Source organism: Pelobates fuscus, chromosome 1 (assembly GCF_036172605.1).
Source record: "Pelobates fuscus isolate aPelFus1 chromosome 1, aPelFus1.pri, whole genome shotgun sequence".
NCBI classification, from domain to species: domain Eukaryota; kingdom Metazoa; phylum Chordata; class Amphibia; order Anura; family Pelobatidae; genus Pelobates; species Pelobates fuscus.
The window spans coordinates 450,416,031-450,560,209 of record NC_086317.1 but is presented as its reverse complement, the minus strand read 5'-3'; the positions used below and the strand labels follow the sequence as shown (position 1 = coordinate 450,560,209).

Here is a 144,179-nt window from a genome sequence, read left to right as displayed (position 1 = left end):
TTATGTGTATTTTATACGGTCTACCTATAAATGGTACATCTCTATAAACCTTAGCTCCATTACCTGTTTATAGTTATTATTTCAACTATAAAATCATGTCTATTACTCTGCTTTTTATTTCACTGACGGCTGATAAATCTCTTAATATGGTTGTTGGATTGATTCTCTCTTTCTTAATTTCCTTAACATTACTATTATAATAATCAATGTTATCAGATTCATACTGAAATGGGATCCCATTATTTGAATAAATTGAATTTAGACAGTGCAAGATAAGGGTTGTGAATTCTACAAATTACCCGTGGGGCATGGACAAGGAGCACAGATATCCCTGTCATGTGCCAGATACAGATTTGTATATACAATGCCATATCTGGCTGTCCTGAATCTAGAGGTGATCAGCGACATAGAAAATAGGGATTCCTAACGCTATAGTGTCCCTCTGCAAATTCAATCTCAGGATTGCCCAGACACCACCGCCAAAATAAGTAGTCAAGCTGTTTTAAGCCCTGGTAAGAAATTAAACCAGTAAAACAGTTTGACTACGTACAATGGAGGAACATCAGAGCACTCATCATATCAAGCTGTAGTGATTATGGTGCCTGGGTTGTTCCTTTTAAAGGCAAAATATAGTGCCAGGAAAAACAACCTTGTTTTCCTTGCACTATAGCGTCCCCCTCTGTCATGGCCCCCCGACCCCGTAGTGCAAAAGGGGTTTTGGGTGACGCTGGACGTCCCCATGCATCAAAAGTTTTGCCGAACAGCCTTGAAGTCCCTCTAGAGGCTGTCTGGTAGACAGCCACTAGACGAGGAGTTAATCCTAGCAGGTAATTATTGCAGTTTATCAAAAACTGCAATAAATACCTGCTCAGGGTTAAGGGTGATGGGACATTGGACCCAGAACACTTCAATGAGCTGAAGTGGTCTGGGTGCCTACAGTGTCCCTTTAAGCACTTGTGTTCTGTTATAACTGAATATTTCATTGTGCAAATTTGCACTTGTGAAAGGATATATAGCAAATATAAAGACACAGTAGACATGTGCAGCATTACCCTAACTGAAGTCGATGATCTCTACCATATCAATACGTGAAATATCTTCACTTCACTGAGTTTCTGTTGATTTAGAGAGACGAGACCCATACATTAGAGTACTAGCAATGGTGTTGTCTTTCATTACTAACTAACCCAAGTATAGTTTAATTATATGCCAATATCCTCTGCCTGAACTTTAACATAATTTTTTTATGGGACAGACTCACAAAGACAGAATCAATAAGGATCTTCTAAAATACCGGAATATATATCACACTGCTTCAGGTTATTTTTAAGCAAAGCTGTAATTATACCCACTCTTTTTGATGTAAGATTTCTTTGAAAGTTTTTTGTTTTTTTTCTGAGATGAGGGAGCCTTTCTGTTATTTAGACATTGTTTGAACTTGCCTTCACACTCTGCCCTTCCTATACTGTATTGTAGAGGCAGGTGATCAACAGATTTGCATGGTTTGAATTGTGTTCTTTCTTATCTCACTTAGGTATGTAGATAAAACAAAAGGGATTCCTGTGTGTTGGTGGAATATCCAGATCAGGAAAAAAAAACATTGAAATGGATTAAAGATTAGAAGCAGTCAATACCCCCAGAAAACTAATTATCTGCTTCTTATTTTATTTTTATTTTTTTAAATATGTGTTCTTATTTATTTAGTAATGTACCTTTACAGTGTAGGGGCTTGTCAATCCATAAAGGGGACTGTTAAGTATGGGGTTTTGGTACAAGCTGAGTGCTAACTAATAGTTAGCTATGGGTTATGCTGGTATTTTTAAACAGATTCAAACAGATTTTATTTTATTTGCATTATACGCCTGTCTGCCTGTCTTGGCACAGCCAGAGTAAACCTAGTAAATTGTATTTTCTTCTTTGTTTAGAAGAAATTTTGCCAAATAGGACAGAAAAGCACATAACAATCACCATGAGATATTTAATAACGTCTCCTGATATTTCAAATGGACGAAGAGTTTCAAATGGACTTTAATTTAGGGGTGTGGGCAGGGATGGGGCTGCTAGGACATTCACAACATACTGGTATGTGAACAAAATGTAATTTGTCACAAGAACAATGCATCTTATCTGAACACATTTATTGGTGTTTAAAAAAACATTACTGTGAGTATCATTGCTGTGGAGATCTGTTATACATTCAGACACACTAACAGTATTTAACTCCTAGATAAAAAGGAACATAATAGAAAAGAGTGGCAGAAGGATTGTGCCTCCTAAATTGGGACACTTGGGAAGTATGTAATAAGACATGTAGTATCGTTAAACCCCATGATTCAGTATGAGGGGGCATGTTAATATATGGAACTTTTGTGAAGAAGGTTTAAGATTCTATGGTTATTGCCCATCAGATATGGGATAATGCATCATGGGTAGTGATGTCGCGAACATAAAATTTTCCGTTCGCAAACGGCGAACGCGAACTTCCGCAAATGTTCGCAAACGGGCGAACCCGGCGAACCGCCATAGACTTCAATAGGCAGGCGAATTTTAAAACCCACAGGGACTCTTTCTGGCCACAATAGTGATGGAAAAGTTGTTTCAAGGGGACTAACACCTGCACTGTGGCATGCCGGAGGGGGATCCATGGCAAAACTCCCATGGAAAATTACATAGTTGATGCAGAGTCTGGTTTTAATCCATAAAGGGCATAAATCACCTAACATTCCTAAATTGTTTGGAATAACGTACTTTAAAACATCAGGTATGATGTTGTATCGATCAGGTAGTGTAAGGGTTACGCCTGCTTCACAGTGACAGACCAAACTCCCCGTTTTACGCACTGCAAACAACCGCAAACAGTCCATTTGCACAACCGCAAACTCCCCATTTGCACAAGGTTGGATACCCAGCTAGCCATGTCCCATTCCTTGTCCTCACTGATGTCATTGATGGTCTCTTCCTCCACCCAGCCACGTACAACACCAAGGGTCCCCGAAAGGTGACAACAAGCCCCCTGTATTTTTTTTTTTAAATGTACACTACTGTTACACCAGATATGAGTTGCACTGGTGTGACACTGTGCCCTGGCAGGCCCTGAAACGCACACGTGTGAAGGAAACTGACTGCTATTATTTCACAGTCAAATTTCTAGTTTTTTTTTAATGTACACTACTGTTACACCAGATATGAGTTGCACTGGTGTGACACTGTGCCCTGGCAGGCCCTGAAACGCACACGTGTGAAGGAAACTGACTGCTATTATATTACAGTCAAAAAAGTTTTTTGTTTTTTTTTAAATGCAAGCTATTGTGACACCAGATATGAGTGGTGGCACTGGGCAAGTGGGCACAGTATACGCTGTGAGCCTGACACACACGCTGGCAGGCAGGCAACTGCAATTACACAGGAAAAAAAAATAAAGCAGACTGATGTTCTAGCCCTAAAAAGGGCTTTTTGGGGTGCTGTCCTTACAGCAGAGATCAGATGTGTCCTTCAGGACTGTAGTGGACACTAGCCTAGCTATCGATTTCCTTATTAAATCAGCAGTAGCTACACTGTCCCTCCTCTCACTAAGAATGCAGCTTCCAGGGGCCTAGCTGTCATGGAGGAAAGACGCACTTCGTGTGAGCTCCCTCAATATCTCACTTTAAGCAGCTATCAACAAGCGAATTTCACCCCAGAAGGGGATGACCCAGCAATGTTGCTCCTACCTGACCGACCTGACATGCTTAATAGTGGTCAGGTAGATGGTAATCAGTCAAAGGGGCAAACAAGACAGGAAAGGGTTAAAGATAAATTCAGAGTCAAGAACAAAGCCATGGTCAATACCAAAATAAACAAAATAGATCAAGGAACGCACTAAAGGGTACTGACACAGAAACCACGATAGGACAAAGTGGATAGGGCTAGGGAAGTTTAAATATCCTTTAACATTTGATTGGCCCACGTCATGCCTACGCCCCCAAAACGTTCGTGTGGGCCAATGGGAGCCTGAATCAACTTTTGGCTCCCACTGCCCCTTTAAGAGCAAGCTTGTGACTCGAGCCGTGCTCCTAGTGCCAGGCGGGCCACGTGACCGATCACTGCGGTCAGTGCACGCGGCTAAGTCAGAAGAGGAGATCAAGCCGCATGCGGCTCATGTGGAGGCAGGAGTGATCCAGCCACGCGCGGCTCAAGCTTAGGAGCCAGGTCGGTCCCAACATAAGGTAAATACAACCACAACCACTTATCCCAATCACACACCTTTCCTAACGTCCTATCCCATTAAAAGCATATTACTGCGTATTTAATGTGTAATAAACACAGGTTACTGGCTATGGGGGGGGGGGATAATGTATAATAAACACAGGTTACTGGCTATGGGGGGGATAATGTATAATAAACACAGGTTACTGGCTATGGGGGGGATAATGTATAATAAACACAGGTTGCTGGCTATGGGAGGGATAATATGTAATAAACACAGGTTACTGGCTATGGGGGATAATGTATAATAAACACAGGTTACTGGCTATGGGGGGATAATGTATAATAAACACAGGTTGCTGGCTATGGGAGGGATAATATGTAATAAACACAGGTTACTGGCTATGGGGGGGGATAATGTATAATAAGCACAGGTTACTGGCTATGGGGGATAATGTATAATAAACACAGGTTACTGGCTATGGGGGGATAATGTATAATAAACACAGGTTACTGGCTATGGAGGTGTAACGGACCGTTTCAGCATAAAAGGGAAAAAATGCGTTTAGGCGATAATCCCCTTTTCCATAGACAGGCACAGCTACTGCAGAACATCAGAACTCACGAGCTGGATACGAAATAACACTCCGAACTGGAACAGCTGAACAAGAAAAGCATACAATCGGCTTACACTCTTGGCAGTCAGCTTACAATCCAATCCCCCCCAAGAACGAGACGACACTTCATTTTGAGGGTTAAGCAGGAACTCAAGACTGGGACACCCAGTCTGGCTTTTATTACCAACAAGTACATACAGGACACTCCCAGGGGGAGGATGAAATTAACCAATCACATGGATGTACTTCCCACACATTTCCTCCCCTTAGATTAACACTTAACACAATTAACAGGGACACATTTTTACCCAAGTTTTGGATGTACCCTAAATACTTGGGGTACATCCACAAATCCAATATCTCCAGATAGCCCTAGTCTGGAGGGACAACATATGTTAAAATCAGCCCATTCGGATAAACGGTTCGGGAGTTATGGGACTTTAAAGTATTGACCGACCGCATGGGTAAAGTATCCGAAAACAGTTCCATGCATTTTGGCCCTGCGGTCGGTCACAAACAAGGGAACGCAAACAGACGAATTACTTGGGTTATAGAGACTAAGGGGAATTCGCATGAATCCCCTAGTTCGTATGTTTCTTTCTACCGAACGACGGGTCATTCGGTAGTTTCTATACGAAATCCTGGAAGTCTGGAGGTCTCAGCGGTGTTTGCCTAGTCGAGTGTCCGATTTCAGTTCCAGACACTCGACGGCAAAACACCGCTGTTCGGTAGTTAAAGATGGCCGCCGCCACGTGTTGGTTTCCTGAATGGCGGCCACCCAGAGGACACAGAACACATTACATGGATTGCCAATTACCTGTTTGCAACATTGTTGCAAACGGTAATTGGAGGCACACTTAGTCCTGGGTGGTCTGGTTGTTCGGTAGTTTCATCCATACATTTAATGGAGTGATTCTACCGAACCATCAGATGAATGCTGACACATATATAACCCAGGTTAACTGCATACAAAAATACATACATGACATGAAAGTATTAAAGGCAGGATTACTGTACTACGCTCCACAGTCTTAAAGGTACAGTAGTCCCAAAAGTTCAAATATGTCCATCGCTGCTTTTAAAGGGCCAGCAGCAGCAATACAAATTGTTACATGCCCAAATATAGTTTTTAAAGTGCAGCATGTCCAGGGGCCATAGTCAGCGGGCAGGAGGCTAGCCGCCAGGCCTCTCCAGTTCACAGTGGCGAAGCTGGTTTCGCCACATTTCTCCCCTTTGCCAATTAGACTAACAGGGTACCTGACTTTCTGCCGGTCAGTGCCCTGGTTAGTCCAGCAACCCACCCACGAAACAGAAATAACAGAGCAGCCCACCCCCACTAACCGGTTACTACATCTGGGTGAGGAAGGATTTTGTCCAAGTTCTGGTGTTTCACCACTGCTGGGTGGGAGACGGGTAGGCTGCCTTGGTGGGTTGCTGAGGGGGCAGAGACCAGCGGTACTCTGTCCTGTTGCCAGCACTACTACGGGAGTAGTCTGGTGGGCGCCTGGTTGCTGGAGACTGGCTGTCTCCCCTTTAGGTGCACAGCTCGACTGCCGGAGGGGGAGACCGACCGTCTCCCCTTTGGATCCATCACACTGAGGCTGGGGAACAGGACCGACCGTCCCTATCCCTTGTGCGGTAAGTGCAGAGACTACGGTCCCATCTGCACAGTGGTGGGGCTTAACGTCTCCCCTTGGTGAGTTAGGCTGCCGCTGGAGAGAGGGTGTAACAAGCTCCTCTCTCTGGACGGTAAACTGCCGCTGGGGAGGGGGGTTAGCAGGCTCCTCTCCCTGCCACTCTCTCTGCTGGTGGAAAGGGGGACCAGCTGTCTCCCCTTTCATTCTCTTGTCCGGCTGCTGGGGTGCGAGACTGATTGTCTCTGCTCCCTGCAGGACACACTGCCGCTGGGGAGGATGGACGACACCATCAGCTCCCTGGGGCACACACTGCCGCTGGGGAGGGAGGACGCTGCTCTCCTCTCCCTTCGCTTCACACTGCCGTCCTGGCATCTCACTTTGCTGCTGGGGGGCAGGAACAACAACTTCTGCCCCCTGTAACTCAGCCTGCCGCTGGGGAGGAAGGACTGCACCTTCGGCTCCCTTGGACACACACGGCTGCTGGGGAGGATGGACGACACCATCAGCTCCCTGGGGCACACATTGCCGCTGGGGAGGGAGGACGCTGCTCTCCTCTCCCTTCCCTTCACACTGCCTTCTTGGCATATCATTTTGCTGCTGGGGGGCAGGAACAACAACCTCTGCCCCCTGTAACTCAGCCTGCCGCTGGGGAGGAAGGACTGCACCTTCGGCTCCTTGGGACACACACGGCTGCTGGGGAGGATGGACGACACCATCAGCTCCCTGGGGCACACATTGCCGCTGGGGAGGGAGGACGCTGCTCTCCTCTCCCTTCACTTCACACTGCCTTCTTGGCACATCACTTTGCTGCTGGGGGGCAGGAACAACAACCTCTGCCCCCTGTAACACAGCCTGCCGCTGGGGAGGAAGGACTGCACCTTCGGCTCCCTGGGTTACACACTGCCGCTGGGGAGGAAGGACGACACCTTCATCTCCCTGGGGTTGCTCACAGGACCAGTCTAGGAACTCTGCTACCTCGGGTACTGCTGGTTGCTGTTGGGCGTGAGGACCGGTGGTCTCTTCCCAGGCCTCATTGATGAGTCGCCGGTAATCCCCCTCCAGGTTCCATTCCTGGGTAACTAAATATCGTAGGTCTGCCTCGAGGTCAATAGCGCCAAAGAGACCCAGCATGTTCTCTCGGATGCCGTACAGGTCCCAAAAACGATAGTCGGTATCTTCCCCAAAGTCCTCGTCACCACTATTATTCCAAAATAGACCGGGGCCAGTGTAATCTCCGCCTTCTGGGAACTCATACTCTGCCATCCTGGGGACACACTGAGCCGCGTACCACTGTAGCGCCTGGTATGCGTCGTCGAGCACCAGTTCTGCGTATACTAGAATCTCGAGTCTAGTCACCCACTTTTCTGTGGTCTGTTTTCTCAGGAGGGGCATCCGCTCTGCCATTCTAGCCAGAATTCGCTGCCTTCTGCTGCGGCGTTGATCCCCTCGTGAATACTGTACTTCCTCTAGGGCTTCGTCCCACAATTCGGCTCTGACAGTCTCTCTGTACATCAACAGGTCCTTTTCTGACATTGCTCTAGACTCCCAGAATATGGAACCGTACAATCTAGCCCGCAACTTCTCCTCCATTTTCTGAGTTCCTTTGTATATAGGGTCGCTGTACGGATACTAGCGTTGCCCTCAATTTGTAATCCAGAAATGGTGTTGTCTGTAGCTGTCCCTCTGGTTGTAGGAACGATCCCGCCGCTTGCCACCAATTGTAACGGACCGTTTCAGCATAAAAGGGAAAAAATGCGTTTAGGCGATAATCCCCTTTTCCATAGACAGGCACAGCTACTGCAGAACATCAGAACTCACGAGCTGGATACGAAATAACACTCCGAACTGGAACAGCTGAACAAGAAAAGCATACAATCGGCTTACACTCTTGGCAGTCAGCTTACAATCCAATCCCCCCCAAGAACGAGACGACACTTCATTTTGAGGGTTAAGCAGGAACTCAAGACTGGGACACCCAGTCTGGCTTTTATTACCAACAAGTACATACAGGACACTCCCAGGGGGAGGATGAAATTAACCAATCTCATGGATGTACTTCCCACACATTTCCTCCCCTTAGATTAACACTTAACACAATTAACAGGGACACATTTTTACCCAAGTTTTGGATGTACCCTAAATACTTGGGGTACATCCACAAATCCAATATCTCCAGATAGCCCTAGTCTGGAGGGACAACATATGTTAAAATCAGCCCATTCGGATAAACGGTTCGGGAGTTATGGGACTTTAAAGTATTGACCGACCGCATGGGTAAAGTATCCGAAAACAGTTCCATGCATTTTGGCCCTGCGGTCGGTCACAAACAAGGGAACGCAAACAGACGAATTACTTGGGTTATAGAGACTAAGGGGAATTCGCATGAATCCCCTAGTTCGTATGTTTCTTTCTACCGAACGACGGGTCATTCGGTAGTTTCTATACGAAATCCTGGAAGTCTGGAGGTCTCAGCGGTGTTTGCCTAGTCGAGTGTCCGATTTCAGTTCCAGACACTCGACGGCAAAACACCGCTGTTCGGTAGTTAAAGATGGCCGCCGCCACGTGTTGGTTTCCTGAATGGCGGCCACCCAGAGGACACAGAACACATTACATGGATTGCCAATTACCTGTTTGCAACATTGTTGCAAACGGTAATTGGAGGCACACTTAGTCCTGGGTGGTCTGGTTGTTCGGTAGTTTCCTCCATACAATTAATGGAGTGATTCTACCGAACCATCAGATGAATGCTGACACATATATAACCCAGGTTAACTGCATACAAAAATACATACATGACATGAAAGTATTAAAGGCAGGATTACTGTACTACGCTCCACAGTCTTAAAGGTACAGTAGTCCCAAAAGTTCAAATATGTCCATCGCTGCTTTTAAAGGGCCAGCAGCAGCAATACAAATTGTTACATGCCCAAATATAGTTTTTAAAGTGCAGCATGTCCAGGGGCCATAGTCAGCGGGCAGGAGGCTAGCCGCCAGGCCTCTCCAGTTCACAGTGGCGAAGCTGGTTTCGCCACAGGAGGGATAATGTATAATAAACACAGGATACTGGCTATGGGGGGATAATGTATAATAAACACAGGTTACTGGCTATGGGAGGATAATGTATAATAAACACAGGTTACTGGCTATGGGGGGTGTAACGGACCGTTTCAGCATAAAAGGGGAAAAATCCGTTTAGGCGATAATCCCCTTTCCTAGAGACAGGCACAGCTACTGCAGAACACCAAACTCCCGATCTGGATACAAGATAACACTCCGAACTGGAACAGCTGAACAAGAAAAGCATACAATCCGCTTACACTCCTGGCAGTCAGCTTACAATCCAATTCCCCCCAAGAACGAGACGACACTTCATTTTGAGGGTTAAGCAGGAACTCAAGACTGGGACACCCAGTCTGGCTTTTATTACCAACAAGTACATACAGGACACTCCCAGGGGGAGGATGAAATTAACCAATCACATGGATGCACCTCCCACACATTTCCTCCCCTTAGATTAACACTTAACACAATTATACTGTACACCTTTTTCCCCAATTCCTGGATGTACCCCAAATACATATGCTACACCTCCAAAACAGGTATCCCCTGATAGCCCTTATTCAGGGGGACAACATATGCAAGAATCAGCCCATTCGGATAAATGGTTCAGGAGTTATGGAACTTTAAAGTATTGACCGACCGCATGGGTAAAGTATCCGAAAACAGTTCCATGCATTTTGGCCCTGCGGTCAGTCACAAACAAGGGAATGAAAACAGACGAATTGCCTGTGTTATAGAGCCTGGAGAGGGTTTGAATGAATTCCCTTGTTTGTGGGGTTCTTTCTACCGAACGGGGGGTCATTCGGTAGTTTCCATACGAATTTCTGGAAGTATGGAGGTCTCAGCGGTGTTTGCCTAGTCAAGTGTCCGATTTCAGTTCCAGACACTCGACGGCAAAACACCGCTGTTCGGTAGTTAAAGATGGCCGCCGCCACGTGTTGGTTCCCTGAATGGCGGCCACCCAGAGGACAAAGACCACACTGCACTGATTGCCAATTACCCGTTTGCAACATTGTTGCAAACGGTAATTGGAGGCACACTTAGTCCTGGGTGGTCTGGTTGTTCGGTAGTTTCCTCAATACAAGGAATGGAGGGATTCTACCGAACAATCAGATGAAGGCTGCATATATATATAACCCAGGTTAACTGCATACATAAATACATATACAATATACAGGCAGTACAATAGGATAGGCTTCACAGTCTTAAAGGGACAGTAGTCCCAAAATGTCCATTGCTGATTTTAAAGGGCCAGTAGCAGCAATATAAATTAGTACATGCCCAAATATAGTCTTTAGAGTGCAATATGTCCAGGGGCCATAGTCAGCGGGCAGGAGGCTAGCAGCCAGGCCTCTCCAGTTCACAGTGGCGAAGCTGGTTTCGCCACAGGGGGATAATGTATAATAAACACAGGTTACTGGCTATGGGAGGATAATGTATAATAAACACAGGTTACTGGCTATGGGGAGGATAATGTATAATACACACAGGTTACTGGCTATGGGAGGATAATGTATAATAAACACAGGTTACTGGCTATGGGGGGATAATGTATAATAAACACAGGTTACTGGCTATGGGAGGATAATGTATAATAAACACAGGTTACTGGCTATGGGAGGATAATGTATAATAAACACAGGTTACTGGCTATGGGGGGATAATGTATAATAAACACAGGTTACTGGCTATGGGGGCGATAATGTATAGTAAGCACAGGTTACTGGCTATGGGGGGGATAATGTATAATAAACACAGGCTACTGGCTATGGGGAGGATAATGTATAATAAACACAGGTTACTGGCTATGGGAGGATAATGTATAATAAACACAGGTTACTGGCTATGGGGGGGGGGGATAATGTATAATAAACACAGGTTACTGGCTATGGGGGGGATAATGTATAATAAACACAGGTTACTGGCTATGGGGGGGTAATGTATAATAAACACAGGTTACTGGCTATGGGGGATAATGTATAATAAACACAGGTTACTGGCTATGGGGGGAATGTATAATAAACACAGGTTACTGGCTATGGGGGATAATGTATAATAAACACAGGTTACTGGCTATGGGGGGATAATGTATAATAAACACAGGTTAGTGGCTATGGGGGATAATGTATAATAAACACAGGTTACTGGCTATGGGGGGATAATGTATAATAAACACAGGTTACTGGCTATGGGGGATAATGTATAATAAACACAGGTTACTGGCTATGGGAGGATAATGTATAATAAACACAGGTTACTGGCTATGGGGGATAATGTATAATAAACAAAGGTTACTGTCTATGGAGGATAATGTATAATAAACACAAACACACCAAAAAAAAATAATAATACAAAAAAAAAAAAAATGAATGCAGCTTCAGAATTAATCTAAATTGTATGCTGTCTAGGAGGTGGGAGGGTCTGGGAGGGAGGGTCTGCTGCTGATTGGATGGAATGTGTCTGCTGACTGTGAGGTACAGGGTCAAAGTTTACTCAATGATGACGAATAGGGGGCGCACCGAACATCGCATATGTTCACCGTCCGCGGTGAACGCGAACAAGCGATGTTCGCCAGGAACTATTCTCCGGCGAACCGTTCGGGACATCACTAAATCATGGGGTGATGATACACGGACATTGAATTGCTGCAGAGGTCGGTGTGTTTCAGAATTCTTTCCGCTACACTATGTACCCAAGAAAATGCTGCAGTAGAGTTTACTAAGATGAGGTTACATGGAGTACCACTTCCAGGGAAGTGCTTCGAAATTTCACCTACTACAGGATGCCCTAGTTCTTTCAATTATCACCTATTACAGATTATTTTTCAGTGTTAGATAAAGTATGTAAGTTAAAGGAAAACGCTAAGCATCATACCCAATGCAGCGCGATATAGGTGTCATGAGTTCTTCGGTGCCTTCTCACTGTACAATTTGACTTCAGACCTGGGACTCACCCAGGGGAGGTATGGCAAATTTGGCCTAAGGGGCCAGTGGATAATGTATAATAAACACAGGTTACTGGCTATTGGGGGATAATGTATAATAAACACAGGCTACTGGCTATGAGGGGATAATGTATAATAAACACAGGTTACTGGCTATGGGGGATAATGTATAATAAACAAAGGTTACTGGCTATGGAGGATAATGTATAATAAACACAAACACACCAAAAAAAAATAATAATAAAAAAAAAAAATGAATGCAGCTTCAGAATTAATCTAAATTGTATGCTGTCTAGGAGGTGGGAGGGTCTGGGAGGGAGGGTCTGCTGCTGATTGGCTGGAATGTGTCTGCTGACTGTGAGGTACAGGGTCAAAGTTTACTCAATGATGACGAATAGGGGGCGCACCGAACATCGCATATGTTCACCGTCCGTGGTGAACGCGAACAAGCGATATCGCAGCGCGATATAGGTGTCATGAGTTCTTCGGTGCCTTCTCACTGTACAATTTGACTTCAGACCTGGGACTCACCCAGGGGAGGTATGGCAAATTTGGCCTAAGGGGCCAGTACAAATGAATGGCCTCTTTTTTTTTTTGCACTCAAAAGATCTCAGTGTGGATAGTCATACTAACTGGAGCATTCAGTACATATAGATTGAGTTCAACAATCATCATATATCCCTGCAACATAGAAACATAGAATGTGACGGCAGATAAGAACCATTCGGCACATCTAGTCTGCCCAATTTTCGAAATACTTTCATTAGTCCCTGTCCTTATCTTATAGCTAGGATAGCCTTATGCCTATCCCACGCATGCTTAAACTCCTTTACTGTGTTAACCTCTACCACTTCAGCTGGAAGGCTATTCCATGCATCCACTACCCTCTCAGTAAAGTAATACTTCCTGATATTATTTTTAAACCTTTGTCCCTCTAATTTAAGACTATGTCCTCTTGTTGTGGTAGTTTTTCTTCTCTTAAATATGGTCTCGTCCTTTAGTGGAACGAGACACATAGAAATAGTAAGTACAGTACTGCCTTTAGTGGAACTAGACATATATAAATAGTGAGCACTGCTTATACAGGAAAGAGACACATGTAAGTTTAATTGATGTGCAAGTTTTTTTTATAATGTGTAAAGAAATGCTGACACCATTCAGAAACCGTTACTCCGGGAATTCTTGGAGTGCAGTTAAAATATTTTGCTGTTACACTTAGGCATAAATATATAATGCAAAATGATTCTTAGGATACTTTAGAGAGAGTTCATGTTAAGATCCTTTAGAGTACATGTTAAGATCCTTTAACCTTTCCTGGTACGTTTTATCCTGTAATCCATGAACCAGTTTAGTAGCCCTTCATTTTGCATTATAGCTTGGAGGAAAGACAAGACGGGGGGGATATGATAGAAACATTTAAATACATAAAGGGAAAGCCAGTACTCACTATTTATATGTGTCTCGTTCCACTAAAGGCAGTACTCACTATTTTCCCTATTTTCACTTTATCCCAGAATAACCTCGATGACACTACAGATAGTGGCTGAAGTGACAGAGCTGTGAAAACAATGAGATCGAAGACTCAGAGAAAGCTAGTGAGCGCTGCTTTTAGTATACGTGTAATGTATGTGCATGTTTTTATAAGAAGACAGAACATTCCAAACCCACGCAATAGAGATTGCTGATCTGATTCCTCTAGATTTCTTAACATCTACGAGTATTTTCCTCATTTCTACTTTTCTATTTCTGTATCTCACATCACACAAGAACATTTGTATAGAAGCAATCCTGGCGGCAGAAAACAAAGTGGCATTGCTGGAGTAAAAATGGGAAGAAAATGAGATTGAAGAGACTCTGATAAAGAAATTGTATAATAGACACATAAAGCATCCAAAGTGAATCAATGTACAGTACTACATTATATATACACAGTGTAACTCCATATCACATCATATGAGGAGAGCGTTCCGTTAGATTGGACTTTAGTTTCCACTTTAGTGGAACAAGCCACATTTATCATCCAATGTGAGTCAACGTAATGTATTATAGATAAACAGTGTAGCTCTATGTCATATCGTATACCGTAAACATCACTGCCGTGGATAGTGCTCTGTGTGTGTCAATGTAATACAATGTAGACACAGACACTCCATATTACCTTGTGTAGGGGGCAGGTCTTCCTAGTCGTCACTGATGATACCCCCACGATTGACAGGCCCACCCAGTAGATGGATCTGCCAACTGTAGGAGCCTTGTGATCCTGTTGTCAAACATGAGAGCCAAGTGGCCAGCCCCCTACATTGAGGGCCATGGAGAGAGATTGCACAGACTGTCATTTTACTGTGTGAGTGTATCGGTATATTGCCCTGTTTTTCACTGTCTGGCATTGTGCTTTACATCCTATTTATGTAACGTTATAGAGATTGTAATATACATTTAAGTTCAGATGTTTTAGTGTTGATTTATAGTAATGTGTAATGGGCTCGTTAAAGGGACACTAAAACAACTTTAGCTTAATGAAGCAGTTTTGGTGTATAGATCATGCCCCTGCAGTCTCACTGCTCAATTCTCTGCCATTTAAGAGTGAAATCACTTTGTTTATGAACCCGAGTCACACCTCCCTGAATGTGACTTGCACAGCCTTCCATAAACAGTTCCTGTAAAGAGTCATCTACAGTTTATCCTTCCTTTACTGCAAGTTCTGTTTAATTTAGATTTCTTTTCCCCTACTATGTTAATAGTTTGCTAGACCCTGCAAGAGCCTCCTGTATGTGATTAAAGTTCAATTTACAGAGAAATAGATACAATTGTTTAAGGTAAATTACATCTGATTGTAAGTGAAACCAGTTTTTTTTTTCATGCAGGCTCTGTCAATCATAGCCAGGGGAGGTGTGGCTAGGACTGCATAAACAGAAACAAAGTGATTTAACTCCTAAATGGCAGTGAATTGAGCAGTGAAATTGCAGGGGAATGATCTATACACTAAAACTGCTTTATTAAGCTATTTGAAGTATGCTTGGACTATTTGGACAATTATTAATCTATTTATTTTTGTAATATTTTTGCACTCTTATTTTCATAATAGTTTTGCACTTTTACTATAATTACTTGCCGTATGATATTAATTTATCCAATTGTTGTTTCTTTTAAACATCACTCCTGGTTTGTCACTAGGGATAACCTAGAGATTGTTTTTCTTTATTGGTTATTATAAGTACATTTAATTCTATAGCGACAACATATTCCGCAGAAAACAACTAAAACATTTAATTCTAACAATTCACATATGACATACAGAAACAGTATGAGAGCAGGGCCCTGCCCAAAAAAACGCACAATCTAAATAGTGATGATTCTCTGTGATGTATCCTTGCCAGTTGTAATGACATGTGAAATACGTGCATTTGTGCTCGCACACTTGTGCAACCATACTTCTAATTGCACCACGGTGGCACTTTGCATGCACAAACAGTGAAAGGAGACGTAATTGCGAGAGTTGAGTCAACAGGACTTGGCAGGAGAGAAGACCGGTAGTACATTGAAAAAGAACAGGGAAATTTGATTTTGACTGATACTGTAATGCTAAATTGCAATTTCAGCTATTTAAATAAAGTTACAATTTTATCAATGTTAGAAAAAAGAATCAGAGACCATCTGCTGACAGTATGCATTGTGCAGTGATGACAAACGTAAATAAACACTGCACATGCAGACTCCTACCACCATGACCACTTCATAAATCAGTGAGTAATTGTTGTGGACAGAAGAATTAAACCAAAATAGCTATTTACTAATGTCTATTTATTCTGTGTTCACTATGTTAAAACTGGCTGCTAGAGTAAATATTCCCTTCCCCCTTTATGGTTCAGTCATTATTTCCTCTGCAAGTTTCTTGTTACACATTCTTGTGTTAATAGGTAGCCTCCTTTGCTAACTCCTCCCCCACTTCCTTTGTGCCAATTCCACGTGCAACAAAATGGAGAATCACTGTTAAAGTAACAAAGAAACTACTCACTTCCCCTTTCTTCATGTATCCAAGCCAGAGCTGGAATATGGGGGGAAGAGCTCTGTAATGATGACATCACATCCTGTAGGGTGGGACCCTTTTTGAATGTTAACCAATTGTTGAATTGATATTGTATGTTTAAACTGTGACGTATTTTTGCTTTAAGAAGGAGACCCCCCTCTGGGGAATAAAGCATTCCTTAGTATTTCACTGATCAGAAACTTTGTCTCCGGTGTGAATTACTTCTAGGGAAAGCGTGCACGCATTCATCAATCAATTTGGAAGGTGTAGATAGACAAATAATCAAAGTTTTCTTTGATCCAAAACAATTTGGCGCCCGAACAGGGACATTAAGGGTAGTTAATTCACTTCAAAGCCGTATATACATTACAAGACGGGAGAACAAAAGGACTACCAGAGATTGGAAAAGGAGACTGATCAACTCTGGCTATGGTAAATGAGTTAATTACCTACCTATATTTTCCTTTCTTTGGATTTCGTTTATTCTCCGTGGCTTCACTACGGCTTCGTGTGAATGACGTCTTCAGACAGGTATATATATACCCATATGTCCCCTTATAGAACTGTATAAACCCTGTCACTTGTCTATCTACAGCCTAACTAAATCCTGAGTGTGAGTTTTTATGTATGAAAGTGTCTGTTTGAGAATCTGTTTTGCTTTCTTTTGATTATTTGAGGTCGGGGTGTTGAAACCTGGCGGTTGTGGCCGGATTATATTAATTGTAAATCATGGCGTTGTTTTTATTTTGAGATCAGGGGGTTCATAAGACAGCCCTGGCGTTTGTGGCCGGATTATATTAATTGTAAATCATGGCGTTGTTTTTATTTTGAGATCAGGGGGTTCATAAGACGACCCTGGCGGTTTTTGGCCGGATTATATTAATATTTTAATATTAAATCCTGGCGTTTCTCTATTGTTTTTATTTTAAGTTCGGTTTTGGGAAATACCAAACTGGCGTAATTGGTTTTAGTTTGTTGAAATAATAAAAACAACAAACAAAGAGTTAAGTTGTTGTATGTGTGCTTGAGTGTGAGTTTCTATGTGTGTATGTACTGAGTTTATTTTAAGGAGTCTATTTTCAGCTGGCATTAATTTTAAAGAATTTGTGTGCTTTGGCATATATATATTGTGCTTTTGCATGTATACTGTTTTTTTGTTTGGTTTTTTTTGGGGGTATATGTTACTTGTTATATATTCTGTGTCCTGTAGTTCTCCTATTCTATCTTTTGTCTTCAGGAGAGCTGTGCTTAGGCACTCACATGGTTAAAAACTTTGTGCTTGCAACTAACTTGTCCCCCCCCTTCCACCCCTCCCTCTTTCCTTTGACTCGCTCCTTCCTCTGAGTGAGGTTTGTCCAGTTGGAATTCCTTTGTTAGTGATATGATTGCAAGTGTATGTGTAGCTTGATGTATCCTTGATTTATGTTTGTGTCCTTACTTATTTATGTAATGTAACTCCTTGTGTTTTTGTTTGCAATGAATGTAGAGTTATTTCCTGTTCTTTTGTATTCTTTATGTTTCTGTACAGCACTCATATAGTTGAATGGGTGATATGCTTGTGAGCCTCAGTGAGGAATGTGTGTGCTGGACAAATATTCTAGTTAAGAACTTTATGTAATCACAGGGACTGATTCTAATTTCCCTGAAGCTCAGTTAAGTAATGAATTGTAATTGCTAGAAAAAAAAAAGAAAAAAAAAAAGTACTTTGATGGAAGTTGGTTTTATTCTTAGATATCCAGAAATGAAGGGGTTACACTAACTTGTAAAGAGGCAGAGAGAGGAGTGCAGATTCGACCCCCTCCTTTTTTTATTTTTTATTTTTTTATTTTTTCCTTTAGGACTATAACTACTTAACTATTACAGTTATTTGTGTTTGGTGCAATAACCAACATTATTTAAGATCTTGCAGATATTTGATTCCAGAGTTAAAAACCAGCACAAGAATAGTGATCTATGTGTGTTTGTTTGTTTGACTACGTTGTTAGTCTGTACTGTTTTTTTTTTTTTTGTTTTTTTCCCCATTGTTTTTATGTATGTTATTTTGGTGTATGCAATTATACAGTAAACTCCATTCCTTTTTACGGAAGGAAAACCTTGTTACTTCTGGGGTTGAATTAAAATCTTTGATTTAATTCATGAGAATGAGATTTTAATATCATGACCAAAATGGATTACTGTATATTGTATACTGGACATACACGTGTTTTGGATATACAGAAGACAAAGGAATAGTATATGAGAATGGATGAGGCAGATTTACTACTATCCACAGCCACGCCTACTCCTAACTTAACATTACTTCAACTCTTACTATGCCCTTTTACTGTAGAATTGCCCGAATCCTAATGACCCATTCCACTTCATGGAGTGACTTGTTTAAGCCTAAGATAAATTGGCTGATTAGGCTACCTGTATTACCAATGTCCTCCACGATGAGTTAGCATCTGTGGAAAGTATCACTTCAGGTTGTCCCAAATTTTCCTCTGACTTAGATTTCAGTACATTATAAGGCCCGTACCCATCGGCTATATGTGGCCTTGTATAGCAGGCCACATGGAATCTATTTGTAGCATGCAAGGCCTGCCTGACTCCTCATTCCTGTCTAATATTGTTCTCTCCTGCATACATGTAGCTGGCTCTCCTTGGAGTAGCCTGTTAACTAAGTCTTGCTTTGTAGTTACCTCTACCTGTCCAATCAATCTGCTAGGTGCAGATGTCCTTCCCCCATTTGCAGGCCTCTAACACCTTTCTGCCTGATGGCCAAATTCATATGTCTGAACCAATCTCTGCTGCTGACAAAACAGCCCTCTGCTTATTATTTCTTTTGCTCCACATAGTGAAACCTGACCAGGAGGCAAGGGTCCTAGCTAGTTGCCCCAATACCCTTACCTGAATTAGACAGGCCCTGAAGATTTGCACACCTCAATGTTTTCCCCACTCCAAGTTCCTGTGAAGTTGCTCCCAGGGGCCAGCCTGTCCCTTAAGCCATACTACCCCCTCTCTATCCTCCGCCCCGAAGCCTGTCCAAGCTCTTGCTATTCCCTAACAGGTTAAGGCTCTGGTGTCAAACGGTGCCTTGGTTCCCTGAGACTCTCCCTGCAATATCCCACTTCTCCCTGTAATAGGCTAATCCTGTGCTGGACACTGTCACCATGCAGAGATGACACTCTATTACCTGGCCACTCTTCTACCACTTCCCAGGGGGGGAAATGAGATGACACTGACTCTATTATTTTCAGCCTTCTTCCTCATTACATCTTGTGGTTCAGAAGACCTGTTCCTGTTGGAGATGAAACTCACCATAACAGATCTGTTCCAGATTTACTGTCACTACAGTGGACCAAGTATCTCACCTCAACAATGTCTGCACAAGAAGCTGAGCTATAGGCTCTCACCACAGCATGCAAGACCTCTGAAGGAACTAAGAAGATTTCTTACAGCAACTGGCACACCAGTTAAGTACAGCACGGCTAAAAAGAGCTGATGGATGCCCTACACCTTCCTGAAGAAGTGGCCGTACTGAAGATAAAGGCTCACGGAAGATTGAACTCAGAGGAAGCATGTGGCAACTATTTGGCTGGCCAAGCTGTCCAATAAGTTGTAAGTGCACTAAGGGAAGTGGACAGAAGAGTGTCTGCTGAAGAAACTCCCATATTCACCATGTAAGATCCTACCCACAGACCTCAAGCTCCTGAAGGAAACACAAGCAGCTACTGACCCTGAAGAAACACAAGCTGGAAACAGAAAAGGGCAACCCTTGCAGACGGACTGTACCCCAACAATTTAAAGTTCTGCTTACCCAAGAACATATACTCAGCAGTGGTCCAGTGGGCCTACGGAGCATCATATCTGTCCAGAACCTTCATGAACTCTTTTGATCAGCAAATACTCTGAAATACTAGGAATTGCCTCTCTGACCAACGCTTACTGTAGATCTTGTGCCATTTGTGCCAAGGGCAACTCAGGAAGAATGGAGGAAAGCCCCAAGCATCTAGCCAAACTTCAGTATCTCTTCCAGAGGAGTCAAGTTGACTACACCCAGAATGCCAAAGAGTGGCTGGTTCAAATATGCATTAGTTATAGTAGACATGTTTTCAGGATGGCTAGAGGCCTACCCAGCCACCAAAGTGATAACCAAGACAACATGCTGAGTAGTGCACCTTGAAAGATACAGGGATCACCACCCCGTGGATTCATCATTCCAGAATAAAGCCTGCCTCTGCTTCATGGGAAGTAGAATTTGTTGATCTTGACAATTTTTGAAACTCCATTCTTAAAGAGCAAAGATACTTGCTGAAGAAAATATCAACAAGTGGGTGTTTTGATGGCCATAATAATGCCTGACCACCTGTCATCGATGGAAAGCCGAAAACCCTAAAAGGGGACCTCGTGAAACTAAAGAGAAACAGACGTACTCCTTACTCTGCAGCCCTCACGCCTGAGGTGCCTACGCACAGTCGAAGCTTCTTCAGAATGATCTGCTTATCTTGAGTTTGTGGTGATATTAATATTGAATTTTTAAATGATCTGAGTCTGCTAGTATTAGGGTAGCATGAGACAAGATTTATAAGATTAAGAATAAGTAAATGTGCCCTAGCCAATATTATGTCCATACACATAATACATGACAATCACCAAGGTACTCTTGACACACCACATTCATGCTCCAGGACAAAAAGGAACACTCCTATAAAGGGTGGTGTTACCCACACATATATATTAATGCCATAGGGGTGTTAAGGGGGGTACCAACTGATTTTAAGGTAATAAACTAAGTTTGAATCTATTCTCCCAAGCATTACAGCTAATAAAATCTGAATTGGAAGGGAGGAGGTTCATACAATAAACAGGAGACCTTTTACTTATGGGACATGAAGGACTCACCTGAATGGGTAAGTGCCACGTACATGACTGTTAATCCCCTCAAGCCATACATTAGGACTTTAAAAGACATGGTAGTCATCCCATATTTGAGGATACTATGACTGTAGAGACAGATTTCTCCGACACTAACTTGTGACTTGAATGGATGAAATACAATGCTACTACACATAACAAGTCTACTGCTATGTCTGCGGAGGAGCGAGGCCTCACCCAGGTACTGTATCCCTGAACCTTCCTCCGGATATGAGGTATGCTTTTTAATTCTCTACACTATATGTAAACCTAAGCGGTCAGCATGCGAGTCATGGAAAATGAATACCCAATCATTACTAAAAATATTAACCCAGACGAAGGTATCACCATATATCCAGGGAACTACACTTGTTATGGTATATATGATGGGGTAGGCCAATTCTTTGGTAATTTCACTGGTAAGTACTGTGCCACATATAGCCCAATTCCAGTTGCCTTTATCCAACAACACATAAGATCCCTTGGAGATATATATTGGATTTGTGGGGATATGCAGATTAGAACCAGATTGGAAGGCGTATGGTGGGGAGAATGTGCTCTAGCTAAGGTAATTATGCCTATACACATAATCTCTGACGGACACCAAGATACCCCAGGTACGTTACACCAATACTCTAGAATAAAGAGAGATACTCCTGTAAAAGGCAGTTTTGATCCCCATATTTATATAGATACCATAGGAGTGCCAAGGGGGGTGCCAAATGAATTTAAAGCAAGAGATGAAGTGTCCGCAGGGTTTGAATCTATTTTTCCAATCATCACGGCCAATAAAAATTTAAATTGGATTAATTACATCTATTATAACCAACAACGTTTTGTAAATTATACAAGAGATGCCCTCCAGGGTTTGGCGGAACAATTACAAGCTACTTCCCAGATGACCTTCCAGAATAGACTGGCCTTAGACATGATTCTGGCAGAAAAAGGGGGAGTATGTAAAATACTCCCAGACACCATGACATGCTGTACCTATATCCCAGATAATACAGGCCCTAATGGTAAGGTAACGTTGGCAATAGAAAAGTTAAAAAGTTTATCCAACGAACTGAAAAGGAATTCTGGGGCCACAGATCCATGGGAAAGATGGTTTGGATGGATTTCTGGATGGCAAGGTGCTCTGGCCCAAATAGGTGTTGCCATTTTAATAACGATAATCATCCTCGCTCTTCTTGTTTGTTGTGTATTACCTTGTCTTAAGAAATGCCTACAAAAGACAGTTGATCAGACAGTCGACCAGACCACCCCGACCTTCCTTCACCAAGAGATTGATGACATAGACCGTGATACACCATATACACCCTTACAGTCCCACCGCACTAAATCAATAGCTACTTCTTCTTAAGGACATTCAGGGATAGCGTCTGTCTCTACGGGCAGAAGTCTGGCGCGGAAGAAGTAGTGGACAAGCTGCTATGGGTAACCCGCACAGTGAAGCGTTCGAGGCCTGTTCAGACAGATGTGCAAGATAGCCTTTTGTTATTTTTCTATAGGGACAGTATTAGAGTTAGAGATAGTAGTTATTAGTAAAATAGCCATTTTAAGGGGGGACTGTTGTGGACAGAAGAATTAAACCAAAATAGCTATTTACTAATGTCTATTTATTCTGTGTTCACTATGTTAAAACTGGCTGCTAGAGTAAATATTCCCTTCCCCCTTTATGGTTCAGTCATTATTTCCTCTGCAAGTTTCTTGTTACACATTCTTGTGTTAATAGGTAGCCTCCTTTGCTAACTCCTCCCCCACTTCCTTTGTGCCAATTCCACGTGCAACAAAATGGAGAATCACTGTTAAAGTAACAAAGAAACTACTCACTTCCCCTTTCTTCATGTATCCAAGCCAGAGCTGGAATATGGGGGGAAGAGCTCTGTAATGATGACATCACATCCTGTAGGGTGGGACCCTTTTTGAATGTTAACCAATTGTTGAATTGATATTGTATGTTTAAACTGTGACGTATTTTTGCTTTAAGAAGGAGACCCCCCTCTGGGGAATAAAGCATTCCTTAGTATTTCACTGATCAGAAACTTTGTCTCCGGTGTGAATTACTTCTAGGGAAAGCGTGCACGCATTCATCAATCAATTTGGAAGGTGTAGATAGACAAATAATCAAAGTTTTCTTTGATCCAAAACATAATCATTTAAGATTTAAGAGGGGATAGCATTAGAGTTAAATTAAAAAGGGCATTTAGTATTTGCGTTCAGGGAGTGTTTAGGAATTTTCATTTTGGTGTTATTGTTTAGTTAAATGTGGAATTTTTGTACATGGGTATTGGTATTTAAAATGTGTTAAACCTATTATGAAAGTAAATGTTAAGGGGGTGTTAAATTTGGGACTAAAGAATGGGTTGGTATAGGTTTTTTTTTTTTTTTTTTTTTAAATTCTTTATTTTTGGAGCGCTTGTAAGGTACAGGTTTTCTCGCATTTGCCACAACAGTTAAAGTAAAACAAGTTTTGACCATAGATATAACATTGGTGGCATATAGTGGAAACTGCGCACATTTTTGTTTCATTAGGTATCAAGAAAGGTACATGTAGACGACGACTTAGATGCATTGTAACATAGGAACACAAAAAATTCAAATAGGAAACAGTAAACTCTGACATTTGTTGATTATCTAGGCAGGATTAAGCTGTGTACTTTCGCTGGAACACAGGATGATGTCATTATTAACGCTTAACCTAAAGTCAGTAACCTATACTAGGAAACTACGCTAACCACAACAGCACTGTTAGTCTTAGCTTTGTATGGTTGAAAGGTCTGCATCATATTTACTAACAGCAGGTCGATTTAGAAAAGAAAACCCATTGTTTATCGCTGTGTTTTTGTGGTTTAAGCCTGCCTGAGTGTCATGTGAGTGGTGTTGCCGCATAACTGCTCATCCGAGGTGCGGTTCAGGTGGTATGTATATCCGCGGCTGATGTGTGTGCCCCTCCCTCTGGAATAGATATTGTGATCAGTGCGGCATGTAGAGGTGGGGAAGGCGTGGGGGAGAGAGATAATCTAAAGTGCTGCCATTGAGTGCCTGGATGGTTTTAGTATGTAATCTAATCTATGCCGTGTGTATATGGGTGAAAAGCATGATACTGTTGAGTATGTCCTATTCTGAGCGGCAGTGTCATTGATCCGCTCTGTACTCCCTCTGGCTAAAGGCAGGTACAATAGATGGAAGCACGGCAAAAGTGAACTAGTAAGAGCATAACAGTAAAATTATATAACAATAGAAAAGTGTAACTTGAACTTATGATCATGTGGTCATCAGAATTGGTAGGGTGAAACGACTCGGACAGTTCCTGACTGTGTAGAGGATCTTGAGTAAGAGCCCAGCAGTCACTGAAACCCGGCATCTTCTCAGTCAAGTCCCATATCCTGTGGATGGTGCGGGCCTTGCCGCCCGAGGTACGAACTCCCAGAGCGCAGTTAAGTCCACTTGTGAAAGGTTCCTGCCTTAAGGGGTGGCATGAAGGGGGAGTCCCAGCGATCGCAAGTGGTCCTCCAGTTCCTGATATGTTTCCGTGCGGAGAGTAGTGTCTTGGGCTGTTATTAGGACCGTGCGGGAAGGGCCCCATCGATATGGCACCTCTTTAATGCGTAGGTGCTGAAGTAGCGGTCGTAGGGATTGGCGCCACAGGAGTGTGTTCCTGGATAGACCCGGGAAAAGGAGCAGTGAGGCGCCCTCGAAGGTAATGGGCGTTTTTCCCCTCACCGCGGCTTGTAAGAGGGCCTTGTCCTGTAGGGAGTTGAAGCAGAGGATGAGGTCTGGAGGAGTGGAGGGTGGTGCATTGGTCGGTTTGGGGAGACGGAACATACCGTCGAGCCTCATAGTCTTGGCCTGTTTCGGAGTCAGGTGGGCTGCAAAGAATCTCCGGACGAAGTGAGGTAAGTCTGACAGTCCCACATTTTCCGGCACTCCCCTGAGTTTTAAGTTGTACCTTCGCCTCTGATCCTCCATTGTGTCAAGTCTGCGGTCGATCTTTAGCCGGTGTTGGTCTAGAGTAGCCAGACCCTTCTCCACCACAGTAAGCCGGTTATCATGCATGCCCTGGGCAGTTTCGAGTTGGGCCAGTTTGGCAGTCGTGTGTTCAACTGCCTTTTTGAGGGGGGCTAGGTCGTCCGCCAAGTTCGTGCGGAGTTCCGCCAACATTGCCTTAAGTTGCGCTGCGGTGACCGGGTCACGGCCTGTGGCGGCCTCCAGTGGGACATGGCCCTGCTTTGTAGCCAGAGTGGTCCTCCGAGGAATAAGAAGAGCAGTCGTCCGCCAGCGCCATTTTGTCCCATGCGGCCCTCTGTGAGCTCCGGAATAGGTCCCTGATATCACGGCCCGGGGGGCTCTTGTCTGGTTTTGATTTTTTGTTTTTACGGCCCATTCTTGTTCCTGCAGTCAAGGTGCCGTTTTCTGCGAAGTTAGCAGGTCTTTTTCTTTGCAAATTCAGCCGTTTTTGGGTAGTTTTGAGCGGAGCACAGAGAGCTTGCTACCATCCAGGTTCGCTGCTAGGCCGGTATAGGTTTTTATATTGGCTAAATTCAGGGTTGGGGAAAAGGGATAATTATGTTTAGGGTACAGAAGTGACATTTGGAGGTGAGTTTTCTTTTTTGTAATGTACTTGCCGTCATTTGATTGATAGTAAAGTTACAGTAGATGGAATACAGTGTGCATCACTCAGTGCTGTCCCTGGTCCACTTGCAAGGCATTTCCTGTTTGAGAGGCTGTTATTGTGCAGACAGGAAGTGATCCCTTCCACTTCCTGCCCAGCCTCACACAGACATCGGAGGAGCTGCACTTTAAAACTGTCCCTGCAATTCTGCTATAAAGCTTAGGAGGCTGACTGGACTACAGAGCACAGTGGCCAAAGGTCCTGGTACTTATCTTTCCCCAGAATCCACTGATAGGACATCTGTCACCTTTAACACTATTTTTGTCTTTATATAATGATCCTTTAATCATGTTTGGAAAGTAAAGAGATTGAAGTATATGTTAAAAATGTTTTAAAAAATAATAATGAAAAAATCTCGCCCCAATCTTTAGTATATGCCAGGATCCTTTGGCCATTTGTATGGACCTCAGGTCAGACAGTGTTTGAAAACATTTATATAGTCTCTATGGTCTTCCCTGCTTCACTCTTTGCACAGTGCAGTGACTTATATAAGACTAACATACTGTCATATTCAATCACTGTCTGACCCATAGTGTATGTATATGGCTGAAGGAGCCTATCATTTACTAAAGGTTGGGATGAGTTCTCTCTCTTTTTTTTATATATACTTAATTTAATAAAGAATCTATTTCAATTCAAAACTTGGTGAATGGATCATTATATTAAAAGATAGTATTGAAGTGACAGTTCTCCTTTAACCCCTTAAGGACACAGCTTCTGAAATAAAAGGGAATCATTAAATAAAAGGGAATCATCATCATGGGTCAGTAGGGAGATGCATACTTTGTCCAATGGCTAATCCAGCTCTGATAATCATATAATGTAATGATGTATCTATTAAGCATTTCTCATACAGCTACCTTACATGTCAATTGAGCAGTTTGCAGGGACAAAAAATTGAAAGTTTGAACAACATTAAAATAATATGGGCTGGGGGGCGGAGCTAACTGGCAAGCAGACCAGACGTACTGTGAATCAGCTCCTGCACAAAGCGACTAAATTGGGGATAAATACCCCAAAAACGACCACATTCTGAGCCGGAGGGCATACGATGAGTCAGGGGACCCAAGAGGAATTACCTTGCCCGGGAACCCGACCAAAGCACATGGGGCCTACGTGCAATCGAGCCAGGGAGAGACAGCCGCTCTCCTGGATGGTAAAACCGAATTTGGATCCCTCTGCACAATCATCTCTCCCCCCCCCCCCCCGGACCGGTGGGGGTCATCCCGGTCCTTACTCGACTCACATAGCAAACAGCACAAGCTTGATCCTGAACTGCAGGGCTGCAGACCCTTACAGGGAGCACCTAAAATGGCAGCCGGCAACAAGGCCCACATGGTGAACACGCAATCAACACAACCGCCAAGAAAAGCACCCCTACAGAGTCTAGAGGCGATACTGAACCACTTCTGGGACAAACTCAGGAAGCGGCAACAAGCAGCCCGACCCAGGACGCCTGCACCACCGACGCTGGGGGAGCGGACCCGCGGTCGGCAGAAAGTGGAGGGTATACCCTCGGGCATAACGTCGCCTCAACTACTCACCCACACGCAACTGAGCCCACCCGGGCGGCAGGCCAAAGGGCAGAGAGCCCAAAAGCATCGACCACACTGGTAGAGGAACAAACCACGCAAGCGACAGAAAAAGACCAGCTCCCCGTCACTCCCACATGTTGAGGAAATCCGGACCCTAGCGGTAGCCGAGTTTGTGGCAAGAAGATGCAGGCCACCAAGCCAGCCTGGGGCTGGAGGGACACCCCCACGGACACCCGCACAGCAGCGGGAAGCAGAAGTCCAGCGCCAGACGCACACCGCTTAAACAAAAAAGGCGTCGGGTGAGGGAGACCCTGCTGGGGGTCTGGCAAACTCGCCACAACGGGACATTGTCCTAATGCTAGCCCCTACATGCCATAACACAGAGACCGCTCAGGGACTCACTGAGCGACTGGACACTCTTGTGGACACTGAACAAACCTCTATGCATGCCTAATATCCTGCACCGCAAGTACCATGTTTCTTAGTGTAACGAGTTAATTGAAATACCTTTGATGTTTATTGATATATGTTTATAATTTTGTTTGTGTACACTTATCTGGTACCCTGGAGGCACAGCGTATTCACATGCCGCACTGTATACATGCGACTCTATAACATAGTGTCACGTCCTGCTCTGTTCTGTGAAGATGTCTGGCAATGGCTTCTGGTATCCAGTACTCTTGTTACAATTCTTGTTTAGTTTTTCTTGGTTTTTAGTTTTCTATTCAATGTCTGGTTATCTTTATGCTGGGATTTCTGCGTTCATTCCTGTAATCCATCCCCGTCTCCAGGTGTCATTTAAATTTTTGTTTTATGTTGCCACACCTGTTTGTTTTACATCATTCATTCTGTTTCAGTGTTCCTGCAGGCAGCTCCTCAAGGCTTCTGCCCTTTCTTGCAGGTAAGTGCTATATATGTCTTTTGGTTGTTTTAGCATACATTAGGCAGTGTAGTACCTGCCAGATATGGGGTACATTGGCGTTGTTGGCAGGCTTATGCAATGTATGATCATATAGTGTGACTAAATACCCATGATTTTCATATGTAGTACTTAGTTATTTCTCCTCTTGTTCTGCCTGTTATCTTGTCTTGTTTTAGTTTGTATACCCAGTCCATGTATAGTCCTGTCCAGTCATGCCCATGTTATGTTCATGTTTTCCTCATGTCTTGTGTATATGATCTGGGTTTAGCTTACTATCCTTCTCTGGTTCTGGGTTCTACTAGTTCTGTCTTGTTTTCATGTTTGGTGCCTATCTCTAGTCTTGCCTTGTTTCTAGTACTGGATACAATCTTGCTGCAGAGCCTCCCTATTCAGCTCCTGGGAGGTCTGCTAAATTCCATGCTCCTAGTTCCTGGTATCCGCTTAAGCTGATTCAGGGTCTTGGTATGTGGCTGCACAAACGCTGGTGCTCAACACCAGGGGGCGTGCGGTTACCCTGCACCAGACCCTGCTAATCCACCTCCACGCTGAAGACTCCCACTTAACATCAGGCATATTGGGTCCCGGTCTATGCGCCGCCGCCTGGACACTGTGTCTGGGTTCCGGGCACCTGACCGCCACCCTGACACATAGCATGCCGTGCCTCAGACACTATAGTGCAGACTATACAAGACGTAACACCATGAGAAAGAAAGCTTCCCGCCAGAAGGCTCAAACCGTAGAGTATTTACAGCATTTTAGCACTAGACATACTGGTAGGCCTGCTAGATTTGACTCTGTTAGGTCTTCACATATCAGCCTGGCCTGTAATGCTTAACAGGTGGGCCCCTACATAACCATATATACTGCCATGCAGTTCCTTCACTTAACCTGCTACAACAAGTTTATGTTAAGCGACTCATATTGCATATTGCATATCGCTCAAACTGTTTACGAAATGCATCGTTAAATCATAACTATATCAAAAAACAAAAAGAGACACAAATGTACTGGAAATGATTGCTACCATTGTTTTTGCACCCTATACTGTACTCGGAATGCACATTTCCCTCTCTCTATTCTGTATCCCATCAATTGTGCCTCAATAAAAATACAAAATTTAAAATAATATGGGCTACTATACCTTCCGAGGAAGTATGAAGAATGAGCATGTAACTAAAACAAATGGCAGTGCTCTAGATACATTGGAATTTCAAATATGACAAACACTGTGGAATGAGGGCACATGAAAACATAGATTATTCAAATACCAAAATAAAAGATGGTAGCCTCAAATAGTAGATGAGCTTGAAACTACAGAGCCCCAGTGCAAGATCTGATGAAGCACACTGTGTGGGAGTGGGAGTGGGTTGGCAAAGTGTAATGTGTGTGCATGGCTGGCTGAGTGAAATATGTAGGTGGGGCTGGCTGAGTGTGATATTTGTATTTGGAACTGTAGAATATTGCATATTTCATTATGGGTGTCTGGATTGAGAATAAGTAGCGAATGGTACCAATACATTACATGGCTTTCTTTGTCTGAAAATTCTTCTGGAATGGGATTCTTAACCAATAGGAATCATGAATGTTCTTGTTTGACTCCTGTAACTACACAAAGTAAGTTTTCGTCACATCCAGTGTTGGGGGTAGTCTGACAACTCAGATTTTAAGGAAAAAGATCTCTCCCTTCCTGAGTCCAGCAATTACCATCTGCTGTTTAATATCCACCATCCTGTAACACCCTTTGTTGTTTTATTACATATTAGTAATTGTAAGCAGAATAAACCTAACGAAAACATAAGTCTAATGCTTATTACTGCTTGTAACTAACAGACAGAAAATTACAATATATACGTATATTAACATCACGGCAAGCCATCCAAGAAAAAGAAGAAGATAAATAAATATATTATAAGAAGTACGTTTTCTACAGGAACTGGCTAAGTGGGATGTTTATTGGGGTAGCAAAGTGTGATGTGTCTATGGAGGTAGCTGAGTGTAATAATATATTTGTGTGGGGTATGGCTAAGCTAAATAGCCCGAAATATAATCTTAATTAAAGTTCTTAGAATTTTAGATGATTGGCTGAGTGTGAAGTGTGTGGGGTTAAGTGTGGGGTATGTGTTTTTGGGAGGTTGTGGCAGGATTTGTGGGATGCATTTAACATATATTTCTAATAATTTAATAAAATAAATATAACTTTTTTTTACCCCCATCCTGCTTAACTTTTTCCTGAAAGGAGGGATGGGGTATAATTAATGAATTCCTAATGGTCCAGCATGGGCTCTCATTGTATTTAATTGCTTGCTTGAAGCAGTTACCTGAAGATCCAAAAAAGGTGCTTGTGGCAAGCTTCACTTCTCACTTGAGTTTGCCAGGAGCTCCTGGAGGAGCCTGCTTGCCAGCCTTCTGCCCACAAACTATGGACCCTGTAATATGTAATGTAACGTCTCTGTTCATGTATTTAGACTATATGGTTCGGAAACTAAACAGCCACACGAACCGGAGACCACCCAGGAGCTTGTTAAGCCTAAGTGCTACTTTATAGAAATTTCCACTGCAGTGTTCTAAGTGTTCATCTGGGTGGCTGCATTTCCTATGGACGAACCACGATCGCGTTCATGGAACTATTTTCAAACACTGAAACTCCCGAACACTGCTGGACTTCCATGATCGACTGTGTTTGGTTTTATAACACTTAGGAAGACACTGTTCGGTGGAAACGTTCCCACGAACAAGGGGCGTAAGCTCCATGGTAAGAATATTGACTATGTTTGGTAGTTTGTTCAGTTTTAAACTACCGAACTAGACCGACCGCTAGCCCTGATCTTATGGAACTGTTTTGGGCAGGAGCCTCGCGTACGGTCGGTCAAATTAAGACTTCCAGGAAATTCCCGAACCCCTGATCCGATATGGGTGATTTTTGGATATGTTGGTCACCCAGATCGGGGCTATCAGGGGATGTAACTAGGGGGTTTTATGTATTTTAAGGTATTTTTGGGGTGTTTGTGATAATTAAGTTTTGTACAGTTCCTGACTCAATTATCTCCCAGGCACAGGGGAGGGATTATGCTGGTTTTTGTGGAAGTGTCATGGGCGTGCTCAACTGTATTTGAAAATGTATAAAAGCAGGCCATCTGGCCAGATTAAAGGTATTCTAGCTTGTACTCTCAGAACTATGTGTCGTCTGCTTACTGTTGTAACGGGGAAAGTCCTTGTAAGGACTAGAGCTCACTCAGTGTCGTCCAGTGCCTGGGGGTGTCTAGAGCAAATTCCCCATTCGAAATTATAGGTATTTCCCAATTATGCACCAGTGCACCTTGTGGACCTGGTTTGCAACCATAGTTCAAAATGCATCTAATTATACCATACATCTCAACTGTCACTATTTTGGACCCAAATCCCTCTGCCCCTCTTTTCTATCCTAACGTCTTTCTTTTCTCCATATTGTTTGTGTTTTACCGTGTATAACAGCAATAAAACTCACAGTAATGTGTCTGTGAGCTATACTAGATGTGTTTAAAAATCAGTCTGTGTAAATAAGATACATTGTTCCTTTTTAAATTATATTTTTGCTGCATTCATTATTATTAGTAAGTCACTTAAATTTCTCAGAACATCACGGCCCTGGCCACACCCTGACTCACACCTCTAAAATTAAAGTCTTCCTCTTTGTCCATTTTATATAATTCTTTATTTTTGAGTGCAGAGTTGAGTATACATTTCGGTAATATTACATGGCGTTACAGAGAGATTGACAATGTTTTGTTTAGCATAGTCATGGTGTGCTGCACTTTTTTTTTCATAACAAGAGTAATATTGAAAGATATACAACAGGCTTGTCAACATTTTTGTATGTATGATAACAAGGGATAGATTTTTGTGAGTGCTTCCGAAGAGGAGTTTTGAGTGTGTGGTGTCTCTAGGAGATGGGCTCTCAGGTGTGCCCTTGTGATGTGAGGGAGTGTCAGTTGAGGTTCTGCGTGGAGGGTTGCAGGGGCATCTCTTGTGTATGCCTGTGGTGTTCTGTAGGAAATCCCCGGTGTATGGGGTGTCGTTTGCCCAGTGGCTGAGATGTTGGAGTGTGTGGCTGGGTGTCGTTTGGTGCTCTGGCAGGACGTCTGGGGGGAGATTTGTGCCCTCCCTGTGATGTGTTGTGTTGCCCCTAACCAGGGGGGGTAACGGGGATGGGGGGGGGTTGATATGTCGGTGTGTCCTTGTCTCTGTGGGTTATAGCGCTCTAATGGTGCGGTGGTCTGGAGTGTGTGTAAAAGAGAGCGAGAGAAAGAGAAATCAGGAAATAAACAAATATACATTTGCAACTGAAATAAAAACAGGTATAACGACTCGTGCTGAGTTTTAGTCCATATGTGTTTGTTCAGGTGCCATGCCCATGGGTGTTGGCCCAGTCCCCATTAGTTGTCAGTTATCAGTTGCTTGTGAGCCTACGGCTCTCGGGACGAAGGTGGCGATGCGGGCAGGGTCCCATGTGCTCCTGGGGGTGGTCGGCTGTGGGTCCTGATGACTGTCTGTTAGTCCCAGTGCTTGGAGGAAGGGCGGTGCCCCCTCTATTGACGTAAGTGTGTGAGTGGTTCCATTGCGGGTTACCACAAGGGTCCTTGGGGTTCCCCAGCGGTAGGGCATGGCTGCAGATCTTAGTTGAGAGGTAACTGTGTTCAGTGATTTCCTCCAGAGTAGGGTATTTTTGGTGAGGTCTTGATAAAATGTTAACGTGGAGCCTTCAAAGGTCAGAGGTGTTTTATTCCTCAGTGCCATCATGATCTGGTTCCTATCTTGTGAGGTTACGCAGTGGAGAATGACGTCTCGTGCCACTCCAGTTGGTGTTTTAGGTGTGCCCGTGACACGAAACACTCCGTCCACAACCATCTTTTTGGCTGATGTGTGGGGCAGTATGGATGCAATTAGTCTGAGTGCATAGTGAGGGAGTTCCTCTGCGGTCACTGCAGCAGGGATGCCACGGATTTTTATGTGGTTCCTGCGCTGTTTGTCCTCCAGGGCTGAGATTTGGTATGTCAATGTGACTTGGGTGTTTTGCAAGTGTTGCACTGTCTCTTTAAGGGCTTAGATATCAGTTTTGGCAGCTAATATGTCCTTTTCAGAGGTTTGCACTCTGTCATTTATGGCCTGTATGTCAGTTCTCAGTGCCCTAAAGTTGGCTGTCCAGACTTGCTGGATGTCATTAAGCAGGAGTTTTAAATCCTGCTTTGTTGTGGGAGAAGTCCCATCTGGGTTGTCAATTGGGTGCATGAGACTTGCCTGGGTGGGTGTTGTAGCTCCCAGTCCGTCTTGCGCCCGGTTTTCCTCATTCCGGTCCGCAGCAGGAGTCAGCTTAGTCTGTGCTGGCTGTCTCAGCATGTCCCCTATGTCTCTGCTGTCAACCACAGCATTAGGTTTTTGGGAGCGTCGCCCCATTGCGTTCCGGTTGCGGCAGGGGGGGTTATTGGCTCCGGTCCCAGCGGGGGGAGTACGGTGCTGCCGCGGAGGAGTGCTTCCAGTCCCAGGCTTAGGCGTGTGCTGTAGGCCGCAGTTTTTCGCCACGGCTTGGAGTACTTCGGGTGTAGAAAAAAAGGCATCCAACGATGCGGTTTGACTCTGGGGACCCAGTTATATTAGTGATGGGTTCGGATGGGTTATGGTTGGATGGATATTTGGGTAGACTCGATCTGGTGTGTGGGAGCTCATGGAAATGGCGTCCGCTCTTCAGGCTTGCAGGCTCCGCCCCCTCTTTGTCCATTTTAAATGTGGGGAGGTACACTGATCAGTTACAACATCAAAACCACCTGGCACCAAGACATTAGCAACAGATCCTTCAAGTCGTGCAAGTTGTGAGGTGAGGCCTCCATGCATCGAATTTGTTACACCAGCACATCCAACAGATGTTCAATCAGATTGAGATCTGGGGAATTTGGAGGCTAAGGCAACACCTTGAACTCTTTGTCATATTCCTCAAAGAATTCCGGAACAATTTTTGCAGTGTGGTAGGGTGTATTATCCTGCTGAACAAGGCCACTGTCATCAGGAAACACCATTGCCATGAACGGGTGTACGTGGTCTGCAACAACCTCTAAGTAGGTTGTATGTGTCAACATAACATCCATATGAATGCCAGGATCCAATGTTTCCCAGCAGAACATTGCCCAGAGCACAACACTACCTCCGCCGGCATGCGTTCTTCCCGTTGTGCACCCTGCTGCCATCTGTTCCCCAGGTAAATGATCGTGCACCCGGCCATCCACCTGATCTAAAAGAAAGATGAAGGTGCTTTCAGCGGGGGACAGTGGTCATCATGGGTACTCTGGTCATTTTTCTGCTTCAAGCACCTGAAATTCCAGGGCTGGCTGGTCACTTGTTGCCTAATATATAATCAACCCTTGACAGGTGGCATTGTAATGGTATAATCAATGTTATTCACTTCACCTGTCAGTGGTTTTAATGTTGTGGCTGTTTACTAGATAGTTGTCACATATCATTTACTATGTGAGTACAAAGTATTTGGTTTTACTGTCTCATTTGAATAATCTGATATTTATAAAATTAATGTGCAGGATGTGCTCTGCTGTTAGGTATTGCAACATCTCATTCTATATTTTACAGAACAATTATTTCTTAGCTTAGCATCGGATATTCTTGTTATAATGCTGCCCTCTAGTGTCTAAATTGAAAGTTTGTCTTCATCCAATTCATAGATTGTAAGCTTGTCTCTTGTCTCTTGTTATATTCTGTATGTAAATTACCAGTTGTCAAATATTCCCATTAAATAATTGTAAAGGCGTAATGTAGCCACTATGTAAATGCTAATATTAATAATCATTTATTTTCCACATGTTTATGCACATAATAAACATTTAGAGCAAATAATGAACACAGTGGCGGAACTACCGCCTGGCAGCTGGTTCGGCTGCACTGGGGTCCATGTACTAAGGGCCACCTGGTAGGCATGTGTCAGCAGGGGCCCAGTTGGGTGCTGCGAGGGCCTATTTCTTCCTCTCAAAGAGACAAAAGCCGTGTGGGACAGAAGAGGAGAAGGCAGAGAAGAGTGGGGCTGGGCAGGAGAGCCAGCCCCTAACTCCCAACAGCCTCAGCCAGTTACTGGACCTCCAGCAAAATGTAGGACACTGGAGAGTAGCTATGAAAGTGTAATTTGTGACCAGCATGTATGTCTTTCAGTCAGTGTGTGTCTGTGTATCTGTATGTCTGTCAATATGTGCATCTGTGTATCAGTGTGTGTGTGTGTGTATATTTGTATGTCAGTTTGTGTGTCTGTATATCTGCATGTGACAATGTGTGTATATCTGTGTAAGTAAGTTGCTCATTTAGCAGACATTTGGCTGTTAGAGTAGGACCTGCCAAAGATGGGGTACATTGACGTTGTGGCAGGTTTATGCAATGTATGATCATATAATATAACTAAACTCCCATTATTTTTTTGCCTAGATTAGGTGTTTTTAAAAAACTAACAAAATCTGTCAGCACCAAAGTTGCAGTTTGGTACATAAGGGAGTGCGCTGGATTTTCATTTTTATTGTGTAAATCTGTGTGTCTGCATGTGTTTCATTGTGTGTGTGTCTGTGTTTCTGCATGTGTGTCATTGTGTGTATCTGTGTATGGCAGTGTATTTGTATATGTGCATACATTTCAGCATTCGAATGTCAACACTTCACGCAAACACACCCCTGCATTCAACACTACATACAAACACCCCAGCATTGAAACGTCAGCACTACCTACAAACACACCTTTTTTTAAGAAAACTAAATTATATCTAAACACACCTCTACATTAAACAAAAAACACACTACACACAAATGCACGCTTGCATTCAAATGGCAACACTAAATGCACACAAACATACTCCATGCAAAAACATGCTTACATTTTAACTAGTGATGTCGCGAACATAACATTTTCGCGAACCGTGCAAACCGCCATAGCCTTCAACAGGCAGGCGAATTTTAAAACCCACAATAGTGGTTGAAGGGGGGGGGGAGGAGACCTACTCTCCTTCCCCCCCGGCCCCCACCCCTGGGTTTGGGTGGGGGCCATAATGATAATGAGGGGGGGGGACCTACTGTCCTCCGCCCCCCGGCCCCCACCCCTGTGCGGCGGGTGGGGGCCATAATGATAATGAGGGAGGGGCTACTGTCTCCCCCCCCGGCCCCCACCCCTAGGCGGCGGGTGGGGGCCATAAAGATAATGAGGGGGGGACCTACTGTCCTCCCCCTCTCCGGCCCCCACCCCTGGGCGGCGGGTGGGGGCCATAATGATAATGGGGGGGCTACTGCCCCCCCCCCGGCCCCCACCCCTGAGCGGTGGGTGGGGGCCCTAAAATTAACAATAAGGGGGGGACCTATTGTCCCCCCCGGCCCCCACCCCTGAGCGGTGGGTGGGGGCCCTAAAAATAACAATAAGGGGGGACATATTGTCCCCCCCGGCCCCCACCCCTGAGCGGTGGGTGGGGGCCCTAAAAATAACAATAAGGGGGGACCTATTGTCCCCCCTCGGCCCCCACCCCTGAGCGGTGGGTGGGGGCCCTAAAATTAACAATAAGGGGGGGGACATGTTGTCCCCCCCGGCCCCCACCCCTGAGCGGTGGGTGGGGGCCCTAAAAATAACAATAAGGGGGAACCTATTGTCCCCCCCGGCCCCCACCCCTGAGCGGTGGGTGGGGGCCCTAAAATTAACAATAAGGGGGGACCTATTGTCCCCCCCCGGCCCCCACCCCTGAGCGGTGGGTGGGGGCCCTAAAATTAACAATAAGGGGGGGACCTATTGCCCCCCCTGGCCCCCACCCCTGAGCGGTGGGTGGGGGCCCTAAAATTAACAATAAGGGGGACCTATTGTCCCCCCCCCCGGCCCCCACCCCTGAGCGGTGGGTGGGGGCCCTAAAATTAACAATAAGGGGGGGGACCTATTGTCCCCCCCGGCCCCCACCCCTGAGCGGTGGGTGGGGGCCCTAAAATTAACAATAAGGGGGGGACCTATTGTCCCCCCCGGCCCCCACCCCTGAGCGGTGGGTGGGGGCCCTAAAATTAACAATAAGGGGGGGACCTATTGTCCCCCCCCCCGGCCCCCACCCCTGAGCGGTGGGTGGGGGCCCTAAATACAAGGGAGGGGGGGTGCCCTTGTTAACCCTTCCCCCCCCCAAAAAAAAATGATCTACCTACCTACCCCCCTCACCCTAAAAATAATGAGGGGGGAGACCTTTAACTAAAACCCTGTAAAAAAAAAATAGATAAAAACAACTTACCATTTGATGTTTTCTTTCTTCTACAATCTTCTTTTTTCAGCCCCAAAAAAGGGCAAAAAAAAAACCATAATAACCGACGCAATTAAAAAAAAAAAAAAAAAAAAAAAAAGACCGCACAAAAAAATAATCCATCTTCACCCATGGAGGGCTCCGCGCAGACTGAGCTCTGCAGGGCGGGGGAAGGCTTATAAAGCCTTGACACGTCCTGCAATTATGCTAAGAACACTCTGATTGGCTGGTTTAAGCCAATCAGAGTGCTCTTTGTCATTTTACACAGTGTGGAAAAATTCCAAAGAACTTTCCCACGCGTGTAAAATGACACAGAGCACTGTTATTGGATGGCTTGAAATCCATCCAATCACAGTGCTCTGTGTCATTTTACACAGCGTGGGAAAATTGATCTTTCCCACGCTGTGTAAAATGACACAGAGCACTGTGATTGGATGGCTTGAAATCCATCCAATCACAGTGCTCTGTGTCATTTTACACGCGTGGGAAAGTTCTTTGGAGTTTTCCCACGCTGTGTAAAATGACAAAGAGCACTCTGATTGGCTTAAACCAGCCAATCAGAGTGTTCTTAGCCTAATTGCAGGGCGTGGCAAGGCTTTATAAGCCTTGCCCCGCCCTGCAGAGCTTAGTCTGCGCGGAGCCCTCCATGGGTGAAGATGGATTATTTTTTTGTGCGGTCGGTTTTTGTTATTTTTTTTTTTTTTTAATTGCGTCGGTTATTATGGTTTTTGTATTTGGCCTTTTTTGGGGCTGAAAAAAGAAGATTGTAGAAGAAAGAAAACATCAAATGGTAAGTTGTTTTTATCTATTTTTTTTTTTTACAGGGTTTTAGTTAAAGGTCCCCCCCTCATTATTTTTAGGGTGAGGGGGGTAGGTAGGTAGATCATTTTTTTGCGGGGGGGGGGAAGGGTTAACAAGGGCACCCCCCCTTTGTATTTAGGGCCCCCACCCGCCGCTCAGGGGTGGGGGCCGGGGGGGGACAATAGGTCCCCCCCTTATTGTTCATTTTAGGGCCCCCACCCGCCGCTCAGGGGTGGGGGCCGGGGGGGGACAATAGGTCCCCCTCTTATTGTGATTTTTAGGTCCCCCACCCCTTTTTTTTTTTTTTTTAACAGTGAGCAGCCACAGCCAACATCGCATATGTTCGCCCGCCGTGGCGAACGCGAACACGCTAAGTTCGCCGGGAACTATTCGCCGGCGAACAGTTCGGTACATCACTAATTTTAACACACAAACACTACTGAATGCTGAATGCAACCCTGCAAGCATGGGAAAATGGTAGAACCCCAGCTGGCAAAGTATTGTAGGAGTGGTACGACAGATGGGGATCTACCTTTGGGCCATCCTTGTGATAGGGTCGCCCACAAAAAATCTTGCACTAGAGCCCGCTCTACGTTAGTTCCGACACTGAATCAACACTTAGAGATTTTTATATAAATAGTAAGTATGGTCCAAAGTTGCAAATGTGGACCAACCACTGTTAATATTGCATTCGATTCCATGGTGTTTGCTTCCCTTTGGAATGTGTCTTCATTTACATTTTCTTTTCACGGAAAGCACTTCCTTACACATGTATCAAACGCTTGTTGGTCTTGAAACAATCACGTCATTTTAATTTTTTTTTACGTGTATATCTTTCTCTTTTACAGCCTTTCGTGCATCTTCCTTCTGTTTACAATACAAATGTTACCAAACAGATTCTAGTTAATGAAAAGCCAATCCGGAATTTTAAAGCTTAGGGATTTGTGTATTAATGCCGAGACCTGGCCAACATTCTAAATCACTGGGAATACTCCAGGGCTTTTTAAAAAAAAAACATTTACCTGTCAGACTTTTATTAGCCAAAAAGGGAACATTATACAAATATATCTACAGTGTGCTTTGTGATTTTTTTTTTGTAAATCTTCTACAGGCAGTGCAGAATTATTAGGCGAGTTGTATTTTTGAGGATTAATTTTATTATTGAACAACAACCATGTTCTCAAGGAACCCAAAAAACTCATTAATATCAAAGCTGAATATTTTTGGAAGTAGTTTTTAGTTTGTTTTTAGTTTTAGCTATTTTAGGGGGATATCTGTGTGTGCAGGTGACTATTACTGTGCATAATTATTAGGCAACTTAACAAAAAACAAATATATACCCATTTCAATTTTTTATTTTTACCAGTGAAACCAATATAACATCTCAACATTCACAAATATACATTTCTGACATTCAAAAACATAACAAAAACAAATCAGTGACCAATATAGCCACCTTTCTTTGCAAGGACACTCAAAAGCCTGCCATCCATGGATTCTGTCAGTGTTTTGATCTGTTCACCATCAACATTGCGTGCAGCAGCAACCACAGCCTCCCAGACACTGTTCAGAGAGGTGTACTGTTTTCCCTCCTTGTAAATCTCACATTTGATGATGGACCACAGGTTCTCAATGGGGTTCAGATCAGGTGAACAAGGAGGCCATGTCATTAGATTTTCTTCTTTTATACCCTTTCTTGCCAGCCACGCTGTGGAGTACTTGGACGCGTGTGATGGAGCATTGTCCTGCATGAAAATCATGTTTTTCTTGAAGGATGCAGACTTCTTCCTGTACCACTGCTTGAAGAAGGTGTCTTCCAGAAACTGGCAGTAGGACTGGGAGTTGAGCTTGACTCCATCCTCAACCCGAAAAGGCCCCACAAGCTCATCTTTGATGATACCAGCCCAAACCAGTACTCCACCTCCACCTTGCTGGCGTCTGAGTCGGACTGGAGCTCTCTGCCCTTTACCAATTCATCCATCTGGCCCATCAAGACTCACTCTTATTTCATCAGTCCATAAAACCTTAGAAAAATCAGTCTTGAGATATTTCTTGGCCCAGTCTTGACGTTTCAGCTTGTGTGTCTTGTTCAGTGGTGGTCGTCTTTCAGCCTTTCTTACCTTGGCCATGTCTCTGAGTATTGCACACCTTGTGCTTTTGGGCACTCCAGTGATGTTGCAGCTCTGAAATATGGCCAAACTGGTGGCAAGTGGCATCTTGGCAGCTGCACACTTGACTTTTCTCAGTTCATGGACAGTTATTTTGCACCTTGGTTTCTCCACACGCTTCTTGCGACCCTGTTGACTATTTTGAATGAAACGCTTGATTGTTCGATGATCACGCTTCAGAAGCTTTGCAATTTTAAGAGTGCTGCATCCCTCTGCAAGATATCTCACTATTTTTGACTTTTCTGAGCCTGTCAAGTCCTTCTTTTGACCCATTTTGCCAAAGGAAAGGAAGTTGCCTAATAATTATGCACACCTGATATAGGGTGTTGATGTCATTAGACCACACCCCTTCTCATTACAGAGATGCACATCACCTAATATGCTTAATTGGTAGTAGGCTTTCGAGCCTATACAGCTTGGAGTAAGACAACATGCATAAAGAGGATGATGTGGTCAAAATACTCATTTGCCTAATAATTCTGCACTCCCTGTATACCAGCAGGATCAGCTTGACCATATAGGCTCAACTGCAGATGTTATCAATGATATGGTATTAGGGATGTAGCGTAGATGAATTGCGTGGATTTGGGGATATGTAATATCAACCCGGATCCCTCGAAAAATCTGGAGAAATTTATATTTGGAAAATAGGTCAAATCTGGCTCCCTCACTAGCTACGGGACACCTATAGCCACATGAAAATTTTATTTCTTTAAGGGTTACTTACTAAAGGGAGAATTCAAAATTAAGAGTAGCCGAACTAAAAGTATAGCTGACTTTTTACAAATTTTTACAATCCAGCTATTTTGACATTAAATTTGAAATGAATTTTGAATTCACCTAGAATTTTGAATTCACCTATTAGCATAGCCGTGTAAACACAAATAACCATGATCCATGAATAATGTATGGTGTGTATATACATGTGTTCACCTCTTTTTATAGCATAAAGTCACTGTTGATCAATTAGTTCAGGATATATTTTACATTTTAATATATGTTTATACACTTAATGAGTTATATGATGATAGATTGCACATTTAATGTTTAATAACAGGAAACAAATAATAAAAAAAAATATGCAAATTTCTTTAAGAGCAGTTTAGCCATGAGTAATTAGGAAAAGTTCGAAGCACCCGTTGTCTTCTGTTATTATATTCCAGCTGATTAGGTCCATTGGCGAAGTAAAGGTAATCTACGGAATACAATGAAAAGTCATTTATCACACCATCAGCAAAATAAGATCCACGAGTATTGACCATGTGTGTTAGTTTTCCATGCTGCTCATAAAACTTAAGTCCATTATGGGTTAGCTGTAAGTCTCTATAGGCTTGTTTTATAAACGATTTTGAGGGAAATTGGAATTTTTAGAAGTATCTTCTCTTGGCTGTCACTCATCTTGGCTCTCAATGAGAAGGCCGGTGGGTGTGCAGCCTCACTTGTTTTGAACTATAATTCAAAGCGGAAGTGAATGTGTCTCATAGATAATGCATTGTTTTGTTGGATGTGCATGCTCTGTACGCCTACAATTTATAACTATGAGTAGCATTACACAAGACAGAAATTATCAGGATTGATGCTGTTGTCGTGAGATAAATAGGCTTAATTTGGAGAATTAGGCTGCAATGAATAATCTGAGTGCCGAATTACAGGTAAATTGATCTTTTGCTCCCCTTTTTTTGTTTTGCAAAAAGGGGAGCTATGAATATAATCTAAAAGAATTGCAAATCTCAGTTAAAAATATATATGCATTATTCCCATTGGAGCGTTCCTTCAAAGAATATGTATACCTTTCTGTAACGGAAACAACAGGTTACAAAATAAATACTTTAAATAGAAGTATTTGTTTGTAAACGGAATTCCATTTAGTTTAGGATTACTAAATACAGCATTTTAAAATACATATAGATTTTTAAAAAAATCCAAGTCTGATTCAAGGTACACCAAATGAGGCTTATTACACTGAAAAAAATTATAACCGCAACACTTTTGTTTTTGCCCCTATTTTTCATGAGATGAACTCAAAGATCTAAGACTTTTTCTACGTACACAAAAGGCCTATTCCTCTCAAATATTGTTCACAAATCTGTCTCAATCTGTGTTAGTGAGCACTTCTCCTTTGCCGAGATAATCCATCCACCTCACAGGTGTGGCATATCAAGATGCTGATTAGACAGCATGATTATTGCATAGGTGTGCCTTGGGCTGGCCACAGTAAAAGGCCACTCTAAAATGTGCAGGATATAGTCTAAATGATAATAGGTCCATTCAGACCTAAAACACACACCCAACTCTCATAATGCAACCATATAGCAAAATATATTGAAAACACACAAGTAGGGTGATATATTTTTTCAAAACCTCGATCTAAATGACACTTTTGCAAAACTTACCATAATTTTTGAAAGCAGATCCCACTTTTTTATTAATTCCAGGAAATTTGTCTTTTATCTTTTTGGGCGACTTGGGATCCATTCTGAATTTTGAACGATCATAACTAAATGAGAAATATGCGTTAATGCTTGCAGATACAGTTAACTGGCACTTAAATGTTTACACTGATTTGATGAATAAGGAATTAATTTAATATCAGTAGACTCTCTTAATGAGAGAAGTGATTCTGACAAACCGACAGATCACGACAAGCGCATTCACACTGGGACCTGTGTGCATGCAACATCACACAATCATATCTCAAGATAATTGAAGGGATTTCACATAGAGACACAACTAACCTCCAATACTTATCCCCTACAAAGAAAATGGCTTTCTTCTCATCATTAATGTACATTGCAGCATCTATTTTTGTAACAGAGCTTGGGAATCCAAATTCTGAGATATCACGAGGGTACCCCCAAAGCATCCTGCCACCACTGACGGCCCAATGTTGTCTACCTGTATGAAAAATAAACAATTTAACGTTCCATCAAAGTTTCTAAAATGTTCAAATGTAATAAAGAGGATTGGGTTTAGGTATCCTTTCTTGCATTTTTGCTATTATTATTTTTTTGTAAGCAATCATTCATCATAAGTTCATTTTTTAATATAGCACCGGAGTCATTTTGAAGAGTCGAAGTTCTTGGATCGTAGAACAGATCCTAATTATAGGATCTTTTACTATGATGTGCATGTTATTCTGTAAGAAACTGAAATATGGAACAATTTGTGCATTAGCCTGCCCTACTTTAACCAGATAACTGCTGGTCATTCAGAGCTAGCGAAAGGTCTCATCCTTCCAAAACAAAAGTAAAGGTCAGATGACGAACCCCAAGTCAGCTCTGACAAAGTGTCAACATATAACACAAAATGTGTCAGTCTCCATTTCCACACTCTGTGCTCTCCTTGTTGACTCCTCTGCCTATATATTAATCAGTAAAGGTAATTTTTGCATTTACATTCCGGGTTGAGGCTTGCCTGTTTTTTCTGTGCTAGGGTTTCCACTGACCTTTACTTTTTCATTTAAACTGTTAATAAAAAAACTCATCAAAGTTTATACTCCTTACTGGTTTGTCAATTAAGACAGTTAGGTATTAAAGGGACACTATATTTACCAGACGTACTACAGCTTATTGTATTTGTTCTGTTGAGTATAATCATTGCCTTCAGGCTTTTTGCAGTAAACACTGTCTTTTCAGAGAAAATGCTGTATTTACATTGCCCCCAGGGACACCTCCACTGGCCACTCCTCAGATGGCTACTAGAGGTGCTTCCTGGGACAGTGCTGCCATTCAATGTCTCTACCCTCTGCATGAAAATACTGAATTTTCCTTATAGAGATGCATTGATTCAATGCATCTCTATGAGGAGATGCTGATTGGCCAGCACTGTGTTTGGCTTGTGCTGACTCTACCCCTGATCTGCCTCTTTTACAGTCTCGGCCAATCCAATGCTTTTCTATCGGAAAGCATTGTGATTGGCTTTTTATCAAGACTTCTTATGATGTCAGCCAAGCAGGCAGATCAAGTACAGAGCCAGCAGAAGCAGATTGGAATAAAGGTAAGATGTTACTATATTTAGGGAGGGCAAAGAGGGAGCAGGGGGGTAGATAGTGTTTTTAACACTATATGGTCAGAAAAACATGTTTGTGTTCCTGACCCTATAGTGTCCCTTTAAGCATCAAATCGGTCTCTCAGTCACAGTGAGGCCTGGTGTTCAACACCTGCCAAAGCTCTCTCTACATGTGGTTGTTTCGCTGGGACTGAAGGAAATCTGTCTGCTGGTGGCACATATCTCTCTTCTGTGCTGGTACACAAAAATCCCCCCACCTTTTATAAATACTAATCCCAAATGATAAAGCAGAGAGCAAGAGGGTGGTCCATCTCCCTGTTCATAGTGGTACTCAACTATCATATAGTTATTGCGCCGGGAGCACACCCAGTTTCTCTAGCATATAGTGTCCACTCTCTCTGACATAATAATAGTGTTCGTAAACCCTCCAAAGTCCAGTGCTTGAGGTCCCCAGACTACTCTAAATTAAAACCTTTGCTTCTATCTCCGGTATGTATTTAGGGATGTTCTCACTGATATTTTCCTCTTAAAAAGTAGCCAATGTATAAAACATTTTTATACATTGCTTATCATTTTTGCCATGATTGTCTGATCCACACATACCTTTAGCCCACTAAAATATCCACATACAACAAAGAATGATGAGCACTTACTAAAGTGGAATGCAGTATAGACCTAAGGTATCGTCACCCGAGTCATAAATTCCAAATAGAAAAAGAATTGTGGAGCGCTCTCCAAAAATAATGTACTATTGTTTAATTTGGTACATAGGAGGACCATGCAATCAGAAAAGTTTCCAATCACACATTTTTGCTCACAGAAGAGCCCACTGGAATAGGCTTGACCATTCCTATTTGTTTCAAAATGTATTTTATTGTAGTTTTATTTATATCATATTTATAATTGTCCAGTTTGATTATGTTATGGAATTTGTAACGTCATATACCTTTGAATAAGTAAACAATGTCTCTCTCTGGAACTTCATAAGCTGCGTCGACTCTGTCCAAGTTTGGCCAAACAGAATTGATGGCGATAGCTTCAACATCGCGCAAACGAGAACTCTTTCTCCAAATAATCCTTAGTAATAATACAAACAATTTTAATTCACAAGAATTGTAGCTTTTTTTTTTTTCTTAAAAAGGATGGTGCTTAATGGGATAATTCTAGTTAAATGCTTTAAAATAACACACAAAATCCATGATTAAAATGTGCAGAGGAAAAAGCAGCAAGATGGGTTGCAATGACATTATACATCAGTGGTAAAAAAAAAAAAAATTAAAGAAACAAATAAATAAATATATAGAAAACTTATTTAAGGTTTTACAAAAACGACTCTACCTAGAAAAAGGATATAGGCGAGAGGCTAATTAGCCTTCAGTGGTCCCAGCCTATAATTTCTACTCAATGTTGACCTTCTTCACACTTGATAATGGGGAAGTATAATTACGGCAATGTCAACATAGCTCCAGAAGGGGCAGGCTATGGGAGCGCAGGAGATGCCCGGCTCTGAGTTAATATTACTTTTGTGCCAGCAGTTTCAAAATAAATAAATTAACATATTACTGTTGTTTGAGAAGTTTGTTGCAAGTGAACAAGAAAAATAAATGTGCATCATTGTGTAGATTACTTAATTACAACATAAATATCCACCCTCCTGTATTTGGTGTTTTGTACTGCACTGTACATAAATATCTAAAACTATTTAAAAATCTCAATACATGAATATACAAACACAAAAAATATGAATAACTAAATGGATCATTTAAGTGTTAGAAATAGCACCAGTATTTGTACATATTCCCCAACGCCACCAAATCAAAATGTCCCTGTGTGATGTGTCTGTGTGTGAGCTTAATGCTGATTAGTTGAAATTTTTATTATTTTTAGATAGCACCAACAAATTCCACAGCGCTTTACAGTGGGTGGACTAACAAACATGTATTTGTAAACAGATGAGTTGTACGCACAGGAACAGAGTGGTTGAGGGCCCTGCTCAATGAGCTTACATGCTAGAGGGAGTTAAGGGAAGTATTAGGGAAGTAGATTGGTAGAATAGTATTTACTGAAGATTTAGTGTGTTGTTTTTTTTTTTGTAATGATAATTGCAGGAGAGGAACCAGTTGGGAGATCAGAAACATACAGTGTTACTCACTAAAGTGAGATTTCAAGTGTGTATGTACAGAGAAGTGTGTATATGACTGATTTGTCTACGTATGTTTGTATGAATGTGTGCATTGTGTAGACATATATGAATGTTATTTTTTTACGAGCTTGATTGACATTACCCATCTTTGAAGAAAAGTAAATCTCCTCTCATGCTGGTAACAGCATCAAATTCCAAAGTTCGGTCACATTTTCTTGGCACCACTGGGTTCAGAGGGGCCTTTGTTGGTTTTTTAGGAGGGAGAGTTGGTTTTGGTTGAGGCTTCAGTGGTGGTTTTGTTGGGTTTGGCTTAGGTTTTGACACATTGGGATCTCTTGCTCCTTGATTTAAGAAGATTAGAAAGACATGGTTGGCCAATCCTTTAATTTGTAAAATGGCTTTCACTCATTCACTTTAAACATAGTACTGTTATAGCAACAACGGGAGAGGTCAACTCAATATTAATACCCATGGTTTTGGAATAGGATGCACAAAGAGCCCATACAGGTGTGATGATCAAGTGTTCATATACGTTTGGCCATATAGTGTATTTTAACACATATTTTTATGCGTTATATGATAAATGTGAGAAACGTGAATAAAAGGTAAATCCTTCTTTAGGGAAATCTGACGGCCATAGTTTAAAAGTCAAAAGGTAAAGTATTTAAAATGCCTTCTATAACATGTTTAGATACATTATTGTACTTGTATTCCATACCATAGAGAGCCTGGATTCCTGCAATATCGTCCGCAGATAGTCTAAACGTTGTGGGATCTATAGGTCTATCAAGACTGGTTGTTGGATACATTAAGGCTGTTGCATCTTTTGAATGTTCAAGTCCCAGTGAATGTCCAAATTCGTGGGCAGCAACAAGGAATATATTGGCACCTACAAGAAAAATGGAAAAAAAATATTCTGATATATAAAGTAATATATAACTGCAGGGTATTTAGAAAACATGGTGTCCTCCGAAGAAGAGATACTGGTTTTCAATATATGTTTAAGTAGCCACTAATGGCTATATGTTATATATCATTGAGCTCAACATACAAAAACAATAACCAAATACCTGTGATAATATTTACCTGCTAATTTCATATGTCCTCCTGTAGATCGGGTCTTTTTGAGATAAGACAAAAGGTTACACGTCAACTTATACAAAGTCACTCTTACCTTTAGGTCCCAGTGTCCACGTTTCATCCTCATCAAAATGTGCATCTCCCCCAATACCTTCACTTGGTGCAAAGGCATGTGCTAACACACCATATGGTCCATCGAATGCAAAAAAATCACCATGAACTGCAAGCAAAACAAACATTATTTAGTATCAAACTTTGGCTCATTGCATCAAATATGTAGTGATGGCTCCTCCACGTACCTTTAGAACCAAATGAAATCATAATATCTGCATCCCCGGAGTAGATCTGTAGAAAGTTCAAGGGTGTGACATCACTCCACAGCTTAAGAGCACGGGATATGGCATAGCTCACTTCAGCTTGAGTTATATCGGGAGTATAATTTATAATTCTGGAATGGAATAGTAATGCGTTATTAAAAATGCAATGCAAAAAATGAACAATTAGTTAGGACGAGGATGAGGATCTGTCATCTAATATTTTTATTTTAAACATTCAAATTTTGCATTTGCAGTTTGCACTGTCATGCGTACTACTCAAACAGGTTCAGAATTCTAAAAAAAATTCAAAATTACAGAAAAGTCCAAGGTTATTTTTGAAATAGTTTTTTTTTTATGTAAGACGCATAAACTAAACACAAATGGAAAAGCAATCAAAATACCCTCTCTCGTTTACTGTTACAAAATAAATATGTTAAATCAAATCTATATTAAACAAAAAAGTTTACAAAAATACATCTTTTTGAACAGACTCCTCGGACCCTTTTGATTAAGATTTGAATGTACCATGGTATGTCTGCTTAAAATGCTACAGACAAATGTTCTCAAATAGTAAATTTAAATGATTTTAAAATGATTAAAAATTTGATTTTGTTTGATTAAAAGTAGATACATTTTGACAATATTGTAATTTTTAAATTACGTTATTCATTTTAAATACTTATGTTAACTGTACATTTGTTACCTGTAAGTTATAGTATTTTTCTGCCACTTTGGCTTTGATGCAAAGAGACTAAATCTTTGTACATCTGGAACACCACATCTTGGTTGTTGGATAACTTTTATGGTCTCATTGTCTATTTTGCCTGTAACATTTAGACCGAAGAATTCCTGCATGGCCCTTATTTTTCCTTCCATTGGATTTCCCATTCGTTTAAAGCTGCGAGCTTCACCATAAAAGTGGTTAAAGTATTCCTGTTAAAGGAAAACCAAATACTCTCTTTGTAGTTTGTTGGTAATAATGTATCTTGCATAAAAATATAGGCAGACGACATACATCAACCAGTTATTTCCATTCCCAGCCTAAAAGTTATACCATTATTAGTCATTGTAGCTCAAGGCAGTGATATGGTTTCGAACAAAGTCAGACATTTTAAGTCTTTCACAGATCTTGGTCTTTTTTTTTTTTTACAACGTACAGTAAAATGGCCTCAATTTAATAAGCTTCCCAAATTATTCAGTACTGTTTTTTTTAAAAAAAAAGCTTCTAAATGATTTATCTGCAGAAGTCAACATTAAAATCTATGGAAATGTTTTTGGAAAAATTATCAAATTTGAAAGCTTATTAAATCAAGTCATGTTACTAAATCAATAGAAGGTAAATATCCCCTTCATACTTTTTCAAGTTGGTTGTAAGGCAAATAACTCTTTTGTTTTCTGCTGTAGGTTATATTTACTTCCCTTAGATTCCTTCGTTGATAATTTGTCCTTTTTATGACCCTGATAATGAACTGGTCATTGGAGAATTATTTGGATAGTTTGCATTTGTAAAATTATCATATTCCTTTAAATTGTTTATAATAAAAGCAAATGCATGTGGGATGTTATCTAATATGTACATTGTACATTTTAACCACATGGGGGCCTCATGTTATGCACACAATCTTTCTTTTCACCTTGTTTACGTTGTCCTTTTATCTACAGCGACCTATATGCCAACAGCAGTTTATTTTAGAAACTACTGTGTTCTTAGTATTGTGTTAGCAATGTGTTTTTTCTTTAAAATATATGTTTGCACTACTTTCTATGCATCCAAAAGCTTTATCGCCAGGTTTTAGGATTCAGGTCCGAAGAGCTACTGGAATGTTGTCATCATGAACTTACTGCACGGCATTGATCTAAAATCCAATCACACTAATTATTAGGACTTATCTGTTTCTCAGTTCTGTCCCCAGGGGGATATTAAGCAACACCTGGGTCATTGGAGGTTTATTTTTACTGGTTTATAGATCATTAGCTTAGTAAAAAAGAACCCTAGATATCCTGTGAGGAAATAATGCCAAGCCCCAGAAACTATTCAGGGAAATATATCTAATTTTATCCAAATGAAGAAATGGTAAATATTTATTATTTAGCATTTCCCATGCTTAGTCCATTTATGTATATCAGATCTATAATGTTTTATGTCTAAATATAACTTATGCATGTTTAATGATTTAAGCTATGTATTATTCCATATACCAAACATAAAATTGGATTTTTTTTTATACTTCAGAATAACTTGAACATGGAAACATAGAGGAAAGTTCTGTTATTAGATTGCATACTATGACATGATAGTATACTGCATACCCTATAGTTGAATTACCTAGAATTGGAACAATTGTGTTTGTTTTTCATTATCAGAATCACAAAATGAATAACATTTTTACAAATGTTCTTCCATAAAGAGGATATAAACGGTGTGTATATTCCTTAATTTAGGGTCTCCATACGGTCAATAAAAACACTAGCCAAATACAAATGGTGGTAATAACTTGGACCACTATAGTGCCAGGAAAACAAACTCAGGGTCCCACTCCCGCCGGGCTCTAGGGGGTGGAAGGGGTTAAATCTTACCTGTTTTCCCCCGCCGGGCTCCCTCGGTGCAGGGAACTCTCCTCCTCCTTTTCGCCGTCATCGGCTGAATGCGCATGTGCAGCAAGAGCCGCGCACGCATTCAGTCAGTCCATAGAAAAGCATTCTCAATGCTTTCCTATGGAGGCTGGCATCTTCTCACTGTGAAAATCACAGATAAAGAAGCAGATAAATAGAGCTGAGAGTGGCGATCTGTGCCATGTGGTCCACAATATCTGGAGTATGTTACAGCAAAACTACATTACCCATAATGCCCAGAAGGCCACTAATTTAACAAAGGGCTTATAAACCAAACAACTGCACTTCTCTTTTATATAAATAATCCAGAGCAGGATTACCTAAAAAATGACCCAAGGCCAGTGCCTAGGGATAAGGCAGGCGCCCCAGAACCCTGGACTTGCTTGGCCCCATTAACTATCCCTATGTGACGGATGAACAAGCATACAACCTTTATATATGTAAATATAATTGTTTTCTAACCAAGAAAATAAATAAATAAATAAATAAATAAAAAATATATATATACTTTAAAAACGTATGTTAGCCAAACAGGAAAAAAAGATAGAAGTTTTGCGCAACTTGAATTTGCAGTGCACCCCCTGGTGCTACACCTTTAATTTCAGAAGGACAAAGTAAAACAAACGTTTCGGGCAATAGTCCTTTATCAATGCTAATGTCCTGTGTGAGATATAAATAAACAGTGTATTATAAATGCTGAGTGGCCTCTTATTTTAAGTGTTTTCATTTATATGATTTGTTGTCTATATATTTGGAATTTTTCAATTTTACAATATTGATTTCTAGAAAAGGTTAGGACATAACTTTTTATGTAACCAGCCATTCTGGTGTAAAATAATTATGTTGGATTTTTTTTTTAGCATCATGTTAAATTAAAATAGGATGTTACTAGATTATTTTTCCATTTCTTGATGACGTCAGGCAGGAAAAACTCCCAAAAGTAATTTATTCCTGAATGAATAACTCTTTGAAGTCTAGAAACATTAAAGCATGACCCATGTGTTATATTTCAATTAAATTAAGATTATTAGAAGCGAGTTAATCTGCAGGTAAGAAATGGCTTTGTGAAAAGACAATTTCCACTTTTTTCTTTGTGCTATGCTAGTGACGTGAATATGGACAGTACAGGTGCATGAAGAATCGTTTGTGCACAGAATAAAATATAAAACACAATATGCGTTTTTTGCTCTACAATATAGTCAACTCTGCAGAATGTGTGTGTGCTTTATAAATAAGATATAATAATGAAAATATTTGCCTGGGTTTGCATATTGAAGCTAAAAAATGTAAAAACACCTTTTTGTTTAAATATGTACACACATTCAAAATATTCTTTATATATTTATAAGTAGAGAAATAAAGCTACATTTTTAGCAGTTTTTTTTTTTTTTTTTGGTTTCTCTTTTACCCAGACATACAATGTGCTAGTTATCCAGTTTAAAAAAAACAACCACCGAGATATGTCAAATACTCCTAATTATTAAACCCGTGTAACATCGAAGGTGAGACATTGGGGCAGATTTATTAAAGTGTTCTGTTCTGAAATGTGGTACAAAAATGTAAAAGCAGAGGTGTCACTAATGGAATTTGCCTGTTGGTTTACTGGTTTCCATAGTAATTGCCCCGTGTAGTGCATTAGAACACTTTTTAGAACACAACACTTTAATAATTCTCCCCAATGTGTGAAGAAGCATCAGACCTTTATCCGCTGAGATAAATTTACCTGGGCTTTTATCAAGACTTCATTTTGTATCTCTGTTGAAACATCAGATGATTCTGATATTATTGATGGCACCAACTCTGGAACACCCTGTTTACCTTCCGTTAATGGCAAAAGGTCCACAAAATCCACTTTCAGCAAGAGACTCTGAATAAAAATCCAGAATAGAAGCATCTTGCAATGTTGCCAAAGTCTGTCTGGACTCTGTTCCAGTGTTAACCACTGCCTTTTCTAGTTCTAAGCTAATTTTTGAGATAGCATCTCGCATGTCAGTGCTTATTTCTCAATTCGAACACATCCATTCGTGACTTTTGTTTACAGGTTTTGGATTAAACGTCTTTGTGTCTAAATTGCAAACAGCCCCAGGTCGACATTCTTCTACAATTTTCTTTTTCTTTACAGTAGACGCCTGGGGGTCTACATTCTTCTTCGTATACATAAAACACAATTAAAAACACATGCTATTTGTTAATAGTGTGAGACAGAAAAGATAAAGTGATATCAAATGTAAAGAAAGCAAACAAAAAAGGCATGAGGCTTCTTGTGCAATACTCATGATTGAGTATACAGGCGATAAAGGATAAAATGACTAGAAAATGCATTCTCACTGAAACTTTTTTCTCCTGATCATATCTATTACTTTTCTGCTAATTTACTCATATAATGTAGAAAAAAGCCAACCTTTACTTTAAAACGGTAAATTTGTATATGTTTTATTAGCTCTGGAGACTAGTACAAGATGCATAAGTTAACTATAATTCTGGCTTCAGTGAGTAACCCCAAACTAAAAGCTAAATATATAGTTATCAGCTCTCGTTGATATGTGGTGTTTGTCTATCACTTACGGTAATTTGGGGGAAAAAAGGTAACTGTCAGTATTATTCACTCTATTGTGAATTATTGGGAATTCAAAGGATATACAAGAATTTTAAATATTAGGCTTATATATCGTTAGGAATTATACAGAAGATATACAACATGAATTTCAAATTTTAGTCCAATGTATCCTCCCGAGACCCAGTCCATTAACTTGTGTCCTCTGTACTGGACATTTCGTTCTCATGCATCTCCTTTTATTCTTTTGAGCTACTCTATCTAACCCTGTTGTATTGTAAATAGGGCATCCTTGACTTTGCAGTGATATGTTATGTGATAGACTGGGATGCTTGGAAATTCCTCTTCCTTTTCATCAAAAGTGCATGGCAAATTGGAAGACAAATTTTTTTACGGGTCCCAGGAGGATATTCAGAGCCAACTGAGATAGGTTTTTTTCAACATTGCTGTATTGATCTAAAATATTAAAAGACCGTTCAATGAACCTTGAGTTCCCAACAATTTGCACATTTTGTACACAGACATACTCAGATAGAAATAGTTTTTGTTTAGTCAGTAAACACAGTGCTGTTGTTAATAGTGGTATGCAGCCAGGTAGACATAACAATGCTCACTTGGAGAGTTATCCAATAGAGGCCTAGCAAGGTTGGTGATGACTAAGTAAATCAATCTGCACAAGGTTTAATTTCCATGCATCTTTTATTTATTTATACTGATTGCAACATTTTTTCAAAAATTGCATTTCTCTTTTTATTCTTTAAATCCATTTATTTTCATTTTATATGGAACATTTTAACATGCAACAGAGCTCGGTACCTCTGGATCACTCATTAGCAAGCAAAATACATTTAGCTACAAATCAACAGAAGCTCTTCCAATGCCAAGGTGATATTGCAATGAAATGAGAAGTGTTAGCATTAAAATTAAGCAGTAAAAATGTAATAGCACTGGAGCAACTCCTAACACTGGCTATACTGAAGTGGCTTTGTCATTCAGATTCATGTTGTAATAAGAAAACCATGTTGTAATTCAAGAGAATGCTCACTTATGTTGATCATAAAAAAAAAACCTGAAAAAAAAGATTAAAAAATCTACAGCAGATTCAAGTGCTAATTATAGTTAAATTTGATATATAGCCCAGTCATTTTGCATTTATAGAACTCATTTGGAATTCTGTATGTTTTAATTAAACGTTGTTTTGGTTGACTGGTGTCGCTTTACAATAATACACTAACTTTTTATCTCTGACTTTGAGACTAGTTTCATCCACAGTCTGTATGTTTGGATGCTTGTCTTATGTACAACATATAAAGGATTAAACTAAACAAAAGAAAATGTGTGTAAACAGTAATTGAGCAAGTTGAATTTATTTTAGTTACATAACCACTGACCCACCAAATGTAGCAATAAAATTAGTTATATTAATTATCATCTCAGCGTCTCCTGCCATACAATGTTTGTATCCCGTTGATGTCGTCCTGACTCAGGCGGAAGTTATTTGGGTTTACAAAGCTGTATGTAGGAAACATTAAAGCTGCTCGATCAGTGGAGTGACCTAGCCCCATCGAATGGCCAAATTCATGTGCAGCAACCAGAAACAAGTTAATACCTACAATAAAACAGAAATTGATTATTAGGGAAGAGGTCAACTCATTCAAAGCCTTGAGAGTCCTTCTACATATTTATTATTTATTGCAGCGGCTCCCAAACAGGAGGGTGGCTGCAGATAGAAAAAAATCTCACATGTATGTGTTTATGTGTATGTCAGATTCTGTGTGTGTATCTATGTGTCAGTGTGTGTGTGTGTGCATCTGTTTGGCAAGGTGTATCTGTGTGTGTGTATATGTCAGTTTGTGTATCTTTGTGTCAGTGTGTCTGACTGTGTGTACGCGCACACCTGTGTGTCAGGACGTGCATCTGTGTATGTTCACCCGTGTGCATCTAAAAGAGAACATTACACCCAAGCACACTCCTGCAATCAAACACACCCCTGCATTAAAACACTAAACTTATACACCAACACTTTATATTATACTAAAGCACCAGTATATGGCTCAGCGGTATACAGATATACAACCTAGAACTTTGTTTTGACTAAGGGCACCTTGGAAATATATTAAAATATTAAGTGCGCCTTGAACCAAAAGGTTTGGGAACCACTGATTTAACATACTGTTGTTTTACATTTGCAGTTATATTTTTTAATTGAAAGTTTGGTGCCAGCTATCAGTTTTGCAGCTGTTAAAAAGGGGGGGAAATTAGACATATGAAGGGCTGGGGGGGAGGGGGGGATGAGACACATGGAGGGCATGGAGGGCCTGGGGAGTGGAATTAGATACACAGAGAGCATGGAGACACATGGGAGGCTGAGGGAGGAGAATGAAATACATTGGAGGTGTCCCAGGGCAATTATCACACCATGGCTTCTAGTTAGGCCTCTGGTTACACTGCAACGACACAAATGGTAATTTAGGGCTTATATAAAAAAAAAAGTTAACATTCATAAAATTTACCTAAATTAGAACTTGACCAACGTTCTCCTTCATCAAAGTGAGCATCTCCTCCAATACCATTTCCAGGGGCATATGCATGAGCCAATACATTGCTTGGACCATCAAATGGATTTGAATCACCATGAGCTAAAAAACAATAAAATTAGTTATTGGACACTCACACATTCATTTAAAGTTGTACATGTTTGTACCTAGAGGAAAAGACCTTTAGAGAGTGTCTAAAACTGGGTAATGCATTCATAAAACAAGCAAACGATAACCGATGTTAGGATTAAAGCAACATACAATTGGAGTGACATTTTGTTCACAATGGGTACAATAACCCGAATATTGTAGGTAGACCACAAATACTCAATGTAGTAAATGGAAGGCCTTACAGTATTCAGGTACACCTCAAGCACCAAATAACATCCTATAAGCTTTGGACACCATTCCAAAGTTGATACATGATACGTGGTTTATGACTTGACCAACTCGAACCTCTTGGAGAATACAAAATATCACAAATGAGGAAATAATGTGATCAGTGGAAGGTGCTGATGGAAAAGGTGTAATGTGGTGCTCGGGTTTTTACCTGACTCAACTCGATTATTAATTATTGACATAATTAGAAATATTGTTTTGCACTGGAGGAAGGGGTGTTTAAAACATTCATAATATATTCATATTATACTCACTGCCTTGTGAAAATTGAATGAAAATATCTGCTCGTCCTGTTGTAATCATCCTGAAAGTCAGTGGTGTCACCTCACTCCACACCTTAAAAGCTCTTGCAATTGCATCATTAACCGCTGGGACAGGGAGATCAGGGGTATAATTCAGGATTCTAAAAATAATATTGAATTTCATTAGATGCATTTTTGCAATCTTTTGTTTTCTCGTTATTCATTATTACAAAACTGAAAAGATGAAAAGCCTGGATAGAAACAAACTTTAATTTACACAATACATTAAGATGACCTAAAAATAAATAAAAAAAATAATTTATAAAAACGAAAAAAGATTAAAAATAACAACTTTAAAGGTGCACTCTAAAGTTAGAATTTTAAATATGTATTTCTAACATTAGAGTATTCTCCTTACTGTATAGATAAATAAGTTCCCTGTAAATCGTGAAAAAAAGCATTACTGATGATCTCAGCCAATCCAATGCTTCCTCATGGAGAAACATTTGAGGGTCTATTGTGCATGTGTGACAATTGTCATGCTGTGCCTATCATCGTTCCTCATAGAGAAGCATCATAGCAATGCATATCTATTTGTATAGTTCTTCATCCTGATGCAGTGAGAAGACACCAGACATTTGTCCTGTAAAGATAGTAGGACCATAATAGGAAGCACCTCTAGTGGCTGGTTGAGTGACAGGGACTGGAGGTGTTCTTGAGAATAAACGTAAACACTGTTTTTACAGAAAAGACAGTGTTTATAGATGGGAGACTGTAGGAGCAAGCTCTCTATACCAAAGCCACTACATTAAACTGTAGAATTTCTGGTTTTGCTGTTGTTGCTAATCAATAGGAAAGCACCCCCCTGCCCTCCCAGAACAGAAAGAAAGCTACACCAACCTGATTGTTTTTATTTTTCTTATTGTATGATTTAACCTTGCCCAGTATACACACTTCAACCCTAAGGAGAAGTTCCACTCAAGTCTGATGAGTAGAACAAAACACATATTCATATATCGCCAATAATTTAAGCAGCCCTAGATACGATATTGAGCCAAATAACACTTTATTATAACATTTAATATTCATACCTGTATGTGAGGGAGGTGGTTTGCCACCTCGGTCTCCCAGTGAACAGGGTAAATTCTGCCACGTCTGGCATGCCACATCTTGGCCTCTTCATCATGTCCATGGTGTCTTTGGTCAATCTTCCTGTAACTTTCATTCCAAAGAATTTCTGCATTTCTTTGATTCTTTCATCGAATGATTGTGCTGCAGAGCTTGATGGATAGAATTTGCCTAAATAATCCTGCACAAAGAAAACAGTGATGTAGAGGATCAGAAATAAGGCACGAAACCAGGATTAATCACTGCCAGAGACCATTGACAAGTTAGGAATTGACCATGACAGTTTGTGATGCCTCAAGTTCAAAGACTGTAATTTCTTGATTTCCCTTTCGTGTTCCTTTAAGTGAGAATATTACCATAGAGAGATTGGGAGGATAGTGTTTTTCATGGAGGCCTCCCGAAGATCTCAGCGACATATGTACAGATATCTGCATAGCACTGTTTTTTATTGATATCTATTCCACAGAACTGTTTCTATTTTCTCTTTTATTGTCAATGCTAATTGTTGATGTGTTTATATTGATGGTGTTTTTAGCATTATACTGTTTAAATCAAATATGCTGAATTGTATTTAAGTCTTCTGTTGCTTAATAAAACTTTATACAAAAATAACTAATCCTTGAAACTGTAACTTTCAGTATAGATTATATTTTTATTTTCAAAAACTGACCCATACACGCTTTCAGTGATACCCACATACTTTATGACAATGCGGCTGCTATGGCCCAAAATGTACAATTTCTAGTTCAGCATATAACAAGCAATAGCAATTATTACATAGTGAATGCTTTAATTGCTGTGATCATTATTCATCTAAATGCATTTATATGTGTTATTTGGAAATTGGCATTCTGTTATGAAAATCAAAATTATTATTATATATGACAATCTGTGCATTTACAAACACAAATATTTAACTGTTGAGAGCAATCAATATATATATATATATATAGTGTAGATTGGATTATTTGTATTAGTCCAGTAGACAAGATGCCAAAATACCAGAGTATTGCAGTATGCTATGATACCTTTTTTATTGGACTAACATAATATTACAAAGACAAGCTTTCGAGAATTTTCCTCTCTTTTTCATGTCTGAAGCAATATTGATCAATCTGATAGAGTTAACATCCAAAGCAACTGATGTAAGAGAAGGGGATGGAGGGGGGTGAGTGGAGTGTCATAAATACAGAAGATGTGCCTGAAAGTGAAAGGTTAAACAGAGAAAGGATAGGGGGCACTCCCGAGACCTGAATTTTGCATGAAAGGTGCTGCCGCTGTGACCAAAATTTCATGAATGCGAAAATAGTGCAGCGCACTCAGACTACAAAAAAATACAAAGTGAAAGGTTGGCTGAGAATAGACAGAAAAAGTAAATAAACAGAGGAGAGTCAATAAGCTAGTTAAAAAAAACAACAACAAACAACAACAAACAAGAAAACAGCAGAGCAGGGCATGCAAGTATATAGCTGCATACATGTATGTATATAATATAAATATGCGACTCATTTAAGGTACCAATCAAATAACCTACCTCTGCAAATTCCTCATCGGAAAGACTGTTGCCTTGATTAATTGGTCGTCTTGGAAATGCAAGGCTGCAGGACATTGACACGAGAATACAGACCACGAACAACATTGTGACGGTACTGGATTCTGTTTACAATTCTGCAACTGCATGTGGAATTTGCATCAGGAATATTTATATAGAGGTCTTAATGTTGCAATACTAATGTTCTTCTTAGGATTTCACATATTTCACACAGTTCCGTCTTTGGCCAAACATTCTGTAAACAAAATACCACAATTTCATTGGGTAATAACCGCCAGAGCATTGAATTATAAGATTGCGATTTTCATTTTACTGGTGAGCCCTGAGCAGAGCTTTTAGTAGTGAGCCCCTTTTCCATATGTCCTGTGACAATTAAGGGCATCTGTGCATTCTGGGAAATAATCCATGACATTCCCTCCAGCTCTGAGCTGTTTCGAGATCAAGTTTGGCTTTACTCAACTTTTGCGTGCTTTGCTGTAGGGAACGTTTTAATGCTTTTGTGAGCAATCCACATAGTGTGCATGACAAATTGTTGGAAAGTACATGGAAGGTCCCACTTTTTGTGGATATTCCACTGCAAGGAAAAACAGGTCTAAAAACTGCTTGTTGTGCAAAAAGCACATTCTCAACATTTACCCACTCCATGTGCAATAAGTGCATTTTCTACTAACTTTGAAGGAACACTATAGGGTCAGGAACACAAACATGTATTCCTAACACTATCTAGCCCCCTGCACCCTTTGCCCCCTAACTATAGCAAAATCTTACCTTTATTCCAGTTTGCTGGTGCTGGCTATGCCCCTGATATGCCACCTTGGCTGACACCATCAGAAGTGATGATCTCAGCCAATCACAATGCTTTCTCATGGAAAAACATTGAATTGAATGAGATTGTCAGTTCTGATTATCTCAGCCAAGGAGACAGACTGGGGGTGGAACCAACGCTGCTCTGGCCAATTAGCATCTCCTCATAGAGATGCATTGAATTAAAGGGCAGAGACACACTGTGTAGCACTGCCGCAGGAAGCACCTCTAGTAGCCATGTGAGGAGTGGCCAGTGGAGGTATCACTAGGCTGTAATATAAGCACTGCCATTTTTTTATTTTTTTTAAATACAGTGTTTACTGCAAAAAGCCTGAAGAGACTGACCATACTCACCAGAACAAATACAATAAGCTGTAGTTTTTCTGGTGACTATAGTGTCCCTTTAAATTTGGGTTATGGGTAATTATAAAGCTGATATCAATGTAATAGTATAACTCATTGCAAGTTGCATATTCTTTGACGGAAACAGTCAGTAAACTAGAAATTAACCCATGCCAGCTACTTGCTGAGTTATTTTCATTTGAAGCATATATACCAGTTATAGCCCAGTGACCTTTTGAGATCCATTGTCTAATGATTATAGCTGCAAAGGAAGTGCCATTTTAGGGATGTTGCTTGTGTTTACATACCTATATTATAAATGTAAAAAAAATCAATAAACTAGATAGATCTCTTTACAGAAATGCAAAGGGCATGCTTCACCATATCCAATGTAATTCTTAAAAACGTCACTGAATGATAAAACAGACTGGGAATAAGAAAGACTAAATTGACTAGTCAACACAAGTGTTTTGGATCACAAAAATGTGGATGTTCCTGGTGGTGTGGCAGGTAAGCATGAATTAGGTGATTTCAGAGACACATTATAAATATAAAGGCATTGAATTCTTGTTATGGTCAAAGAGTTGTATTGTTGTATTCTTGTTCCCTGTTGTTTTTTTCGCCTTGTTTTGTGCATTTAGATTTAGATAACCTATGATTCCTTAGCTGATATCTTATTATGAAAGGTCATGCTGTGCTATTAAGTGTCCATTGTTGTTTTATACTCTTTTCTTTAATTTTAAGAGAACACATGTAAAAAAAATGACTATAGAAATACCTATGAGCCCTATACAAAACTAAATTTTTATGTTTAATTACTGAAAATGTAATGTTTTCCAAAATAATTTTCAAAAGTCTGCATACCCTTAGTTCATAATACTGTATTGCCCCCTTTAGCATCAATGACAGCGTGCAGTCTTTTGTAGTACTTGTCTATGAGGCCCCTAATTCTTGCAGGTGGTATAGCTGCCCGTTCATCTTGGCAAAATGCCTCCATGTCATGCAAAATCTTTGGTCGTCTTGCACGAACCGCATGTTTAAGATCTCTCTAGAGTGGCTTGATGATATTAAGGTCAGGAGACTGTGATGGTCACTCCAGAACTTTCATCTTTTTCTGCTGTAACCACTGGAGGGTCAAGTTGGCCTTGTGCTTAGGGTCATGTCATGCTGGAAAGTCCAAGGCCATCCTATGCTCAGCCTTTGTGCAGAAGAATGCAAATTGTCTGCCAGTATTTTCTGATAACATGCTGCATTCATCTTGCCATCAATTTAAAATTTTGCCATAGATTCTCTGTGCCTTTAGAGCTCACACCCCACCAAAACATCAGTGAGCCACCACCATGCTTCACAGTGGGGATGGTATTCTTTTCACTATAGGCCTTGTTGACTCTTCTCAAAACATAGCACTTATGGTTGTGACCATAAATCTCTATTTTTGTCTTGTCACTCCAAGTTACAGTGTGCCAGAAGCTGTGAGGCATGTCAAGGGGTTGCCGGGCATATTGTAGCTGGGCTTTTTTTGTGGCATTGGCACAGTAAAGGCTTCTTTCTGGCAACTTGACCATGCAGCTCATTTTTGTTCAAGTATTGTCGTATTGTGCTCCTTGAACCAGATTCAACCAGAGCAGCCCGTATTTCTCCTGAGGTTACCTGTGGGTTTTTATTTGTATCCCGAATGTCATGCTCCCTCACATTTCTGGCCGTGTTCCTGCTTCCAGTCCTCACTCCAGCAGTTCCAACGCCGGCCGCTGTAGCTCCGCCCTCTTTTATGATGCGGCACGCACACGTGCCGATGTCATGACCCTAATGACGTCACGGGCCGCCAAAACGTTCAAACTTGGACATTTTGGGGGCTTCGCTTCAAATTTAAATATCCAGCCCATAAAATTCAATCATAGTTCTTTGCCCTGTTGAGGTTCTTCTCACAGTTCCCAACAGTGCTTTGCTTTTCAGTGTGTTCTTGTGTTTTGACCTCGCTTTCTGACTATTCTCATTTCTGCATTCCTGACCCGGCTTTGGTATCTCGCTACTGTGTTTTCTGGTTCCCTTGACTCAGCTTGTATTCCTCTATTCCGTAACTTCTCCCCGACCATTCTTTATCTTTCTAACGTTAAGTCCGGTCATTCTAAGGCTAGGTATACATTTTTCGATTACATCCTGTGTATTGGGTCTCTAAGGAATCCTGACACCGAACAATTGTCCTGACAGTTGTGGCTGAAATCTTTCTTGGTCTACCTGACTTTGGCTTGGCATCAAGAGAGCCCCGAATTTTCCACTTCGTTATAAAGGATTGAACAGTACTGACTGGCGTTGTCATTGCTTTGGATATCTTTTTATATCCCTTTCTATCTTTATTAAGTTCCATTACATTGTTACGCAGGTCTTTTGACAGTTCTTTTCTCCTCCCCTTGGCTCCGTATCCAGCCTGCTCAATGCATCCACGTGAGAGCTAAAAAAACTCATTGACTATTTATACACTAAGGCACTAATTGGCCACTAATTGCAATTTAAAAAGCCACAGGTGTGGGAAATTAACCTTTAATTGCCATTTTAACCTGTGTGTGTTACCGTGTGTGTTTGTAACAAGGCTAAACATTTAAGGGTATGTAAACCTTTGCTCGGGGCGATTTGGGTGATTTCTGTTATCATTTTGATTTAAAAAAGGAGCCAAACAACTCTGTGATAATAAATGGCTTCATGTGATCGCTTCAATAACATACATTTTGTTGCATGATCGGTCATATTTTCAAAATCAATGGCAAAATGTCACAATTTTTGCCAGGGCATGCAGGGTTTTGAGCACAACTGTATATGCTGTATATGTAGTTAAGGGCAGGATATGGTCACAAATACAAAACACCATTTGTACAGAAATTTGCAAACGTTTTATTTTTATGTTTTGTGTTAATTTGGTTAATTGGTAGATTTATTCATTCTCTGAATAACTAATCTGTGTATTTGGAGGTTACATATCAATATTATTGCAGCAGCAGCAGCAGCAGCAAATAAACTGTATAACAACACCATATCCCTTGAATTGTGCATGAAGTCTGGCATTTGGCTAGGATAACGCATTGCTCAAACTAAACTATGGTAGGCAGGGCCGGCCTTAGGCCTTCAGACGCCCTGTGTGAAAAATCTTAACAGAGCAGGAATAGATGGGAGAGAGCAGGGGCATTATAAAGGTAGATGGGGAGCAGTGGCACTATAGGGGTAGATGGGGAGCAATATAGGGGTAGATGGGGAGCATGGGCACTATAGGGGTAGATGGGGAGCAATATAGGGGTAGATGGGGAGCAATATAGGGGTAGATGGGGAGCATGGGCACTATAGGGGTAGATGGGGAGCATGGGCACTATAGGGTTAGATGGGTCATGGGGAGCACTATAGAGGTAGATGTGGGAGCAATGTAGGGGTAGATAGGGGAGCTGGGGCATTATATGGGTAGATGGGGGAACAGGGCCACTATATGGGTATATGGGATGAGCAGGGGCACTATAGGGATAGATGGGGGGCACTATAAGGGTAGATGGGGAAGCAGGGGCATTATAGGGGTTGATGTGGGAGCAATGTAGGGGTAGATAGGGGAGCTGGGGCATTATATGGGTAGATGGGGGATCATGGGCACTATAGGGGTAGATGAAAAGCAGGGGCACCATAGGGGTAGATGGGGAGCAGGTTCACTATAGGGGTAGAAAGGGAGCACTATATGGGTAGATGGTGGAGCAGGTTCACTATAGGGGTAGATGGGGAGCACTATATGGGTAGATGGTGGAGCAGGTTCACTATAGGGGTAGATGGAGGGCACTATAGGGGTAGATGGGGGACCGTGGACTCACTTACCAGGCAGCAGATTCGGGCCTCGGTTAGCCCCGCCCCTGCCTAGCTCTGACCCCACTGGCCGCTTAGCCCTGCCCCCTACAGTCTCTGCTAAGCCCGGGTATAGGATAGGGGGGGCAGGGAGTGTGCAAACTGTGTCGGCCACATGGCGCCCCCTGCTGCCATGGTGCCCTGAGCAACCGCACAGCTCCTACACCCCAAAGGCCGGCCCTGATGGTAGGCATTACTGTATCATCATTAGACGAAAGGCATTTTTTTAAACAGGCACTTCAATCCCCTATTCTTCTTTAGTCAAATTTATGTTATAAAAGACTGCACACGCAATTAACTACATAACATAATTTGTCATGCAGAAAAGTATTGTTTATATATAAGGGGTGTGTGAAAATTAGGGATGTGTGTCAATGCAAATAGTTGAATGCAATTTTGTATTTAAGTGTTACAAATGTGTAAGTATATCTAAAGTACATCTGTTTCTATTAAGCTTACTGGCCTCCCTCCCGGTTCCTGTATTTATTTCCATCACCCCTCCTTTATATTTCACCTATTTGTATCTCTCCTCACCCTACCGCCATAAAACAGAATAGTTGCAAATATTAATTTAATGAGCAATAAATATAACATTGTAGATTTAATTCTCACTTAGAAGAGGTAGCGGGGCTCTCACCTTATCCTCCCGCTCATGGAACCTGTCCGCAACATGCCCCCCCGTTCTGTCTATGCCAAGGAAGCATCAGAGCTTGGAAAAAAAGCTGATGGAGGGGGGCGGAGCCTGACAAGCAAGCGAGCAAGACGTGCTCTGCTGGAGCTCCCGCTGAACGGTACACTCACGGCCAAAAATCTGAGGGTGACACGCAACAGGACCCACATACTGCATCTATGTAGCCTGGGGAAACCAGCACGTACCTGCAGACACCCGACTTGCCACTCAAAATGCCGGGGAACCGAGATGGCGGCCTGGGGCCTACGAGGTTAGGCAGGCTGGGAAGGCGGCCGCTTCCAGCTCCCAACTCCGGACCACAGACAAGCACCAAACCCACCCCCCCACCTATGGACCGGGGGGGACATCCCGGTCCCCGCCACATGGAGCTGGCCCTGCTGCACGCCTGCAGTCGGAGCCGACAGCCGAAGCCAACAGGCCGGAGGTGAGGGCCTCCAAAATGGCGGACACTAGCGACAGCCAAACTCGTGGCAATCAGCAGCAGCCTGCAAAACCCATTCCCATCTCTAAAGCAAACAAGATGGAGGTGAAACAAAGCGGGGCGACAAATCCACACAGCCTGTCAACAATGGCCACACAGCCTATGCCTGAAATGCAGAGCACCAGCCTCAGGACACACAGGTCCTCACTGGAAACCTTCGATTGGCTCTGCACGGGCCTCAGGGAGGCTTTACACAACCGGGGAGTGACTCATCGCCAAGCTACATTAATAGTGGCCTCATGGATACGTCCTGCAGCGAGGCACAGCTACTATGTGCAGATACCCCGTGCCTCCAAGATGGCTGTCCGGCACCACAGATTCCGCCGGGCCTTGAGGCGGGATGTGGCACCAAACCCTCCGTGCGCACGAACCCAACAGCACACAAGGCACAAGGGGGCACCGAACCAAACGATGCCCACGCATGCCCAACCTGACCGAAACGCTGTCGACAAGCGCAACGCGACAAGCACCTCCCTATACCAGACAACACCGCAAGCGAACACGCGACTGCACCACACGGGGGACACTGCCGAAACAGAACTCCGAAGCGGAGACATCGGGCCCTGTGGAAGCAAAGACGAGTCCAGCGGACACAGAGCACAGGACTTACCAACCCTGAGTATAGGTTGAAAGGCCTATAACACTGCCCCACAGGGGTATTCATAGCCTGGACTGCTTTGAACTCTCATACCAGCGAAGTACCCAGACGCAGAAATTTAACGCAGGCCACATGTGGGCAATACCCCTTTGATAACGCAGGACACACTGCACAATGGTCTTGAAGGTTTTTTTTATTTTCACCCAGTTGATTAATGGCAGAGCAAAGTTTTCTGCTTTATGTTTTATGTTTAGTCACTCATGATTAGGATAGCTAGGTTAGCCGGTATATATATTCCGACTAGCTAAACGACTCCATGCACTGCCACTCTGCACCTATGCAGATATAGCTAATCTAGTAATGTCTAATGTTGACTTTGTTATATATTATTTTGTTTTACTTTGATCTCATAATCTCACTGTCTAGCCAAGCCTGTTATCATTACCTAAAACGTGTAATCTCTTACGCCATTATCTAACCTTAAAAGAGCTGTAGTGGTGTCTATTTACAACCAAAACATAGCATAGCCTGGATAGCCTGGTTGTGGACCAACTGGTTAACTCCTAATATCGCATCAAGCATGCCATATAACCGTCTCACATATAATTCATTAAGCCTGTATATATGCTAGAGGGAACAGACTGGATCCTTCCTAAATGTTAACTCTTGTTCGTACTATTATGAAACTGTGCTTGACAAACCTTGACAAACCTTGTTTTATTCTCATTCATAGGAACTACACAGTTTTCTTCATTGTATTTCCATGTTACCTTTAAAAACAAAAAGTGCTGAACTGATGACATTTTACAACGATCGTGCTCCCAACGTCAATGTATATTTTCGTTTAAAAATGTCAATGTTAGCTTGTTAACTAAACTATGCACTATAAAAATAAAGAATTTAAAAAAAAAGCTGATGGATCACCATTTAAATGAGTTCTTCATATTTGCTTCTGGCCATTAAACTGTTTCTCTGCATTGTGGGGGGTGGGGGAGAGGGGTGTAACATATACATTTTTATTTAAGTGACTAACTAATCAAGAGACGATGTGTTATTCTGAAAATGTTCTCAAAGTCCAACTCTATAGTGTTAGTTGTGACAGAAGACTATTGGTTCTTGTCTTGTGGTAGATCTTGCAAGCCCTCCAGTCTGCGACTAATGATTCTATTAGGAATGACTAGTATAAGCAAGCATTTTCAGATTTTAAAGTATTGCTCAAAACTAAGTAAGCATAAATAAAGATAAAAATCAAGCAGCATAAAGAAGGGCAAGCAAGTCCAAACCTTGTAGGTTAGCATATACTGTACTTCCTAAATTTCAAACACATTAAGTAAGGTACATTGCTGTAATATGTGGTCTAACTAGGGGTTTCATACTTGACAAAACTTAGTTACTTCATTTAACTGGTGTAAATGAAATAAATTTTTTCCAAAGAAGTAAAACTGGGCATGTAATATCAAACATATTTCACATTTAAACATGACAGGTGCATAGTCGCCATATGGTCAGGTTGAGGGATATGACCTGAATCCAAGCCACTCAATAAGACACCGACACTCAGAGGTATGGGTCAAAATTGTCAACAGCTTTAATGATAATAAAGAAAATAATAATAATAACTTATCATTTACAATTATATATAAGGGTCATTACCTGCCACACCTGCAACATCGTATCGTCTTTCCGATATTTACATCAAGGCAATGACCCACAACATAATACATTTTCCAATATATAACAACCACATAATATAACATGTAATATGCCAACAATTATCAATTTCACCTGGTAGGGGTATACCCAGATACCCCTACACCACCGAGGTTCTGAGCCACCAACGGACTCGAAACCTACCAAAACATGTACAAATAGTGTACCCTTTTAAGCAATTAACTAACCAATCAACTAACTCCCTTTACTCCTATATTAACTAAGGTCCATTATCCTTAATGTTCCTTATCCCACCCCGCCACTGTGACCAAGCGGAGAAAAAAGTCTACAAAGGGAGGGAGGAAGGAACCAACTCTGCTAGGGAAGAAATTAGAGTGAGGGATCACAAAATGAGCGACCATTTATATCAACTAACCCCCAAACACTGATCCACCAATCCCCTACTGCTCCCGCCCCCCAGCCCGCCCCCTTGCCCGCTCCCGCTCCCTAAGCTGCACTTTCTCCATGGGTTTCATGACAGGTGCATAGTCGCTATATAGGCAGGGGGAGGGATATATGACCTGAATCCAACCCACCCAGTAAGACACCGACACTCAAAGGTATGGGTCAAAATTGTCAACAGCTTTAATGATAATAAAGATAATAATATTAACTAGAAAAGCTACAATTTCTGGGGAAATTGTGTGAAGTGTTCTTGCCTCCACCGGTAGTCTACAACTGGAGTTGTCGGAGTAACTGTTATTATTTATTTATATAGCACATTTAATTGCAACGTTGTTGCTCAAAGTGCTTCACAGTTACATTAAAACATACATTTATAAAAACATTAGCAGGTGTACAAAAGGCCCTGTCTATGACATCACTTGCTGCTGCAGCCTGGCACAGGTTAGAGTATTTTGGCGGTTGCCATCTTCAAACTTATTTTAAAAACTATACATACATCCTACAGCGAAGAGCTTTATATTGTGAGAATCACAAGACCCAGACCTACATTTTGATGCATAGTATGTCTCTGAAGTATTAAAAGTGAAGGCACAGACGCAGTTTAGAAATTGCCCTTCAAATGTGAGCTTTGCAGAGTGGAGTTTCAATGAATGTCAATGGACGGCGTGAGTTGCAAACAAATGGTCATATTGTGAAAACTATCAGGACTATGGCTTAGCCGTGGACATTTTTTGTGGCAGCAGGGATAGCTGAACGTTTTGATATAAGAGGTGGGCTTGAAAATGAGGGAGTGGTGGCAGTTTAGAAATCATGTCCTGATTTTTCAGCTTTTGCCAGCTCCCACTCTAGCTTTGAACATTTTGCCATTCATTCCTATGAGACCAATTTCGCCACAAGAACGACGATATTCCGTGAACCATTCGGCGAAAAGTTCCACAAAGAAATAGCACACCAATCGGGAACAATCCGCACGTTTCGGTATATTACTGTCTATGTAGTGTAAAAACTGTGGGAGGAGTTAGGGTGGTAAATTTGGCTATAATAATAATAATAATAATATATATATGTGAGATAACATTAAGTGGTCTTGCTATGCAAGAACACTTAATAACTTATGATTTACAATTATATATAAGGGTCATTATCTGCCATACCCCTAACATTGTATCATCTTTCCCATATTTACATCAAGGCAATGACCCACCACATAATACATTTTCCATAAATAACAACCATATAATATAGCCGCCCGTATGATGAGCTGCCCGTCCTCCAGTTCCAGCCCTGCTCTGGTCACGCAGGCCACATGCTCTTCTGGCACTGCAAGCAGGAGGGAAGGTGGAGTGACTGGCCTGCTCTGCATATAAAATCGATCCTTACACTCCAACACAACTTTCCTGCCCTTCATTTTCCCTTTTTCTCATACTTCTAAATCTGAAGCTTGAAAGGCACCATTGTCCCAAACCTAAGTCAAGAAGATTGGGATCACCCCATAGACTACCCACTAACATAACTGACTTTCCCAAACTATTTAATGTGAGTTCACTCTACTTGTAAAAAGAACCAAACCTGGACTACATGACCACACACTTGGGTTTATAGCAATGGATAATACACTTCCCAATGTTGATACACATAACACTCATAACAGTCAAACTGATTATTTTATTACTCTCAAAGGCTACCTATCAATACATGCACCCTTAAACATTTCACATTATGCACATTACTCGCCACTAAAACAAATGTCTGTAAAGGTTAGAGTTTTAGCAAACTGTCTACAATGTGGGATGAATGGAGCAGATCTACACAATTTGTTTTGAAATTGATAACTTTATTTCGAATTTCGAATTGATACATTCTGGAAACAGGTTGAAAACTACATAGTCTCCTTATTGGGGTTTTCATCTTCATTTGGATTAGAAAGGTTGAATTTGATGGCTATAGGTATTTTAACCTATATCACTATGTAATAATGTAACTATGACAAGTGTGGACTAGGGACGGTGCTGAATGAAGAGTTGCTGAAGTGGAGGCAGGTGAAGAACAAGACGGATCCATAACTTTTAGCTTATTATTGGTCAAACCACAACCAAATACACATTGATTTGCATATGCATTTATATATTTCATCTGCCAGCAACAGTTAAATGATAACCAATGATTTAGACATAGCATAGATTAAATTGTTTTTGAAAATGCAATACTTTCTGGGGACTCAAATAAGATAATTAATAAGACAATGGAAACAGAGCCCAGAGTGTTGCATCCTAATGGTGTGTGAGGCAATGTCATTTTGTACTCAGTGCGAAAGAGTTTGTTCCAGCTAGATGACACACGGGTTCTTGGAGGTACTGGAACGGCTCCAACTCACAGAGAAATGATAGCAGAAGCACATAGCTTTAGACTTTGGAAATAAAAAAACAGAAATTAAAACAATAGACTTCCGCAATAAAGATTCTGAAGCCAAATTTTTAAAACAACTTGGGGGCCGAGAAAGATGACCGTGTAGAGACTGAGTTCCCCGCCGGCTCCGCACAGTTCCTTGCCGTGCCATGTGTCAGGTTCGACAATGGGTAAAACACATAGAGCGTCTCAAGCCTTCAAGAATGCTGACGCCCCTAGTGGGGTCCCCGGCCTCATCTCTGAGGCAGTATCTGATCACTCTAGCAGATCTATTCTCCCAGGCCCATTAATGACTCAAAGACCGCAAGTCGCTTGCAATCACCCTCCCAAAAATGAGAGACCAGCAGTGCAATCTTATCTGCTAGCCCTGCTGTACTGAATGGCCCTGCTCCGCAACCTGCCAACGAAATCAGACTTCAGAGAGGAGAATGCAGATTTGAGAAAATCCATCATGACAGAACTTCATGCCCTGCGCGAGGATATACAAGGACTACACCACAGGGTCTCTCAATTAAAAGCGGACTGCAACCACGTGTCGGCAGCGCAGTCAGTGAATACAGATACCATCCGCACACAATCAGACCAACTCAGACAGATGGCATACCACATAGAGGACCTGGATAACAGGGGCTGGAGGCAAAACGCCAGAATAAGGGGTGTCCCTGAAACAATGGACAACTCCACACTGATACAGGTGACCCTTACTGGACTGTTCAACAAACTCTATGTCCTAATGGGCCCCCGGAACACCTCCCCAAGTGAGTTTCCAGCTCAAGGAAGACGTGCTGCAGAAGGCTCAGAAGACAGAACAAGTCCTAATAAACGGAGCAGAACTCCAGCTCTATCCGGACCTTTCCCCGGCTACGTTGGCTTACCGCAGGGCTATGCACCCGCTCATGAGCATCTTACAATCCAACAAGCTGAAGTACCGCTGGTGCTTTACAATGGGATTACAAGTCTTTACTACTAATGGCCCTTTTCTGGTCAAAAGAGTGGATGACTTTGCTGCATTGGCCCAAGAACTTTAGCTTCCTCCAATGCCTATGCAATGGTCTGGCCCACTGGACATCCAGCCTGTGCATGACGATCTATTTGGAAGCGCACAGGAGGGTGCCACAGGCTCGGCCCACTTGGGACATCACAGAGATGGAGAGGCGGGCTGAAAGCTCCCTGCACAAACCCATAGCTCAGCTCAGCGAAGGACTTGCACTCGGGTAAAGGAAAGAGGGGGGACACAGTAGAGAGGCTTGCTCACACTCTTCAGTCACGTGTAGCAAGAGGGGGGCTGAGCCTAAGAAAAAGGTACCACAGTGGTTCCGATATTATGTTCTGGTTATGATTACCTATGTACTGTTTTCTTAAATGTTAGGCACCTGACCTGACACGCACTATGCTTCTGGGGCCTAAGGGCCATGATATTCATAGCAAGGAACACCCTGCCTGAATACCTGCATATTGAGCCACCATGGGGGGACATGAGGTATTGACTGAGAGGACTTCGAGACTATATATACCCTAGTCCCTAACAACCCTACCGGTTTAGAACCACCCAGAGGCTGTGCGCCTCCTTCAACTCCCCTGTAGGTCTTAGCGTCCCATCTGGGCCTGCAGGAACCCTAGTTCACTGGTGGACAGGAGATTCGCTGCCCCCTGACGCTCGCATCTAGATAGTGCCTCCGCAAGCGCAGGTTCTCCCATACCCAACCGCATCTTTTCCCCACCTTGCCTCCCCCCCCTTCTTCCCTCTCCCTTTCTCTCTAGCCCCTGAACTAACACCCTAGACCCATCGTCATCAGGGATATCTCACGTCCCGTCACAACTTGCCTACTCTTGCCTACTTACCCGGCTGGGGAGGAGGGCTAGCAAGGGAGCTCAGTGTTCCTCACTGCTCTCTTGTGCGCGCCATCTGTAGTGAAGCTGGGCACCGGAATATGACGTATGTGTGTCTGTCTGTCTGTCAGTGAGTATCTGTGTGTGTATGTGTGTCTGTCTGTGAGTATGTGTGTGTGTGTCTGTGAGTATGTGTGTGTTTCTGTCAGAGTGTGTGTGTGTGTTTCTGTCAGTGTGTGTGTGTTTGTGTATGTCAGTGTGTGTCTGTGTGTCAGTGTGTGTGTGTGTCTGTCTGTGAGTATGTGTGTGTGTCAGCGGGAGGATCAGATTTGGCACAGGGTGGTAGAGGGGGGTGCTGTGGTTTAGTAGAGGGGGGGCGACTGGGATTTAGTAGAGGGGGGTGCTGTGTTTTTTTTTATACTGTACTTTTTAAAATAAACCTGCCGGTCAGTGCAAGGGACATAATTTGCATCACTGTCCCTTCTCCTTTACCCTGCCCACCAACATCCCTCTTAACAGCACGCTGATACTGTGGGTATAAATTTGGTTAAAATATGAGATTAGCATAGGATATGTGTATTCTTATAGTTGCATTTTGTGAGTTTCCCTCCGACACTACCTCCACCAGATACATGACACTTGGGAGATATGACTGTATTAGTGCTTTTGTAAAAAATATTCTGTAATTAGACCCATCATAATCTTCAGCACCAGGTCCATTAGGTTCTTAATCCGGCCCTGGGTTACCTATCCCTTCCTTAGAGCAATATAAGTCTTGCTTAATTTTTTACGGTAAATTTATACATATCTCTATTTACATGCAAATAAAATCCATTACTATTATCATTTGGGTTTATATTTTAAAGTTTTTATTTGCAGGGCACTTTAACATTAACCATGGCAGTGTACAAAAAGTAAAAATTGTAAACAAAATTATACAAAGCAACAAATTGATACAAATTACGAAAAGGACTTTGCTCCCAAGACCGTTTAATGCAAGACCGCATTGATGAAGACTGAACTGGAACAAGTTTTGGTCATAGTGCTATTCCAGGGCAATCAGCTGAACAGGTTTTAGTTTCCCATGCATTTGTTTCAAAAGGAGCACTTTGGCCTCTACTTGGTCCTGTTTGACCTTGTCAAATATGGCCCAGAGTCATAGGCATGCAGAACATATTACATTACGATGTGCACCTGTGCTTTAAGGAAAATATACTAAATAAAAAATATGTATATATTTTTTTACGCCAGTGATATAAAAATGTATACAGAAAGAGTCATGTCTCTTTCCTCAAAAACAAAAAACAAAACTAAGGAAAATTTGCTTAAAAAGTGCTTGTACAGACCTAATCAGAATACAAACAGGTCCTCATTAGATTGTGAGGAGGGATCATCATTACATCGATGATTAATATTGAGAGATTCAAATACCACTCTAAATTTTGGAATATAAAGTATATATGGGCACATTTTAGGTTTGAATATAGTCAATTCTTACAAACATAATATGGTCATTTAGTCTTTAACCACTTGTCATCACAACCTGGCTTCAAATACATTATGTCAGCATGGAATAGCCTGCTTATTTACCAACAGAACCTCTATAAAGCCCTATTGTTAAATAAATGGACCACTCTATTTTGGAATAGGGTTTTTTAAAGATTGCTAAGACAACATAGCTCATCACCCAACATGTGTCATCCTTCAGAAATTAGGGAACATGTATTTATCCAACATCTCATTATAAATAAATGTCAGCTATGATACTATTGTAAAACTTAGTGGTTATTAGCAGTTATAATAAAACATTCACATTATTCAGAGCCTCTGAAACCTATTTTGGCTTTTTGCCATAAAGTGACTGTATTCCCCTAATGTCATCTTGAGACAAACGGAATGTTTTGGGGTTTACATAGCGGTATGTAGGGTACATCAAAGCTCTTCGATCATTAGAATGAGACAGTCCCAATGAATGTCCAAATTCATGCGCAGCAACAAGGAACAAGTTGACACCTGCAACAACAAAAAAATAATGAATTAGAAATATATTGCAGGGTTTGCATTTCACGTAAAAATAGATTTATTCAAAGTTTATATTATTAATTTATCATCAACTGTGCAGTTATTTTTAATATATAAAAACACGGCTACGGTATTTAATTTAGATGCGTTGTGTATATATTTAAAATGGTTTAAGCACATTGATATATATTTATTCCCAGACTGCTTGTTTCTCACCAAGGTACACTCCAATGAGTGAAAAGGTTTCTAGGCATATCTCAATTTCTAAAGATGATTGGGAGTTGCGCTGTATTGATCCGGAAGAGAGAACTCTGACAGATTGTTGCCGCCATCTACTATCACATCTATAAGAACCCTTCTTAGCGCTTCATCACTATTTGCTGTTATATTGTATATTTGAATTTTTAAGCTAATCAGTGGATTATAAGCATTACTTTTAATTATATCCATGTTACAAAAGTATGCCACACTACTCACTAAATCAACCTACTGTTTAATTAATTACCAGATTGGAATCACAATATTAATGCTAAAAATTATTACACAATTTATACTTAAATTCTACTTTCAACTGTTTACAGCTCTGAAGTCAATGTCGTTACAGCTCATGTTGAGATGGCTTAAGCACATAATTGTATCACTGTACCCTGCTTGATAAGCATTGCTCTAAAAGATGGACCATCTAAATATATAAGTGTAATCTTTCTAGACAAAACGTACCTTGCTGATTAGCTGACCAATGTTCATCCTCATCGAAGTGGGCATCCCCTCCTATACCACTGCCAGGTGCGTATGCATGTGCCAATATGCCACCACGACCATCGAATGGATTGTAATCACCATGAGCTAAAATATATAAAAATGAAGTTATAGTTTATTTAAAATCCCTCCACGTCCGTGCTTTTAATATAACTAACTCTTTTTTTTTTATCTTAATCTATAGAGATTATGTATGAGAATGAAAGTATTTGTTTAATTATTTAGGCATTGGGATACATTTTAACAAAAACTGAATCTTACAGAATATAATATCTTTTGTAAAACATAAAAAGAGAGATTATAACAAGATTCAGGCACCAATTTTATAAAACACAAATGGAACATACATGCTGTATTATATATCATATTACGTTATTTCCAATGCCCAATATACAACATAAATGAATTATGTGTCCTTATGCTTTTTTTCCCTTCTGGTTTATTTAATTATACCTGTAGATGACTATTTTTTAAAATGTATTTATTTATGTTTGTTTATTTGAACATTGCATGGTATATATTTGGGGTATTTTTACTTCAATGCGCCACTAAACAATTAGAAATTAAACAATTATAAACCAATTTTTTTTTTGTCTTAATCATATTCCTTAATGAATTAAATCAGTGAATTAAGAGCATTAAAAGGCCCATAACATATTGATCATCCTTGGGATCTATTTATAAGCAGTTAACGTGAATGGCGTAGCAGAACCCGTGGCATAGCAATTTTTTTTGGCGTGTTTAATGTTGTTTAAAACATTTTAATTATTATTAATATTTATAAAGCGCCATCAAATTCCGCAGCGCTGTACAATGGGTGGATTAACAGACAAGTATTTATAGCCAGATGAGTTGGACTCACAGGAACAGACGGGGTTAAGTACTCTGCTCAAATGAGCTTAAACTCTAGAGGGAGTGGGGCACAGTGACACAAGGTAAAGGAATACACTGTTGTTGTTTTTTTTATCTGCTAATGTACTAACTATAGCATTTGTTTAGGATACCTCCCAATATTTCGCGGTACAAAGAAAGTCCTGATTTTGGGATCCTATTTTTTGTTCTTCAGTGTTTAGCTACTGGGGACAGCAAAGACTAAATGTATCATCCTGAGTCCGTCTGGCCAGAGGGGCTCCTTTAGCAAATAAAACTGCCCAATTTTCCTCCTTATCATTACCATGCCATCGTAATGGTTCTCTCTACACCCCATCCTGCACTCAAATCTCCTAGTGAGTTACCAATTTTTCATACAACCTCCATTTTTTATTTTTGTCTCTTGACTATAAACTATTAAACGTTGAATTTGTGTTTATTGTGTACACACATTTCTTTTTCAATTTTCAATTTACTTACATCCAGCTGCAAACTGTATGACGATGTCTGCATTTCCACGTGAAACCTGTCTGAAAGTCAGGGGCGTCACATCACTCCAAACTTTGAAAGCCATTTTAATGGCATTATTAATTACTGCAGCGCTAAGATCAGGAGTATAATTCTGGATTCTAGGAAAAATAAGAGAAAAAATTTAAATGTTAAGGCTTTCAGATGTTTTGTTTACAATAATTTACAGACAAACAATGAAAAGTTTTGGTTTGTTTGTTTGTTTGTTTGTTTTCTGTTGTCATGTAGACAGACAGAAATGTATTAACTTTTTTCCCAACATAATATATTTACCTATAAGTCAGGGATGTTTTTGTCCATTTTGGTCTTCCAGGGAAATGTCCGTATTCTGCTACATCAGGCATTCCACATCGGGGCGTCTTCATCACATCCATTGTCTCTTTATTCAGTAATCCAGTAATTTTAAGTCCAAAGAACTTCTGCATTTCCTTAATTTTTTCATCAAACACGTTTGATATAGATTTTTGGGTTGATGGATAGAAATTGTTTAGGTAACCCTGCAAAAAAAATAAAACAAGACGTTTTTAATATTTGTATGTGATCTGACTGACTATAATAAAACTCAGTTCTCAGTTCTGCTCCAATGGAGACAATAACAAACCATAAACCTTTGTGTCTTGAGAACTGCATTGGGAATTACTAGTTTAGTTTAGTTCACAGTTGTCCAATGTACAGGTATTCATATGACCCATGCCATCCTGCATGTATTGTATATCATAATACAATACCATCTTAATGCATATCATAGGTCTAACCTATAGTTCTATATCCATCCTTCTGCAGGGCTTAATATTTAAAGTCCTACACCACTAGCTAGGCTTTAAAAGTTACTCGCCACTGCAAGCGTGGAGAGCCCATGCCTGATAAATTGATGCAATGATCAGGATGTCGTCCAGATAGGGGAAGATTCTTATTCCTTGAATGCATTTTCACTTTTCAATTTCCCTGTGCAGCCACTTTAGCCCTTCCCGCTGCACTCATTATAGCTCCTAAACTTCTGCACCCACAAAAAGCCCCTATAATCCACTACAGCCCCTTCCCCCACCTCCACTACACCCTTTATGCCCTCTGTCTCCACTACAGCCTCTAAACCTCCCCTGCACCCACTAAAACTCCTTGGAACCCTCTACCCACAACAGCCCATATTACCCCGGCACTTAGTACAGTATATATCCCTATCCCTCCCCTGTATGCACTAAAGTCCCAATTGCCACCTGCACCCACTTTCCCCCTGCACCTATTTTGGCCCTTATCACGCCCTGCAACCTCAACAACTGCTATTACCCACTACAGCCACTATCCCGCCCTTACAACCACTTGCGACTACTACTAATATGATTGAATGGTGGATATTATTAGTTTGACTGTGATATCTTTTGTGCCCCCCCTTGTGTACTGTTTCTAGAGTCACCTATGATGGAAGACGGGGTCAATAGTTTGGGCCAGTGATGGACAACATTGTCACAAAAGATGTTTCTGAAATACATTTTCCATGATGCCTAACAAAACCTAAGGGTGGCTGAGCTTCATGAGAAATGTAGTTCAGAAACATCTGCCGTGCCAAAGCCATCACTTAGGCAATTCCAGAATCCTCGCTAGAGAATGAGAAGGTGTGAAACATTCTTTACCTCAAACTGTTTCCTCACACACTGTCAACCACTATGATGTGCAATATCCGTAACAGTACAAAGAAGAATCAAACAAACATTTGCTAATTCAGCACGTGGTAAGTGGAACATCCAGTGGCATGCACTCATCAAAATGAGAGATTTATTCATTAAGCTCGCAGCCTGAATCACATAGAACAACCAGTCGAAAGAAAAAATCCTCTGTCTACAGTTACATAGACTATAAAGTGACTTTATATCCATACTATAATAGTCCTGATATATCAGGATTTGCACTGAAAAGGCATAGTCCCCTAAAATACTAATGATAATGTGTTACTGTTCTTTAAAATGTTACTTACAGCAAGGGAGAAGGTACTCATTAAATTAAGTGCATATTCGTTGAATATTTATGCCAGTATAAGTATTTTCTTATTTTGTTGTGGTTAAACCTATGATTTATTTTTAGATTATAACTCTTTTAATAGGAACCATATTTTCTTTTAGAAATTATACAATTTTCCTTATGAGCCTCCATTTTCTTTCATGTGCATATTAAAGAATTAGCATCGGGGCGGAGCTAGCTTTCAAGCCGACAAGTCGCATGAAACCCGAGCTCCGACATTATTACGGCAAAACAGCCAAAGAATCCTCAAAAACTACCTCCATACGCTGGGGAAAGACTGAGGGAGAGTCAGTACACTATGGAGAAACACTCACGGAAACCCAGAGGGTGATCCGCGAGACATACCCACGATATCGTGCAACTCTTGTCCCAGGCTTGCAGGCCCAAAATGGCGGACGTCTTTCAAACCATGGGGATGGAGTCACTCTCTGCCTCAGAGGATGAGTACCTGAGCGATATGCCGACCCAGACACCCCAACGGAAGCAACAAACTGCACCACCAAGGACAGGGCCGGCCTTTGGCCATTAGGTTCTGTGACTCTTAAATATATACCTAACCTGTTATAGTTTATTGCTTTCCGAACCAGAGGCAAAATCACTCGCCCGTACGCTATCACACTATTAACAAGCCATCACAGTGTACTATGCCTGTCTTTATCATAAAAAAAAAATGTGCAATCTATTCTTCTAGACATGTAACTTTGGATATCTCCTCTATGACTAAGCAATGTCGTGATCACTGAAATCCTGTACCTTATTGTATGCACAACAAAAATAAAGAATACAAAAAAAAAAAGAATTAGCATCACATTCCAGTTAAAGGACCACTATAGTGCCAGGAAAACAAACTTGTTTTTCTCTGAAACTGCTATGTTTTCAGCTGCAGGGTTAAAAAAAAAAAAGAGGGACCTGGCACCCAGACCACTTCATTGAGCTGAAGTGGTCTGGGTGCCTATTGTGGTCCTTTAAGTCCTGGCACATCCAAGGCACACATTGCAACAGAGTAGCAGAAATAGATACATTATTTCTGGTTCTCTACTTCCACATGTGACGTTCAATTAAAGAATAGGGAAGAGTTTCTAACCATTAATGACTGGTAGCCAAGATGAGAGGCAATGCTCAGTTCTAGGCCAAAGAAGAATAAAATGGTCTGGAAGTCTATGTTAATTTTACATTACAGACCTTACAATCACATTTTTGTTAAATATAGTGGATAAACAAACATAATATTAGAAAATCCTGGGAAATGACAGGTCTCGTGTTACATGAAAATCCTTACGATGATACAATCCAGCGTGTATATTAGCAGTTCCTAAGCTATGGTCAAACATTCAGAAACTATTTCATAACTTTCAAGACAACTACGTTTTAACTGGGGGTTTACATTTTTGCCAAGTCTAAACCACCATCAAGCATATGTTTTCTGCAAAAATTCTAAAAGATATTGCCAAAGATTCTGAAAAGGGAAACTCAGCAAGCATTGATAAAATTGAGTCCACGTGCGTGCTTAGAAAATTACTTTAGCACCAGATGCAGAAAAATGGAAGTACATTTTTTTTGTCTTTTTTAAAACACAGGTTAAATAGTTAGTCAATTTTAAACAAATGCCAATATATCAGTCACTAATTAAAATGTAACAATTGTCCTGTTTAAAAAAATTACCAAAATAAACCTATATCTGCTGTGTTAAGCTTCTAAGATGCATACGAAACATCCCAAGACGTTTAATATATTATTTTGCATTTAGTGTAGCAAAGCAATTCTTTGACGTACCTCTGCAAACTTATAATCAGGAATATCGATGTCTCCTTCAGCTGGAGGTTTTGGAAATGCCAGACAGTAGGACAGAGACAAGAGCAAGAAGCTTAGTAGCGACAGCATTGTGACAAACGTTAAATTTGCTTATAGGTTTGGAATGCTATGGGTTATCTGAAGCAGCACAGTTTTTATAGAGCATTAGTGTTGCAATACTAGTGATTCATTTTGTTTCACTTCTATCCATGGTTAACCATTCCAAAACAAAAATCACGCGTTTGTCTTTTTCATACTTACCCACGCATTTGATTTTGCTTTGATCAATTAATTTAGGGAAAGTCCACATTATCAAAATAGACCTGAGAGACTGTTCTTCTGCGGCACATCTATATACAAATCTGTTTGATAAAAGCATATTGTCTTGGCATATGCATGTTTTAAAAGTGTGATCATTAAACTATAGTATATAAAGCTAGATTTAATAAGGTAACTGTTATGATATTATTCATATTGACTGCCTGAGAACCCATGAGTTATTTTGAAAATGTATAACAATTATTTGATTTCAGACAACAACTGTTTAGGAAGAGGAAAGAAATATCTAGAGGAAAGAGATATCTAGAGGTAGGCTAATTTTTAAAAACACAAATGACATCATGAACAGTATATGCATCAGGTTTAATGCCCCTTTCAATGTCGAATAGTCAAGGAATTAATTTATGCCTCTAATTGTCATCTTTCTTAACGTTAGCTTAATTGACTAACTGGCTAAGATTTGTACTGCAGAGCTAACAGGTGGCACGCTCTGCTAAATAAATAAGATAATACACAAGATCAAGCGCACTCACTCTTCCACTAAACAGCAACTTCAAAGCTCACCGATTTTATTACTAATCTAGGCAAAACCCACTTATGTGGGGGGAAAAATTCCATCTGGGGCTCTCTGCAGTATAAGGCTAAAAAGGGCCCTGGGATGAGGCACCTGTGACAGGGAGGGGTGCAAAACCAAGGAGTTGGCCTAGACTCCCAAATATATATATATATATATATATATATATATATATTAAACCAGGGGGCTGCACTCGCCTTAACATGCATAAATGGGGTGATGCTGGGGCCAATTCGAACAATACACAAGATCCAGCGCACATACTTATCCAATAAACTGCAACTTCAAAGCTCACAGGGAAACATTCCATCTGGGGCTCTCTGCAGTACAAGGCTAAATAGGGCCCAGGGATGAGGCACCTGTGACAGGTTTTGTACCCGTCCCTATCACAGGTGCCAAATTATAATAATTTATAATATTTAGGGGTGCACCCAGTGCTGCAATGGAAAAAGCTAAAAAAGCTAAAACAAATAAAATAGATGCATAGGTTAAATAGCCAAAACACATATTTATTTGTTACATAGTCAAATTAACTGATAATGTGTATAAATATAAAACTACAGACACATTGGGTAAAGGATGTTTTATATGTGTCAACAGATAAACTGGTCATGTCACTTTCTCTACCTTCATGCAGATTTACTAATTATTATATATACAGTAATTGTACTTCTTTTACATACAAACAAGGTTACCTATATATTATATCCCGGGTAATAACATTAACAAAAAAAAGTAACAAACTCTACATTACATGATACAGAGTCGACAAAGTATAATTATATTATTATAATTTTATCATAAACCACTGAATCATCGTTGTGTTAGTTAAACTGCTACTCCATTGAACTCATTCTAATCAATAATGGGGCCATTTGTCTTAATATCCATCCAGATCCATTGTTCTCGGAATGTATCACATTGATGGAGAGGCTCAAATCCTTAAGCAAAGATACTTCACAATTACCTGCCTACATCCAGGAAGGACCTTGGCCCTTCTTCAAACATTGACTAGTTCGGAATGTGTTACGTTGAACATTCCAGAGGCATGCATCTGATTTATTTATCAAACCACCCAAGAACACATAGCATAGACAGCACACAACATGAAAAAGGAACTTTTGGGGCAACTTGCAAATATAATAAATCCCCTGCCCACAGCTATAATAGTATGCAATAGCCATAAATATTCTTCACAGGAGGGTTTGGTGTCTCTCCATGATGTTTGTCTCTGTCCTTGTCTTAGAGATCATTGTCTCTGTCCTTGTCTTAGAGTTAGCTATCCTAACTATAAGATAAGGCCAGAGACTAATGAAAGTATTTAGAAAATTGGGCAGACTAGATGGGCCGAATGGTTCTTATCTGCAGTCACATTCTATGTTTCTATGTTTCTATGTTTCTAAGAAAAGTACATCTTTAGTTCCAAATGTTATGCACCACTATGACCTCAACTGACTCTCTTTTTCCCTTGTTTCTGTCTCTAAATGACATGACTTTAACACGTTCTGGTTACTCTTTTAGAACTGCTTTGGTAAATTACTGAAGAATGCTAGAGATTGACTGAAAAGATTATTTACTGGTGAATTTAGAGTTTCGGGAGGCTTTGCCAACAAATTAAGATCCCAGGGGTTGACAAATTAAGAACAAATATTTAATACTTCCTTAAATAAGTTCACTAGAATAGAATTTGTATTTAATCACCCGCAACTGTAAATGATTTTCTTATTAAACATTAACCATGTTATGATGACTTGACAGAGCTCTTGAATGAGTCACCCACAACTTGGGACAGAGATGTAAAAAGTGTTTGAGTGTGCACGCCAAATGTTCTCCATTAATCAAGTAATGGAACAATCACTGTCCTATGATATTACCTGTTTAAGTCATAAAAAGTTGAAATGTATATTTTAAATGAGAAATTAATTTCTTTTAATTTTATGAACCTATTAAAATGTATTCTAGCAACAAGGTGCCCCGCAAACATCAAATCAACAAATACATAAATAAAAATAGACAGTTCTAATATCCACAAAAACAAACAAACAAGCAAAAACAAGAAAACGGGATAGCTGTGAGAAATTCACTTCCCAGAATATTTAATATTATATTTATTATATTTATTATATTCCTAAATTTAGAAAATATATATATTTGTGAAGTGTGAAAAAGAAAATAAAATAACATTCGTAACCTCTTCATCTTGTAAATGGATACCTCCACCCATGGACGTATCTTACATGAGGCAAACAAGGCATCTGCCTTGGGCGGCACTTTGCGGGGGCGGCAAAAAAAGCTGACTCAAAACGCCCAGGCAGATCCCTTGCTTTCCTCGTGTCCTGGGGGGCTCAAGAGCTGGCCGACTGGCCACTTTTGAGCCCCCTCGAGGCTGGTGGCTGGCAGCAGGCAGCAAGAGAGCATACTCACCTGCACTCTTCCTGCTCAGCTCCCTCCACACTGCTTAATGAAGCCGGGGGCAGGCATATGATGTCAGTCCGGCTCCCGGCATCACTAAGCGGCGCGCGAGGGAGCTGAGCAGGAAGATTAAAGCTCCCTCGCCGCCCACTCTGCCTGTCTGCCCCCTGCCTGCCCGTCCAGCAGCCCTACTGGACAGGTAAGTAATCCACTCCAGCTCTCCCAGGGAGGCTGGGTGGATTTAAAATAATACTTTTTTTTTATAATTTATGAGTGTTGGTGGTAATGTCTGTGTGTGTGTCTGTGAGTAAATGTGTGTGTGTGTCTCTGAGTGAATGTGTGTGTGTGTCTGTGAGTGAATGAGTGTGTGTATATGTAAGTGTGTGTCTGTGAGTGAATGTGTGTGTGTGTGTGTGTGTTTATGAGTGTGTGTATGTATGTGTGTGTCTAAATGAATGTGTGTGTGTCTGTAAGTGTGTGTGTGTCTGTGAGTGAATGTGTGTGTGTAGGTCAGTGAATGTGTATGTGTCAGTCAGTGAGTGTGTATGTGTAGGTCAGTGAGTTTGTGCGTCTGTCACTGCGTGTGTCTGTCAGTGAGAGTGTGCGTCTGTCAGTGTGTGTGTCCGAGTAATAGTGTGTGTCTGTCTATTGGTGTGTCAAATCAGTGAGTGTGTGTGTGTTTGTCATTGTTTGTCAGTGTATATGAGAGTGTGTGTCTGTCAATGAGTGTATGCATCTATCAGTGAGTGTGTGCGTCTGTCAGTCAAAGTGCGGCCTTGACTGGAAGGGGTGGGGAAATTTTAAATTAAGGGGGGGAGGGTGCCCGAGCACCGTCCTGCCTCGGGCAGCACAAATCCTATAGACACCACTGGGCTCTTGCACAATATTTTATTCAATTGTGTAATTTCCAGAAATGTATTTAAATTATTGCAAGAATAGATTTTTTTTTTTAGTTTAATGCCAATTGGCATGAAAGTCAAATTATTTGTTTCACAAGGCAGCCATCAAACTTTAGAACATGTTTAATACAGAGAAAATCACTGCATACTGCCATGATTAATGGAACTCTTCACAAAATATAGTCTCGCAAGGAAGCCCACTGTGATAATGAACTAGATAATTATTGTATTCCCATGCAGTCCATGGCACGGTATTTATAACATTGTCTGTTGGCACTCTTCAAAATATTTTTATCGCTCTTCCAAAATGTATCAGTTACCTTTGATTTTTTTTTCATCATAGCTTCAGATCTTCCTTTGTATATTCCTTCCTTTGTTTATAGAATATTTATCAGTTTAAAGGGACACTTTACTTTATTTAATTAAAAAATCACTGTTAAGTAGATATACTTCAATAGAAAACATGCATACCTTTAGTTATGCATTTTTTGCATTGGGTTTAGATCAAGAAAAAGCTTGCAAAAGCTGCAGATCTTGTCTTTGCAGCCTTTGCAAATCTTCCAATTTTCCCCAGCCCAGACTTTCTGTTGCTGTCTAATCAAAGACTTCTCAATTCAGCTCAATGAGAAGTCTTTGCAAGGCAGGTGCTCTGAGCAATTCCCTGCCTCTTGAGTTTAGCTTTACTGAGCTAACCAAACCAGGAAGTAACAGGACCAGTTGTCTGATTGACAGTCATGGGGGTGTAACTAAGTTAATTTATAAAAGTGCTAATTTCTATTAAAATATGCAGTTTTTGTAAAATGAAAAACAATAGGTTACATGTTTCATAGATAAAGAACTTTAGCAAGTTAAAGTGCTTCATGGGCCTGAAGTATTTGTTTAAATTTAATTCTGTTATAATTATTAGTGTTTTGTAAACACTGACAGACGAAGCCATCAGAATACAACACTAACCTAACATATTCCTGGTCATTTATATAAATTAAACTTACAATTTTGGCTTGTTTTTTTTACCCAGGGCAACACACAAATAACATTTGTTTTCACATTTCCAAATGAGACAGGACAAATCACGAACAAGTCTGGCTCCTACATCACAATATAATTTTTTTCACAAATTGCGTTGCTTTGATTTTCCCCAGTTTCCACATAGATTTGCTAAATCAGGTGACACGAACCTTAGTCACTATATTTAAAGTGTGTGAACAGATTTCTTGTTGAACTTAAAGTTGTAAAATACAGCATGACTTCCCATATGAAGGTCATGCTAACGTGCAAGAAAAAAAGACTAGTGCAGAATGTACGTAAGCAAGCTGGTTACCATTCATCTATACTTTATGTAGTTACTTAGGAGATCAAATATTCAGTAAACAAATCTTTTAAATATATGTCAAAATGCACAAAAGACAAAGTAAAAAGTACATCAAATGTTACAAAATTATTCATAGAACTCAAATATTTCATTCTTGTCCCCTACATCCACTAACACGAAGAACTGAATTAGTGTGTATTTGGTGCACATAGCAATACATTTGTTTTCTACTAACCACAGAATTTTGGCCACATGGCAGTTTGATCAATCTCACTGTTGCGGTCGCCGGCCCGCCGAGTCTCACGGCCGTGCCTGACCGGCACGACCGCGCTAGCAACACGAGCTTACCTGCTCGTCGGCGAGCCGGGAACCGCTCCCCCAGGTCTTCCGGGCATCACGCCCAAATCCAAGATGGCGCGGACCGCGTGGTCGCGTCTGTCACTGGCCCCGCCCCCGAGAATTATACCAACGTGTGCGTGACGTCACGACGTCAACGCACACGCACGTTTTGGGGTCATAGGTCGCCCTCTGACCAATCAGAGCATAGAGAGGGATATTTAAATCCCCAACTCACCCCAGTACTTTGCCCTGTCGTAGTTTCCGTTTCCTGGTTTCCTGAGAGTGCTCATTTTTCGTGTTTCTGATTTCCTGGTATCCTGATCTTGGCTTTTCCCTGGTTATTCTAAATTCTGGTTTCCCTGACTTGGCTTGTCTTTACGGTATCTCTGGTATCTCTGGTATCTCTGTCTCTAGCGTATTAGTCCGGCCATTCTAAGGTCCGGTTTACGCTCTGCCCTTTTATTTCCCTTTCCTTATATATGTATATGTTTACATAGTTTCTGCGTGCTGGACCACACTAGTAGTCGTGACACTCACTTTCATTTACGAAAAAGCCTCGGGAAAACAAATCAAACAAACCAAAAGGGTGTAAAACTTGGCCAATCAGTATTTTGCAAAGTATATAAATATAAATATTCCACCAGTTGGTTCACAGATCAAGTGAGAAAAATTAATAGATAGAGAAAGGAGGAGCAGCAAAAAAGGAATCGATATTTATATGTTATATTTTAATTAAATATAGAATAAACATTTTTTTAACTTCCATTGGTCACTTGGTCACGTGTTCTGTGAATAAAACATTTAGCAACTGTCCCTGAACCATCAATTATCGTTTTTTTTCATCAATCTTTTTTTTTTTTTTTTTTTCCTAAGGGTGGAATCATGATTCATGAAGAAACAAAAACATGTTTGTCCATTGCGGGATTTGTTTGGTTCTTGACTCGTCTACATTTCGTCTCAGAGTTCCAGAATTCATATGGTCATCAGATCTGCCCACATTCAGACAAATTGCAGTTCATAACAGAATAAATCTCCAAGTCTAATATCTATAAAATAGTCAAACATGATCACATCCCACTATCTATCTATCTATCTATCGATCTATCTCACACACAAAAGAGATAGGTCTAAATCATATTTATTTGCATGCTCTACTGAAGTTAAGAGTTGCTATTTTGGTTGTAATTTGGTTGAATTGTTTAAAAAGTACAGGTTATATGGATTTTTCCCCCCCCCAAGTGAAATCCAATAACAAAGGGACATATTTTAATTAACGTTTCTTTATCCTTCATATTCACACGTATAGAGCAGAGAGAGAACCTTTGGTCACTATGTCCATGAGCGCTAATCTAGAATATAACACACACTGGGTTTGTTTAGTGAACAGTGTATTATAGAGAAACGTAAAAATGAATTGCAATATAAGACAAAATAGCTGAGAGACCGCCCGCCGCAGGCGACGCAGAACATCTGGGCCTTCCGTCGCACCCAAGATGGGAAAGACTTGGGCTCACAAAGTCTCCAAGCCTGTGGTTTAAAAATGCTGGCATTCAAACATGCCTGGGACTGGAGGGGGACCTACCTTACCCTCAAAGTGCCGTTACCCTGTGCACCCTTCATGCCGACATATGCCTCATCCCAAGAATCGGAGTTGGCTGCTTGTGCACTTCAAGATCTCCATGCCCGTTCAGCCCTATATGCTACTTACTGACATATCTCTTTAGCTAGCCTGTCGCTTTTAATATAAAAATGTGCAATCTCTATGAATGCCATGATATTGTTTCTTATTGTCTGATATTGCTCTGCTTGTTAGTGCTGCTGTAGCATGACAAGGTTATCTGTTATCACTTGCACAACAAAAATAAAGAATTAAAAAAAATAGCTTAGTTGGGCAATTTGGTTTTCAGTTAATTTGCTTTTTATTTATTTATTGTTACCAACTACTTCCTGATTTAGTTGTTCTCAGTGGACCCTTTCTCCAATGCACGTCTCCAGTGATACACACTGGACACTTGACCTTATCTTTTGTCATAAGCTCTGTTTCCAGTCTCAGCAGCACCCATTCCCACTCTCTCATCATCATAATCGCCTACATTTTGATCTCAGCATACCACTCCCCCCACAACATGTTAAGCCTAATCCAACTCAGTTTAGCAGAATTTTTAAAAGGACATTCTAACCAACAAAATCACTTCAAGGGGCACTAGCGCCACCCAGACCACTTCAACCTAACTGATGCTAGACGTCTTCACGCTATGCATGAAGATGTCTAGTGTCACCAGAAACCCCATAGGAAAGCATTGTATAATGCTTTCCTATGGGGGGAATCCCTAACGCAAGCATGGCCATTGAGCAGAGGCAGAGCCCGAGCCTGGGACATTGGCGCTGGGCTCAGGTAAGTGACAGCAGGCGGTTTTAACCCCTTCTGCACCACACGGAGGGAGGGGGGCACTATAGGTAGTTTTCCTGGCACTTTATATTCCCTTATATAATAATTACATTTTGGGGAGTGTCACGGCAAGGGTGTATAATTTATTATTACACCCTTGGAATATTATCCTTTAATGTAATTTGTGTAGTTAATGGCACAAATTACAGAGATGTTATTGCTGAGGTCAACAGGGGTTACATCTTTCGAAGCTGGGACCCCCACAGAGGTCAGTTGACAGTTGAGAGTTGAGAGTTGACAGTTGGCTCCCAGACTGAGGTAAAAAAAATGGGATTTTGTCATTATTTCCGGTCTAGTGAAGACAAATAGTGTACTTTAACCCTTTCACCACCACAACTAAGTCATGCACACTCTTGGAGTAGGGTGCGTTCGTGACAGGGAGTACATATGTTGCCTCTGCAGTCTTACTGTGGAAACAGCATTTTTTTTTAAGAAAAGTTTTGCAGTGGCTTCTTTATAGACAGTCACTAGGCAATTTGGACTCAAATATATTCAATAACTGAATCTATTGTATGTCCGCTGTCACCATGCAAAGATGCTGCTTCTTATAGGTAACAATTTAACTGGCAGATTGGTCCATTTGTACAATATGTCTTCTATGCTTCTCTTATGAGAAGCATTGGACTAGACAAAGATTACAGAGCTTGGTGGTCTCACAGTGGGCAGGCTGGCCTCCAGTGTGGGGTGTGCTCTTGTGCTGAGTTACAGGTACAGACATGGGAAAGTGCGCCCTCTTTACAGGTAATTCAGCGCTTAAAGATACTGGTACGGTTCACTGGGGCATCCTAACACCCAAATACAGTGTTACTCTTATCCGGTACAAGTTAGAGTCAAATATAGCAGAGGGGTTGGTGTGGTGCGTTTGTAAATCCTTAGATGTATATGCAAAAAATAGAAGACAGCCAAAAAGAAGAAAAGAGCTGATAGAATAGTATATTTTTGTATTCTTTGGAGAAATGTAATCTGCAAGATGTGCACTTACACTTTTCTGGACTTTCAATTCAGCTCCAACTTGAGCGCTTGGACAGAATAATCCCCACCTAAGGATATGGTGTAATAGTGATAGAGCAAGCCGTCTTTCTGGTAGTAGATTTAATCGTTGGATGTGTAAGGTAGATCAGAGTATGTTTGTATGTCTGTCAGTGAATATGTTTGTGTGTCTGTCAGTGAATGTGTTAGTGTGTGTGTGTATGTCTGTCAGTGAATTTGTATGTGTCTGTCTGTGAGTGTCTGTCACATCAGTAAGAGTCTTTGTTTGTCAGTGACTGTGTGTGTGACTGTCAGTGTGTATCTGCCAGTAGGTGTGTGTCAGTGAGTGTGTCAGTGAATGTGTGTGTGTCTGTCAGTGAGTGTGTGTATGTCAGTGAGTGCATATGTCTCTGAGAGTGTATTCGTGTCAGTGTATGTCTGTGTTAGTTAAACAGTGTGTGTGAGACAATGACTGGTCTGTCAGTGAGTGTGTTTCAGTGAGGGCATGTTGTCTGTCAGTCTGCTCATCCACACTGTCATCACCACATTCACCCTGACAACTCCACCTCACTGAAGTGGACTGGGTGCAGTGTCCCTGTCCTGTTAATCCTGCTATGTATAACTCTGCTATGTATAATTGTAGTATTTGAGAAATTGCTATATTTGCCTGGCAGGGTTAAGTCCACCTCTAGTGACTGTCACTAGAAGCATTTCCGCTGCACTTACAAAGTAAAATTAATTCCCCATATGAAAGCATTGATTATATGGTGAAGTTGAATGTGCTCATGGTGCTCACAGCCCATGCACACTAGGTCCCTGATGTTCCTCTACAAGGAGCATTGGATTGGACCATCGAGGTGGAGACCATACTTTCTCTGTGGGATCACAGGAGTTGGAGAGGTGAACAGCACTGAGGGAGCCAAAACACTGGAAAAAGGTGAGTAAAAACGTTGTTTTTACTTTTATGGACTTATTTTGGCCCACTCTTCGTTACACCGTTGCTTCAGTTCATTGAGGTTTGCTGATATTTGTTTATGAACAGCTCTCTTAAATTCCCACCACAGCATTTCAATTGGGTTGAGGTCTAGACTTCGACTGGGCCATTGCAACACCTTGATTCTTTTTTTTCCAGCCATTCTGCTGTAGATTGGGATCATTGTCTTGTTGCATGACCCAATATCAGCCAAGCTTTGGCTGCCGGACACATTTAACTCTAGAATAGTTTGTTAAACAGAGGTCCCATGGCCTTATACGTCTTCCCAGTTTGACGGGCAACAACAATTGCTTATCTAAGAAAATTGCTGAAGTCTTTCCTCCTTGGCATTGTGTTAACACACACTTGAATGCTCCAGACCAGGGGTCCTAAAACTCCGGCTCCCCAGATGTGGCTGAACTACAACTCTCATGATTCTTTGAATTACATAGCTAGCCAGAGAATCGTGGGAGTTGTAGTTCAGTAACATCTGGGGGGCCGGAGTTTGAGGACCCCTGGTCCAGACCAACAAACTGCAAAAACTTTGGCTTTTATAAAGATGGTCACACTTGCTGATGATCAATTAATCAAGGGCATATGGCTAGCAGCACCTGTCTGCTACTTGCCTACTTAGCTTCTTAATTCCTATGGAAGCAGTGAGGGTGTACTTAGTTTTTCACTTCTGCATTTTTGCTTTATTTTTGCTAAATAAATTGTAATAAAAATTATTGTTATTATGTGCTGATATGTAAAACCATAGTATTCAAAGACGGTGTGCTTTATTTTTCCCTTGACTGTATGTGCATTGTATGTGCAATAATGTATCTGTCATTTTCCATTATATCTATAACAATATATTTGTATCTGCTGTCCAGGACTTGAAAAAGAGAGGAATGTCAATGTACCCTTCTTGGTAAATATTTCATACAAAACAAACAAATAATTGAATCAATAGACAAACAACAAATTGAAGCAAAGGGGAAAATAAGCAATCCCTTTTGGGGGCTAAATACATTCTGTCATACTCAGCAATAGTAAATTCAATTTTGCACATGTGTATAGTTACATAGGTATAGAGACTGAAAAACGACTTTTGTCATTTACAGCCTTTAACACACATGTTTCTGCAGTTGATCCAAAAGAAGGGACAAAACATTCCAGCAATTCAACAAACTATCAGAAAAAATCCTTCTTGAACATAGCATTGCAGATGGATCTCTCCTTGGATCCAAACGCTGTAGCCTCACACATTAAATATACGCCTGAATGGTTTTTGCATGAATTCATCCAGTCACTCTTTAAAAATCTGCACAGACTCTGTACAAGTCATTGGGATGAAAGGGAGTTATATATTATTATTATTATTATTGCCATTTATATAGCGCCAACAGATTCCGTAGCGCTTTACAATGTTATGAGAGGGGGATTTACCGCATACATATATTGAAATGACCTCAATGAAGCTCTCTCGATGCTGCTCACCATCCTACCTCTTGCAATGTCACCGAGGAGGCATGGCATCCACTGCCAATGACCAGTACAATGCTCCTCATAGAGAAACATTGGGGACCTAATGCACATGTTTGTCGATAGTCGCGAGCACATTCAAACATCCCTATAGGAAATCATTGAATCAATTCTTTATTATGGGGGCTTCTACATCATGAGATCGTTTTACTTGGTCAGTTCAGCACAAGTGGCTCTAGTGACTGTCAAACCGATACCCACTAGAGGTGGACTTAAAGGGACACTCCAGGCATCAATGCAACTTTAATGCATTTGATAGATGTTGGCCTCATCAATCTATTAATCAGTTTAATAAATCTGCAAGAGTTTTTTTCATCCATTACTTTTTTGCGGTTTTAATGGAAATCTTTAAATTTACACCATTTTTTTTTTTAAATGACTGTAAATTTGGCATACCAGAATGGACGTTTCTGTGTGTTTACTTTAAAGAAAACCTTCACCTTTTAGATCACTTTAATAAATATGATCAAAAAAATTATATAATTTCACCATCACATTTCAGAACACTTTGATAAATATCCCCCAATGTTTCTATTTGTCCTCTTAACTTATGTTGCTTGTCTGAACTGGATTATGATGTAATTTGCTAACATGCTTCAATATAAATTTTGAAAGAAAAAGAACATTTCACGAAAAAGGTTAACACAAGTCTCATTTAAAAATTGGATTCAATGTTGTAAATCCAAACAAGTGACAGTCTCCCTTTAAATATAAAACTTCTTCTAACTATAATGTTTAAACATCATACAGAGTTATACACTGAAGTGAGCATTTAAAGTGAATTCACAGTGAATTTAAGATTTAAGGCCTTAAGTAGCTGAACTGGAAACATTGCTGACTTTCCAGTTTGGCTATTACGACCTTAAAGGAACACTATAGTGTTAGAAATACAAACATGTTTTCAAAACAGTATAGTGATGGACTATCTTTTAAGGGAATAAAACGTTCCTTTTTCCCTCAAAGCGCCCGTTTCGCTGCGGCTGACTCTGACTGACCCCACCTCCATGGCTGAGATGATCAATTTTGATAATCTCAGTCAATCCAAAGTTTTCCCATAGCAAAGCATTGGGAGGCTATTGTGCATGCGCCAATCAGCATTTCCTCATAGAGATGTGTTGAATCAATGTATCTTTATGGAGAGCATTCAGCCTCTCAATGCAGAGCATGCAGCACTGGACTAGCTAGCAATTCTAGTGGCGGAATGAGTGACTGCCACTAGAGGTGTAAGTAGTCAGCAATGTAAGCATTGCCTTTTAACGGAAAAGGCAGTGTTTACAGTGCTAACACTGAAGGGACCTGCTATAGACACCAGAACTGCTACATTAAGCTGTAGTGGTTCTGGTGACTATAGTGTCCCTATAAATTTGACTATAGTGAATAACCCTGACAGCTTGTTATCTGTGATAATTACACCATTACAATATTTAATTAATATATCACTTTAATGACAATAACACTTTTTTTTTTTTTTACATTTTAACTGGAAACACAACCGGTAGTTTGTTTAATAGTTATTACAATTTGTTCCATTACTTATTTCTATTGATGTGGTATTGTTCTTGTACTTATGTTATAGAATGTGTTTCTCTGTTTTTATTTAGTTGTTTTCAATATTTTTTTTGCATCAATCATGCAATTCACGATATCTTTTTTGTTAATTTATTGAATCACATTATGTCAATGCACAGTTCTCTAAATCTCTCTGACATTGCATGTTGTCATTGTGGGTTTTCGTTCAGAGACTTTTATGAAATGATGGTGAAAAGTTGCATCAAAGGTTTCTCAGCATCCAATCCAGGAACTTGATTTCACAACATTAACCACATCTTCCTTTTCAGTGTCGTATTTATAGGCTTTTGGACCAGAGAAGAAGTAAATAAACCCTACAGATAAAAAAAATATATATAATATATATGTAAACAATGGAAAGGATAGAAAAACTATCGGCTTTTGGGTAAAAACAAGATGGCGATTGTTGGACTTGAGGTTAGACATCTAGAGCTTAGCAAGTTAAGGATAGGCAGGAAGTGGCAGGGACACTAGGGTGAAAATAGAGAGACAGGGTGCTTATAGAGAGATAGTAGAGCCATTTGGAATTTGAATATTTTAGTTAGTTACATTACGGATTTGGCTATTCAAATACAGATATTGTCTTAGAGTTTGAAAGCTTGTTTGATTATGCCCTTCTCTACCTCTTGTCTCTGCTAATTTTGTTTGTCAATAACTTGTTGTGACATAGCCCCATTCCATAACTGTAAAGTGTTGCAGAATTAGTTTGGTGCTATTTAAATGCTCGTAATAATAATAATTTGTATATATATCATTTTAATTTATATAAACATTGATGGCAATATTGCAGCATGCAATGATGTGTGTTTTTTTTATCTTTTTTATTTTTTATTTTTTTGGACTAACATAATATTTCAAAGACAAACTTTCAAAAGTTTTCCTCTCTTTCTCCGGTGCATAGCAATACCGATCAATATGACAGAGTTTAACACTTAAACCAACTGATGTTGTTACAGAAGAGGGGTTGAGTGGTGTGATAAATAACAAACGATGGTCCTGAGAGTGGAAGATGCAGAATGTGTGAGAATAAGCAAAACAAGGAAATAAAAACTAGCAGGTAAAACAGCAGAGAAATGCATAGAAATATACAGCTGCATAATATGTGTCTATATAAATTGGTCAAGTATAAGTATAATGGGAGCAATAAAATAAAAATAAATACAGCCTTAGGTAGTGTTTCAGAAAACATAAATCTGCATTAAGTCCCTCATTTATGATGTTAAAATATGTTTTGTGTTCGTGAGAGTCTTTAAAATTCCTTTAGGAATTTAATATTCCGGTTTCGGGTGGAGTGGTAAGTCAGGGATAAACGGTGTCCTTTAAAATATTTTCCTTGTGATTTGAGTGAGTGTCTGTACAGGTTCAACTTGATATACAACTTTTGTTACATGCTGCACACTGTTTGCAGGTGTGTATGAGTGTGTTCCCTCAATCCCTTCTCGACATTAGGACACTCTATGCTGTTCTCCAAAAGGAGAGCTTTAAAGACACTAGGATGGCATAGCGAATTCTAATGATCGTGCCCCCCTTTCTTTTCCAAGTAATGTTTCCTGTGCCAATTATGATCAGGGGACCTGCCTGGCAATCCTGGCCTTCCCCCAGCAGTAATTCCCAAGGTCCATGTCATGTGATCATCATGGTGGTAACCTGTCACCCCATTATTACTGATACAATTGCTCAGTCAATTAAGTCAACCATTGACTGAGACATGTGTCTCTGCCTCTCTATTTACCCACTTTGACTTGAGGCAGTGAAGCATCCTGGCACACTACTATACGGTAGAAGAGGCTTATGCCATTTTAACGTGCTCAGAGAGTGACATATTTGACATCGCTGACAGTCACACCCTTACAGCCTCCAATATAAAGCTTAATTCTCAATCAGATGAACAAACGCTGCCCAGTGCCATCCAAGAAATGATTAATTCTATAACAGGCAATATAAGACACGTCCCCTTATCGAACACCTGACTGATAAGTTTTCCAAAAATTACACCCCTGAACAGGAGAAATACATAGACGAATAATTGATGAAATTTAAAGGAAGATTGCTTTTCATTCAAAATATCCCCTCAAATGGTCACAATATGGTATTGAGTTTTCCTGGTTATTCCTGGGCATTTCACATTTATCAAGGGAAAGAGAGCCAGCTTAACCTGACAGAATGCTCAAAGGCTGCATAGGTCCAGAAAATGAATTTCTCACAACTCCAAGTTTGAAAAGGGCATGTCAAATATTTGGCCCTGTAAAAAACCCATAATCCTGAAAACCAGTACTATAAGATCACTTAATTGGCGAGACAATCTAAATGAAAATAATGAGGCTTTATTCTCCATATCAGGATTACAAAATTTCCTGTGAAAATAGAATTCATGAATTAAAGTATAACCACTACATGTGGCCACCATTTGTAATAAAGTAAAATACCCCATTTTGAATACCATGGGTTTTCTACTTTTGAAAATGTTATGCAATAAATGGTTTTATTTCCTAGGCTGCCAGGCTATCTCAAAAGAGGCAAAGATCCGAAATATAAATTTGTCACATTTCCAACTTTGAAAAGGGCAGGCAATAAATTTGGCCCTGTGACTTCCCCCCCCAAAACTGCACATGTGGGCTCTATTCTTGAGATAATGCTATTCTTGAGATAATGAAATTCACTTGTGTGAACACCCTCCTTCCCCTCCCCCCCATGACTACAAGTACAATAACAATAAATGTGGCCACCATTTGTTAGAAAGTGGCTATACTCCATTTTAAAGACCCTGATTTGTCTGCTTTTGCAAATGTTTGCTTTTGTCTTCTTTTCCATAAATGTGGATTTTTTTCCCCAGGCTGCCATACTGTTTCAAATGTAACATAGGTCTAAATAATACATTTTCAAAATTTCCAAGTTTGAAAAAGGCATGTAATAGTGTAATATTTCTCAGACTCCTATACTGTCCCAAAGGAGTCATAGGCCCAGAATTTCAATGTGTCACATTTCCAAGTTTAACCCCTTAAGGACACATGACATGTCTGACACGTCATGATTCCATTTTATTCCAGAAGTTTGGTCCTTAAGGGGTTAAAAAGGGCTTCTTATATATTTGATCCTGTAACTACCAAAAAAGAAACATGGAAAACCAGTATGTGGGGCAATGTATCAAAGGCCAGAAAATCAGTTTCTCAAATTTCTATGTATGAAGCCTGAAAACCTCATAAAATGAGTATATGGGGGTGTTGTATTTGTATGCAGATAGCTGGTGTTAGAATTTTGGAGCCACAAGTGGTGTTTATCAAGTATGTATCTGAAATATATATACCTAAAACGTTTTTGCTGCAATTAATTATGGAACCCTTCTCATGATACTTTACCATTAAGTTCCAGTGCTGCATCTATTTGTCCTTCTACTCCAGAAAATTCATCATCAATAGCTTTTGGGTATTCATTTTCCATCCTTCTGGTGGTTTCATCAAAGCTATAGAGAAAATATTTATAATTTTTATATAATAAAATTACTTTGGTTTCTGAGTCTAGAATTAAATGTTTGCATTATGAGAGGAGTTCTATTGTGGTTCATAATATGCTTAGTCCAAAGGAAGACAGGATTTCCTGCCTCAGTGATACATTGTGGTTGATAGACTATAAATCCACGTACAACCAGTTTTTCTCTATCACCGAATTAAAATAACACTATAGGGTCAGGAACATAAACCTTTTCCTAACCCTACGGTGTTAAAACCACCATTTCGGTGGCATGCTCCCCCCCCCCCACCCTCCAGCCCCTTTAAAAGGTAATAAAACTTACCTTATTTTCAGAGCCACGTGGGTCTGCTGGCACTGGTGCTGCCTTCAAACTGCCTCCTTGCTGACATCATCAGAAGTTCTGAGTTCAACCAATTCAATGCTTTACTATAAGAAAACATTGAATTAGCTGAGATTGTCAATTCTGATGATCTCAAAGTGGCAGGGGCGGAGCTACCTGGGGCTAGCCAATCAGCATCTCCTCATAGAGCGTGGAGACACTGAACAGCGACCCAGGAAGCACCTCTAGCGGCTGTCTGAGGAGTGGCCTCTAGAGGTGTTCCTAGGCACTTTTCTCTGAAAAAAACAGTGTTTACATTAAACGGTCTGCAGGGACTGGCTATACTCACCAGAACAGCTACATTAAGTTATAGTTGTTCTGGTGACTATAGTGTCCCTTCAAAATTAAAAATACATATTCTCTCTGGGCTTTCGTACAATACAGATGCATTTTACTGTATAAATTGTTTACATCTAAAATAGTTTCTCTTTTTCCTGCTTGAGACCTTAGTCACACCAAGGTGAGACATATTTTGTCTTGCTGTTGTTTAGTAAGATTTTACCTCAGGATGCACCTCTGTGGGATTTTTCCTGAGTAACTCAGCTCGTGGTATTTTGACACTCAGGATTTTTATTTTGCCAAGTACATAACTAAATCATCCATGTCTCATTTTTTTACTGCACTATAGCAGGACACCATGGCTTACTAATGTTTCTTAACCAGTTAAATGAATTGTTAACATCTCATGTGATTCTTGTGAGCAAACATTTTTTTTTACTCATACAAAAAGTCCTAAAATAAAAAAATGCATTGTATTATAAAATTAGGATTGTTATCTACCCAATATCATCACCCACAACTATTTTCATAGAATCATATGATTACAGAATTAACAAACAAGACACCACAAAGACCACAACAGGATGTGATAGTTGGCAACTACCACATGTACTCATAATTGAATTTACATTTCTTAATGTTTTGGCACATGATACATGTAGCGGAATGAACGCTTCCCAGACACTTTTTACTCCACTTTTTAGGCTGTCCATATCCCCTGTAGTAAAACTTTCCCCTTTTGTGTATTTTCCCCTTTGTTTCGTGTGGTTACTATTTGGTCCTTCGGGAGACTCCATACAAACGGAATCCCTTCGTCTCCCGAACGAGGACCACTCCTGTACCCCATTAAAACGTTGACACCAACCCCTTAAGTGTGAAACCGCAAGGGAAACAATTCAATTAATAAGTGCTTCCCCTGGGTGGCTGCCATTTCGTATAACCGAACATGTGGCAGAGAGAATGGCGGCCATCTTATCTTCCGAACGTGGGCAGCGGTACTTGGTCGTTGAGTGCCTGGAACTCTATTCGGCTTGGCACTCTCGCGAACACCGGTAAACCTTAGACTGCTGCCTGTTCCAGTTCCCGACCACCTACAAGAGCGACGTTCTGGAAATATGAACTACCGAACAGAGGGAGCATTCATAGCCTGAAAATAAGAGATTCACTTGTATGGTGTTCGCACAGGGACCTCACAAACTGAGACCGGCCAGGACAACTATAGCCTACAGGCACAGGCTATAGACACCAGAACCACTACATTAAGCTGTAAGCTGTACATTAAGCTGTAGTGCTTCTGGTGACTATAGTGGTCCTTTAATGTGAGGTAAATTAGAGATTAGACTAATAATATATTGGATTGCCTACTTACCACCAGATGAGGACAAGAGGCTGATGGTGGGCTCAGTCTGGCTCCACAGGTCTGGTGTAGACGAGGCTCTCTGGAAACTGTTTGTAACAGTGCTCACAACAATTAACAAACAGGAAGCAGCTCCATTTTTGTGGCCCCTTACACAGCTCAAGGTCTGGGCCCCTAGGGCTTGACTGTGAGTATGCCTACAATGCCCACCCATAAATCCACCTACATGGCCCACCCATGAGTTCTCTCACAGGGAGTGGAGTGTATGTGGGTAGGGGATGTTTTATGTGTTATTGTAGAGGATGTTATGTGTGTGTGTGTTCTTATAGAATGTAGTGTATAGGGATACCAATTTGTGTAAGGGATGTAGTGTGTGTGTGTGTATATGGGGTGCAGTGTGTGTTTGTATGTAAGGAATGCATTGTATGTTTCTCTGTGTGTGTGTAAGGGATGCAATGTGTGTTTCTGTGTATGTAATTGAATGCAGTGTGTGTCTTTAAGGGGTGCATTGAGTGTGTAAGACATGCATTTTGTTTCTGTGTGTAAGAAAATGAGTATTTGTGTGAGCGTAAGGGATGCATTGTGTGTTTCGGGTGTGTCTGTGTGTGAGTAGGGATACATTGTATGTTTCTGTGTGTGTGTGTGGGGGGATGCATTGTGTATGTGTGTAGTGTAAAAAAGAGGGTTTGTGGGGTAGGATCACTGAGAGGGAAGCAGCTCTTTATTTAAAAAAAAATGTCATAGTGCTCTCCATTCAAGTCAATTAGTGATTTCCCCTTCCCTCCTGTCCCTCAGTGTTCTCCCCTTCTGTGCCATAGTGCTTTCCCTTTGCCCCCTGTCCCACTGCAGTCCCCCCTTGGTGGTCTTCTCACTCCCCCTTAGTGGTCCTTCCTCTCCCAAGCCCCTTATTGGTCCTTGCCCTTTCTCCCCTCTCAGTGGTCTTTACCATCTTTCCCCCCTCAGTGTTCCTTCCCCTCCTCCCCTCTACTTAGTGGTCCTCCCCCTCCTTTGGTGGTCCTTCTTCTCTCCCCCCCTTAGTGGTCCTTACCCTCTTAGTGGTCCTTACCCTCCTCCCTTCTCCTTAGTGGTCCTTCCCCTCCTTTGGTGGTCCTTCCCCTCTACTCCCCCCCCCCCTTAGTGGTCCTCCCTCTCCCAAATCCCTTAGTAGACCTTCCCCTCCAAACCCCCACCCCCTTAGTGGTAATCTCCCTCCCCTCAGTGGTCATTATCCTCTTCCCCCCCTTAGTGGTCCTTACCCTCCTCCCCTCTCCTTAGTGGTCCTTCCCCCCCCCTTAGTGGTCCTCCCTCTGCCAAACCCCTTAGTGGTCCTTACTCCCCTCCTTCAGTGGTCCTTACTCCCTATGTGGTCCTTACTCCCTATGTGGTCCTTACTCCCCCACCATGTGGTCTTTACTCCGCCCCCTCCCTATGTGGTCCTTACTCCCCCCCCTCCCTATGTGGTCCTTACTCCCCCCTCCCTATATGGTCCTTACTCCCCCCTCCCTATGTGGTCCTTACTCCCCCCTCCCTATGTGGTCCTTTCTCCCCCCCTCCCTATGTGGTACTTACTTCCCCCATGTGGTCCTTACTCCCCCCCACTCAGTTGTCCTTACTCCCCCCTCCCTCAGTTTGCAGCTGTCCTTACTCCCCCCTCAGTTCTCAGTTGTCCCTACCCCCCTCCCTCAGTTATCAGTTGTCCTTACTCCCCCCTCCCTCAGTTCTCAGTTGTCCCAACCCCCCCTCAGTTCTCAGTTGTCCTTACTTCCCCCCCTCAGCTATCAGTTCTCCCTACCCCCTCCCTAGGTTCTCAGTTGTCCCTACTACCCCTTCAGTTCTTAGTTGTCTCCCTCCTTCCCTCCCTCCCTCCCTCCCTCCCTTCCTCAGTTCTTAGTTGCCCCCCCTTCCCTCCCTCAGTTCTTAGTTGTCCCCCCATTCCCTCCCTCCCTCAGTTCTTAGTTGTCCCCACCTTCCCTCCCTCAGTTCTTAGTTGTCTCCCCTTCCCTCCCTCCCTTCTTAGTTGTCCCCCCCTCAGTTCTTAGTTGTCCCCCCTCCCTCCCTCAGTTCTTAGTTGTCCCCCCCTTCCCTCCCTCAGTTCTTAGTTGTCCCTACCCCCTCCCCCTCCCCTCAGTTGTCCTTACCCTACTCTTCCTTCCTACCCTTGTAGTGTGGCTGGGCGGCGCGGAACGCAGGACAGGAACCTCTGTTTCCTGTACCCGGCCACCGGCGGTGCTTACTTCCTATCAGTCCGCCGGCGGGCGAGTACAGGAAACAGAGGTTCCTGTCCCGCGTTCCGCACCGCCTGGCCACACTACATTGAGAGACTGGCAGGAGGGAGCGCTCTGCCCGTTGTTTACTTGCGTCTGTGTTGAAGGGAAGAGATGAGAGAGAGAAAAGGAAAAAAGAAAAAAAAAAGAGGGGGGGGGGAGGGGGCAAGGGCGGGATCAGCATCCGGGGCCCGGTTAGGATCGCTCCCCTCCCGGAGTTGTTTTTTTCCTTTTTCCCTTCTAGGGCCTGATCCTGAACTTGGGTGTCTCAAGCAACCCGTCTGGCGACGTAAAGCCTCCAGGGGTACCAGGTCAAGGCGCACTTATCCGAGCGCTCTCGCAGGGAGGCTGTCAGCGTTTCCATGTCATAGATATTCTCGACTTTATCTATCCATTGCCTAAGAGTGGGGATTGTCTGGCCTCTCCACTCCGGGGTATGAGAGCTTTTGCTGCATTCAGCAGGTGAATGGTCAGGGAGTTTGTGTATGCCTACGTGGGGGTAGCTGTGTGATGTAATAACATCAGCAGGGGTTGTAGGGGGAGGCCGTCCCCGGTGATCTCTTTGATCTTTGCATTGATCATCTGCCAGTATGAAGTTATACGGGGACATGACCACTATATGTGTATGCTAGTGCCCAGCATTGTGCCGCATCTCCAGCACTCGCCCGTGCTAGTTTCGTGTATTTGTCTGAGGGAGTCTGGCGTTCTATACCAGCGAGTTAACAGTTTGTAGCTGGTTTCCTGGAACTTCGAGCTTATGGAGCATTTATGAGTTAAAAGGTATATTTTGTCCCAGTCTTGGTCCGTCAGTGGTGTCCCTGTCTCCCTTTCCCATTTGCTCGTATAGCCTAATGGGCTGTTATCTCCTGTCCTCTGGAGCATTGCACACAGGTATGAAACCCCATGGTCTATATGTCGTCTGTCCGTACACCGCCTTTCGAAATCTGAGAGTTGCCTTTGGAGATGCTCTCTTCCCAGGAGTTTGGCATAGTACGTCTTAACTTGGTGATAGTGGAAGTTATCCAGGTGGGTGGGTTGCCGATCCGGCATCAAATCGCCCAGTGTTCAGAGTGTTCCCCCGGAGCACCACTGGTGCATATAGATCCAATCTGTCCTCTGGAAGTTTTTAAGGGCAACCGGGTGGAGTCCTCCTGCCAAACCAGGATTGTGTGTGATGGGTGTAAGCGGGTTTGGGGAGGTGGTGAGCTGTTGAGCATATCGCTGTCCGCACCAGACTCTAAGGGTGGCGTCTATCATCGGGTTCCTGGTGTGGAGGGCCGAGAAAGTGGAGCCACCAAGCCAGAGCCTTGAAGGGATGGTACCGTGTGTCTGTTGTAGTTCCATGGTTACCCATCGTTTAGGGCTGGGGCGAGCGTACCAGTCCACTATTCTGTGTAAATGTGTGGCTCGGTAGTATGAGATCACCGACGGCAGACCCACCCCTCCGGCTGTCTTTGGTCGTTCCATGGTCGACCTACGGATGCGCGTCTGTCCGTGATTCCAAACAAACCTGCGGACGGCCGTAGTTACTGAGTTGAAAAACGTCTGGGGGATCCTCGAAGGCAATGTCGCAAAGACGTACAGCAGCCTTGGTAGTATGTTCATTTTGACCGCATTTTGAACCAGGTGATGTACCGTTGCGACCATCGCTGGAGGTCTTGTTATATGGCTGTGAGGAGAGGGAGAAAATTCAGTTGGTAGATCTGTGCCAGGTCTGTCGGTAGCCAGGTGCCCAGGTATCGTATTTTCGTTGCACACCATGAGAAGGCGAACTGGGAGCTAAGCTGGCGGACGTGCTCCTTGTCCTGCATTAATGGCATAGCTTCGGACTCTTCCAGGTTAAGTTTCAGGTTGGATACTTTGCGGTATGTTTGGAAAGCCTGTAGTAGGTTGGGCACCGAGATCATGGGTTGTTCCAGAAAGAAGAGCATGTCGTCTGCGTAGGCCGCCACTCTGTGTTCTTCGGAGCCTACGCACACCCCCGTTATACCCCCGTCCTGTCTGACCGCCTCCAGGAATGGTTCTAAAGAGAGGGCGAACAGGAGGGGGGGACAGGGGACAGCCCTGGCGTGTTCCATTACATATCGGGAAAGATTGCTTCAGGGCTCCGTTAATGCGGATCCTTGCCGTTGGTGTAGTATACAGCGCTGACACCCATGATCGTATGTGAGGACCAAAGCCCATGTGCCGTAGTGTTTCGTCCAGATAAACCCAGTCCACTCTGTCGAAAGCCTTTTCGGCGTCCGTTGAGAGGAGGACTGTGTCACATGAGCTTTTTAATCAGAATCATGTGATTCGTATTCTAGATATTATGAAACAGTAAAGAAATACAGCTTTTTCCTGCAAATCATCAGATTCATAATGTAAACTTATTATTATTTTCATTAAAATATTTAGTGGATATAACATTTTGGCTGTTGGTGGCTTCTGTAGAGAGTTATGTTATGGCAAAATAATGACATTAAGAGGTTCAGGGACCACAGATTATTATTATTATTTTTTATTATTTTATTATTTATAAAGCGCCATTAGATTTCGTAGCGCTGTACAATGGGTGGACTAACAGACATGTAATTGTAACCAGACAACTGGACGCACAGGAACAAAGGGGGTGGAGGGCCCTGCTCAACGAGCTTACATTCTAGAGGGAGTGGGGTATAGTGACACAAAGGGTAAAAGTAGAAGTACAAAGTAGGTTGTTAGAAAAGTATTCACTGAGGACTTAGTAGGTAATTTTTGACAGTTACAGGAGAGGAGTCATGGGGGGGTAGAGGATAAAAACCTGCTAACAGTTTAATTGATATGCTTTCTTGAAGAAGTGAGTTTTCAATGATTTTTTTTTTTTAATGAGTGGAGACTGGGTGAAAGTCTTACGGAGAAAGGAAGTGAGTCCCACAGAAGAGTTGCAGCCCTGGAGAAATCTTGGAGGCAAGTATCAGAGGTGGGAGTACGGACAGAGGATTGACGTAGGTCTTTGGCAGAGCACAGGGGCCTCAATGGGACATACTTGTGTATTAGGGAGGATAGGTAGGTTGTAGCAGCATTATGTAGGGACTTGTAAAATGAGCCCTATATCTAACTGGATGCCAATGCAGGGACTGACAGAGCGGGGAGGCGTGGGAGGTCCGAGCGGACAAGAAAATAAGCCTCGCCGCCGTATTCATTATGGATTGCAGCAGTGCAATCTGGGAACACGTAAGACCACCGAGAAGTGGTCAAGGTGAGAGAGAACAGCAGCATCCGGCGTTAAATAGGGGCGGATGCACGCTATGTTTTTGAGATGGAAGCGACAGGATTTGGCGATTAATTGGACATGAGGGGTGAAGGAGAGGTTGGAGTCAAAAAGAACACCCAGGCAGCGAGCCTCCGATGTAGAGGTGATGGCAGTGCCATTGACTTGGAGGGAAACAGACATGGGAGTAGCCAGGGCCGCCACCAGAAATTTTGGGGCCCCTAACTCAGCTCACGGTCTGGGCCCCCTGGGGCCCGCCTCCAATCCCGCCCACAGGGTCCGCCTCCAAATCCCGCCCACAGGAATACACACAGACACAAAAACACACACTGATACAAAAGGACACAGACACACACACACACACACAAAAATACATACACAGACACACATACTGAAACAGAAATACACGCATATAGGCATACGTACTGACACACACATACTGAGACATACACACATATACAGACACACAGGCATACATAGTGACAGATAGACACATACTAACATACATACATACAGACACACATGCATGAGGACTTACACACACATACACCGACATCACATACATACACACAGACATACATTAATTCATACTGGCATACATACATATAGACATACTGACATACTGACATACACACAGACATTCTGACATACATACAGACATACTAACATACACACAGACATACGTACAGACATTCTGACATACACACAGACATACTGACATACGTACAGACATACTGACATACAGACATTCTTACATACATACTGACATACGTACAGACATACTGACATACGTACAGACATACTGACATACGTACAGACATACTGACATACACACAGACTTACTGACATACATACAGACATTCTGGCATACACACAGACATTCTGACATACGTACAGACATTCTGACATACGTACAGACATTCTAACATACGTACAGACATTCTAACATACATACAGACATTCTAACATACATACAGACATTCTAACATACATACAGACATTCTGACATACACACAGACATTCTGACATACATACAGACATACTAACATACACACAGACATACGTACAGACATTCTGACATACACACAGACATACTGACATACTGACATACTGACATACGTACAGACATACTGACATACAGACATTCTTACATACATACTGACATACGTACAGACATACTGACATACGTACAGACATACTGACATACGTACAGACATACTGACATACACACAGACTTACTGACATACATACAGACATTCTGGCATACACACAGACATTCTGACATACGTACAGACATTCTGACATACGTACAGACATTCTAACATACATACAGACATTCTAACATACATACAGACATTCTAACATACACACAGACATTCTAACATACATACAGACATTCTAACATACATACAGACATTCTAACATACACACAGACATTCTAACATACATACAGACATTCTGACATACACACAGACATACATACACAAATACAGCTAATTTTTCTTACCTTTTTTTGCAGGTGGAAGGCTGTGGCTGATGGGAGTCGGCGTAGCTCCTGCTGGCTGCAGGCCTGTCCTTCTTGCCTCCCGCGCGGTGCTGAGGGGAGGGGAGGGGAGGGGAGGGAGCTGGGAGGAAGTGACGGCCACTTCCTCCCAGCATTACTTTGCGGTTGGGATTTTTTTTTAAGGGGCCCGGTCGCGCTATTGCACGGCCGCAGCGCTGACCGGGCCCCTGAAGATACAGGGCCCATGGGGTGGCCCTAAGTGAGTGGGCCACCCGATGGGCCCCATCAGCATGCGCTACACGTGGGGCCCGGGCGGCCGGGCCCCCCAGGGCCGCCGGGCCCGTGACAACCGTTATGGTTGTCACCCCCTGATGGCGGCCCTGGGAGTAGCAACACTTGAGGGAGGAAAGCCCTGAAGTTCTGTTTTGGACAGGCTGAGTTTAAGGAAGTGAGAAGCCATCCAGTTGGAAATCACAGAGAGGCAGTCAGAGACACGAATCAAGATGGGCGGAGAGAGATCAGGAGAGAACAGGTAGATTTGCATAGAAATCATAACGGAAACCAAAGGACCTGATGAGTTTACCAAGGGAGGCAGTATAGATAGAGAACAGTAGGGTACCAAGGACAGAACCTGGGGGCATGCCGACAGAGTGGTTGGGGGAAAGAGGCAGAGCCAGAGAAAGAAACACTGAAAGAGCACCGGAAGAGGTAGCAGAAGCACCAGAAGAGAGCAGTATTCCGTAGACCAAAATTACAGAGAATGCGAAGAAACTGTTGATGATCAACAGTGTCAAAGGCAGCAGAAAGATCAAGGAGAATTAGGATAGAGTAATAGCCATGAGATTTAGCAGCAATTAAATCATTGGATACTTTGGTCACAGCCGCTTCAACAGAATGACCAGCACGGAATCCAGACTGAAGGGGGTCAAGCAGAGAGTTGGATTCGAGAAACTCAGTCAATCTGGTGTACACAACTCTCTAGAGATAGGGCGGCAGTTGGATGGGGAGTTGGGGTCAAGGTTGGGCTTTTTCAGAATCGGGGTTACAGTTGCATGTTTGAAGGGTGTGGGAAATATGCCAGAGGACAGGGAGTAATTGAAAATGTTAGTGAGAGGAAGAGCAAGAGAGGGAGACAAAGTGTGGATGAGATGCGAGGGAATAAGATTGAAGGAACAGGTGGTGGGGCGGGAGGAGACTGGAGCAGAGCAGAAACCTCTTCTGCTGTAGCAGATGCGAATGAGTGTAGAATGGTGGAGAGAGTGGGGTTCGATGATATATTGGTAGGGGAAGGAGAGAAATTAGAGATCTCTTCTCTGATTGAAGAGATCTTCGAGGTGAATTGAGATGCAAAGTATGTGGCAGACAAGGTGGAAAAGGAGGGGGAGTAAAAGGGCGACGAAGAGCATCAAAAGTGTGAAATAGGTGTTTGGGTTGATGGGACAGTGTACTTATGAGGGTATTAAAGTAATTTACTTTTGCAGCGGAAAAAGCCAGGCTGTAGGAGCGCAGCATTAATTTATAGTGGAGGAAGTCAGATGCAAAGTGAGACTTTCTCCAGCAGCGTTCAGCAGTTCTGGAACATTTTTGGAGGTAACGGGTCAGCTTGGTGTGCCAGGGTTGTAATTAGGGGGGTTTGATAAAGCCAAACTAAAATAGTTTGCTTTATTGCACTTTCTATACGGTGTGATTATTTTTTAAATAAATTATATTTTAATGAGAGAGGTTTTGCACATGGACATAGCAGAATTTACAAAATACACACATACGTGCACAACTCTGGTACATCAAATGGCTCACATACAATGTCAGATCAGAAGACATACGTGCTAACACTACAGAAGACACCCACCGCCTTCTTCTCCTCCTCGTCCTCATGGTGGCAACTAGGCAAAAAGTCCCTACAATGGACTTCCCTAGCTGGTGGTTGTCGTGGGACTTTAAGGAGGAAGTGGATAATGATAATCTACTAGTTAAAATGAAATTTTAATGAATCACTACAATAACAAGAAACAAAAAAACAGAACACAGACCAGCTTTATTCACACAAATTAACGTCTTAAATCTGAGATGGTTTTTACATAATTTAAATCATTTTATGGATGTTTATTTTAAGTGCCCGACAGGTAACAATACAGGTACAATGACAGGTGCTGTTTTTTTGTGTTTTTTTCTAGCAAATATTAAATAAGTAACAGTCAGAAAAATAAAAAATAGCCACTGGTGCCTGCATAATATGTTTTAAATTTTCACCTTAGACTTAGCAAAACATATGCATCATGTAAAGATACATTACTATTACAACCTCTGATTAAAAGATACTGCTTAAAGTCATACCATTGAAAAGGCAGTGTTTACACTGCTGCCTAGTATCACCTCTAGTGTTCCTTTAAGTAAATATTTTTATTACCTGTAATAGTCATCACCAACAAAAAACAGAGTTTTCTTTTTATTTTTTAAGTGGACAGCAGCATCTATTTTGTGCACAGTGTTCGGAAATCCAAAGTCATAGATGGTTCGGGGAGGTCCTTGTATTTGCAGACCTCTTGTTGGCCAATAATGAGGGCCTATAAAATAAAACATAATTAAACTCTAAAACACACACACACGACACACACACAAATGATACAGAAAATGCCAAGTATTTATCGTAAAAAAAGAGAAAATATAGTGTACAGTGTAATTTGCAGAGTTATTCACTAAAATAACAAATGTAGCAAACTGAAATATAAATTCAGGCTAAACTTGTGCAGTTGTGACAATAGCTAAACTGGACAACTATTGTACAGTGCAGACTTAAAGGAACACTGTAGTGTCAGGAATAAAAACCTGCATTCCTGACACTATTGTGTTAAACATCCATTTTAGGTGGCTGATCCCCCTTTGTTTTTACTTTTATTCCAGAGCCGGGTGCCTCCTTGGATAAGATCATCAAATTTGACAATCTCAGCCAATCCAGCGCTTTCTTATAGGAATTATTGGTAGACTATTGTGCATGCACAGCAAAACGTTGCACTGTGGCAATCGGCATCTCCTCATAGATATGTATTGAATCAATCTATCTCTATAAGGGATTTTCAGCGGCTCCATAGACAAAATATTGTAATTTTTTAACAATATTTAAGTCTGCATTTTAAAAGATGAATTAGGTGTCTGGGCTGTTCATCTGGCTTCACAGTGTCATGTTGGGGTTCGCCAACCCACAAGACGGGTGCACCCTCTTACTTATGGCATACTGCAGGAACCAAGAGTGCAGACCCCATTTTTTGACTGTATGAAATAGCCGAACTAGATACTATTTTTTGGATTGGTTATTTTGGTGTATTTTTAAGATTTCTGGAGACGTTATGGAAATGTAAAACAAAAAACATGAGTCTGCTTGAGGCTGGAGTGGTTTATGAATGTCTCCATTACAGTAAGATGACAATATTTCCTTTTAACACAGTTTAGCATTGTTCATTTTAAAAATTACAGACGTTTTTAAAATTTTGAATACGGAAATGTTAGTGTTCACCTCTATGGTTTCTTTTGCCTCAGGGCTGCACCGGGAGATATACCTCCCTGTCGGATTGATATTAGTGGGGGTTACACTCCTAGGCAGCAGCTGCAATTTGTGGTTGTTGTCTTTCGTTAAAAAAACAAGATTGTCCAGCACTCCTTCATACAGTGTTATTTTATTGGTGCCCTATTTTTACTTATTTTAGCAGGACTAGGGTCCAGGTAATCCTTGGAGAAAGTGGGTACATTCTGTTTGGTGTCTGGGAGATGCATATCAATATTTATAAATAGGACGGGTCAGAATTCATATTTAATGTATACAGGGCCAGATTAAGAGCCCAGTGGGCCTGGTGCTGACAATTATGAGGGGCCTAAGTACAGAATCTTATCGACCAAAAACACTAAAACAGTCATACCTCTCAAGCGTTATGTATCTGGTGATGTTGCCAGAGGGAAACTCATAAAATGCAGCTATAAGAAAACTCAGATTCTCTTAAAATATGATAATCTCTCTCTAATTCATGCTTTCATCTTTCAAGTAAATCCATACACCCAAACAGCAGTGTCCAGTTAAGCAGGAAGTCAATGGGCGGTGTGAAAGGGTGGGCCACTGACGCGCATCATGTAACCAGAACTCACGAAAGGGACGAACATGCCCAAAATGGTGGCGTGTCTGCCCAAAGGATTGTAAGGCTAGCCTGGCATGAATGCATGTCAGGCTGCCTGCCCATAATGCATGCTGGCCAACAGCATCCTGAGCTTGGCATAAATGCATCTAATGATGCGCTTGCTTCATGCTTTCTAAGGACTGTCCCCTAGCACTCATATGTCTCCTTACCTTCTTACTAGCAGGCAGAAGCTTCTGGTATACAGTCTGAGACAGAGAAAAGGTGGGTGTAGTGAGTGTAGAAGAAAGGGAATATGCTACAGTGTTAGAGAGACCAAAGTCAGCATTACCTTAACTAATTTCATTTCAGCTATTTCACACAAGTTTTGTTTCCATATATCCCTCTTAAGTTTCCATTCTTAAGCAAGAGTATGTGAAGAGTAGTTAGGGTTGCCACCTTTCTTGGAAAAAATACAGGCCTTACTAATTTGCATAACTAATTATGTATGCATGACATCACCTTATGTAACTCAGAAGGAGTAGAGAAAATTCTGTGAAATCACCTAAAAACTACTTACAGTTTGATTCTGCTGTATAGATGGATTGCTCCCAGTATCTCTCTGTCTCCCAGTGTCCCCATGTCGCCCAGTGTCTTCTAGTATCTTTGTCCCCATGTCTCCCAGGGTCCCCATGTTACTAGGGGACACTGTGAGACATGGGGACACTGAGAGTATGTATCACACTCTCCCTATGTATCACAGTGTCTCAGTGCCCCATGTCTCCCAGTGTCCCAATGTCTCTGTGTCCCCATTTCACCCAGTGTCCCCTAGTGTCTGTGTCCCCATGTCTCCAAGTGTCCCCATGTCACTAGTGGACACTGAGAGACATGGGGATACTGAGACACTTGGGGACATTGAGACACTTGGGGACACTGGGAGACATGGGGACACAGACACTGGGAGACATGTGGACACTGAGATACTAGGGACACTGGGAGACATGGGGACACTGAGACACCAGGGACACTGGCAGGGAGACATGGGGACGCTAAGACACTTGGGGACATTGTGTCCCTGTGTCTACCGGTGTCCCCAAGTCTCAGTGTCCCCAAGTGACTGTATCCCCATGTCTCCCAGCGTCCCCTAGTATCTCAGTGTTCCCTGGTCTCAGTGTCCCCTAGTGTCTGTGTCCCCATGTCTCAGTGTCCCCAAGTTTTCCAATGTGTGTCCGTGTCCCCATGTCTCAGTGTCCCCAAGTGTGTCTGTGTCCCCGTGTCCCCAAGTGTTTCAGCCTCCCCAGAGGTCTCCTTGTGTCCCCATGTCTCACAGTGTCCCCTAGTGTCTCAGTGTCCCCATGTCTATCTGCAGTCTTTAACCCATCCCTTACTTCCCTAAGCTGTTGGCTGTCTCTGCAGGCTGGGAGCTTCTGTCTGGACTCTCTGTGCTTTGTAGATGCTCCCCCACGGACAGTGGCGTACACACAACCCATGGGGCCCCAGTGCAAAAACTGATCCGTAGTGTGTAAAAAAAAAAAGTGTAAAAAAAAACAAAACTATAATTTTTTGGGGATGAAAAAAACAATGGGCCTTTTCCATGGGCCTGGGTCTGGAGCTACAGCTCCATCAGCCCCTATGTTAATCTGGCCCTGAATGTATATAGAATGGAGAATGTTCCTGTGACAACTTCCCCAGTAAGACTCTGGTAAAACGCATTGTTCTTTGCTACATCTGCTAGAGGATGGGTTCTCTTTGTCGCTGGAACAATATTATCATTTTTTCCTAGCCTTAATTATGACATGTACCAATAAATAATAACATTGAGCAAGTTAAAACATAACATTTCATTTTTTTTTACCTTTAAAAAAATATGCTGTTCCTTTTTCTGCAATTTGATAAGCAGCATCCACATTTGACATGAGCTGTGGGAACGAACTTGCAATAAATCCGGCTCTAATACTTGCGGGTTGTGATTGTCTTCTCCAGAAGGACCTGCATAAAAACAAGGAACAAAGCAGGGTCAACAACTGAATTTAGTGCATGGTGCAATTAAAGGCAGAGATTTTTGCCATTCTAAATCATACATCTCTCACCTCAAATGACTATGTTCCCCTTCTCCATCATTTGTTGAATATTTGTTTCTTCACTGGTCTCTTTCTCCCCCCATTTCTTCTTTCATGTCTTTATGTGTTACATGTGTCCTCCCCCCCACCCCTCCGACATGCAGATCACATTTTCCCTCAATACAAAAATATGTACTTGTTTAAGAGAGATCATTCTATTGTTTCCCCTAAGCTTTTAGAGCCCTAAAGTGCCCCCTTTGAGTCTGTGATCCTAGAGCTGTTTTTAAAATTCTTGGGGCTCCTTATAGATCAACCATCTGGGATCTCCAACACAAACACACACACACTCCAAGTCACACACATAGACAGGGCCGGCGCGTCCATAAGGTGGCCGCCTTAGGGCGCACCGGCTCTGGGGGTGCCAGATTTCAGTGACTGGCAGGAGGGAAGCGCTCCCTCCTGCCAGGTCACCTTCTGGACCCCCGGCGGGCGGCAGTGTTCTAAAGAGAGGCGGCGAGGGAGCTCCAACCTGTCTGCTCTGCTCCCTCGCGCGCTGTCGCGCGCTGACATCATATTCCAGCTCCCGGCATCAGTAGACAGCCCGCGAGGAAGCAGAGCAGACAGGTTAGAGCTCCCTCGCCGCCTCTCATTAGGACACTGCCGCCCGCCGCACTGAAGCCCCACTGGACCCCAGGGACAGATCCACGCCAGCTCTCCAGGTAGGGAGGCTCGGTGGATATTATTAATAATTTGTGTGTGTCTGAAAGTGTATGTGTGAGTGTGTGTGTGTTTGTCTGTGAGTGTGTGTCTGTGTATGTGTTTGTCTGTGAGTGTGTGTCTGTGTATGTGTGAGTGTGTGTATGTGTCTGTGTATGTGTCTGTGTGTCTGTGTTTGTCTGTGAGTGTGTGTGTCTGTGTATGTGTTTGTCTGTGAGTGTGTGTCTGTAAGTGTGTGTGTGTTTATGCATTTGTGAGTGAGTGTGTGTGTGTCTGTGAATGATTGTATGCATGTGTGTGTCTGTCAGTGTATGAGTGTGATTTGTCAGTGTGAGTGTGTCTATCAGTGTGTGTTTGTGAGTGTCTGTCAAATCAATGAGAGTATGTTTGTGATTGAGTGTGTGTCTGTCAATGAATGAGTGTGTGTCAGATCAGTGAGTCTGTGTCTGTCAGTGACGTCTGTGTGTTTGTCATTGAGTGTGTGTATACACCACTGAGTGTGTGTATACACCACTGAGTGTAGCGTGGCGGAGCGGAGCGCAGTACAGGAGCTTCTGTTTCCTGTAACCGGCCAGACTGACAGGAAGTGCTCACTGAGAGAGCACTTCCTGTCAGTCCAGCCAGGTACAGAAAACTGAAGCTCCTGTAGAGGATCTGCTCCGCAACTCTACAAGACAGGTAGGAGGCACACCAGGAAGGGGAGTGTGACCGCTAAGAGGGTGGGGGGTGCACCAAGGGACAGAGAGGGGAGGGGAGAGAAACACCAAGGGACAGGGAAAAGAGGGGGGAGGGGAGAGGAACACTAATGGACGGGGAAGAGGAAGGGGCTAGTTAGGAGGCACATAGGTGAAGATGTTAATTTTAGAGGAGGGAGGGGGGGGGGCGTAAAAATGCATCTTCGCCTATGTACCCAAAAATCCTTGCACTGGCCATGCACATAGATATGCATTCCAGACATTCCCACTGGATAAACATACACAGTTACACTGATATACACTCAAAGATACACACACACAGGTACACAGATACACATATACACTGTCAGACCCACACTGCCTGGCATACACACAGATAAGTTTAAATAACAACAGCATAGGTTGGGTCACTTGTAGCGGAGAGCTGATATCCCACAGCTATTCTCCACGTAAGATCCCAGTGAGGCTCAGGAACAAGGCAATAGTAAATCCACAGGCAGAGTTTCCAGCAGGCAAAATAACACAGCAGTATCCCCACAGCACTCCCAATAACTGGACGACACACAGTTTCAGGAGCAGAACTCACAAGCTTTATTCCACAGTGCCTTATAAAGCATGCTCCCATGCAAGGGAGGGATTTCCAACAATTAGTACAGTATCCAATTGGGGATTAGTAACCTCCCACACATCTCCTCCCCTCCTCTTACATCATAATCCCCTTATACTTTACCCAAATTCCCCCAGTTTCTGGATGTACCCCTAAACGTAGGGATACCCCTTTAAAAATGGTATCCTCTGATAGCCCTGATCTGGGTGAGCAACATACTCAAAAATCACCCAGATCGGACCAGGGGTTCGGGAGTTATGACCAGGTACAGATTTGACCGACCGCGTGGGTAAAGTATCCGAAAACAGTTCCATGTATTTTGGCCCTGCGGTCACAAACAAGGGAATGAAAACATGTGAATTACTTGTGTTATGTAGCCTGGGGAGGATTCGAATGAATCCCCCAGTTCGTGGGGTTCTTTCTACCGAACAGTGAGCCGTTCGGTAGTTTCCCCACGAAGTACTGGAAGTCTGGAGGTCTCAGCGGTGTTCGCCTAGTCAAGTGTACGATTTTAGTTCCAGACACTCGACGGCAAAACACCGCTGTTCGGTAGTCTAAGATGGCCGCCGCCACGTTTTCGTATCCCGAATGGCGGCCACCCAGAGAACAAAGACCACACTGCACGGATGGCTAATTACCCATTTGCAACATTGTTGCAAACGGTAATTGAAGGCACACTTCACACAAGGAGGTCTGGTTGTTCGGTAGTCTCATTCCCTTGCTTTATTCAAATGATTCTACTGAACAACCAGAGGAATACATTTCTTTTACACACATAAAACTGGCAATATACACGAATACTTTGATTCCCATGAATTTTGTAGGACAGCCCAGTACCATCCGCTACATCACTCATCCACAAAAATACTGTAGTCTGTGTGCTAAATGCTAGATCCAAAATGTCCATAGCAAAAAGTGGTGATATCTGGAAGTGTGCACATGCAGACTCCAGCTCTGACACAATGCAGATCCCAGCTCTGACACAATGCAGATCCCAGCTCTGACACAATGCAGATCCCAGCTCTGACACAATGCAGATCCCAGCTCAGACCTAGCTGAGACCTAGTTAAGACCCAAGCTCGGACGACAATTCAGATTAAATGCAAACGCTAGTTCAGCCACAATTCAGACCCCAGCTCAGACACAATTCAGACCCCACCTCAGACACACTGAATCTCCAGCTAAGACACAATGCAGACGATAGCTGAAACCCTAGCTCAGACACAAAGGGAGTGCACTGCACATCACGCCCCCTCCTGCTGGTCACTGCATGTAGCATGGTCGAGTGGACCACAGTAGAGGATCTTCTGTATCATCGACCCAGTCTGACCGTAAACTGCTCGCTGAGAGCACCAAACATCTTCCTGCCAGACCAAGTAGAGGAAACAGAAGATCCTCAACAGTGTTGGGAGGGGTAAAACGATATACAGAGGGGATGGGGGGGGGGGGGAAATAGGCACACAGAGTGGCAGGGGGAATAAAGAGGCACACAGAAGGGCTGGAGGGGACCATAAGAAACATAGGGTGGCTAGGGGAGACAATGCGACACACAGTGGGCTGGGGGGGACAACGAGATATACAGAGGGCCTGGGGTGATAAAGAGACAGACAAAAGGCTGGGAGGGGAGGCAAAGAGACTTACAAAGGGGCTAGAGCTTACAAGGAGACACAAAGGGGCTGGGGGAGAAAGAGACACATAGAGTGGCTAGTGGGGACAAAGACACACAGGGGCTGGGGGGCTGGGGGCACAAAGAAGTTCTGGAGGTGACAATGAGATGCAGAGATGTGGATATAAGGGTGGAAAAATACACAGATGGGTTAGGAGGGACATAGAAACACACAGAGGATCTGGGGGGACAAGGACACACACGGAAGGCATGGGGGGACATAGTACTCTAAATGGCCAATTTATGATTTTGAGGGGGGGGGAGGAGGGAGGGTGCAATTAGCTGGTCTTAACTAGGGAACAAAATAGTCTAGCACCAGCATTAAAGCAGATTCGAGCCAGACACAATGTAGACCCCAGCTCAGAAATTAAATTGTAGCACATGTATGAGGCATTTTATTGTTTTGCTTACCTGTCTTTGAAAAATAAAAGTTCATTCCCTAAACCCGTGACGGCATCAAATGACAAGTTTTGATCACAGTAGTTTGGGTTATATGAAGGTTGTTGAGGTATAGCGGATTTCTCCTTTCCAGGTATCTTTGGTCCTACGAAAGATTTCAAGCACACTGAACAAGTTAGTTAACTGCATTTCAGTATCTTCAAATATATAATTCATTGGGCTCAGAGTGATCTAGAGAAAGACACTTTCAGAAGCTGCTCCCTTACAATACGTAGATAAATGGATAAATCCCAGAAAGCTTGTAATTTCAAAATTCTACTATAAACTAGATTTTAGGGCAAGACACGGAGACTCATTGCCTTTCCCTTCCTTCTCTGAACTACCAAAAGTAGCAACATTGGAAAAAACATTACATAGGTCCGCACCCCCCAAACAATCCTCGTGCACAGTCCAGTATAAAACCAAGCGCCGCCTACAACATACCCTCTCTTTATTTGCTGCTCCGGATACTTGTTCTGCTTATTTTATCTGTATTTCTGTATTCCGGTACCTGTGTTTACTTAAAGCTTGTCATTATTACACTGCATTGTTACTTTGTTCCCCCTGCTCACTAGTGGCACTTCTCCTGGCTTATTTTCCCCTTTTTATCCTGCCCTTCCGCCATTTCTTTCTCCTGCTAGTGGTATTTGAAGGCCAGAATTATCGCATGTGTTTTGCACTTGGCTCTCTGTCTGTTCTCCTGGTTCCCCCTCCAAATTTTGTATTGCTCTGCCTGCTGACCCTTTCCCTGACCCTTTCACTACCGAGGTGAGTTCCTGTGTATTTTCCCCCCTGCAGTTTCTTTTTCCATCAGTGTAGCAAGCTTGTGCATTTGTGACTAAGCCTTTTAAGCCTATTGTGATTTTGGGCTTTTTGCCAATGTTTCCCTTATCCGTAGATTACTTTTGCTGTTTCCTATACGGACTTATTCCTAACCTGTTAGGTTTGCTTGTACCTCTGGGCTTTTAAGGAATACTATAGTGTCAGGAATACAAATGTGTATTCCTGAAACTATAGGTGTAAGAAACCATTTAGATTGATCCGTTCAGAATAAGGCTCTTTCAATCAAAACAACTTCAATATTAGATCTTTCTTAAGATCTTGAGAAAGCCCTCATGAAAAGGGCAAAACGCGTTGAAGGTGCAGGACGTGATTTTCAGCACCAGGCTACACAGACAAGGCTGCAGTATCCAGCGGGACTTACCTCAGGCGTTCCTCCATGTTCAGTTCGTGGACGGTCGACTTCTGTGCACGAGGCAGACCCTGTCTCCTCTGGAGGATCGGGTCCCTTTGTGATACACTTGGACCAAGAGTCACTACTTACCTAAACTGAAAAGGTGGTCCTTAGAGATAAGTACCACACTTTTATCCTGTAAGAGTTTCTGATTTGTTTTTTTGTTTTTTTATGTTAAAGGTCATTAAACATACAGTGTTAACACTATTTTTTTGTTTCCTTAATTTTTAAGGTACAGCCTGTTAACCACGGATTTCTACACTGATATGGACACAGACTTTGCCTATCCCTCCCATTGACTATTACATCATATATATTTTTTATTTATTTTTTTACTCTATTTTTTACTCTATTTGCACATTTTAAATTTTATACAAGACTTGTGGACTAATTATTAGCTTTCTCCTATTGCACAAAATTGCTTTCTATATATCACTAAATGTTCGAATAGGGACATATTCCCTAAGCGCTGACACTACATATACTGCACTTCTTTTAGGACTGGCCCAGGATCTCCATTACGCGTTACTGCCATTTGCCGTAATTCCTCATGATGATAGATGGATGAAAGACGTGTCCTGTTGGTGTGGCGGAATTCCATGGACCTTGGGAAGTCCATGGATTTTTGGATATAACTAGACAATTACTGGTAGAGGCATGGTCTCAGGGTAACCAGTCGATTGTACATGATGCTTGGCGAGCTTGGGCTGGTTGGTGCTTGGGCTAGGGACCTTCATTCCGTTTCGGCCCCTGGGACAACTGTATACCTAGCACTAAAGTATCCATTTAACATGGTGGAGTATTAATATGTGCATCTTTCATTGTTGTGATTATTAAAAGTATTAGATTTGTTTCTCCCTTTTCTGTTTATAAGTTCTGGTTTCCAGATCTTTGATCCCTTACTACATACTGCAGTATAAGTAGTGCAGAACAAGTACTATTTTTTTTGATAGTTCAGTATAAGTATTATTGTATTTTTTTTTTAAATCTAAGTACAACTGCATGTAGGATATAAGGGTGAAGAGTAGTGTTTCTCACATTTGATTTTAATGATAAGTCTAAGAAAATTTCTGCAAAATAATAATAATATAATATTATTTATTTGCATTCTAATTCATAATTTGCTATTTTCAACTCCAATATAAACCATGTCAATACTTGTTCTTCAAACCACTAGTTGCAGAACTCTCTAGACAGAATTTTATCGAATTTAGAGAAATTACCACGTATTGAAGAAAAACCTAGATTGCATGTAAGATAAAACGTTTGTTTTTACTGTACCATACAGAGCTTGAATTCCTTTCACATCGTCCTTTGGAAGACGGAACCCAACCGGATGCTGGTATTTGTAAGTTGGGTACATCAAGGCAGATGGGTCACTGGAATGTCCAAGGCCCAGAGCATGGCCAAATTCGTGAGCAGCAACAGTAAATAAATTGAAACCTGCCATTTTACATAAAGAGAGAGTACAAAGTGTTATTCATTTGGCTAAAAACAAATTCAGCTCATGATAAATAACATAATAATTAACATGCAATGTTTTAATCACCATTAGTTCCAGATGTCCACTTTTCATCATTGTCAAAGTGAGTGTCACCTCCCAGTCCTTCACCTGGCGCAAATGCATGAGCCAATGTACCACGTGGACCATCAAAAGGATATGAATCCCCGTGGTCTAAGATTAGAAATTGATTATACTTTGTTTACTAAGAAAAAACATATATAATACAAATACATTAAAAATAATAAATACATAGACCAACTTTTTTTATATATAACTGTACGTGTATCTTATATACTGTATGCGTATATAGATATATATTTTACTCTCACTGTTGGTCAGTTTAAACCACCTCCTAATATTTGCCTGTTTTTTATTCCACTGAGTATCTCTATTTTTGTTGTGAATAAAACTTAGTACATAGATCCTTAGAATAAGGAAAGGCTTCCATACGATCTATTTAGACACCCAAAAACCATTCTGTTGATCTGTTGACAGTACAAAAAATCTGAAGAAATTATACTGGTTCCTCTTTATGAAGATAATCTACCTCCACTTTCAAAGGAAATCATGATATCAGCTTCTCCTTGGTTTGTTTTGATAAAATTTAAAGGGGCTGCATCGCTCCATGCTTTCAAACCCATGTCCACTGCTCTGTCTACTTCAGGTTTACTGAGGCTTGACGTGTACTTGGCAACCCTGTGACAGAAAGTACAAGAAATTAAATGTGGAATTGAATGTTGTGACAAAACTAGGAGCCAATTAACACATCTAACCTGTTAATCCATAATTTTCATTGTTTTACACTATGAATAGCACAGACCTCTGGCTTCCTTACTCTAGAAGCCTCCCGTGATGCAAATGGATAATGGATATCCATGTATGCACACCAATTATTGAAAATACATTTCCAAAGTATTGTTTTTAAACCTCTGAGCTTCATCAACTGTCCAGGATTTAGTAATTATCTAGTTTTAAATCTATCAATTCCACCAGTCAGGGATCCAAAGGGTTCATGGTCCGTATATATTTTACAACCAGTTTACAAATGTCCAGTTAATATACTACTTTAACAAACAATAAGGGAAAGTATGTCCCAGGGTAGTGTAAACAGCTCAAACACCTAGTGAGGTATCCCCTTCACCTTCACACATCCATATAATATTATACACAAAAAAAAGGTGGAGCTGTAAAATACTTCCCTCTCAGGGCCGGTGCAAGGATTTTTGCCGCCCTAGGCAAAAAAAAATTTGCCGCCCCCCCATATGTCCAGCCCACCATGTGACATCACAATGCCCCGCCCATATGCTCTGCCATATGGGCCAATGCCAGTCTTCACAAAGTGTCTTATCTGAAAAGACAGTGTGTTTACATTAAAAAGCCTACAGGCACAGGCTATAGACACCAGAACCACTACATTATGCTGTAGTGCTTCTGGTGACTATAGTATCCATTTAATGTGAGGTAAATTAGAGATTAGTGCCACTAATAATATATTGGATTGCCTACTTACCACCAGATGAGGACAAGAGGCTGATGATGGGCTCAGTCTGGCTCCACAGGTCTGGTGTAGAAGAGGCTCTCTGAAGACTGTTTTTAACAGTGCTCACAACAATTAACGAACAGGAAGCAGCTCCATTTTTTAGGGTCCCTTACACAGCTCAAGGTCTGGGCCCCCAGGGGGCATACGCCTACAATGCCCACCCATAAATCCACCTACATGGCCCATCCATGAGTTGGGGATGTTTTATGTGTGCAATTTGTGTAAGGGATGTAGTGTGTTTATAGGGGATGTAGTGGGAATGCATTGTATGTTTCTGGGTGTGTGTGTGTGTGTGAGTAGGAATGCATTGTATGTAATTGAATGCAGTGTGTGTCTGTAAGGGGTGCATTAATTATGTAAGAGAACGTAAGGGATGCATTGTGTGTTTCGGGTGTGTCTGTGTGTGAGTAGGAATGCATTGTATGTTTCTGTGTGTGGGGGGGGGTGCATTGTGTATGTGTGTAGTGTAAAAGAGAGGGTTTGTGGGGTAGGATAGAGACTGGGAGGGGAACAGCTCTTTCTTTTTTAAAAAAAATTCATAGTGCTCTCCCCTCAATTATTGATTTCCCCTTCCCTTCTGTCCCTCCGTGTTCTCCCCTTCTGTCACTTAGTGCTCTCCCTTGGCCCCCTGTCCCTCTGCAGTCCCCCTTGGTGGTCTTCTCACTCCCCCCTCCTTAGTGGTCCTCCCTCTCCCAAACCCCTTAGTGGTCCTCCCTCTCCCAAACCCCTTAGTAGACCTTCCCCTACTCCCCCCACCCCCTTAGTGGTAATCACCCTCCTCCCCTCTCCTTAGTAGTCCTCCCTCCTTTGGTGGTCCTTCCCCCCCTTAGTGGTCCTTATCCCCCCTCCCCTACTGGTCCTTATCCCCCTCCCCTAGTGGTCCTTATCCCCCCTCCCCTAGTGGTCCGTATCCCCCCCAACCTCCCATAGTAGTCCTTATCCCCCCTCCCTCCCTCCCTCCCCTAGTGGTCCTTATCCCCCCTTCCCTCCCATAGGGGTCCTTATCCCCCCTCCCTCCCATAGTGGTCCTTATCCCCCCTCCCATAGTGGTCCTTATCCCCCCCTCCCATAGTGGTCCTTATCCCCCCTCCCTCCCATAGTGGTCCTTATCCCCCCCTCCCTCCCATAGTGGTCCTTTTCCCCCCCATCACTCCCCTAGTGGTCCTTATACCCCCCCTCCCTTAGTGGTCCATATACCCCCCCTCCCTTAGTGGTCCTTATACCCCACCCCCCCCTTAGTGGTCCTTATACCCCCCTCCCCCTTAGTGGTCCTTATACCCCCCCACTTAGTGGTCCTTACAACCCCCCCCCCCTTCTTAGTGGTCCTTACAACACCCCCCCCCCTTAGTGGTCCTTACAAACTCCCCCAAACTTTCAAGCGCTCAGGCGGCGCAGCATGAGGAGGCGCAGCGGGGACAGGGATCCGGCGCCCCCTGGTAAGTTGCGCCCTAGGCGGCTGCCTAGGTCGCCTTACAGGTGGCGCCGGCCCTGTTCCCTCTCTTCAAAATACAGCCGACAAAGCTGAAACAGAAACAGAGGGAAACACAATAGTGCAGATAATTTTTTAAAATACAGAGTAAATCCGGCATCTTTAAATAGCACACTTACAAAAGTAGAGCCATAAAATAACCTGGCTCTGGTTTAGATGTCAGTAGGATCCTTAAGGTGAGATCCAAGCCCCACTCCAGATGATAGGGAAGGTTTTCAAGTAGTATATTCAGTAATAATAAATACTTAGAATTTCTATAAAAGTATGTAATTTATTCCAAAAAACAGGTCAGATAAAAAACAAAAGCATAATATAAAGTCCAATACTCACCAAAACGCGTTTCGCCTAATAGGCTTCCTCAGTAGGCGAAACGCGTTTTGGTGACTTTTGGACTTTATATTATGCTTTTGTTTTTTATCTCAGCTGGAGTGATTTTTACTGCTAGAAGACCATGACATTTTTTTTTGTAGAGTACATAGCCACACTCGGCCTTCAAAACATTTTCATTGGTCTAGATCAGGGGTGGGGAACCTTTGGCCCTCCAGATATTTTGGACTACATCTCCCTTGATGCTTTGCCAGCATTATGGCTGTAAAAGCAATATGGGAGATGTAGGCCAAAACATCTGGAGGGCCGAAGGTTCCCCACCCCTGGTCTAGATAAACGTTATGGCCTCAATTAAATATTTTTGAATGATTTAAATGATTAATTTTTGGGGAATACGTTTCTAAAATTTGTTTTCAAAATATGAAAATATGAAAAAAATAATTTTACATATATAAAAAAAATCGACTTATTAAAAAAATATAAAAATATATTTTAAAATATTAGATAATTTGAAAACGTATCCAAAGATATTATATGGAAACTTTGGTTTATGAACGCAAGTTAGTGTCTAGACTGGTGCAAGGATTTAACTTATTTATGTATTGATGTCTTCCTCTCTGCTGTGATCCTCCATTGGAAAAAGAGAAGTTTTGAATTAAATAAATATTTGAACATACCCCTTCCCTGAATATAGATGATATCAGTGAAAATAACTGTGTTATGATCTGCACATAATTAAATACATGCAAATTGTGAATAAGAAACTGGAATAACAATAGGTGTTGCCGTAGGTGCATTCATAACTCGGTGTACAGTACAGAGCCCTTTATCATATTAATAAAACATGTGACCTTACTGCCATTGGTTACTACCCATGGTGCAGCTTTATGGGTTATACAACCAAACAACTTTCTCATCATTCCATGCCAACCACCATATTATTATCAGACTTCATTTGGAAGAAACATCCAACATAAGAAATATATTGTACCATAAGCCTTATTGCTTTATTAATGAATGTCAATTTGGTATTAAAAAAAATGATGGGGAAGGGTGAGCTCTCTCGCCCTCTGTCATATTAGTGATGAATTATGTTCGCTATTTTGCTGTTTATATACATTCCTCAACAAGAGTGAAAAACCCATTTTTTTTGTACATTTTTCTTGTTCTGGACTATCTCCATTGAAGTGCGATGTTTGTCCAGTGACCTACTTCCAGTGATGAGAAGGTTGCTATCATTATCATGTTGCTCTGGTTGAGGAAATCAGGTCTGTAATTCTCTAATCTGATATATAGTTTAATATGATGTTATTATAAAATATATGGGAGGTAGTGTAGGAGAGGAATCTGCTTCCTCACATTAGTCCTTGGTTATAATGTAGCCAAAACTGGTGTGCCTAACTAGATACGACCCACCCTAAACAGATATGGCCATCTTAACTATATTACACAATGCTTGAAAGACACTGTGAATAAGGTCCACAGAAATATGATACTGTTTAATAACTACCTGTATGTCAATGTAGTTTTTTTCCACTTTGGTTCTCCCGGGAAGAGATGATAATTTGCAACATCTGGCAGACCACATCGCGGTTTCTTCATGACGCTAATGGTGGAATAATCCAACTTGCCAGTAACTTGGAGACCAAAGAATTTTTGCATTTTTTTTATTTTTCTTGAAATAGAAACTTCATCAGTCACGATTTCCGCCATGTGGAATTGCCCTTTGTTACTGTAATATTTATCAAGATATTCCTACAAATAACATGAAGATCATAAAAGTATTTATGTGAAAATATTGTTTATAGCAGTTAGAAGGGCACTAAAGGCACCAACACAACTTTTATGTATGTTTTAACTTTTTGGTTAACAATTTAGTGTTTTTCAATGCTTAAATTGGTAAAATTATTTTAAAAATCAACCTATTAGTTGAGATATCACACAGGAAAAGCACCTGGTAGTAAAAGGGGTTCAAGTCCTAAATATAATCCCAAAGGCGAAAGGTAGCTTGGCTAAAATAGTATATACGATAGTTAAAACTTATTAAAGGGACACTCCAGACCCCTAAAGCACTTTAGTTTGCTAAAATGCTTTATGTGTGAAGAGTGTGTCCTTTTTTTTTTCAATTTGCTAAAAGTGCAGATTTCAATAGAAATTGACACTTCTATTAAGTAACCGGGTTACACCCTCTGGCTTTCAAGCAGACAACAGGTAACATTACTTCCTGGTTTGGTTAGCTGAGTAGCGCTAAACTCAAGAGGCAGCAATTATTCAGAGCACCTGCCTTGTAAAGACCTCTCATTGAGCTGCATTGGGAAGTCTGTGATTGGACAGCCACAGAAAGTCTGGGCAGGGGCTAGAATGGGGCTAGAAAGTCAGCAGACAATAGGCTTTGCCAGCTATTTTTATATATACCCCAACGGGAAAAAAACAACAATTAAATGAAAGCATTTGGGGTATATCTATTAAACAGTGATTTTTAAAAATGCATTTTGTATTTTGGCAGTGGAGGGTCCCTTTAAAGGAACATTCCCAGCATCATAACCACTACAGCCTATTGTTTTGGATATGGTGCCTGGAGTGTTCTCCCAGAATACGTAGTCACATCATTTAAGAATAGTTTGAGTCCACCAGACATCTACCACTACCTCCTCTGTTGCTGGAAGCTTTACATACCTGTTTTTTTCAATGGAGAGCATATTGATATGATTCTCTTTATGACTGGATACATGTCCTGATGTTACGGATTCTACCCTAGCCTATACCGCAATTAGTTGGCAACAGATGTTGTATCTATAGGTACAGTATTTTGTTGCTACCAATGTTTTATGTAATACTTTACCATTAGCAACAAGCTATCCTTATTTTATCTCTGCATGCTGTATGAATAGGCTATACTGATAGAATGTATTATGCCACTTATACTGTAAGTTGAATTCTTACTATCTACTTTAATATCTGTTTTATTTTATTTTTTATACTGAAGAAACGTTAAGCTTTATATTGGTTTCACTTTCTCTAGAAAATTTGCAGAACAGTGCTTAGTGTGAATAATTGATTGCATTCAGTTAGGGTCATCCCTTTTCTGTTTATTTCCTAGAGACACATAGGATCAGCTTGTTTTCTTTTGATTCAAAGTGAATTTCAAATGTAACGCCTTCACTACCAAACAGATTGCAAAAAATAAAAAAAATCTCCAGAGTTCGAGTAATTTGGGTGTCCTGGGAAGTAATGATTAAAATGTATTTTTTGTTTCAGTATGCCTAGATAAAACATTATTAAATGAAAAAAAAAAAGGGAAATTTGGGTTGGACAGAAAAACATTTAATAAAACATTTAACAAATAATGAAGTTACAGACAAGAAAACAGTGTTTGTAAATCAAGCCTATGCCATATCATCCTCATTGCCGCTATGTTGCGAATTTGGACACACACATACTAATACATGGACATACAAATACTGTCTTTTTTGGTCTTCTTTTGTGTAAAAAGCAAAAACAGATGCGAGAAAGGCTGAACTTGATAGACGCATGTCTCTTTTCAGCTGTGTAACTATGTAATATATATTCTGATACACGCACACATACAGTCATGGCAAAAAGAAAGTACTTCCTTCTTTAAATATGATGGTAGGTCTTAAAATTATGTAAATACAACCTCAGATGAACAACAGCATATGACATATTACACTGTGTCATGATTTATTTAACAAAAGTAAGGCCAAAATTGAGAAGCCATGTGTGAAAATTACACTTTATGATTCAATAGCTTGTAGAACCACCTTTAGCGGAAAAAAGTTTTCTGTATGACTTTATCGGTCTTTCACATTGTTGTAGAGGAATTTTGGCCCAGTCTTATTTACGTTGCCTCAGTTCATTGAGGTTTGCTGGCATTTGTTTTTGCACAGCTCTATTAAGGAATGGAGCATTTAGTTACGAAGAAAGGTTACAAAATGTAAATCTCTTTAGTTTGTAAAAACTGCACCTCAGAGGGGATATGATAACATTACACAAATATATTGGGGGCCAGTACAAACCATTATCTGGAAATCTGTTGATAAACAGGGCTATACATAGGACACAAAGTCACACATTTAGGCTGGAAGAAAGGAGATTTCATCTAAGGCAAAGAAAAAATGTTGTTACAGTAAGAACTATAAGAATATGGAATTCTCTGCCTGAAAAGGTGGTTTTATCAGAGTCCATACAGATGTTTAAATTGCAATTGGATAAATACTTGCAAAAACATAACATACAGGGATATCATTTCTAATTAGTGGGATAATAGCTGCTTGATCCAAGGAGATATCTGACTGCTATTTTGGGGTCAAGAAGGATTTTTTTCCTAGTTTGTAGCAACATTGGAAGCGCTTCAGACTAGGTTTTTTGCCTTCTTTTGGATCAACAGCAAAAACAAATGTGAGGAAGGCTGAACTTGATAGACACATTTTTCTTTTCAGCTATGTAACTATGTAACTAAGTTCCCAACATCATTTCAGGTTGAGATCGGGTTGAGATCTGGACTCTGACTTGGCTACTACGACACCTTGATTCTTTTCTTTTCAGCCATTCTGATGTGATTGGGATCATTGTTCTGTTGCATGACCCAATTTAGGCTATGCTTTAGCTGTCTGACAGATGGCCTCACATTTGATTCAAGAATACTTTAGTATACAGAGGAGTTCATGGTTGACTCAATGACTATTAACCCAAATCATCATCCCTCCGACACTATGCTTGACAGTTGGTTTAAGTAGTCGGTGCTGATATGCTGTGTTTGGTTTACCCCAAATGTAGCGCTGTGTATATTAGTAAAACAACCCCACTCGTCTGCCCAAAATAAAATTGTTCCAGAAGTCTTGTGGTTTGTTCAGATGCAACGTTGCAGGCCATGCTGCCATGTTCTTTTTGAGAGAATAGTCTTTCTATTGGCAACCCTTCCAAACAAACCATACTTGTTCAGTCTTTTTTCCAATTGTGCTGTCATGAACTTTGACATTATACATGCAAGCTGAGACCTGAAGGGTCTGAGATGTTACTCTTTGGTTTTTGCAGTTTCTCTGACCATTGCACTTTTTGACCTTGGGGTGAATTTGCTGGGATGTCCACTCCTGGGAATATTGGCAACTGTCTTGGATGGTTTCCACTTTTGAATGATCCTTTTCACTGTAGAGTGATGGACTTTACATTATTTGGAAATGGCCTTATACCCTTCCGAGTTAGATGGGAAGCAACAATTGCTTCTCTAAGATCATTGCTTTCTTCCTTGACATTGTGTTAACACACACCTGAATGCTCCAGACTAGAAAACTGCTAAAACTTTGGCTTTTATAAAGGTGGTCACACTAGCTGATGATCAGTTAATCAATGGCATTGATTATCAGCACCTGTCTGCTGCTTAGCCTCTTAATTTCTATGGAAGCAGTAAGGGTGCCGTTTTTCACTCACGGCTTCTCCATTTTGCCTTTATTTTTGTTAAATAAACCATGTCACAATGTAATATGTTGTTATTAATGTGTTGTATTGACCTATTTTTGAGACCTGCTAAGGGACAGATGATTGTTATTATGTTGTGATATGTAAAATTATAAAATTCAAAGAGGGTGTACTTTTTTTCCTATGACTGTATACAGAGATATTCCAAACACACACTCATTAATGCACCTGCCAGAAACACAAACACACAGATATTCCCTGCCACACACAGACACACATTTTCAGGCACATACAGATACACAATTTTAGCAACAAATATACACACACTCACAAACATATACGCACATGCTGACAGACACACACTGTCACAAACACACATACAGAGCCAGCAGCACACTGTCAGATACATACAAACACTGGCAGACACACACAAACACACACAGATATATATTCTGACAGACACACACACACACACACACAGACACTGTCACAAACACACATACAGAGCCAGCAGCACACTGTCAGATACATACAAACACTGGCAGACACACACAAACACACACAGATATATATTCTGACAGACACACACACACACACACTGTCACACACACACACACACACTGTCACACACGTTTAACATGATGGTGTAGTGGTGATAGTGTGTTGTAACTTCTCAAAGCAGCCATTAGACAGACAGAGCATGTTGATTCCCTGATCTATTATGATGTGTAGGGTAGCTTGACATCTTAATGAAACAGGAAAGAGTGTGCTAGTTCTGGTGGCTGCTGTCATTTATAGCACTCTATCACTAACACTGTGCCAGCTCCCTCACAGCCTCAGCCACCCTCTGATTGTCTTCTCCTGGATTGTGGCTGGTTCTTTGATTTGCACAGCAGCCCCTTGTAAATAAAGGGAGAGCATATTATCTGTGCCAGTCTTAACCCCTCCCAGTATTCAACCTGCTCTGAGTACAGTTTCCCTTCCTCCCTCCTCCCAGCATTTAACCAGCTCTAAATACAGTAGCATTATTAAATGTATGCATTTTTTATTGGGGGGTATATGTACTAAAGTGATTTCATTTTTTATTTTTATGTATTTGGGCAGCAAAGTTTCCCTTTAAGGGGTACGTACCTTTTTCAAGCCATTTTTATGAATAGAAAGCTACGGTTCATATTCTGGAGCACAGACTTTAAAATCCCTATTGGAAATGAGGGCAAGGGACCTCCTGGTCTTGATTAGGTTGCTATGGTGGCCAAAATGTTACTTAAAGAATCTGTTCCTTTAAGTTCAACCATTCACACATTATTTTTGCTTCTGTCAATCTAAATTAAAGGGCTTTATACTTGTTTTAATGTTTGAAAAAGCTCATTTAAAAAAAAAAATCAGAATCCTTATGCATTTCTCAAATGTTTTCAAATGTCTTCTAACCTTCTGTCTTGACAATTTAACACTAACTAGCACTTACAACTTTGGCAAAACAAGTACATTTATAATTAGAGAAGCAATGACATTTACTCACAGATCTATAATTTAAGCATAGATCTATAATTAGCAGGATTTTGTCGTGGCTGGCAGAATCTGCTTACCTCCCCAAAACACATCAATAATTATAATGCACTGTGTATATGTGTGAGGTTGAGATTTGAATTGGGAATTGCTTCTTTTATATGAGTGAAGCCTTTAACAGACTATATACATTTATATATACATTAACAGACTATATACATTTATATATACATTAACAGACTAAATACATTTATATATACATTAACAGACTATATACATTTGTCTAAAAGGTTATACACAGTGTAATACAATATAATTTCCTAATAGTTTATAAAAATTAGAAACCCATATTTACATTCCAGATAAAATACATCACTGTTTATTTATAATTATACTTTCTGAGGTGTCTCTATATTGCTCAGATGTCACATATCACAGATTTATTCTAGAAAACACACAAACACACAAAAAACTATGTCATGCGATCATATATCTTTTCTCCTTTACTCCGACAAGGTGAACATAATAAAACCATCAACAGGGTTATGTACTAAAGTGAGAATTGTTAGGAATTCTAAATTATTTCAAATTTAAGGTAAACATAGCCCAATAGGATATATTCTCCAAGTCAGCTATGCTCAGTGGTGTATTTTGGATTTGTGCTGCCCTAGGCACGACTAAATTCGGGCACCCCCAAAATCTAAATTTGACCCCTCAATTCGTGTCAAGGACATTTTTTTTGACTGACAGACACATGCCCTCATTAATACATGCACTGATATACACTCACTGACAGATACAGTCATTGGCACACACTGTTTAACCAACACACACTTTGACAGACACACACATTGACACACCCACTCACTGACAGGCACACACTCTCAGATACACATAAAATTACATACAGACTCTCACAGGCACACCCATTATCACTCACAGACACACACTGACAGCTACACTCACTCACAGTAAGGCGGACAGCCCCAGAACACGAGGCAAACAAGGCATTTGTCTGGAATCTTGGGGTGCCATTTTTTGGCGCCCCCCCCTGAAAGTGCCGCCCTAGGCAGATGCCTTGTTTGCCTTATGATAAATACATCCCTGGCTATGCTTCCACTCTGGCCATTTTGAATTCACTTTTTTTTCACTTTTTTTTTTCACTTTAGCAAATAGCCGTACAAGTAGTTTTGTTTTTTTCTGATCTTTGTTAATGTAATCATGAGCAATGTTGATGTTGGTGATATGTTCACCAAAAGTAGACTGAACTCAAAGGGAGATCGTTCTAGTGATTAATAGTCCGAGTTTAGCATTTTCTCCATTATTCCAGCTTCTCTAGAACCCTAATGGCTTTTCCCAATGCTTTACTACAGTGCTCCTCAACCCTCTCCTCAAGGAACACCTAACAGTCCAGGATTTAAGGATTACCCTGGTGTGTCTAAGATGTTTAGAGAAAGGAAAAAAAACACCTTGGAGTCTAAGGTGTTTTTAGTTGGTTTTTTAAACACCTTAGACACATTTTGGTAATCCCTTAATCCTGGACTGTTAGGTGTGCCTTGAGGAGAGGGTTGAGGAGCACTGCTTTACTACACTCACTGCTATAAAATGTCACCCTACTGGCTTTTTTCCCCTATGCTTTTCTGCATAGTAACAACCCCTGGATGTTGGGCTAAGGTAACATCTCCAGGAAGTACTTAAAACCAGAGTATTCTAAATGTACCTTTCCTGGTCAAATACTTTGTTATTATTATTATTGTTATTATTGTTATTATTATTATTATTATTGTTATTATTATTATTATTATTTACCACTATAAAATTATCTCAGATTAACTATTCCAAGGGGACTAACTGAAGATGCCTATTCTGTGATCATACGTTCACACCAAACTCTTTTAAAAAAATCTCTGTTGAATAGTCACAAAATGTAACACTCGATGATAACGTTTCTACTTTCTGCATTAAAGCATAACATTTACTGTATCATTCATTTACGTTAATAAAGAATAGGTTTGCAGAATTTGCACAGACCTTTGCCGTGTACACGTCCTTCCATTTCTGAGATCTGTGACGTGAAAAAATGGCTGGCGCAGCTAAAGAAAAATGTAAATTAATCAACCAAGAAAATGATACCCAAAATACAAGAGACATTTTCACATCCAGCTCGAAGGAAGAGCGAAGCCTAAAAAAAGGGAGGAACTAAGGTCTGGGATAAAAAAACAACTAAATGAAAAACAAAAAAAATGTAGGTCCCCCTTTTATATTATAGACGTGTTTATGAAAACCGTGCCAAGATGAATCATGTCTCAAAACATAAACTAATTACAGAGCTGCAGTTGTAAGAAATTGGTAAAACAATAATTTGGCCTCCATCTAAGATAATATGGTGCATTATGGTGCATTCGCCCGTAAGCTTGATTTAATAAAAGCCAATGATAAAACACTCTGGGGTCTATCGACTACTTTCCAACGAACCTTTAATGAATGCTTTCTTTTGCCAGTCCTAGAATTCTCTACATTTTTATTGATCTACAAAACACCCCTAACTACGACGGAGTCCAAGCAATACACCCTGTTATTTAAAAGTTTTCATATTACACATCAAGAATTATTCAGGAAGTAGTTCCACCCTTTTTGCACAATTTTGCTCACTTTTATTGTATTTTTAATCGTGTATTGTATTATTGTATTCTAAGTTTAAAAAGTGGGATAATAAATAAATATTTCACTACTTTCTAGAGTCATTTCACAGAAACCAGGTGTAACAAGGAATTCAATATAATTATAGTATAACTCCTGTAGTGGGGGGGACGGGGAGGGGGTAGAAGGAGGAGGGGGAGGTAACCCCTTAGTTTAATCCAAATTTTATATTTGAGATAGGACAGGAGTGTGAGCTATTGAATAAATGCAAAATGTACCCAGTTAAGAAAAATTAGTTTTAGAATCAGTGGAATTTTAAAACTTGACCTTTAATGGTTTTTAAATAAAACATTCGCTTAGATGTGTATCAATACCTTCACCATAATAAAATCTACAACTATGGTTGTTTAGATATAGAGTAGTGTTAACCCTTCAATTGTAAGTGCTTCTGATGTGTTTATGCAGTATAGGGTAGCAACCGGAATCGCTATTGGTAATTTGTTTTATATCTCCTGTTGCTACTTAGAGAATAAAGTGTGGAAGAAATAAATTTGCAGCCAAGGATCGCGGTTTTGATAGAGGAAAAGTTAACCCTTAATTAGCTGTCTCTTAGATTGTAAGTAGCAAGCACGATCATAATTTTGTAAAGAACTTTTCTGCTACTAATTTTTAAACCCGTAACTGGAGCTGCTATACTGTTCTAAGAGGTTCGTTGTGTGGCTGTCGAGCCCCTTAACTGAACTAAATAAAAAATGTCACGGTAGGTAGGGAATGCACTATTTCTATATCAATTACCTGCCAATTTTATGGGCTCATTACCTATCTCTGATCGAGATTTATATTTCTGTAACGATGTCAATTACGTGTTAGCAACTGTATAAGTAGCAGTTAAGTCTTTGATACAATTGTGACGGTACAGGTTGTATCAATGTGGGAAAATAGTATCACTAGCAATATTGAGTGGGACGCTGATAGTAAGGAGAGTTTCGATCACAGATAATCATACATAGTCAGGGGCGTATTAGCCGCGAGGCAAACAAGGCATTTGCCTTGGGCGGCATTTTCCAGGGGGCGGCAAAAAAAGCCGCCACCAAATGCCCAAGGCAAATGTCTTGTTAGCCTTGCGGCTAACAGACATGCCGGCGGGCTGCTGGGCGATCGGGCGGCACTGCCTGGCTGGCGGGCGGCCGGCCGGCCGGCGAGGGAGCACTTCCCCTGAGCTGTCTGCTCAGCTCCCTCGCCAGCCGCAGAGTGAGGCTGGGAGGCGGAGCCGGAATATGACGTCATATCCGGCTCCCAGCCTCACTCTGAGGCGCGCGAGGGAGCTGAGCAGACAGCTCAGGGGAAGTGCTCCCTCGCCGGCCGGCCGCCCGCCCGCCAGCCAGGCAGTGCCGCCCGATCGCCCAGCAGCCACTGGACCACCAGGGAGGAAGAGACACCCCCCTCCCCAGCATTCCCAAAGGTAAGGAGGCTGGGGGGGGGGGGGGGGTGTTAAATAAAAAAAAAAATGTGTTAAAAATAAATTTAAAAAAAATGTGTTACAAATAAATTTAAAAAAAAATTAAAAAAAATGTGTTAAAAATAAATTTCAAAAAGTGTTAAATTTTTTTTAAAAAGTGTTAAAAATAAATTTAAAAAAAATGTGTTAATGTGGGTGGGTGAGTGTGTCTGTGTCTGTTAGTGTGTGTCAGTGTGTGTGTCTGTTAGTGTTTGTGTCTGTTAGTGTGTGTGTCTGTGTCTATTAGTGTGTGTGTGTCAGTGTGTGTGTCTGTTAGTGTCTGTGTCTGTTAGTGTGTGTCAGTGTCTGTGTCTGTGTCTGTTAGTGTGTGTGTCTGTGTCTGTTAGTGTGTGTCAGTGTGTGTGTCTGTTAGTGTGTGTGTGTGTGTGTGTCTGTGTCTGTTAGTGTGTGTGTGTCTGTTAGTGTGTGACTGTGTGTGTCTGTTAGTGTGTGTTTGCCTGTGAGTGTGTGTGTATGTCAGTGAGTGTGTGTGTCTGCTAGTTTGTGTCTGCTAGTGAGTGAGTGTGTGTCTGTTAGTGAGTGTGTTTGTTTGTCTGTTAGCGAGTGTGTGTGTGTGTGTGTATTTAGAATGCGGGGCGGGGGGAAAGGTTTGGTGGGGGTGGCGCGGGGGGACAGGGGGGCGCCTGAGTTTTGTCCTGCCTAGGGCAGCACAAAACCAGGATACACCACTGTACATAGTGCTAGCCCCTATTCTGCGCCTTTGAGGGCACCCCTTATTCAAATGCCTAATAACTTCTATGCTGAAAATAGAAACATATTACCAACCCGCTAATAGATTGAGTCAATGGACAGTTGTTGCGGGTATAGAAGATCTGATAAGTTATGTCTGAGAATAACGTGAATTTTAGTGCACCCTACCTAAGTCTGATTACTGTTGAGGTACTCATCAGAGATAAACCGGACATTTGCAAATGGTCCGGTATAATTAGGGGTAAGAATCCCATTGGTCCATCCAAATCCAAATTTCATACGGGCCAATGAAAAGCATTGTTGATGTAAATGGTTAGTGTGTTGAAGTTGGATAGGATTAACCCTTTCATGGTGAAGAGTATTTTATCTTTGTGACTATATTTATCATGTCCACAACACTTCGTAATTTAAGGATCATGAGATGTTTATGACTCCTAATTGTTCTAGAAATATTTTGTTAGCAATTTATCTTGCCGAGTGTTACTCAAAGTATTGTTTCTGATATGAAACAGTAGATCAAACTGTATATTATGTTCATTGGATTATATATATAATTTTTGATAATTGTTGTTTGTTAGTAAATACTTTCTAGAAATTAGGAGAACTCAAACTTTTTTAAGGATTCTGTGACTAATTTTGCTTTGATTTAATAGCAGTAAATATTTGGAATAGATTCAAGTCAGGTGATTGTTGACTACCCGAGTAGATTCAAATATGAAAGTCGTTTAAATCTGATAATGTAAATCTAATCTACAGGATATAAACGACGAGGAGTTACCGACTACTGTTTGTACCTCATAGTGTGAGAACATACGAGTTTAACTGGAAACAGTTATTTTTTTGTGAAGACATTTTTAATTTATGAATTTGATGACCTAATTGGGTAGATCATATTGTTCGTGTTGGTCTATGTGCCTAATTATAGTTTTTGGTTCATTATATGTTTGTTCTGACATATATACCTATTCTTTTCTTCAACTTCTAATGTTTTAATATCGGCAGGGCCGGCGCTACCTGTTAGGCGAGCCGGCCCCCCTCATGCTGCAGCCGCCCGAGCGCTCTGTAGAGAGCCTCAGGCGGCTGCAGCTTTGCCCGGGCTCGTGCGTCCATGAGGGCGCACCGCCTGGGCGCAGCATGAGGAGAGGGGCTGACAGGAGGGAATTCCTACAAATATTACAGGTAAGTCAACAAGAAGAAAAAAGTGGCCATGAGATTATCACATATAAGGAGGACAGAAAGGGGGTAACCCTAAGTAGTAAGAACAAAAAGAAGAGAGAAAGGAATCTGTCCCTGGAATTAAAAATCTAGAAGGTACTTTAATAATACATATCAAAAGACGTTCCTAAGGTAAACTACCTCTAGCTCTGTAATGTGGTATAGACTGACCGTCTGATTTGAGACAGACAGAATACCCAACATAGGATGCTTAGGGCGTATACATAGGGGATAAGGGAAGTGAGGGAGGACATAAAACAGAAAATAAGAAATTGCAAAGTAAAGATCTAAGTTGCAAAAATATCGTAAACAATCCAGAGTAAAAAGGTGGTAACAGTCTCCAGAATCAAAATATATAACAAAGCTAATTAAGACAGTATAAAACAAAGAAAAACAGAAAAAGGTAATTCTGTGTATCTAGATTCACACACTATGAAACTCAATGGTATCAAAACTAGTATCCTAGGACGATGTGCATAAGAAGTAACAGGAATTGTTACAATAGGCTTAGTAAAGCTAACTTTCTGATTCCAGATAGCTCGGGTTCGCTACAAATATGTATCAAAATATATTAGCCTGTTCTTTAGTGAGAATGTATAATTATATAAATTCCTATAAGAATGGATACAACACAGTATAGAGCTGCCAAAGACTAGAGCTAGCAGAGTAAAGCGTAGCAACTAGTCCTCTGGAAGCATATCGGGACAATGGGTCCGTTGTGGAAAAATAGACTGAGTACCTCGTTTTGCAAAGAGGATGTTCCGTACTGGACTAACAGGGATCCTGCACAGATAATATCGTCGGCACTAAGTGACAGGATATGACTAGTTAATATAGCTGGTAATTTTCAAAAGATAAAGATACATAGGGTAGGAATGGTGCCTTCATGGGCACCAATAATAGTAAAGAAGGAATGCAGATAGAACAAAATTACAGCGAAAAAGTCGATAGCAAAAAACAACATATACTGTAAATTAGCTAAGTGGATAGATACCCTGGTCGGTATGTTGCTTCCCAATATACTTTGGTCGGTATATTATTTGCTAGTAATTCTAAATGGCTATCAATCAGCCGAAATAAAATTGTCTTGTCCGGTCAGTGTGTTACTTCTCAATAAATCGTGATCGATATGCTGCTTGTCAATACTCCTAAATGGCTCCAAAGCAGCCAAAGTAAACTTGCTATATAAGTACCGAAAACGATTTATAAGTTTATAAGGGAGTAAAGTCTAAGACCGCAACAGAATTATCCTGGGGGATGCAGGGAAGAAAGTGGCGATGTCAGGAAGATGTAAATGCGGTGTCGAGCCCAACGCGCGTTTCGCCTGATTTAGAGGCTCGTCAGGGGGACAAGTCAACAAGCATACAGAAAATACGCTGATCTCAAAAGAACAACACCCCCGGTACAAGGAGAAATAACTTGTTTGACTATCCATGAAACATCTCAAATTATCTTGCCCAACCAAAAAAATTAGGTTGCCAATATATTGGCCCTTTTCGCTTTTCCAAACTGATTTCATCTGTTGTAGTACCATTGAAACTACTACATCAGTGCCATATTAATCCTTATTTCCACGTTTCACTAATTAAACCTGTCCTACCCGAGACATACCACCACCCAAAGCCGTCATTAGAGACGGTGAAGCTGAATATGAAATAGGATAAATCATGGATTCACGAAGACAAAGAGGGACTTTGGAAGGGCTAAGGACTCCAGCATGCCCAGCGGCGTGTACAGTCAGCCGGCACCCTACAAACACATAAAGGCTATACTGCGGCTCTCCACACCATGTCATGACCCGCAGGAAGCCCCAACCAAAACCATGTGTATTTCCACTCTCACTAGGCGCACGCCTGGAAGCCAGCCTTTTACAGGGACAGTACACCTGAAATAGCTTAACCCCTTAAGGACCAAACTTCTGGAATAAAAGGAAATCATGACATGTCACACATGTCATGTGTCCTTAAGGGGTTAAAGGACTATTTAACAGATCACCTGGCACCCCGACTGGGTACCTCCATTGAAGGATGCTCCTAGCGCTTCCTGAGGACTCCAAGCACTGCAGCAGACACCACAACTACCGAACTAGAGAAGCATAAGAATGCTCTCAAGCATATGAATGCTGTAAACCGCTGAACAGGAAAAGCATACAATCAGCTTACACTCCTGGCAATCAGCATACAATCCAATTCCCCCAATAACGAGACAACACTTTGTTTTGAGGTCAAGCAGAACTGATTTACTGGGGCTACCTGCCCGGCTTTTATGCAGGTCTCCCACCTGGTGGACACTCCTCTAGGGGACCAGATGGGAAACTGGGAAACATATTGGACATTGACCAATCACAGGCTTACAATCCCACAATGCATCACAATCCCTCCTCTCTGTCCTGGAGATAATTGGGAAGTAATCCAATTATCTCCAAAGACAGAGGCAAAACTCCATTAACCACATGGCAGACAAAGGACAATAAAAGACATAAAAATAAATACTGTTACATTTATCACATAAAACATATACATTCAACATATCCCCAGATAGCTTAGATCTGAGCGCACATTATTACTGGATGGCGCTCAGTTCACATACATACAGTTCAATTGCCATGTAGCCAAAGTCTTTCATACAGTCTTTCAGTATGCGGCTGGGCTCCATGGCATAGCTATCTGGGATAGCATGGCTTTAACAGTCCGCAGAAAGGCAGGAACCAGCCTTTCTGCAGGGAAAAAGGACAGTGTTAAACATGGGGCCATAGTCCAGTGGCAGGAGGCGGCGACCAGGCTCCTCCAGTGGCCAGTGGCAAGGTTGGTTCCGCCACAGACTAATCACTTTTTAGCCAATAGGATACCTCTCCCCTATATAATCTCAGTCTACCTCTACCTCATTGCTCAGTTATAGTGCATTTACTGTGGTGTTAACGTTAGTGTGCCTATCCTGCCTTGTTTGATTTATCTGGTATCTGATCCTCCGCCTGTTTAATCGGCTCTGAACCTGTGCTGCCTGACCTGACCCTTGGCTTTCCTCGACTACGACTTTGATTTTCCCTTTGATACTTCGTCTTGTCTGATCCCTGCCTCCTGGACTCCTCCCGTCAAATACGTAACAGACGTAAAAGTTTGTCACCAACAATCTTCCTTGTCTGGATGTGCGTTCTCGTGAGCACAATCTACCCAAATGAAAAGTCCAAACTAGACTGAAAATAAATGGCAATACTAAGTGGTGAACTAATTTGACATTCATTCCATCCCTCATGAACATGCACATCACATGCTCATGGTTACTCAGTGATTCTATATTAGTCTAAATGAAAAGCTTTGAATTGGACTATTGACTTGTTAAAAAATAACTTGCTATTACTCAACTATAACTATTTGAGAGAAAGGAATTAATATGAAATGATGAAAATAATACAGTACAGTGTTTCTTGAAAACTCATCAAATACTATCATAACAGAACCTATAAATACAATTATAATAATCAGGGTAATTTTCTAAAGTGAGAATTGTCAGGATATTCAAAGTGAATTTAAAGTTTTAGACCATAAAAACAAAACTGGAAGCATAGTTAAATTGGAGAATTATTCTTATTCAGCAATTTTTCACGTTGAATTCCCAATCATTTTCACTTTAGTTAATAACCCTGTATATATTATTTGTATAGGTGAATTTATCCTTTATGATATATGTTTACCTAGTTTCATGACTGTAAGTGTAGATATGTAATTAAAAAAATGAGATAATTACACTCTGTACTAGTTACATCTTTGTGTTTATTTATTGAAACTGTATACCTGAAAACTGCTGAATTTGACATAACATTGTAATTACGGTATGTCAGCTAACATGCTCTACGGAATTACAGATTCTCTGATTATAGCAACAAAATATTTTAAACAATATTTTAAATGTCATGTACAAGAATATATTTAGCAGTGCACTGATAGGCCCTCCTTATGGTTCACAGATCAAGTGAGAATACAAAACCAATAGCGAGAAAAAAGGTGGAGCTGTAAAAAAAAATTAATCTATGTTTATAACATATATAATTCATAAATACAGATTTTTTTTTTACTTCTCTTTAACGTCACACTTAATCTGTGAACATTTAGTGGGGATACCCTAGCCATCAATCATCTTTATTTTGGGTTCCATGGATGGAACTCTCAAGCATGAAACAAACAGAATGGCTTGTCCATTGAATGTATCATTTTTGGGGGGGATTCAGTCACATGGCCACTCATAGTTATGGAATTCGGATCTCCTGCCGATCGCCCACAAGTTGGCTGAATTGCATTTAGTTTGAAAATGAATGCACAAGTCTAGTAAAAAAAAAAAATCACCTTAGATTCTTATCTTTCTTTTTTGTAATTCTTTATTTTTTTATAAAACATCACAAACACATAAAAGTCATCAATATAAAAAGACATATCCATCAAATAATGTTTACATAGGAAATAGCACATTTTGTTGTAAAATAATACGAAAAGAAAGGCTTGTAAAACAAATGATAAAGAAGAAAGCAGAGCTTATTCATTGATTGTAAATCCAACTGCTTGAAATGTATAACGAGTAAATAAAATGCTTTACATTAGGCTAATGCTTAGTATAGTATGTCTAAGCGATCATACACTGAACAAAATTATAAACGCAACACTTTTGTTTTTGCCCCCATTTTTCATGAGCTTAACTCAAAGATCTAAGACTTCTTCTATGTTATTATTATTATTATTATGATATTTATATAGTGCCATCAAATTCCACAGCGCTTTACAATGGGTGGACGAACAGACATGTAGTTGTAACCAGAAAGTTGGACACACAGGAACAAAGGGGTTGAGGGCCCTGCTCAATGAGCTTACATGCTAGAGGCAGTGGGGTAAAATGACACAAAAAGGTAAGGATAGTATTAGACTAGTGACAGTTGCAGAAGAGGAATCAGTCAGGAGCTATTAACAGTTTAATTGATACGCTTTTATGAAGAAGTGGGTTCTTAACGATTTTTTGAAGGAGTGGAGACTGGGTGAGCATCTAACGGAGGAGGGAAGCGAGTTCCACAGGAATGGTGCAGCCCTTGAGAAATCTTGAAGGCGAGCATCAGAGGTGGGAGTACGGACAGAAGATAGACGTAAGTCTTCAGCAGATCGTAAGGGCCTAGACGGGACATACTTGTGTATAAGGGAGGATAGATAGGTGAAAGCAGCATTATGTAGAGATTTGAAAGCAAGAACCAGAATTTTAAATTGGGCTCTATATTTTATAGGAAGCCAGTGTAGGGACTGACAGAAGGGTGAGGCATGGGAGGTGCGGGTGGACAGGAAGATGAGCCTTGCTGCCGCATTCATTATGGACAAACAGCGCAAGTTGGGAGCACGTAAGACCACTGAGAAGCAGATTACAGTAGTCAAGGCGAGAAAGGACAGTGGAATGGACCAGCACCTTAGTCGCATCTGGCGTTAAGTAGGGACGGATGCGCGCAATGTTTTTGAGATGGAAATGACAGGATTTGGCGATAGATTGAACATGAGGCTTGAATGAGAGGTCAGAGTCAAAGAGAACACCTAGGCAGCGAGTCTGCGTGGTACACAAAAGGCCTATTTGTACACAAAAGGCCTATTTCTCTCAAATATTTTTCACAAATCTGTCTAAATCTGTGTTAGTGAGCACTTCTCCTTTGCCGAGATAATCCATGTGATAAAACTGCACATTTTAGAGTGGCCTTTTATTGTGACCAGCCTAAGGCACACCTTTGCAATAATCATGCTGTCTAATCAGCATCTTGATATGTCACACCTGTGAGGTGGATGGATTATCTCAGGAATATGCTCAGTGTATATGAGGCAATCATATATGTCTCCTAGTATCAGTTCCACCAACGGATCAGTACAGAAACGTAACAATCATAACATATTTCACCCAGTGGACCTCAGTCCTGATTTATGAGGTTAGGGATGCCTGTATCAATGACAAGTAAAGGCAGACTAGAGAATCTAACTGGTAACTGATGTAAAACAAGAAAGAGTAAGGATAAATCGTAGATTAAAAAGGAACTGGTATCAATATATCTAGACAAGTAAAACAAAAACACAGGTAGCGCCAAGAATAGAATACTCCAAGCAAAGGTGCATATAGTTTGATTAAAAGAATAAGGTACACAAAAATATATAAAAAGTATCCACAGTAAAACCTAGAAGTAAAAAATATTTTTGGAGCATGGGTGGGCTTATAGATATATGTTACTGCATACAGAGAGTCGGGGTATGAAGAGCTTCATGCACTATTATTTATAACTATACTATATTGTAGATCCAGCCCCCTTTGTTTATGATTCAGTGACTTTAAGGGTCCTCTTGCTAAAAGGGTTGGTCTTTTTCTGTGTTGTATACAGACGTTATTAAATATATTTTACTTTTAACCCCTTTACTTACAGAATCAAGTGTAACCATTTTGACTTTCATATACTTTGCAGAACAATACCAAAAAGCCATACTCACCATCATTTATACCTGTACACGAAATTGTTGCTTTATCATATGTTTATTTGCTAGCTATGTGTCCCTTGTTTCAAATAAATGCTATGTGCTCGTTAGTGAAGGAGTTAATATCACAGATTTTTGTAGAACCACTGCTCTAAATGAAATGCATACTATGTCAGCTTCACAAATCTTGACGTGTATAATTACGAAATATAATGTTTCTATATTTAACACGGAAGAGTAAATTGGAGAATTTGAAAAGAAGAAGGGACTTATCTATTAATGAAACCTCATAAACCATATTGAATCTCAGAATCTCATAAAAATGATTGTTATTGTGTGAACATTATGAAGATAAATTAGGAATAGCCAATTGTTTGATCATTCAGCTGTTACTGAAACAAAACGGATACTTGCCTGACTGTCTACGCAGCAGGGACTGAAGCATATTGAGTATAGTTGGACCATGGTTTAATATTTTATATATCATACACAGCTCCCTAATCACATCTGATTATTTGCTAGCAGCAGAGGAAGACCATGTAGCCCACCTTGACGTGGCAGGTGGGCTAAACTCTCATGGCAATTGGAGCAACTAAATAACCTCCATTTGTTTAAATATACATATGGATTTGGGAAGAGCGCAGGTAACTTTTTTCTTTGTTTTTTACTGTATGTATTGGGGCTGATGTGTACTATGTTCATTGCTGCTGCCCAAGAGTGATGGGAGTTTGAGCGCATGACCTGTTTTTTTCTGTATTTCTTTTAACTTTTGTATCACACAGCTTTATTACAAAGATGTCGTCCAACCCATGTTTTCCTTATTAAGGGTTGATAAGCATGTAGGGGTTTATAAAAAAATACCCCTCTCAGTCTCATTAGAGATATTTTTGCCAGAAGATCAAGGAAGCAAGGTGAATAGTCAGTGTAGGACCCACCTGAGAGGTTTGCCTTGCCGTGGCAGATGGGCTAAACTCTCATGGCCATTGGAGAAACTAAAAAATAACCTACATTTGTTTAAATTTACATAGGGATTTGGGAAGAGCGCAGGTAACTTTTTTCTTTGAAGACCATGTACTATCCGATTAGAATATTTTAAGATGTTTATGTCTGCATTTTCATATTAGCCCATAAGACTATTGCCCTCCAAGCATTTAAAGAACCTGGCTGTTACTCTGTAGTTGAATGGGATGCTACAGCAAATGCAAGAGGGTGAAAGGAGGACAAAATAACTGCAATCATTGATATGTGGCCCCCCAACAAGTTTGTAGTGGCAGACTGCACTTTTTTTTTTTATCTATATGCAGCTATTACAGAAAACCCATTTTACACATTACACGGGCAGTTAGGCACTGATTATGAATTTTTCTGCTGCCTTCAAACCATGTGTTCTAAAATTGCAGGTTAATTATGCTTCTATGCTAATTACGTTGAATCCATCAAAGGATTGGGGGACTGATAATTTATCCCATTAAACAGTGAAGGTATTTAGTATGCATGGCAATGCAAACTGTGCAGGTCAGCTTGTTTTTTTATTTTCCTTTTTAGGAGTCCCTGGAAGCTGTGATTGTTACGTATTAGTTCTCAAGACACTGAGAAAACAAAGTTTTGATTCTTTTTTTGTTTTTTTATTGACATTGAAGTGGTAACATTACTTGACAAAATATTTCAACAGAAATGAGTAGCTTGGGAAAGTATTAATCGCTGGTTAAAATGTCAACATTTAATAATCATGAAAAATTAAGGAATGTACACCGGATTCCAAATACAAGTCAACGTTTGGTCACATCAAATATCACCATTTATGGTATTGATATGTTTTTTTTAGAAAATAAAGTAAGTTGAGGAACTGCTTGTTGATGTGTAAATCAAGTAACAATGAAACCACTTCTCTTTATCTTAACTGCTTGAAAACTATTTATATACCTAATATCCTCTACTTTCATTACGTAAGGCCCTACTTCTTCAATCCAAAAGATCATTATTGTTTATTAAATCGTGAAATCTCCTACTTGTTTATACCATCATGGACGTAGTTCCTACCTATAGGTTTATTCGCTGAAGTGAGAATTCAAAGTGTATTCCACATTTAAGGTTAAATTTG

At 41.2% G+C, this 144,179-nt stretch overlaps 4 protein-coding genes across 4 annotated transcripts; all 4 read right to left on the bottom strand.

Annotated features, from left to right (window-relative positions):
- Positions 1-41,711: 41,711 nt before the first annotated feature.
- On the bottom strand, positions 41,712-52,931 carry LOC134571791 (stromelysin-1-like). Its single transcript, XM_063430383.1, has 10 exons — positions 52,626-52,931; positions 48,993-49,222; positions 48,272-48,420; positions 48,067-48,192; positions 47,611-47,781; positions 47,035-47,233; positions 45,696-45,826; positions 43,477-43,636; positions 43,135-43,238; positions 41,712-41,936 (listed from the first exon to the last, which is right to left on the bottom strand). Exons 1-10 carry the CDS (start codon positions 52,794-52,796, stop codon positions 41,833-41,835), a joined length of 1,545 nt encoding a protein of 514 aa, XP_063286453.1. The 5' UTR covers positions 52,797-52,931; the 3' UTR covers positions 41,712-41,832.
- Positions 52,932-54,807: 1,876 nt separating this feature from the next.
- LOC134571803 (matrilysin-like) lies at positions 54,808-59,446 on the bottom strand. Its single transcript, XM_063430409.1, has 5 exons — positions 59,297-59,446; positions 57,726-57,943; positions 56,647-56,795; positions 55,970-56,095; positions 54,808-55,065 (listed from the first exon to the last, which is right to left on the bottom strand). The coding sequence occupies exons 1-5, from the start codon at positions 59,399-59,401 to the stop codon at positions 54,890-54,892; spliced, it is 774 nt and encodes a 257-aa protein (XP_063286479.1). The 5' UTR covers positions 59,402-59,446; the 3' UTR covers positions 54,808-54,889.
- A 13,886-nt stretch (positions 59,447-73,332) lies between these two features.
- LOC134571798 (macrophage metalloelastase-like) lies at positions 73,333-80,538 on the bottom strand. Its single transcript, XM_063430397.1, has 5 exons — positions 80,417-80,538; positions 76,904-77,127; positions 76,583-76,731; positions 75,194-75,319; positions 73,333-74,464 (listed from the first exon to the last, which is right to left on the bottom strand). The coding sequence occupies exons 1-5, from the start codon at positions 80,522-80,524 to the stop codon at positions 74,286-74,288; spliced, it is 786 nt and encodes a 261-aa protein (XP_063286467.1). The 5' UTR covers positions 80,525-80,538; the 3' UTR covers positions 73,333-74,285.
- Positions 80,539-93,949: 13,411 nt separating this feature from the next.
- Positions 93,950-131,587, bottom strand: LOC134598913 (matrix metalloproteinase-20-like). The gene is made up of 10 exons (XM_063444926.1): positions 131,570-131,587; positions 124,107-124,351; positions 119,788-119,936; positions 119,286-119,411; positions 119,018-119,179; positions 116,476-116,608; positions 112,175-112,308; positions 108,627-108,783; positions 97,093-97,196; positions 93,950-94,050 (listed from the first exon to the last, which is right to left on the bottom strand). The coding sequence occupies exons 2-10, from the start codon at positions 124,307-124,309 to the stop codon at positions 93,950-93,952; spliced, it is 1,269 nt and encodes a 422-aa protein (XP_063300996.1). The 5' UTR covers positions 124,310-124,351; positions 131,570-131,587.
- Between the last annotated feature and the right edge of the window lie 12,592 nt (positions 131,588-144,179).

Bases quoted from the DNA above. Each gene is read 5' to 3' on its own strand.
- LOC134571791 (XM_063430383.1), bottom strand. From the start codon at position 52,796: ATGCTTCTATTCTGGATTTTTATTCAGAGTCTCTTGCTGAAAGTGGAT. The intron at 45,827-47,034 runs GTAATGTCAATC...ATTATTACTAAG, and splicing joins TTACTTTTCTTCAAAGATGG to GATTATTTGGAGAAAGAGTT. The intron at 43,637-45,695 runs GTATATGACGTT...TTTTTCATACAG, and splicing joins CATTGTTTACTTATTCAAAG to GTAGACAACATTGGGCCGTC.
- LOC134571803 (XM_063430409.1), bottom strand. From the start codon at position 59,401: ATGTTGTTCGTGGTCTGTATTCTCGTGTCAATGTCCTGCAGCCTTGCA. The intron at 56,796-57,725 runs GTATGAATATTA...TATTATTTTTAG, and splicing joins ACCACCTCCCTCACATACAG to AATCCTGAATTATACCCCTG. The intron at 56,096-56,646 runs GTGAGTATAATA...ATTGTTTTTTAG, and splicing joins CATTCAATTTTCACAAGGCA to CTCATGGTGATTCAAATCCA.
- LOC134571798 (XM_063430397.1), bottom strand. From the start codon at position 80,524: ATGCTGTCGCTACTAAGCTTCTTGCTCTTGTCTCTGTCCTACTGTCTG. The intron at 77,128-80,416 runs GTACGTCAAAGA...TTTTTTTTGCAG, and splicing joins CTGATTATAAGTTTGCAGAG to GGTTACCTAAACAATTTCTA. The intron at 74,465-75,193 runs GTACGTTTTGTC...TTGTTGTTGCAG, and splicing joins TTGGTCAGCTAATCAGCAAG to GTGTCAACTTGTTCCTTGTT.
- LOC134598913 (XM_063444926.1), bottom strand. From the start codon at position 124,309: ATGGCGGAAATCGTGACTGATGAAGTTTCTATTTCAAGAAAAATAAAA. The intron at 119,180-119,285 runs GTGATTAAAACA...GTAAAATGGCAG, and splicing joins GTGGACATCTGGAACTAATG to GTTTCAATTTATTTACTGTT. The intron at 116,609-119,017 runs GTACAGTAAAAA...AATCTTTCGTAG, and splicing joins AGGAATTCAAGCTCTGTATG to GACCAAAGATACCTGGAAAG.